We start from the raw sequence: 132103 nt of genomic DNA on the forward strand, positions 1-132103 counted from the left end.
GCACTTTAAATATAATAAATACTGGAAATAGCTCATATGTTTGCTCTGAAAATATAGTAATACCTAAAAAGAAATGTCTCAGGAGATGATGATGGTGCACACCTCCCACCATGTGTGTATATTTATGGAATTTTAAGTTCAGGGAAATAAATAATGGAAACACTGTTATCTTAACGTATCTTAAGTTAATTGAAACAATAATCAGGGATTCAAAGATATAATTACTTGACTGATACAAACACATAGTACACAAGTACAGGGGGTGGGAACTTCAGTCACATGACTTCCAGTAAGACGCAAATCACACTGTGACAAGTCATGTGACTTAAAGACGACCTGAAACTTCCGTGTGGTTTACAGTTTTAAAACGCTGTATTTGTGGCACACAGTTTGGAACACTATGTTGTAGGAGCAAAAAAAACATCACCATCACAAGATTTACAACTCGATTTGACATTTTAGGCGACATGAGAGATAAGCTGTTCACTGGAACTGGAGGGAAATCTGTCAACAGGTCGCACGGGAATGAGAATTAGGTGATTTCTGCTGATTCACGTCACGTCACCTCGCATGTGCCTCCTCTTTCACTTCCTTCTTTCCTCTCATGTTCGCTGCACTGTGACATTTGTGACACCGTGATGTTCCACGCTGCAGCAGCCGTAGTCGTATTTATACACAGCGGCGGAGTTGGAGTTTCTATTTTAGGGTGAGAGCGAATTAACAGTCTTAAAATAAAAATAGGAGAGTGAATCAGAGAGTATCAAGTGGCTGCCTTTTTTTAACTGCATTTGGCACAACCTCTCTCAATTATCACACCACTTAATTGCTGACCTTCGAGAACGTGACTGAGCAGACTGGTTCTGCCGGTCAGATAATTGACTCTATTCATCAAGTGCACTAATCTCAAATTGGATTAACTGAGTCATTGTACAGAGACAACAAGTTTACGTAGGTCGAAACTAGTGCTTAAAAGTGTACAGAGGAGTATTTGAAGTCTTTCTTTGAAAGTAAAAGTAAAAGTAAATCACCAACACAAATAGGAAAACACAAGGACGTTAACTGTTGTGTTTTGGTTAATGTTGTTGTGTTTTAGCTAACATGTTTTAGCTAATGTTGTTGTGTTTCAGTTAATCTTGTGTTTCAGTCGTGTTTTAGTTAATGTTGTTGTGATTCAGTTAATCTTGTGTTTCAGTTGTGTTTTAGTTAATGTTGTTGTGTTTTAGCTAACGTGTTTTAGCTAATGTTGTATTTCAGTTAATCTTGTGTTTCAGTTAATCTTGTGTTTCAGTTGTGTTTTAGTTAATCTTGTTGTGTTTTAACTAACGTGTTTTAGTTAATGTTGTGTTTTAGCTAATGTTGTGTTTCAGTTAATCTTGTGTTTCAGTTAATCTTGTGTTTCAGTTGTGTTTTAGTTAATGTTGTTGTTTTAGCTAACGTGTTTTAGTTAATGTTGTTGTGTTTCAGTTTCCGTAGCAGACACGCTCCCTGTATGAACAACAATACAGAGCAGATCACACACACAGGTCTGATGTGGCCGTGGCCTTAAACTTGAGTCTTACTCACGACTCTCAGAAGACCTGTGATAAGCTCACGGAGCAAAGAGGCAGCAGGAGTAGGATTTATGAGTGGCAGATGAGCTTTAATGTGTCACGGTGCTAATATTATGACTCAGGATGAGATCACCCTCACAATGGAAGATGGATGAAGAGGTACCCTCTTCTCTCTCTCTCTCTCTCTCCTCTCTCCCACTCTCCCTCAGGTAGAGTGCATGAGTCATACGCTGCAGGAAATGTGTGCCATTATGAATGAAGCCTGTCACACACTCTCACTATAATCAGGCTAATTAGAAAAGGGAATCATGCACACATTCACAAAGTTTTAAACGGTTTCGGAGATGATGAAAGTGACGGTGGGAGCACCCAGGAGACTCCGAGTGAATTCTGTTTGAATAGAGGCGACGCAGGACGGTGCTTCAGGAGGATGTTAATGAAAAACATTTAAATCCCCCACATTTCATATGTGCTTCAGCTTCTGATGTCAAACTTCAAGTTAACCATTTCCCCTGCCACGACCTTGAGCTCGTAATATGTTTGATCTTTCTCTGTCTTTATTTGACCCTTCATGGACACTTAAGTTTACATGTCTGAAAATGAGTAGGACAACATTTACACTTATCTACTCCTATCACCTTTAACCCCTTTTTTTTTTTTTTTACTTTATTTGACATTTTAGGCAACACATGAAACACTTGTTTACATCAAGCTTAAGAGCTGAGCTGCAAATGACCTCAGAAAACTCTCAACATGTCATATAGGAATGAAAACTATGTTGTTTCCCTTGATGTGCGTCACTTTCTAATTGAATAATCACCTCCTCTTTCCCTTCTGTCTTTTCCCTGTGTTTGTTGCACTGTGACATTTGAGACTTCCCGCTGCAGCAATTGCGTTTTATTCTCGGCGGTGGATTACAGTGTCTATTTTACAGTGTGAGAGCGAATTAAGTCCAGATAAAAATAGCAGAACGGACTCTAAACGAGACAAAAATACATTTTGCGTTTTGGCGTCTCGTCTCCAGTTAACTGCTAAGATCTGAGAAAGTTCCGTTGTCACTGAGCAGACAATCTGGTTCTGCTAGTCAGATTACATAATTCACTTGATGTCATCTGAAGTTGGGCTAATGAGTTATTGTGACATGTGAATGTGTGTGTGTTCTGTTTAGTGGGTCAAAACTAAATCAGCCAGTTTGGGTAATAATCGCAACATTCATCTTTGTTATCTCTTCCAAATGAACTAGGTTAACTTAGCAGGTAGAGCCTGTTTGTTCACTTCTTTATTTTTAAACACTATCCACTTTCTTTCTGCCGTATTCCCACTTGTATGCAGTGAAAGTGGAGACTCAGTCCACTGCCACTGAAATGGGAAGTGCTCAGGGCCGTTTCTTGCTTTTTAGGGGCCCTATGCAAGATGCTGTTTGGGGGCCCCTAGTTTGCCAAATTACCATGGAGAGATTCCTAACCCCACTAGGATCATTTCCTTTTGATGCCGTGATGCTGTTTGTCATTCATATCCTCACGGAAAAGGAAATGATGGGTAGCTGTCAATCACTCCCATCGTTAGCTGTCTGTCGGACCCGGCGGACGTCACTCACTCCAACGATTTTGACTTCATTATGTCACAAAAACACCAGCCACAGCTCATCAGTGCAGCTTATTTTATTAATACCCGACATTTATTTTTTATACATTAGACAGTGACAGATAAAGATAATTCCTCAGATGAGGAGGCACCCCCGGTGGCTTGGGGGTGTCCTATATGTTGGCATTGTCTGCATATAGCAAGAAATGGTTTTGCGGGTGCTTCACAATGAGTTTTTCAGATACGCTGAACAACATAACCTGACTGTCTTCACTTTCTAATGGATTTAAAGTCAGTCGAAGGCCAAGCAGACGATGTGATGGGCTTCTAGGCTGTACATTGTGAACTCAAACAGGTTTTTAAGGATAAAGTTTGAACTTTGCCCTCAAGTTCAAACATATATGTATGAATTTAGGATAAAAAGTTACCTCCTGACATCATGATCCATGTATTGACACCTGATGCAAGTTACCCATTTCCCCCCATCCTTGAGCTCTGATATTGGTGGTCTGAGCTGTTTGCGTTGGGACAAAAACAGGCACATGGGAGCACGTGCTCTCCTCCATATGTGGTAATGGGTAAATAAAGAGAAGTTAAAATGGGAACCAACCTGTGGCGAACTGATGTCATGTCGATGGCCCCGGGTGAGGCTATTTATAGGAAGTGTCGCCGTTTATAGTCGTGCCAGCCACAGTGGCCTTTTATCCTCCACAGACAGTGCAGTATTAGTTGATGTGGCTGGAACGCAGTGACTCACATGGACGACCACAAACGCATGACCCCAAAGATAAAATAGTGTCATGTAATGAATGCAGAGGATTCATAAATATGTTGTTTTTTTTGCTCTTTGGTTTGTTGAATGTTCTAACAAACTAGTCACCTTTCTCCCTCAAAATACCAGAAGGCAGACACAGGAAGTCTGAAACAATTCTTCAAATTTTAAGTCTGCAGCTACAGAGAGCGCTTTGCAAACTGAAGCTTTTGCAATGAGCGAGTCACTTTGCCAGGGCCCTGGCGGCTTGTTTTCGCTCTGAAACGCGATAGCCCCTCGGGATATACCACTCAGTCTTCACCACCGAGGGACTCCCCCCCCCCCGGAACAGAGGGCTGCATCTGCAGAGCAAACAGCATGTCGGCCTTGTTGTCTTTACTACGGTACCATCCTGCCAACTGCCCTTTCTGCTGGTTGCCATGACAGCGTGGGGGGGGGTGGACTCTAGGAACCAAAACAGCAACTCTGACTCAAAAACAGTCTCTTGCTTGGCTCCTCGTCTCTGTTTGGGACACAGAACACTGGAAAAATCACGTTGAGTGTAAATATTATTCCTAAGAAAGTATGTTGTTTCAACCTCCGCTAAAGGGTATAATTAGTTTGCTTTATTAGTAAAAGAAAACAGTCACCGGCTGCAGGGAATCTAAGTTGTCGGCTCCTGATTGTGGCAATGTCTCCTTACCTCACCTACAGTAGCCTCCCCCTTCACCCTATCAGCAGAGAGTTGCACAACACCGCCTGGCAAGAGTGTTTGTCACCATGGTGATAGAGTATGCACTGACAAATATTGTTGTGGGGGGGGGGGGGGGGGGGGGGGTTGTTCAAGGTTTTTTGCACACTGCTAACAGCTTAGTGTTGGGAAAAGCCAAATTGTCAGCTTGCCAAATAAAGGACAAGGAATGACTGGAATAAAGTTTTTTTTTTTATTTTAACAAAGAACAAGGAAGGGAATAATCTGTGTGTTTCAATAGAAAAACAGTAAAACTATGTCACCCTGCTGCTGCTGCTGCTGATGATGATGATCTCAGGGTTTATTTCAAGTTCAGGCTGATTTCAGAGCCACTGTCACTCCGGCTGTCACCACGGTCGACTGTGTGGAATAATGTATGCCTGAACCAGGACTCCTTCCTTCCTTGTACTCTTGTCTTTTCCTATATGCAGCTACTTCTCCCCCCCCCCCCCCCCCCCCCCGTCTCTCTCTGTCTCTCTCTCTCTCTGTCATGACTCACATGTGCCTCTGTACGCCCAAACACAGACAGATTCATGACTTGATGATTTCTGGCTATGCCGTGAGTCAGCCTCGGCACATGCCTCCTCCTCCTCCGTAGTGGTGTGGGCTCAGCAAGTGTTGGTGCCTGAATGTACTGTACTGTACTGCACATTCATATGATTAAAACTACGTAAATGGGGTTTGATTGTTTTGTAGTCATTCACCAAAATGTGAATGACAATCATTGTTGTGGCACAACGTTAGAGATAATAACTATACGACAGTAAACAAACCCATAATTTAACTCTTTAACACCGAGACGACACGTTTGCGAAAGTGCACTTTGCATTACCGTAATATGTGATTAGACGGTTTCTGAAAGCTGAGAAGTTGCACGTCAAAGCCACCGTGTGGATATTACGGTCATTTCACCCGCGCTGTGGCAAGAAGCCGGCTAATCAGCGTCTTTGTCGCCAGAGAGGATAGAGTTAGAAAAATGACTGTTTTTGCACATGGAGACAATAACTCACAATGTTATTTTAGACACGTTTTATACTGTTCAAATGTCAAATTTCACATGCAAAATCTACAGTGTTTTTTCCTCCTGTTACTACACCATTTTAACATGCAGTAAATTGTCAATAACTGCCAGAAATTGAAAGTTATTCTGGAAAAATGGACAAAAGCACTTAGTTCTGGCCAAAATAAGCCAGAAAAAAAAGTCCAGACGGACATTTTGAGGCTTCGGTGTTCAAGCGTTAAAAGTAGACTTGGATTAAGATATAACATCAATACAATCAGAGGAAATAAAGGGGACAAGGACAGGGCAGACTGTGCATTTCTAGGCCTTTTGTTATTATTCTCACGTTGATAAACTTCTTTGTATTTGTGTCGCCACACACGAAAGTTTCTGACCACCAAATGCTGAAACAATCAGCATTCTGCCTTTTTTCCCCCCTTGTGGGTGGGTTCTTTTTTTACAGTTGAGTCAGATGTTCTTCAGACCGACTGGAAATAAGATGTTTTTAAACCGACTGCTGAGCAACCGAGAAAAAAAACACCTTAAATCTCATTTGTTGTGTTTTTAAATGGACACAGAATCCTCGTGTGTATGCAGGTGACAGGTTTGGCTGAATGTTACGTGGGTTGAGATCAGAGTTCATTGGGTCAGAGGTGAGCTGTACACACTGTAGTCGCACACTTTCCCTGCCGTCACACACACACGTACCACTGTACTACACGTATACAATAGGATCCGGTTTGTCAAGTTAATGAATGTCAAAGGAGCCTGTTCGCTGTTTTACGTAAGTGATTCAGAGCCTTTTTTTGGCTGAGTTTATCTTAAATACACATAGGCAATTATCAGCAGTGTGTGGGTTCTTGTTTTTCTTACCTTGTTAGGACCTTTTCTGTCATAAACACTGACCTTGTTGGGACTAGTCTTCCTTATGGAGACCAAAACCCTGGTCCTAATGAGGTAGAACCTCATTTCTGAGGAACTGAATTGTGATTTCCTTAAGGTTAGGGTTAGATATTAACTGGTTATGGTCGAGGTTATGGATAAGGCTTTGTTTCGGCTGTCTAAATGAATGGAAATCAATGCAGTGTCCTCAGAAATATTGCTGTGCAAACGTGTGTGTGTGTGCGTGTGTGTGTGTGTGTGTCAAGGCCTCACTACTCAGATTGACGCGTTTGCTGATGAAAGCAAAAAGGACAAACGCTGAATATGACGCAACAGGGGGAGAAGACAGACTGTTTTTCCAGCGAAAGCAGAGTTTCACTCTCTCTCACATCTCATACGTCAGCTACTGACAAGTGTGACACTAGTGAATTTGCAATGAGCCACTGTCAGAAACAGTTTTCTTACAAATTATTGTCATATCACTTCCATACATAGTTAAAAAAAAAAATATATATATATATATGTAACTGAAGCACATTTGTGTGATTCTCCTCCTTCGTACTGCACTTAAAAAAAAAAGGTTTTCTACATCAAGTGCTAAAGGTTCCTGATTTCATAATCGTCTTTCAAGTAACACTGTAGGAGGTGAAAAAAATGCTTTGATTGCATAAGATTTTTTCCCCCAGCATCCCGGCAGTAAACCAGGTCTCCCAGAGCTGATGTGAAATATTAGTGTGCCATTACCCAAATGGTTCTGTTTCTTCGAAGAATACACACGCACACACCAAATGCAGCACTGCAAATAAACTAAAGTTTATGGCCACCTGTAGATGGGGCTCATCAAACGTGGCCTACTCATATTATTATTCATGAGATAACTGCTTGTGAAAGGTATCGCATTTGTGTGGTTCATAAATCTGCACAGACCGTGTGTGTGTGTGTGTACGCTGATGACTGCTCGTTTAAAACTCAACCAGCTGTTTGTTTTATTAGCTTGTCACGTACAGTGTGAGGCGACACACACCTGGGCACTGGACTATTCTTATGATGTATTCCTCAGGTTTGTGCCTGAAATATCAAAGAGACAAATGACTGACTCATTGTCTTAGTCGGACTAAAACCAGACTTTTAAAACATTTTAATATGTTAGTCGGACTGAAAGTCTCAAAGTTGGACTAAAACACCAGGACAATGTGAGTGGGAGTCGTGTTACTGCTGCCAAACAAGACTTGACTTGTTTGGACTTGACACTGGAGACTGAATTCATGATCCGTCAGCTTGAAAATTTTAATTAATAGACGGTTGAAAGACACAAGATAACACTCGACATGCTAATAACTAGCCAAGTTGTTTTGGTCTGTGACATAACAGGACATTTGATTTACAAGAACAGTATGTTAAAAGTCCAATTTTAGTCAGACTAAGACAACAATTTGGTTTTCTTAATGTCATGTAAACATGTTAGTCCGACTAAAATCCGCGTGGTCTTAGTCGGAATAGCATACCTGGATAATGTGATTCATAGTCCGATTACTCCTGCATCTATACGCTTAGTCGGACTGGAGTCAGACTTGTTGTTCTGCGCATGCAACAAAATTTCTTCCCCGGTCTTTGACCCCCGGAAGTAGAAGGAGACGACGTATATAATGTGCAGTACTGTTGCCAGATATCATGCGGCTAACACAGGCACAACCACAAGAGCCATTCTCGAATTTCTATCACGATTAACACATCCATCTCACCGTCCATCTTGTTGTTCACTGTTTGTTTTTCTGTGTTGTAAAGGTCAACAGGAAACTGATTCAATACTCACTAGCTTATAGAGGAATACGGTTGTCTGATTGCCTTAGTCAGACTATGGCCTTAGCTCGATTAAACTGTGCATGTAAAAGTACTGACTGAACCACCAACAAATAAAATGTTCTTGAAACACTGTAGAGTGCTTTAAAAGTTTATTAATCATTTAGTTAGAAAATCTACTATTTCACAATTTGAAATATGCAAACAATGACAGATTAGTCAGTTGCAGATCATTTTATTAAGTAAGAGACATATTCCATATGCCATATTGACTGTAAACCAGAAAAAAAATGATTAATTGTATATTTCATTATTTCATTATTTCATTATTCATTTAATTATTTAATTATTTATACTCCTTTTATCCTCACTGAATTAACATTACAGACAATTATAACAACATTTCACGCAGCACAGTAAGAGTAGGAGAGTATCCTTCTTCCTCCCAATGAGGAAAATGTTAATGTATTCTTCAGCAGTAAATGTCTACAGACAGACACACAGACAGACAGACAGACAGACAGACAGCCAGGGATCCATACAAAGACTGTATTCAGTCCCTTCCCGTCAACTCGACCAGCTCTTTCCCCCAGTGGGCACATCCTCCTGGTTCCAGCAGCCACTCGTCTCCTCCCTGAGAGCTTTTTTTCGGCCCCTCGCTCAAACAATTAGCTGATCACAGGGAAGAGGGTCAGGGGTCAGGCTCCGGGGGAAAGGTCGTCCGTCTCCACCGAGGTCTATTACACCTCTTCAATAACCCCTATCATGTGGGGAAAAAAGGTTGGCTTCCTAAACTGATTATTTGATTAGAGACAACCGGTCTTTTATTACACTTATAGACTGTGAGGATAATCAAGCGAAAACAGAAAGAAAATCAGCTTCCAGAGTCAAAATGCCACTGATGTTCATGCTGCTGTTTCTGGTGACAACATAACAAAATCTTTTTAATCAACTCTGTCAAAAAAAAAGAAGCTGGCAGTACTGGCCTCTGTTTATTTAAAAAATGCTGATTTGTGTTGGAGGCACACTGTGATGTACAGACAGTCCAGGAAAGGCTTAGTGTGTCAGTCGCTCTGTCTCCCTGGAGCACGTCTGGTATGTAAACAAAGAGCGGTGCCCACGAGACTGGAGGAATATGTTCATCATGACCTCTCCTTAACACTGAGGAATGTGTGAATCATACAAAACACACAGGAATGTGCACCTACACCCCTGGACACGCACCCATGCAACAACAGCAACATAAAACCTGTGACAACAACAACAACAACAAAAAAACATTTGACAAAAACACACAATCTAGACAGTAGCAGCTCTGGGGCTTTGAGGATTATTCACTGTGTTGTTTAAAGTTAGTCATGGACAGATCATCTTGGACTCTGGAAACTGTAACTGTCAGGAATGAAGTCAACAAACATGTTATTCTTGTTGTATTTTGTTCAGTTTTGTTCAATATCTATCACACTCTACCCAATCTATCACAAATTACACCTGCAAACTATTTTTAACCCCGACATTAATGTTGTTTGTATTGTTGGTCTGCCCTGTGGAGATTGAAGACAGAATGCTGAGATTAAAGTAAGAATTCTGGAATTCTGAGATTAACGTCAGCTGTTTTATTGTTTCTTTGTTTCTTTCAAATGTTTTTTTTCCATGTGGCCCTAGTACTCTTCTGTAGTATTGTTTTGTGTCAAAGACATTAACAAGGAGAAAATCATACTGACAGCAAACCTGATTGAATCATGTTTCTATTAGCATTATCCTGTGCAATACATATATTTGACCATCATATTGACAAGTTTGACTCAAAAAAGTAAAAAGTGAAAAACACAACAGAAATTCAAATAAAATCAAAAAATTTGAATTTCTTTTTGAGATTTCCTGAGCAACTGGTTAACCCAGGTGCACTCTTGGTAAATTACCATGGGAATAATACACAAATCCTTAAAGGGACATTTCCTGGGCGTGTGCGTGTCACGTATTCAGGCTTTAATAACTGTGTTTAGTCAAAGTTATGATTCATTTTATATCGCATTTGTAGTCGTTATAATTGTACAGAAGTCACAATATATATCGTTTCTTTCTTTTTCGAGCCAAATTTCAAAATTTCACAATTTCAATCCGATTTTTAACATTTTGAGTAGTTTTTGCACAGGCGTGTTTTTATAGTTTTTATAGTAAATAAAATGCCTAGGTTGTGCTGAAAAAAAGGATATAAGACACTCTATTGCACATTCTTATAGCCTCTATACTGTATATACTGTACGTCTAAACATAGTAATGGAAAATAGCATTTAAACATGACACATTTAATGTATACATTGACGCTCTATTATACTGTATTTGTTTCATTTATCGGAAATGTGTTTTTAATCTCCATACAGAGAAATCGGCTGCACCTGAGAATTTGACATTATCAGCTGATCCCCGCCGCTCTAAACCCACATGACCACAGAGCAGTAACCACTAATGCCGAACAGATGTTCATCTGCCGCTGAAATGGGATGATCTCTTCCCGCGCGGTGGCTGGTTTCACCCGGGGGTGGGGTCTTCAGCAGAATTAAGGTGTCACTGCACTTTTGTTGCCGTCCGTGTTGTAAAAATCGCATGATAACAAGGTAAACGGTCATGACCTACATTCAATGCCTGGTTCCACAGCGGGGCGGGGAGAGAGGTTTGAAACCCACCACACAATTTCTCAAACATGAGGATGAGGGGCATTAATAGCAGGCGACTGCTTTTTATGTGTCTCCGAGTCTCCTCTCGCTCTCAATTTACAAAGTAAAGATGCTTCTGCAACCCACAAAGAGATTGAGGGGGATCGAGGGAGCCGTTTGGAGTCACGGTGACTAACCTGGCTACGCAGATGGGCTATGTGGGAGGTCAACAGATCTGTGAAAAAAACCACAAGGCTGGGGTTTTACTCAGAACTGACAGTGACTTCTGTTAGTCTCCCCCCCCTCTGATGTAGGCAGGAGTTTGGTATGAGGGTCATATGCGCTGGAAGCCTTTATCTTGGTGGACAGCAGTTTGAAACGCGCATTACCATATCATTAGCATTTTTCACCGGGGATATGATTTATCAAACCATACAGCAATCAATGTGTGTGTGGGGGGGAGAGGAAACCTTAATCAGCCAGGGGATAGGAGGACATATGGCAGGCTGATTAGACCAGCATTCACCTGCTGACTGAGATCCACGTCGTGAATTATGATGCCTCGCTCTCAGCAGGAGAGGAACGGTTTCCACTTGTGTTCAACACAACTGTTATTGAGACTTAGCGAGATCAAAATCTGCCGTTTTATATTCAGGGAGAAGGCGGACAGAGGGAGCTGTTACAGCAGTTATAGGATGTGAAGATGTTTTATACAACGCGACTGTGGTGTGTTTATGTAGGTGGCTCATGTCGTGTGTGTCAGTAGATCTAATCTTGTGTGTGTGTGTGTGTGTGTGTACGTTTGTGTGTTTTGACAGTAACTGTCTTATCCAGAGCCGTCTGATTTTCTTAACCCTTTAACACCGAGTTGATCGCATTTGTCCAAGCGCACTTAGCTGTTCATACTGTTCAAATCTCAAATTTAACACCAAATCTCAGTCATGTACAACGACAGTGTTTTTTTTCCTCCATAAAACTTTTTGTTTTTTGTTAATACACTATTTTAACATGCAGTAAATTGCAAATGACGGCCAAATATTGAACGTTATTCTGGAAAAATTGGCAAAAGCACCTTTTATGGTTAAAATATGTACCTTTTGAGGCATTTACTGAGGTGACCCACAAAATTTCCCCTCCTGACTTACTTTTCTTTCTATTGCATGAGCTTACACATGGCTATGATCATAATAATGACTTTTTTACTGTCACTTTATAATCCAATATAAAATAAACACACATTCTCCCTCTTATGAATGAAACATATACGCTGTAAAGGCTTTTGCTCCTCCTGGACTTTATGGCCATATTATAATAGAGAGAGATATTATCACACATTGTAGAGTTTGAAGGAGTTCATGTGGTTTCCTCTGCAGTAGGTAACTGTCATTTGCTTTAAAGTGAGACTACAGTTGCCAGTGTTGCGTCAATTGTAAAGTGATAGAAGTAAACATGAGTGTAGGTACACACAAAGCCACCAGACTGGCTCAGTCATTTCATTTGTTTAAGGTAAATTTTGTTTATTAGCTTGTGAACCTGACTTTCAACTTGAACTTTCTTTAAAAAGTTATTAGTGTCCTCATCTTTGCTTTCTCCTGCCTCTTAATCCAAGATACTAAATCCAGTGGCTGTAATTCATAAAATATAGATCAAATATTTTCTGTAGTAGTCTTCTGTAGCGCTCATATTCTAATTTGTGATAGTGTACACTTACACGGATGTGAATGTTTCCTAATCCGATGAATTATTCATGCAAAAAAAAGAAAAAAAGAAGAAGAAAAATCTACTCAATTGCAGTGATGCAACGCTCCTAAATCCAATAGAGCCATAAAGCAGTCCTGACTATTGATTAGCAGCATTTCCCAGAGTGGCCTCATACAGGCAGAGATATTTAAGGGATTACAGTCTTTGGCATAAACAGCAAATTCTTTGACAGTTGACAAATTTTTATTGTATTGACGTACAGTACAGTGTCTGTGTGGACTGACCCTCTCTCCTCGGAGGCTCCTCCACACGTTCCCTTAAGAGGATGTGCCATCACTACTCATTACACACACACACACACACACACACAGGCACAGAGGGGAAAAGCAGGGGGGGAAATAAGTAGGCCACGCCGGCGTTATCTGTTTTTCATGCCATGAAGTTGGCAAAGCTGACGAGGGTTTTGTGTCCAGTGGGGGACGTCAGAGGTGGTAAATGGACAGTGGCGTGTCTTAATGCACACTCTGCTGTGCTGAAGAATTGACACAAGGACAAAGGAGCGGATTTGTTGAGATATTGTATATGTTATTGATCAGTTATTGATGGATGCGGTGAGGTTTGGTTTTCCCATTATAATATAGTACCTCCTCATGTGGGCGGGGTCATTTACAGCACGGCTGCATGAAACTGCCGTGACTTTGTTTTACACGTGACACAATCACACAAACTAGTGACTTGCAAAGCAGTAAAGCAGTGGTTTTTTTAGTGTAACTGAATCATTAGAGTCAGTTAATTCAGTACGCTCGTATGACCACTCCGGACTCTCTTTCAGCACTGCTGTCGGTAAATACACCAGACTCCCCTCTGTTAAATATTGAGATATTAGACATTTCTTGTGCTAAATGTTGGAAAATCTTTTTAACCGATCTAAAGTTCGGCATTGTTCGGTTTGATTCTCACGACTCTTCCAGTGGGGCTGCTCTCTGACCAATCAGTGGCCGGCAGTCTGATGACATCACACATAGTATCGGTTCAGAGCAGGTACTAAAAAAAGTGCAAGGTACTATCGCTCGTGGAAAAGCAAAAAAAACCAAAAGCGTGCCGTTCGAACTACTGGGACCATGTAGTGGAAAAGCACCAACTCCTTACTTTTGTAATCAAAAGTGGTGTATTTTTGGAAGTTAATCCACTTTTTTGAAACAAAAACTATCCTCAGACTGCATAACTGCGAACATAGAAGCCTCTTAAAGCCTCTTAACACTTTTCTGCTATGCTAGTTCATTTGCCTTGTGATTGTAATTTAATTACAGTTTTGCAAATTGTTATCCTTACACCGTATTTGTTATGAGTTAAAGTATTAATCTCACAGTGATTTATTCCCGTGGAACGTATTATTTCTATCTGACGCTGATTAACCAACGTCTTCGTTTCCGTTTACTGAATTGTCAGTTTCAGTGTTGCTGGTGTTCAGGTATGGTGTGAGCCGTTCAAGATAACAATCAGTCAACAGGTGGTCCACTGACCTTATATATGATCAGGCCTTTTTAGCGGAGGCTTTCAGAAGTTCACTCATTCACTGCCTATTATACTGTCCACGGCTCAGATTCGCGCTGTTGCATGCATGTATGACACACGAGCCGCTGTGAGATAACAAAAGGACGACGACCGAAAAACACGTATCAGCTGAGTGTGAAACGGTACGTGTTGTTCAAAAAGAAAAAAATGGAAAAAAGGAATTTCGAGCGGCAGAGGACAGTCTTTTGTCTCATAATCCTGATAATCTTGGCGAAATCCCTCTGTGTCGACTTGGATTAAATATTCAGCTGAAGATCCAGCTGGCCGTTATTAAATGTTAAAGAGGCGTAAGCCTAATTAGGCGAAGAAGTCCACTCCTGGGACAGTCCTGGGTGTGAAGCCCTCCTGCCGACCACCGTACATGAGCAGCAGCAGCTCCAGTGTAACTCACTCACTTAACTTCATCCAGGGCTTTTCTCCCTGGGTTCAATTATTTAACAAGCACCACCAGCTCCGTTCAGGGACCGTGTGACTAAATGTTGCCCTCGCTGCAGTGCATGGCTGTTTTGCCGAGCCCTAAAAACACGCATGCCTCAGTGCTGAGTGCAAACATTTGTCACCCAGGTGTGAGGAGGGTCAGACACGGCGTCCCTCTGACTCAAAGAACAGGACAGAGAGTGACACTCTCACAAATTATACGAACGCCACAGTCCTTGATCATGATCAGAAATCCTCTCACATCCTCTGTTTCCAGGGAAAACTCCCCGGACAAGGGCATGGGGAGTGATAAAAAGCAGGCGAAAAAAAAAGCATTCTCCATTTTTTCCATTATAGCATAGATACAATGGTGCATTCATCAGACTACACTCAGTGCTAATTTCCCTGTAGGCAACGTGCTCCATTTCACTCTCAGTGTCTGCTTTTAAAAAGCCAACCCCCCACCACATCCATCCATCCCACCCTCACATGCACACACCCCCTCCTCCTTATCCATCTCCTCTACTTCCTCCTGTTCAGGAAAAAAGAAAAAAGGAAAAATGCTGACATGTGCGTAAGAGTGCTTATTTTTCCTCATCCATTACCAGATTAATTAACGTGTGGCTTTTGCCAATGCCCAGACGGGGGATCCTCAATACTTCAAATGAGCTTAATCACCATGCACTCCCCCTAATCTCGTGCTAATTTAAAGAATTGCCTGGAACATACTGATGCCTGGACACTCTCTCTCTCTCAATTTTCCACCAGAAATCCTCTACTGTATATTTCATGTGGACGATGGAGCTGTTTGACGGGGCTTTTTCATTTGGATGCGGTGCTTAAAGACTCCACTGTGTTCTGTGACATGTAATGCTCCCTGTGCATGAGGATTGTGTTCTGGGAGATAGTGCACTGCCTCTCTAAGATGCAGTGTGTGTGTGTGTGTGTGTGTGTGTGTGTGTGTGTGCACTCACTAAGGCAGGCATTCTTGTAGCTCTTTGTTGTCCACATGTCATGATGGATTTGGTCATTGGCAGCAGTGAGTGAGACTGACACGAGAGCATGCAGTGTGCCTCCAGGAAAACACAAGCTCAGCCTATTGTGCCTCTTTCGCAGCTCTCGGTCCCCACTGCAACACCCCACTGTCTCACGCGGGGAATAACGCAGATCAAATTGTGAAAATAACAAACAAAAAAAACAACAACCCCTGCACGTTTATATCATATCACTCCTCGGGTGATACGCCACTCGATTCGGTTTCATTAATTGCTGCTCTATCTCCTCATTAATTGTTTACCGTCCTGTGTGTGTTTTGCTATTCCCATGGCTTTATAATCTAAATGGGGCTGATCATTCAAAATGCATATAAAATAATGCTTCCAGGCTCATTTATCAGTTAATATTGTCTGCATGTGAGACCAGAGGATGAGTGAATACATGAATTATTAATGGGTAAATTAGTTTGGATTGATAAACCCTGTCTTCAGCCCTTAGAACACAGAGCATTCCGGCTGCTTTTTTCCATTATGTTAAAACGTACGGAGGTTATAAGAATTTATGGAATTAGATTTGTGTCAATATTTTCAACCAACACTTTTTAAGAAGCAAACAAAATATATATGTAATCATTCAAAAATATTGTATTTTATTTTTTCGATCTTTGTGCCGTGGTTTTTCTTTTCTGGGCGGGCCTTAGGAAGCTGCCTGCTGATTGGCTACTGAGCTTAATCGAGCGGAAGTCATCACAGGCTTGGAGTTGCTGTCTGTCTGGAACAAGTCAACGTTCAAAGTTCACTTGGCTCGTTTTTATGAACAAAAAGAAAAGAAAAAACTGTCTCTGGTGTGATTTCTGCGCAATTATCGCTACATTATATCGCGACTAAAATGCGATATAAAGATGACTCAACAGCACATAAGAAGACGAAAATAAAACACATTTTTTTGTGCGACCTATGAACACACACACACCCAGGATGTCCATATAAGGAGTTGTGTATTATTCCCACAGTAATTTACCAAGGGTGCATGGGTGTTAAAGTGTTCAAACACTGTTTGTATCTACTCACTGTCAGCTTTCCCTAAACCGTTATACCTGGAGATTTGCAGCTGATGCCCGCTGTGCCCCGAGGTCTCAGCACCCTGACCCGCAATCCTCTGCCACTGTGTTACACTGAGTCCACAAAGAAAGCTATTAATCCTCTCCGTACTCCCACATCAGCTGGCTCCTATTTGCATAAAGATATCAGCGAGACTGAAGGAGAGCACTGCAGGGCTTAGGGTGCATGCGCTGGCAAATATGCGGTCGACTCTCTACTTCTAACCTGTTTCTCTCCCCCCCCCCCCCGCTTTCCAAACAGACAAGGTTCCCGCGAGTCTTCCACTGAGGAGGATGTGCTTGTACAACAGCAGATAGGGATAGATTTGTTTAAAGTGGCAAATTGCCTGATTCATCAGCAAGGACAAAACCCCTATTGATGCCATCCATCTCTGACAATCTCTGGCCCCTCGAATAAATCATTCATCCCGCTGTCAGTTAATGTAACGTGCAAATAACGTGCATGCACAAGACGCTTAATGGATCCTCGCTATAGCTGGGAATCGACCCATCCTTGCAGCCGGTGAGTGTGTGTGTACTTGCATGTTTGTGTGTGTGTGTGTGGTTTTAAAGGGAGGGTGTATGTGTGTGTGTGTGTGTGTTTGTATTGGTCTTGTCGTTGGTGTATGCGTGGCTGACTGTACTCGGGCCTAAGGCCAGTTGAAGAGAGAGAGAGTGGGGTCACATTCTGCTGCTGCTGGATAGAAGCCCACTGGATTGCCCCTGTCATGCTGCAAACACCCCCGAGGCTCCGGCAGAGGGACAGGAGTATCTGTGCACACACACACATGTACACACACACACCCCCAAAGCACCATCTGCTACCGCCCAACACTGAGCCACCCAGGATGGGGCCTGAGGAGGGGCAGCTGGGGGTTGCTGTAGGGAAAGAAGGACTTAAGTAGCCCCAGCACTGTCTGTCTGTCTGTCTGTCTGTCTCCCTTCAAATCTACCCTGCACGATTCACTCCACTATGCTGTGCTCAGACCTGTGCACAAAACCCGGGAGCAAGCGTATAGTTGCAATATTGGACATTAGATCCTGATTAACACAATGTGGAAAACGTAATGGGCTGTGTACTCTCCCGCTGAGAGCGGGATAGAATTACTGAGGAAGGGGCAACAGAGTGTAATCCTGCTTTTACAATGCAGGCGTGCACCGGTCCTTTACAACAGCCACCGGGGGAGGCACTGATGATTGTTCATTAGCAAACTCAGTGGGAGCTTGCACTTGGCCAGCCCGCTGCACCTCCTGGATCAGACTTTTGCCTGCAGCCAAACCTGACGCAGGTTCGCGGCAGTGAAACCGAGCGACGTGATGCCCCGAGATGTGGGAGCACAAAACCCGGTCTTCCTTTTGTTTGTAAACAAAGGGATGTTTATTTCATGGAGGGGATTTTTTTTTTTTTTTACAGTTGCATGTGCGGGTGAGTCTGTCAGCACACGCGGCTCTCGAGCAGAGCCTAAAGTCATTAATGTTAATGCGCGTGTGCATCCCTCACTATTCCCCGCGCGACTCTATATATAGGGCTGTAATGATAGCCAGCTCGGGGAGATGAGAGCAGTGAATTAATAAGCCTTAGAAGAAGATCTCTGCACCGTCTCCAGACAATGCTGCTCCTCTCTGTGGAAAAAGTAGCAAAGATGAGATGTTAAGAGATTAATTTTTTTTTTTTTTTTGCCCCCCTTGTTTCTGAACACTGAGAATGAACTGATTTCTGGAAGTGGCAAAAAAAAATAATAATTAATTTCTGTCTTTACATTCTGTCGCTAACATCTGATTAATTGATGAGCCTGGGGAGCAGCACCGCATAGATCACACTATAATGAAAAAGGGTTATGGAGTTAAATTAAGGATCAAGTTTTTTGTGCCATAAGAAAACAGCCCCTATCTGGTAAAGCAGAGCTATTAGCACAGACGAAAGATAAATAATTTATAGTCTCCAAATGACCAGACTGAAGGACTCTGTGAAGGATGACCGTGACAACAGCGACTGAGCAGCTCTGAGCCGCGCTAAAGGTGGAGAGAATAATATTCTCTGTGTCCTGGCGTTACCTCCGGGTTAGTGTGATGTGAGGACAACACCCCTCCCTATACATTCTCTTTTGTGATGCTCAGCCAGATGAGCCAGCGTCCAACCAAACAGGGGTGAGCCGAGGATAAGATGCCCTAGTTGCTAGGAGTGATTGACTGTGTTTGTCTCCCCTGGGAGTGTGTGTGTCTGTGTGTGTGTGTGTGCGTGCGTCTGGTTCCCAGAGCTTTATGATACGCGGCGTATCGCCCCTCGAGCTGCTGCAGCCACAGTCCGACTTCCTGTGATCTGGCGACTGGGTGGCAAATGTGTAGCCTCCTTGTTAGCAACATCAAATCTCCCAGTTATTTGTACTTGTGTGGCTGCCAAAGTTTTTTTTGGGCTCTCAGGCGGACACTTGTAATAATAACATTATCGCTAAGTATTGTCCCTTTAATTACGGTTCTGAGCTGCTGCATAAAAAATGTTTTTAAGGAGGGTTGTATGAGATGAATTATTAATTGGGAAATCAAGGAAAGCTTCCACCTGCCTGAACTTTGTAACAGCTGTAACCAGTGGGCACAGGTTTCCATTAAAATGTAATGAAGTGGTGCCAATGACCTTTTACGACACAGTTCCTTACACACACACACACACAGAATTTTATATATCCTTCTGAGAACACTGCATTAACCCTAACCCATTCACTTGGATACATTGGATAAAGCACTATCCCTAACCAGTTCATTCCTAACCCTAATTAACCTAAGCACAATTTAAATCTGAGCCCCACACTTAACCTGCTACTCAGAAATGAGGTTCTGCCTCATTGGGACCAGGTTTTTGGTCGCCATAAGGACTACTGGTCCTGACAAGGTCAGTGTTTATGCCAGAAAAAAAAAGTCCAAAAGAGGTGTTAAATACAAACACACACACACACACACACACACACACACGTCATAATGAAAAGTGCTTTTCTCCATTAAAAATTAGAGCATGCAGCATTTTTTCCACGTTGCTGTTGATGCCACTTGAAAAAGGTGAAACACATTTAGGTAAATAAATCATCTTTGCATTTTAAAAAGGAAAAACTGAACTGAAACAAAAAACCTTGTTTGTATGAGATAAACAAAGGAGAAATGACAGTTCCGTAGTTAGAAATATAGAAAACGAAACACCTTTAACCAACGACAGCTACTGTGTCCAGTGCTTGATATGAATGAATAGCACTGGATTCAAATTCAGAGCTGTCAGTTGGCTTCATGTTATTGAAGGGAAATTTGACCACAATCAAAACCAACGACTATACCTGGTGTCAAGTTCTGTGTAACACTGTTATACTCGCGTGTCAGGTTACTGTAGTACCCCACGTCACCATCGGGTGGCGGTACAAGTCTGGACGCAGGGAATTGGACGCATTCCTTCCAAAGAAGTAGAGAACGATGCTACAGCTCCCTCGGACACGTCTGGTTCGAGTGGCTGTGTCGGGCAGGGGAGTCGAGGTTCGAGGGTCGTCAGGTCGAGGTTCGGATGACTTTCCTTGTTTTTGTTTGTTTTTTCCTGCTTGGTGAGCGGGGCTTAATACTCCACCTAGTGGTGGGGCGGAAGTTCAGCTTGCACATGCAAAATCTGGGCTGCACGTCTATGCATTGGGGCCACACGCGCTGTGTGCAGACGAATACGGGGGCCTTATGACGGCACGATCTTTTAACAACATTTCTGGGAAACAGTCTGATCTTTTCACAAGATTTACCCCCCCAAAAAAAATAAAAGAACCTGTTGTCCAGTTGCAACTTCAAGTTGAAAAACCACACTAGCTGCTCCATAGGTGACGACCTCTCTGCTGCTCACGCAGGTCAGTGATTTTGTGACACAGTCCTTTAATCCAGACAAACTGGACAGCGGTTGTTGTTGTTGTTGTTGTTGTTGTTGTTGTTTGTAGCCAGCGCCTCTCCAGGCATCTGTTCACTGCCATTAACATTCAGCCGAGCAAAGTCACATTCAGACGCTAATCAATCGATCAATATTTGCTCCTCTGTTGCATTTACTGCCAAGTGAGTCTAACAATTCATAATGCAGCCGACTGCTGCGTGTGCTGATGTGCACAGTTTGTCCTCAAAGGTCCGACAGTGACGCAGAAATGAGTAATGTCTCCTCGTCTCTTTGTTTCGATGGGCATTTCAGGTCAGATGCAGAGCAGGTTTCCTGAGAACGACAAGAAAGTGGCCCGGAACAGACAGTGCTCACCTGTTTGCTTTGTGCCGGCCATCTGTTGAAAGGACGAGCTTTTACAATTCTTTTGATAACAGGATTAGTGTTGTGAATCTGTTGCTAACTTAACTGCCATAAAGCGAATGGCCGAGAGTGATATCAACCGGGCACAAACAGAGAGAAACAGAAACCACGGGAACATGCTGCAGTTTTACGAGCCCTCCATACTGCATAGCAACTTTTCTCATGTCCTTTGAATCGCTGGGTGTTTGAATGGGAGCGTTCTTTAAAATGTTCTCGTATTTTAAAGTGAAAGTGTAAAAATTTTTCTTGTGTGTTTTACATGGAGAGGATGTTGTGATGCAGGGGAAAGAATTCAGTATTTAACTCATCAGGTTTCTAAATATACAGTGTGAACTTGATACGTTGTGTTGTGATGGTTATTATCACCTTCAATTCACGCCCCAGGGTGTTAACACGAGAGGTAAAAAAAAAACACTGACGTGTACATCTGTCGGGATGCAGTTAAGTCAGGGGGCTCAAACCCGCGGCCCGTGGGCCATTTTTGACCCCGCAGTCAATTTCATGCGGCCAGCCACTTAAAATCAAGTCAACATGTTATTGCTGTATGTTTTTATTGTGAATTACATGCTGTTCCTTATCAAAACAAGCACTTCTATTTAGAATTTTAAGATTATATCACCAACCTGTATGGAAATGTTGGCGTATGACCTTTTTGTTTTTGCCCTTTTTCAATTGTCCGGCCCCCTACTGACCTGACTAGATGTTCATTGCCCCCCCCACACACACCCCAAGTCATTTGAGCTTGAGACCCATGAATTACGTAATGTAATTGTGCTTCAGAAACACGAGCTTGCACACCATTGTATGTTTCTGCACACGTACAGTGGCCACATAGTACGATCCCGGTGCGTGGGTTGAGCTAATTATGCTAATAACGTTGCTTTATTGTTGTCTTCACTGCATCATGAGATCAGAAGCTACCTGGACAACAACAGAAGAAGCTCCAGAAGAAGAACAAGAGCTGCTCCTCTCTCCTGGAACTTTACTGAAACCTCCCTCTTCTTTTACCACGCGGCCTCCCACCGACGGCCGACTTTCAAAGGGTTCTTAATCATTTTAATACGAAAGCTGTTAAGTACCACCAATAATCACTTTGATGAAATGGAGGACATTTTAAACAGCCCCCCCCACCCCTACTGCATTTCAGAGTCTCACCCCTGCCTTTCATTCTTCTTTTCATCATTCCAGCTCCGCTGACTGCTGCTAGATCCTGATACGGCACGTCATTTGCAACCTTTCAGCCTTTTCCTCACCCTGTTTCACTCCGTCTCTGCCTGTGGCTTTGTCTACGTTATAAAGATGAAAATTACCAATGATCTGAATGTATTCTTTCTTCTTTCTTTTTTTCCTTGGATGTGTTTTGTGATATTTATAAAGTGTCTTTGTCTCTGTGTCTGCTGGATGCTGTTTGCTCTCACACTCACCATGAAATGTTGATAGGGTTTCCTGATGCCACACACGCCAGTCTATTTTGTCTTTACACAATTCTTGACACGGCTTTAAGCGTTCGACAGCTGTACACCACTTAACGCGTGCGTTTAGCTGTGTTCCAGTGGAGGCCGGGGAAAAGAATGAAAAGTAACATAAATTCACCTAGTTTTAAAGTTCACTTTGTGCTGGCTTGAGTTCCAGCAGAATCTAGGACAAGGTTTGTCTTTATCTGCAGACCATAAGTGGAGCAAAAGTGGCAGTGACAGAGTTGGAGAGGGTCTGATGTTCTCTTGCAAAATGCAGTTGTTTTCTCCCAAAGGTTGGTGTAAGAGAAAGAAGCCCACCCTGTTGTTATGAACTCTCCACATCCTGATTTATGGATTATTAATCCATGACCAATCAATGCTCATGAAACCAGGCTCTTGTCTGTGCTGACGAGGTGTAAAAAAATGTGGTTATTTTGAGTTGTTTTACTTGTTGCATTAACATGATAACATAAAAGCAACAGTGCAGTAGATTGTACAGTAGATTGATAATGATGCTTTTTATTTTATTTAGTTAATACATATAATAAGACTTTAAGGCGTATGCTTTCTGACAGAAGAGAATTAAAATTGAAAGAAAGAAAAAATAAAACAGCACTTTTCTCAGACTTTAATCTCAGAATTCGGAAAGTATGGAAGAGTATTAGCGTCACATGTAAAAAAAAAAAACAGCCTGAATTCTGAGATTAAAGCCAGCATGAACCCATAATTCAGACTTTAATCTCAGAATTTGGAAGGTACGGAAGAGTATTAGGGCCACATGTAAAAAAAATAAAAAACCCAAGCATGAATTCTGAGATTATAGTCAGCATGAACTCATAATTCTGACTGCTACCTGATGCTGTTTTTGTCAAAATGTCATAAGAAAAATAAAAATGATGTATTGTACGATGAAAATATGTATTCTGTGGGTAATGGGGGCGGGACTAGATAAACTTTTGCTTCTCCCGCTTTCCCTTTCGGTTATGTGTATTGTGTGAACTACACTAAGATGATGTGTGATGATGAGTGATCTAACTGACATGACCAAAATAAACACATAAATAAATAATTCTGACTTTAATCTCAGAATTTGGAATGTACGGAAGAGTATTAGGGCCACATGTAAAAAAAAAAAACCCAAGCATGAATTCTGAGATTAAACTCAGCATGAGCTCAGAATTCTGACTTTAATCTCAGAATTCATACTGTTTTATTTTATTTTTTTTACATGTGGCCCAAATACTCTTCCGTACATTCTAAATTCATTGATATAAATATATCACAAATTTAGGAAATGACATGATACATTTTATATTATGATATTTAGGAATCATGTATAAGTGTTGCACAACTCGCTCCAGCAGCACTCTCACAGCCTCTCAGTCCAATACAACGTAGTGCCACAATGACACCGATAGAAACCAAGTTGTGCAAATGAGTCTTTGTTGACTTATTTATCACCTCTTGTGTGTTACCTTGGTATCTCTCCCTCTCTCTGCCTTTTGGCGGTTGCGCTGCCTTGTGGTTTATTTATACCACATCTCATCATTTATTAAAAACTCAGTCAGTGGGGCAGGCGAAAGAGCATTAGGGAGTGATGTCGACAGGCTGCTTGGGAATCATCCTTCCCCAGCGCCAAGTGGGGCTCCTCCTGCCCTCGCGCCTCGCAATCGGCGCCAAAAAGCCCGGCGGAGACGGAAAGACAAAGGGGAGGGCATGCCATTGAGTGTCTGTCTTCTAAGGAAAAATTTCAAATTGGTCCCATCTGATATCAGACACAAAAAAAATCTGGTGTCTGGTGTTTTTTTTTGTTTTTTTTTTGCTTTCCTTGAGGGGCATAAGACGCAAAGCTGAGCACACAAATATTTGCAGAGCAGACAAACAAGTACATCTGATCTGGTAAGAAAATGAGAACTATAGAACAACCAGAAAGGTCCAAATACAAGAGTCTTTCTACATGGAGTTGCATGTTCACCCTGTGTGTGTGTGTACGCATTTCCTCCAGGTTCTTCGGTTTCCTCCCACAGTCCAAAGACATGCAGATTTGGGGATTAGGCAAATTGGACACTCTAAATTGACCACGAGTGTGAGAGTGGATGGTTGTTTGTCTCTATATGTGTCCCTGTGATGGACTGGCAATGTGTCCAGGGTGTGACCCACTGCCAATTGCCCTATGTCAGCTGTTTAAAAAGGCTATATTTGTCTTTATTGTCTTATGAAAACATCCTGGCCTTTGTGTTATTCACAAAGCACTTGGGGGATTATTTAAAAAAAAAATCAATAATATTAATTAATAGACTGTTATGGACTGGAAACAAACCATAAATGACCATTTTTTAGACTTTTGTACATTTTTCAACCTGAGCGAAAAGTAAAAATTCCCTGGAGCTATTGTCGGAGTAACTGGGGAAATATGTTTTCCTTTGATATGGGTGAACTGACCCTTTAATGATCCACACATTCCTTACCATGCCTCCCTATTGTGTGTGTGGAGAGCGGGAAGGCCGACAAAGCACAATAAAAATTCTTTAAAAATGTTCCCCAAACATCAATGAGAAAGCCCAGACCCTGCGGTAACCTCGACGTGGAATGTCACACCAGCGTCAGACGCCGCCGTGTGAGGACCAGTGAGGTGGTCGTAGATCAGGACTATTGATGCCAGACGTCCCCCTCTCTGCAGTCCCAGCCATAATCTCAGAGCTGCAGCTGTGGGAAGGGAAGTGACTGTGCTTGTGTCTGTTTTTTTACAAAAAAAAAAAATGTAAACGTGGAATGAGTCTGTTTCAGCGCCACAAACGTTCCTATTTTCATTCGTGAATATTTCATCCACTCAGGACTGACGATTCATCATTATTTCTGACAGGACGGCACACGCCGTCGCATCTGTGAGATGAATTGCCATCGCAGCACCTTACAGGATGACACTGCATTATGTTTTCTTTTTTTTTTTTCTTTTGCAGAGCTCTCTCTGCACTGGCACCGCAGCTGCATCGATACAGAGGGCTAATTGAAATGAATGAGGGAGCTTCTTGGTTTTTTCTTCCCACTCAGGGATTTTGACTTGGCTTAACACGACCTTATCCTCGTGACAGAAGACCCACCTGTCTGGGATGTGTCCTTGACTTGTTATTTGTCCAATGCGTGTTGCGATAAACTCCTATAAGGGATGCAATAGGTGGGAAAATGTAAAATAATTGATAATATTTGACTCTAGCATGGAAGAAACCTCCAGAAAAACCTCCCAGTACGACTCGGCAGTAGGGAAGGGAATATAAATTATCCTTGATCCAATGAAGTGGTCCTTATACCGGTGTCTTGCCACTGCAGCATCTTTCGAATAGAGACCGAACAGGAACTGCTATAGGGACACGAAAGTTCTCCGTTGCCTCTTTAATGGATACTTTTTAAGCATTGGGGCCTTTATTGATAGGGCAGTTGGGCTAATCGTTGCCCGAGAATATTTCTGTCTTGGGAAACGTCCCGCAGTCAATATGAAAAGGAGAGACACTCTGGCTCTGCGAGCAACGGACACTGATACTCTCTCTCCACGCTTATCAATGAATCTGAGCAGGGACAGTGAGGTCAGTGGAGGTGAATGTCACACAGCTGCACCACTTTTCTCGCAATTTTTGTCTTTTTTATTTACAAAACACACATTTGTTCCACATGAGATGTCCTTATATACAAGTGTAGAGTAACTCTTTAAGACAGAGGCCTCAAATCCACGGCCCACGATGGATTAAAAATCAATTTATCATGACTTATTTCTGTATTTTTTAATGAATAGATGTTTTTATTAGAGAAATACATTGTTTCATATCAAAACAAACACTTTTATTTTGAAATGATGTCACCCCCCTGGTCCCCTCTCTCTCCTTGCTGAGGTGCGCCACTGCGCCAGCTCAACCTCGCGCACCTCACTGCTTGTGTGCGCAGTTATACGTACAGGTGCGGTCATTGCGCACTTCCTCCCCTTCCACTTCCTTTCACCTGTGATGGCCGCAGCCTGAGTGGTTGTTTGTTTGGCGTGATCTGCCCATGTGTTTGCGCCATCCATCGCGCACTCGCACAGGTAATACACCTTGCCTGGTCATCTCCTCCTTTCGTATGCGCAAAATGCGCATCGGTAACGTGGTGTCCACTTGTTGTAGCGTGAATGGAGCTTCTCCTCTCCTGGGTGCAGTCTAGTATCTGGAAGGTAAGTCGGCGTTTTCTTGCTCTTCTGTTTGTCATCGAGCTCCCCGTTATCTGTTGTATATCAGTGTGGTTGCCTTTGGAGCAGGGGTCTCCAAATCCTTGTCAATTTCGTGCGGCCTGCCACTTAAAATCAAGTTAATGTGTTATTGCTGCAGTTATTTACTGAGTCACGTTGCACAGTATTTTTTATTTTTATTTTGAGCTGTATATTGTTCCATATCAAAACACAACACTTTTTGAAAATTGCTTTTTTTTTTAATGAACCAGACTAGATGTTCGGTGGCCCTCGGGTCATTTGAGTGTGAGGCCCCTGTTTTGCAGCTTGGCAGAGTGAGATAGGCTCCAGTGATGGTGCAGTTCATCATCACAGCCTGGATTTGGCTGCTGTTTTGGCTCTGTTTATTTTCCTGGTCCTTGTTTTTTGCATTCAGGTTTCCCTCTTTGTGCTCTTTGCAGCTCAGGCCTGTTGTACAATTTGTGAATGTGCCACGTGTGCAATTCATTTTAAAAGCACACTTGTTTGTGTAATCTGCTGTTAATTTTGCTTTTGCATATTTTTTTTTTGGTTGTGAATTTACATTCATTTGCTTAGTTTCTGTCAACTCTGTCATATTTGGACAGCTTGTGGTTAGTTTCAGTTTCTGAAAATCTCCAGGTGGCATTGTGGCAACACTTGTATACTAGAGGTGGGAAAGAACACATTTTAAACAAGTAGCTTGTTTAACTCTACAAATTAAAGTGCTGACAAAATAAAACATGTAAACACATAATGTATCAGTCAAAATGGGTCAAAGGTCACAAATGCTTTAACTTTACCACTCACTCAGGGACCTTAATTAGCACCAATTCACCTTTCTCCTGTCCTCAACGTTCACCTGTACTCATCATTCACCTGTCATCACTCACCTGTCCTCATCATTTTCTCATCATTCTCCTGTTTAATTACAGTAACGCGAGTAAACACAATCTGTTACTTTCCACCTCTGTTGTGTACATATACTTATATGCAGTAAAAACCCTGCTGGCCCGTCACAGAAAGCAAACTTTGTAATTGTTATGTAATTTAAGGTCAACATTTCAGTGACCTCTGGCCGGCTGTTGTCCTTTAGGCACAGAGATCCACCTGGCTCCAAACGGCTGACTCACCATTTATGACATGCACATGCCTTCCCTGTGGTCCTTAACTGCTGCTCCTCTGCAGGGACAATCAGCTGTCGTGACCAACGAACAAGATAAGAGGGTTTGATATAGATAGCCTGGCGGAAGAGTCAATAATCACTTTGCTCACAAAAAAAAAACCCTCCTCAGAACTGAGAGTCAGCAGGATCATATCTTTGAAAACTAAATGTTGATCGTAACGACTTACAATTGAGCGGAATACTGAAAGCAGGTGAGAGGTGGCGGCGCTGAAGGGTTCATTAAAATAACTGACCTGGTAATGCAGTCACTCTGGAGACGGTGTGCAGGAGCTTATTTCCTCCTAATGTATGGATGTGCAGGAGTCTCCTCCTTCTGATCTCTGTGAATAGAGAGGCATCAAAGGAAATGGAGGGTCTGTGTCTGTCTGTGTGTGTGTGAGGGAGAGAGAGAAAAGGAGTAATGAATGGGGAGTAATTTCATCGTAAGGAACACGGTTAAATACACAGTACTGCTGCAGACGGATATGTGCCACCCTCCTAAATAAATTACCACCCTAACATTTTAATAATTACCAGCCACTATGGTTAAGGTAGCCATTATGCTTTGCCTCAAATGCCACACCATTTCACCATTTCACCATTTCACCATTTTCACTGCTGCAGAACATGCTCGAGCAAGGCTGCTTCACACAGCGTGAGTGTGAGTGTTGCAGCCAAGACTGCTCCCATTTCCCCCTCTGTAATTGAAAGTGCTCTCTGTGTCATATTAATATAAAAATATTAATAATAAATAGTTACCTTCCCTCTGTGTTGAGGTGCGACACAGACCTACAGAAAAATCCCTCTTCTCTGTAATGATGCGGCGGTGTCCTTGAATTAACACTCGCGACTCATATTTGTCGACGGGGATTAGATCGATGAGTCTTTACCGTCATTGTAAGCAATGCGCCGTCCGATTCAAGGCACCATGTAAAACGGAGGTCACGTAATACATGGAAAAAAAAAAGCAGATTTGATTGAAAGATAACAAATTATTTGTCTCTTTCCTTTATTTTACACTTGGATAATGGGGGTAGAAAGCCCTGAATTACATCTTGGGGCAAAATCTCCACTGGTTAAAGGCCATGGGATGTGATACGCTGTTGCACGCATCGATCCATGCTCCCTCTTTTATTAATTTAATGAGATGAAACGCATTACTACAGCACAATGTGGATGTCTTCATGTGATAAATTCTTATTGAAGACAACGTTCTTCTCCAATACTAAATATGGTGTTACATGTGATGGTTACTTTTGCAGTGGCTCCAGTGAAAATGCCCTTATTTGACCGTTTAAGGGTAACATTTAGCTCATAATGCACTCACGATATTGATTTATTGCGTTCGGTTTGTGGCTTGTCAGGTTTTAAGGGGGGGGGGATCAGTAATGAGGGAGTGTGGACTCATGACATCACTGTTTCCAAGATATTGGCTGCTGCCTTAATATGCACAGTGTAATATTCATATGAGTTTAATGTTCTTTTGTGAAAGGGGTTTTTTTTTTGGCGGGGGACAAAGAAAGGGGGAGTTGCTCTCAGAGAGAAAGAGAGAACACATATTGTTCTAATTTACTTGAGCATACATTACAGACACATGACGAATGGTGTTTGTGTGGCAACACTTGGTCGGACATTTGATCTGAAATCGTGATTTGTCTGCAGTCATTCTGCTGCTGACCAGGTGTCGGGAGATAAGATCACGACAGGAGTTGTAGATGAGGTGACGCCTCCTCCTAGTTTTCCCCTGGTCCTTTGCCAAGTTACCTAGTAGTCGGCGGCGGGAAAACAAAACAGACTCCCCCCCGTCTCCTCGGTTTCTGACTTCTTTGAAGTTTCCACAGCATCAGCAGAAATGGAAAAGGGGGGAAAAAAAGAGAAGAAAAAACATAAGGCAGGGTTGATCAGGAAACCCCGCCTTCCCCATTTGCCGTGCTGTTGACTCCTCGCTAATTTTAAGGGCTTGGTCTTGTATTTTCCAGCCCATGGTTTTACACACTGACATCATACATTCCTTTTGAGAAAATCACCTCCTGAAGCAGACATACTTGCATCGGTGTGTGTGTGTATGATGTAAACCGTGCAATTATCTGCTATCGACACACACTGCACTGTGTTGGAGACACAGGTCTGGTTGTTAGAAACCCTGACGCTCATCGCGCGTTAGAGCCACATGACGTAATTCAGGCTTTTTATTTTTAAGACCTTGTCCCGTGTTTGCCTCTACTGAGAATAAATTGTGTGTGTAACAGGCGATACGGTTTCCCCCTTCATGCATTTTCATAGGACATTGTGTTCTGATGCATCCATTGTGTTGCTTTGATATCACAGCTGAAATACCCAGACTAATGCCAGCAATAACTTGGGGAAGATTTAAGGGATAACACTGGGAAAGCCATCCACTGTGTCTTTTCTGCCAGGGGAAAGAGCCTTAGAATAACAGGCTTAAGATTAAGGAGGAAATATTTTCTGCTTTCGCTCACTGTTAGGACAGCTCACAAGAATTTTGCAGTGGGAAAGGAGTCAAGATATTCAATGTGGCTGATGGTGATGGGTAACAAGAAAAAGATTTCCAAAAAGAAGCTGAGTGACAGTGCTGCCTTCCCAGGCTGTAAGATGATCTCTCTCCTCAGCCAAGAGAGAAAAACAGGGAACTTTGTGTTCTCAACACAACTAAGAACTTCTCATGACTGGGACGTGTCATACCAGGTGAAGCAGGTGTAATTAGAAACCCCAGTGAAGGCTTCATGTGTACCACCCAAGTGTTATACAGTCATTATTAATTGTCTTGGGAAAAGAAGTCAATTTCATGTTTTAAAACGTGAAAATCAAATCAAACTGTTCAGTGGTTCAAACCGTTTTCACAGTATGTGTTGGTATTGAACCGCTCGTACTCCATCGCACAACAGCTGTGCGGCCATTAAAGTGTTTTCATGCACATTGCGAGTAATAGCGGTGAAAATGATTGATGGAAATGGCAAAATCTAAAAGGAAAGTGTTTGTACTGGCGTGAGGTGAGTTGAGTTAATGTGTTTAACGCTCGGTCCAAACACTTTCTGGATAAGTATGTAACAAACAAATCGTCTTAATAAGCTGTTTCTAAAATAAAAAAAGAACAAATTGTTTCTGAGCCTGGCATAAAAAATAATGGCTACAACAATTTCTGGATTCCTTCTTGATAGTTTGTCTTTGTTCCTTTTTCTGTTCTCACAACCCCTTATGGTTATTTGCTCCAAAGCAGTTGATGGGAAAATGCCTGAAATTGGCTTTTTATTTGAAGTGTGGAGAACATACATGTGAGATTAGTAAAATATAAGGAAAATGCAAACCACTGTTCAGCCCGTGTAAGCAGCTGGATTGAACAGAAACTACCAGCTGTCATTAAACTATCGTTTCCTGCTTTGAAGCTCACTTAAAAGAGACAAACGAGAGCGAGAGAGAGAGAGAGTCTACGACCAGTTCTGCTTCAAGCTAAATGTTAGCATGCTAGCATATTCCCAAAGACAATGCTAACACAATTTCTCATCATCTTTCACACGACGTTACACGACAGGGAAATTCACAACTACCTTTACACAACCTTTAAAACAAAGCTGCCAAATATTTTATAGTGTTTTAAAAAACAATTTTAAGAACAAATGAACAGGCTAGCATTCACATGCTACTAGCATACAATGCTAGTTGTGGCCCATTAAAGCTCAGATTTATGTGTTTGGAACTCGTTGTTGGAACAGCAGGGTTGGAAAAAACGACTCCTCTGTTGTTAAATAATAAACTCTGCTAACTTGTTTTGCAGTCATAAATGATGCATGAAGCCCCCACATTAATTTTTTTTATATATACATAACAAGTTTGACTGTTCAACTCTCAGGTCTGTGAGAAAGCTATCTTGTCTTATTAAAGTGCCTCCTTGTCGTAGGATGTTATTTGTTTTATTTAGCAGTACATTCATGCGCTACACTTCACAGGGGATTTCTGCTGAAGGACCTCACCCTGCAGCTGGGCCAGTTTATGTGATGTAGAGTGCCAGGTGGTAATGAAGCAACTGGGAAACCCACAGTTAACCTACAAGCACTCACTCTTGGTAAAATGCTGCTGACGCATAGATACACGATGTGCTGCGGGGACACTTAAAAAAATGTTTTCTAATTCATCTTGTGATTTTTATTTTTCCTCTCATCCTTCATCACCCAGGTACATTTTAAACTGATAAATGGGTTGCTGTAAAATGGCGCTTTATGTTATTCAGTGCACATGTTGCAAGCGTGATTTACATTTTTTTTTTTTTTAAGCATAATCTGTCAAGATTTTGCCAGCAGCATGTGTGGGAGTTGAGTGTCACTTTGCCATGATCATCTTAAATTCGTTTAAAAAAAAAAAGAAAATCCCCCCCCCCCCCCCCTTCAATTAGAGGGCAAACCTCCTCTTGTCGCCGTGCACTAAATCTGTCACACTATTCACAGTCTGGTGAATGAGGTGAACTCTGTCTCCTGCCTCCTTCCCCTTGACAACTGTCTGTTTTCCCATTTCTTCTCGTTTAGAAAAAAAAGAAACGGGAGTTTGTTTTTGTTCCCACCACCTGCAGTTGCATGTTTATCATTTCCACTTCAGACTCCGGCATCGGTATGCGCTTCAATTCTGTTGTGTATTCGGAGGATTTCAAATGAGTCCTTCCTCACTGAGTGAGAATCACTCCCGGGGCTGATCTGATGCAGACCACATGCAGAGCTTGTGTATGTTGGTATTGACTTTACATTCAGCGTGCTTATTCTCCCAGGACTCCCCTGGAGAGGTAAAATAAGGTTTGGCAACAGTGGTTTTTTTTTGCCTCCTGTAAAACCTCCACAGTGATTTTCTTGGCATGCAGGATGGATTTTCTGAATTTGTTTTGAGGTTTGAATACAGCTGTGGTGACTATAGAGTTGGTGGAGAGGCTGGTGGAGAAGCTGCAGAACAAAAGTGCCTAAGCTATGCTGTCATGTTGCTGCTGCTGCTGCAAACGCACAATGATGTTAACGTGCTTGTGTAAAATGGTGATGTCATCTGAAAAAGAAAAAGGGTCGCAGCTCACTGGAGAGCGTCGCCAGCAGCAGCCAGAGCATTAGCATAGAGGCTAGACAGGTCCACTTTCAAACCCAATCACCCAGACTGTCATCTCTCTCTGCCACTGCCGTTTGTTGCTCTGAGCTCCTGCCAGGACCCGGTCGCACAATGACAGCGACAAATACTATTCAAAAGAAATGGCTGTAATCCACAAAGATATTTACCCTGCAGAGCTCATCTCTCTGCCTCGCTGTAATTAGGGTGTGACCTAAATATCAGGCGGGAGCACTTGTGTGAGTCTGCAGCCTCATTGACCTACATATGAGGCGAACATTGGTTAATGTTTTTATTTAAATTTTTTTTATTTTTTTTGCAGGAATCAATACAACACTTGACTCTGGGGTTATGTTATGTGAGAGTTTGCTGTGTGCAGTGATAATAAACACACTTTAGGCGACTTGTACCGCTCTGTTTAACCTTAAATCACCACTTACAGTACAGGTTGTCCCCCTTCGGGTGTGTGCCGCCTGTATTTAAGAGAACCGTATGTCTCTATCGTGTCAAGTTTCACTTTTGACCTATTTAGGCTCTCCACAATATGCGCTTCCCTCAGCCGATTCGGTTTCATTGACTTGTCGGCGTGTAGTGTGGGTGTGTGTGTGTGTGTGGTTTACCCGCCGCGCTCATCTGTCTCCCTGTCCTCCTTCTGAGAGCCGTGCGTGGAGCAGAATAAAGATGCTGTGGCAGAGATTACATCTCTCCGAGACGGAGATGGTATCTGTGCCTGCAGATAAGCACTGGTGGCTGATAAAAAAGAAAGAAATGCTGACAGAGTGGCTGGCGGAGTTGCAGCTGCTCTATAGCAGATGATGATTCGCGGGGGTTTATGTATTTAAGTTTAAATAATGAGTGAGAAATGAAAAGGAATAACTTGTTTAATTTATCTTTACAGTGTGGGATAAGTTGCATAATTAAAATGAATAATGAATCGTACCAGAAAATGTAGTTGCCATAGTAAAGAGACTTTTATTTAGTATCAATTGTCCTCAATATGCATTTTTTTTTTTTTTTTTTTTTTTTTTTTTATGAGGAAATTAATTGAAACTGCCTTTAATTGAAACAAAAGAAAGACAAAGGCTGGCTTCACAATTCATTAGGGCTATTCCCCGTGGTTTTGTAATTGATCATGACAGATCCACCTCCTGTTGATGACAGCCTCTTTCCTACTGTGAGCCCCTCAGTGAGAGGGATTGATTTAGGACTTCCTCCTCCACGCTCTTCTCCTCCAGCCTTGGCAACAACCGTAAAACTGGCTCCGGCCTGATGTGTTCTGTGTTCTTTACCCCTCCAGGGGTTAACCAGACTTGGTTTACATGTGCCCTGTAATTAGGAACATCCTCTGAGCCTTGTAATGTCCATGAATTCTGAAATTTGCTTTGTGAGGAGATGGCCGGTTGAAGACGGCGAAAGAAATAAACGTTTGTTTTACGGCGTTGTGGACGCAGGGTTTCTCCGGCTTTTAATTACAACTCGGGATTGTTTGTCACGGGTGAAAACTAAAGGTCAAGTTAATTAGAGGTTGGGTACCTTGTGGCAGTGTTAATGTTTAGGTCTACATGTGGTATTAGATGTGACTATAGATCACTGATTTAAATACAGTCTGCAGAGCACGGTTGCTCTACTCGTGGCAGACGATTTACTTAAGGGCTGTGCACACAAACAAAGTCTAGGTGAGTGTTTTTTATCGCGTCAGCGTTTAAGGGGCCCTGAAATGGTGTATTTCGGAATAACAGCCAGTTCTTCAGTTTGTCTGACAGAGGATGAATCCTACTGTCTTTGTGGAAATGATCCTACCTTTCCTGTAGCACCATGTTCAACTTCATACAATAACTGTACGTAACTTTTTTAATTCTTCACATGACAACACGTCAAAGTCTAATAAATCACCGTTTGGCGTCCATAGTCGCGAAAGAACAAACTACAGTAGGGAGTGATTAGTCGTTTTCCTGTAATCGCAAATTCAAACATGCTTGAGACGCCGTTAGAATGATGTTATTTAAATTATACATACTGTAAAAGTGGCATCTCATTTGTAAAAACCTTTGCTCAGCCTTCCCTCTGACAGAGTCTGTTTGTAAAATGCTTTCTACGCCTTCAGGGAATTCCTTTTATTGATTGCCTATCGATCACATAATGCGGAAAACATCAATAACCGCGGCCGTGCAGAGAAGTGACAACGCAGACATAAAAGGGGGGCTTTCATTTTTGTGCCATCTACCTTTTAATTTATTTGTCGCCTAATGACAAAGAGAGTCGTAATTGTTTCACGTGATCCATCAGTCAGTGCTCACTCGTGGCTTTAGATCAGTGAGTTCCTCCTCCTCCTCCTCCTCCTCCTCCTCCTCCTCTCGTCCCCTGCTCTTACACCATAGCTGTTGTACCAGGAAGCGCGATTATTTACTCGTGATCTAAGCAGAGTCATTGTCCCGGCTCTTTAACTGTCAGGAAGTCGCTTTTTTTTTTTTTCTCTGACCAGCAGCCAGAATCACTGGCAGGAAATTGAGAGCAGAGTTGATGCCAGAGGGTGTGTGTGTGTGTGTGTACACGTGTATGTGTGTGTGCGTGTGTGTGTTTTGTTGCAAAGGGTGTTTTGTGGAGACAGCAAGTTGGATTGTGAATCCCATACCCCGTCCGGCGCCATGAGGCCCACGCACAGGAAGCTTCTCCTGCTAAATACAGCTGAAACCCCCCCACCACCACCACCACCACCACACCACACCACCACCACCACCACCTCCTCCTCCTCCCCTTCCCCTCCTTTTCTCCATCTCCAGGTCTGCACACTGACCGCTGAGCAGAGAGCCGACAGTAAGAGTGGAAGTCTTTCTCCCATGAGTCACCGTCCCTCCACAGATGTGACTTTTGAACAGGCTCTAATTTCTTTGGGCTTTGTTGTAACTCGTCATTTCGTCTTCTGTCTGTAAATGTCTGAGCCGTGTCTGCCGATACACGGACTTCTCTGTGGCAGAGACCAGGTTAAAAAAAGAAAGAAAGTCAGAAACAGGATTCATTCTGACTTTCGCGCGTCGCCGTCACCGCTTCATGGTTTTGCTCATCAGCTTTGAACACACCGATAGTGAAACTAAGCCCACGAGCTCGTCTTTGGAGCACCAGCTCGGTTAATAACGTCCTCACTTTCCTACAGCTGGTTATTTAAAAAAGCACTGTAGTCATCTCCACAGAGTGCTGTCTAACTGGCTGCCTGTCGATCTTTCTCTCACCTTTTTGAATCAATTAAAGTGCTGGGCATCAGTGTTTTGCAGCCACCAGTGCAGGTCGTTGAGGTCAGTTACACTCAGTGTTGTAATGTAACAAAGTTACTGTACTTAAGTAACTTTACTTTATTTATATTTCGAGCAACTTTTACTCCACTACATGTCCTCTAACTATCTTTGTTAGAGGAAACTCCAAATTAATAATAAAATAATAAATAATAAAATTTTCAAATTAAAGGAGCAGTATGCAGAAAATAGGTCACGGTCCTGTTCTAACTTCCAGCACTGTACAGTATAGTACGACATGTCGCCGGCAGATTGTGAGGAGATTAATAATCTCTACAGGGTCGCAAACGAGTGAGATGAGCAGAGGAGACTTTTAGAGTGAATGGTGTAATACAACTCTCGGTGGTCGACGGGGAAGTGCTGAAATCACACCTTCATAAGTGACTGTGTCTGGAACTAAATAAGTGACGTGCCGTAAACTTTCATGTAGCAGAAATATGTGATCGTCTGATCTGAGCTCAGGGAGAGAGAGCGAGGGTTTACGGTGACAGTGCCACAAGGACCCCTTCACTTGTGTCAGTGTCTCCTGTAGGTTTTCCAATGTGGGTCTGAAAGTGGTCACAATCAGGTGAATCGATGTTAGTGAGATTGTTTAATATTTAGAATGTGAGTATGCTTGTGTTGCAGGGATTATTGTCGAATTAGAACTGTAAATATAATAATGAAAGAACTGCAAGCGGCAGATTGTGCAAAGACAAATTGCATCTTTACACGCTTTGTTGTGTGCATTGTGAAATGTATTCATTGAATTAGGACAAACCTCTTACGCGATATAAAATGCAAAAAAAATGAACACTACAAAACTAAAGCACAAGTTACAACCTACAACCGGTGTGTAAAAAAAGTACAAATACTTGTCATTTATATCACTTATAACAACTTTTACTCCACTACATTTCCTCTTAACTATCTTTGTTACTCGTTACTACCAAATAAAATCAGAAGAAGAAGAGTTGGTATTATGGTCTGTATTTATATAGAGCTTTTCTCGGCCTTGATGAGCTGCGTTTACACTACACTTTTCAACCATTCACACATCTTTCATACCCATTCACACGCTGCAACATGGGGTTAAGTGTCTTGCTCAAGAGTCAGGAATTGAACCCACAGCCTTCCAGTTGAATGACAACTCGCCCAACCACTGAGCCACCATGGCTCAATCCTAACTCCTCACTTTGTTAATACTTTTACTTTATATTTCAGAAAATAAATGACTTTTGATACTTAGTACAGTAAATGTTATACTTTAAGACTTTTTCCTAAGTAATATTATCAAAAGTGACTTCAACTTCTACCAAAGTCATTTTCTGGTAAGATACTATCCCTTTTAAGTACTTTATACAAGACTGGGATCAATTTGTGTGACGATGTTAAAACAGAACAGACATTTAAAAGATTCCATCCCTTTCCCAACTTCTTAAGACATTAAAAAAAGGTTCTGATCCAAACCTCTATGTGAGTAAATCGATGTATCGTAAACGGGACAGAAAAGACGTCTTCTGTCAATAGCGAAGGTTTGCTCAGAGAGGCAGATTAATACGCCGTTAGAGCATTCTGCTGGCTCTATTGGTACCGAATAATTATATAAACGCACCCAGTATTAAGAGTCTCTCCAACTTTTTATTACGAGCTACGATGATATGACAACCAGGATCAGAGTCACTCGAGGCTTATTCAGCCTCTGAGTGAGCTGATGAGAAGCAGTCGCAGCGCAGATGGAAGGAAGATGTCCCCGATAATTGGGGCATTCAGTGAATTCTCCAATGGCCGCTCCTGGTTGCGGGCATAATTGTCCAGCAGCGGAGCATTGATCACCAAACATGGACAGAGGGGCTCAGCTGGTTACGGTACTCATCTGTGCGAGTTCTGCTGCTGTGTATTAATGGGGCTTTGGAGAGATCCTGAGCTCTGTGGACTCCTTATCCCCATCGCTGTTGTGTAAAGAGAGGGAGCCTAATCCTAGCTGGACTGCAAATCCTCCTCTGGGGCCCAGACTGTGTGGAAACAGGCAAACCCAATGCACAGGCACCTGACTGGCCCCCTCTCTCTCTCTCTCTCTCTCTGTCTCTGACTTTTGAACACTTAGTCGTACATGCACCGACACACACACACACACTCTGGATCTCTGGATCGCTGCCAATGCCACTGCAGTCACAGGTGAGTGCTGCAGTTTACTCAAAACAAAGACAGGGATTGTTGGGATGATTTTTCCCTTCACGTGAGTTGCAGTACGTTTCCACGCGCAGGAAGCTCGACGACACCATTTTCCTTGCACCGCTGCTCTCGTCCCAGTCCAGTGGCAATAATCCCCCCCCCCCCCTTCAGCTTGTTCATGTCAGGCTGTTTCTGGATTAAGTCGTCAAGAGTAGGGGCTTTAATGATAATAATTTTCAGATCAACTTATCTTATAAGTTCTCTGCGTCATGCCTTGGTAAAGACGTTTAAACAAAACAAAATGGTCTAATACCTTGAATTTTCAGGTGATTTAAATCTGACATTTCCTGAGTAATAACAACAATATTTGATGCTTAATTTACCGCTTACACATGTGCATTACAACTTTACACATCACATAAAGCAGGGCTCTCAAACTCAAATGACCTTGGGGCCACTGAGCATCTAGTCTGGCCAAAACGTTTTTGGAAGCGAGCAACTATTCAGTACGAGGGAGGGTGAATTTGAGCTTTAAATTATGTCGCAAAATCCCACATTGAGAGGTAGTTCACAGAATTTCAAAATAAAAGTGTCTGTGTTGCTATGCAACGATGTATCGCTAACAATAACAATGTGTTCTTGGTGCAAAATGATGCATAAAAGGCACATAACGTTTAGTCAAAGGTATCTGGAACTGAAAAAAATGAATGTACGTTTTCACAAATTCCTCCCGCAGGCCGGATTGGACCCACTGGTGGTTCCGATTCTGGCCCGCGGCCTGTACGTTTGACACCGGTTTACTGTTTTCCTACCCTCGTCAAAAGAGCCATTTCAAGTCTCCCTACCATCCATGAACTTTCAAAACATTCAATTATTTAAACCAGAAGAGCATAAATTCCATTCCTTATCAGTCCAAGAAGTGATATGGCCTGGATTGGCCACATTTTCTTGCAGCTGTCGTCGTCTTCTTTCAAGTGCTGGCTGCTGCTTCTTCTTCTGTTGTTATTTAAGGGTCAAAGCTGTGGGTGGTGGAACCTGTGGAGCACATGTAGACCACCCAGGCCAGCTGGAGTTTTGATTAAAACATGTACATGCGGTAAACTCCCAATCGTGTTATCTTTGGTTATGTTTGGATTTCCAGCAATTTTAATTTAGTAACATTTTTTAAAAGTCTGGTTTAGTGTAAAAGTCCCGACTGTGTTAAACTGTTGCCTCTTCAAAGGAGACATTCCTGCATTAAGAGATCATGAATAGAAATGCACATGGACACAATCGAGACTGTAAAACTGCTGCTGCTGGGAAAAAAAAAAAAAAAATCAAGTGTGACTCTTACATTTCACACTACATTTGCCGCCGTCGGATTAAGAGCCGAGGTTGTTGTGTGTGTGTGTGTGTGTGTGTGTGTGTGTGTGTGTGTGTGTGTGTGTGTGTGTGTGTCCTGCTTTCAACTCTCCGCGCTGCTGCTTGTTCACAGTGAGACCGTTTTCCTCCACCTGATTATTACACTGTGGCTGAACACAAGCTGACCAAAACGAACACGGTGACCTCCCCTCGTCTCCTGTTCACAAGCCCGGCGAGAACACTTCTTCTAATTGATGCCTTGCCGCTCCGCTCTCCTCTGCTACATTATCCCTAAATGACAAACACACACCGTGTTATTTCGGGCGATCCGCAGAACTGCAGCAGTCAGTCAGACTCCGCATTAAAACACACGCAAATGATAGTCTGCCAGGTCGGGCGCACAAATCATCCGCCAGAAATAAGCAGTGTGTGTCCAAAGTGTCCGTGTGCTCAAGGAGACGGAATTGCCTCCTGTATTTTACCAATAAAACGGTAAAAAAAATCTCTGTTTTGATTTGAAATTGTAGGTTATCGTGCGTGCGCCGCGGGTTTGATCGGTTTATTTTAGTCACTTTTATGTGTTCGCGGTCCAATCCGCTTAAAAGTTAATTTCAGGAAGTTACAGTGAAATGAAAAGGAATAAAAAAAACCTCTTATTAAAAAATCTCATGGCACAAATGGAGTTTTTTTTGCATTGATATACCTTTTTTTTAAAAAAAAAAAAAAAAAAACGCTGATAGGATTGTCTTAAGTCTCACTTCTGACTTCAGTGTGTGATTAGGATGTTAAAAGTGACTGCGCGGTGTAACGGGGATGGAAAGATTACACCGTCTACCTTTCACACTGATCCCCTATGAGCCTCTCGTTCACTGTTATTCCCTTGGCCGTCAGCGCTGGAGTTTCCGTGGAAATATGATGAGTCCAAAACGATGAAGAGATAGCTTTCATGTATGTTTTCTTTAATCGTGACGCCACACCACACCAGCTCTGTGTGTCCTCACTGATGACCTGCTTCTGTTTACATTTGTTTTCCAGTGCCGTGCTATTCTAAGCAAATAATGTAGACTGCCGAGGACATGACATGACATGACCTGCTCGCCCTCATTAAGGTTGTAAGGATAAAATATAAATCAATTTACATGCTGTATGTAGAGTATATAAGCTCGCAGGCTTTCAGCAGTGCTGTCACTACGTACACCAGACTCCTTTGTTAAATATTGCAATTTTAGACATTTCCTTTGCTAAATGGTGGAGATTAACGTACATTTTCAGGATTTTTATGGCTTTTTAACTGATCGACAGTTCGGCATCGTTCGGCTTGACTCTTGTCACTCACGACTCTTCCAGTGACGACACTCTCTGACCAATCAGTGGCCGACAGTCTGACGACGTCACACATAGTATCAGCTCAACTCGTTGGAACCTCGACAGAGAAGGTACTAAAAAAAGTACCAGGTGCTATCGCTAATGGAAAAGCAAAAAAAAAAAACATGCTGAGGCAAATCGTGTTGTGCCAGGACCATGCTGTGCTGAAAGTAAATTTAAAATGATTGGCATAATCCCAGCTAATTATAACTTGGAACTATTTTAAAGCAGTTGGAACTGTAGCCGGCAAGACATGAGCCTTTATCATGTTTTACTTTTATGCGGGAGATCTTGTCACAATGCCATATAAAGTTAACATTTTATTACGTGTTTATTAAGGTTTACGTCATCTGAATCATACCTTATTCACTTTGAAAGCTCTCTTTTACTTTAGTCTCTCTTGAAATAGAGTGTTCGTCGACGATACGGTTGGTGAAATTAACAATTCTGTCGCAAGTCATAGAGAATAAAGGATACTACTTGTTTAACTTTTAGCAAGAAACTGAAGAATCATTTTTCCCAAATTGTCATTGATTAAATAAAAAATAAAAAAATATATATATACAGTATATATATATATACACACACACACAGAGAGAGAGTATATAAGATGAACTGGTCATCTTTCTCTACCACAACAGCAAAAAAAACATAATTCCATCACATCTCCGTGAATTAGCATTTTTATTAATCCCAAATCACGGAGCAGAATTGGGAATTACGCTCCGACGATTATTGCCACCCTTTATTCCTCCGAGGCTTACACTCCTGAAGTCGATCTATCTCGGCTCTGCAGGGCCCATAAATTGTGGTTAAAGAGGGTAGACAAACAGTGGGCCGCCGGTGGTGGTGGTGTGGGACTCAGGCGATTTAATCCTTTGTCATTATCTGACGGCCTCTGCCAACAGACATCTGCTTGTGAATGCAGTTTCAGGGGAGCAGTGAGGGAAAAACTGGCGTTCCTTATGTCGGAAGGGAAGAGACACACCCTGGTGCCTGCTTGTGTTGCTCACACACACTTCATTAGGGTCTGGGTGTTCTTCTCCGCAATGAAGGACAAGCCCTGCTGCTGATAGCTTTATCTCTGGTTAAACAAGCACCACAATCCACCCAGAAGCCATCCATCCCATCGCCATCTGCAGCGAAGAAGCCAAAAAAAAACATCAAAAACCTTTAACTTCCTGTATCCTGCTGTGATACGGTCAGCGACACGGACGGGTCCGGTTTATAAAAGACCAAATGATGAGTCACGCCTGAAAAACACAGGGTACAGAGAGTGCCAGAGCAGCGGAGTGAGACGGATTACGCTGCACAGGAAGGTGCTTTGTTTGACGCTGTTACCTGCTCGAGGAATTTGACATTTCAATATGTAACTGAGGTCAAGTGGTCAATTTGTGAAAGTGTGTGTGTGTGGGGGGGGGGGAATAATCTCACCTACGAGGCACAAATGACAAAACAATAACAGTCGGTTTAATAAATAGAAAAACAGGGGGAAAGCTGATCCTGTTTGTTTCTTTATATATTAAAAAAAGGACCAATGGAAGGGCAATGTGGCAAACGGGGGGGGGAAAACAGAGTCACAGGAAAGGACACTAATCTAGACCTAATCCCGTCAGCATCTGTCACCGATGCATTAATCAGACAGAAAGGAAACATGTTATTCTGTAATGCCTCCCTCCTCTCATCTAAATCCTCTGCTGTTGAATTTCAGACACGGGTCACACAACACTCATGGAGAAACGGCAGAAATGACTCAGAAATTGCAGATTTTAATAGATTACGCAAGATTATGATCATTTAGCTCACAAACAACCGGAAATAAGGTGGAAAAATAAGTGCAATTTTAACAATATTATGCTTAAATTTACCATTTACTTTTCCAACTTACAGATCACAGTGGATCAAAACATTTAGGTAACTTAAATTCACAGGTAACTGAAACTGAAAAGTTAGTCATCCTTCGGGCCAGATCGGACCCTCCGGTGGGCCAGTTCTGGCCCGCGGGCCGTTTGTTTGACACCCCTGATTTAGCTGATGACTTTGGTCAGAACTACACTACTACGCCCATAAACGTTTGGTAAACTGCTTGTAATTAGATTGTAAAAGATTTACAGGCTGTATTATCCCATGCCTTTTGCTCCATTATTTCATTATCTGCACGTGTCCCGCTGCTACAACGACACCCTTGTTTCGACACTTATTTCGCTCGCGGTGCTGAGGCGTCGGATTCCAACGACTCTCGTGTTGCTCGCTAATCGCAGTGCTGAGATAACTCCGGGAAGCCTTGAGTAAGTAGAAGTGGTTTCTTGCTTTGTGCGAGTTCAGTTAATGAGAGTATCGGGGGCTCCGTTAGCGCATTGATGGAGATCAGGGCGACTCTAATTGACCTGGTCGTTACACCTATTCACACCAAACAAACAATCGCTCGTCATCAGTGGTATCACAGTCGTTACTGCAAATGTTGACGGACCTATGAGTGGTCTTTTTGATGCCTGTGGCTTGTTACTTAGTTATGACTGATTACTACTTTTTTAAAATCCTTTCCAATCACAAGCAAAGATAAGATGTGATGAGGGCCGTTCCTACTCGTGTGATCCATTTAATGAAACGTCGTCTCCAGTTTCAAAGAAGCTCTGAGAGTAGAACCCTTTGATGCACTTTGCATCACCGTAGTTACGCAACGGTTTGTGCTGTCGGAAAAATTCCAGCACGTCAAAGCTGACGTGTGGTTATTACGGTAATTTCACTCGCACTGTTGCAGGAAGCCGGCGAATCAGTGTCTTTGTCATCCGAGAGGAGAGAGTTTGAAAAATATACCCGTACATAGTTTCCATTTTTTGGCCTGTTTTTGCACATTGAGACAAAAAAAGACTCAAACAAATGTTTTTTTAAATATTATGTGTTTCTACTGTTGACATTTCAAAATTCATTTTAAATTGCAGTAAACTGTAAATAACTGCCAGAAAGTTATTCTGGAAAAATTGACACAAACAACTTACTCACAGGACATTTTCTGGCTAAGTCTAAAAGTACAGACAGACATTTTGTGGCATCCATATTTTAAGTACGCTTAAAGTAGGCTTTCTGGAACAACATTTTTGATGATATTGTTTGACAGAAGGCATGGCTTTTACTGTACGGACGTTTATATCAATAACTAAGTTAAAGAATTACATTATATGCACACACTCGACCACGTACCCAAACGTAGAACCAGACTCTCTTGCACATTGTACAATTCTTTTTTGGCCTCATCTGACAAATCATATGTAGTTTATGCCTAATGAAAGTCATTTTGATTTTGTCGAGTTCGAGGATTATATTAAGACCTTGAAGTCTATTTACTCAAAACTTGTTCATTGTTATTTCTGTTCTTTTCTCTCAATTTTTTGAGTCAGTTTTTTTTTTATTTGTGTACCATCTTCCCGTCATTCGATATACAAGGAGTTACAGATGTGCTCTTCTGTGTCTTTGTTATCAACAGATGTTTGATTTGTGGCTGATTGGCCATAGATGTGCGTCCACTGTGTGTGTGTGTGTGTGTGTGAGATGTGAGGAGTGTATTGTTGAGATGATTAACAGCACCTGGAGCTGTGACACCTGGTCACTTGTGAGATCCTCACTCAGCGTTCAATCATCATGAAACTGGGGCTGTCACTGCGTGCTCCAGAGTGCCATCACTTTTACACTGGTGAGGCCTTTCACCACACACACAAACACACAAGGGAAAACACGCTGGTACAGTGTGATGTCACATCAGCGCTGAGATTGATTAACCCTTTAATACCTAAGCCTCAAAATGTCCATAATAACCATAAAAGGGCCAGAAAATGAAGTGCTTTTGCACATTTTTTTTCAATATCTGGCAGTAATTCACAATTTGCTGCATGCTAAAATACTGTTTTAACAATTTAAAATGAAAAGCAAAAAGTTTTCTTGACAACATATATAGAACATTTGTTTGAGTGTTCGTCTCAAATGTCCAAAAACAAGCCAAAAGACACAGATTCTCCGGCTTCCTGTGACGGCGTGAGTGAAATTTACCGTAATAACCACACGTTGGCTTTGACGTGCAACTTCTCAGCTTTCAGAAACTGCTGGATTTTTTTCCGATGGCACAAACAATCGCGTAATTACGGTAACACAAAGTGCGCGGGTGTTAAAGAAGCCACAATTTACATCAAATCTCCAAATCTGTGGCTCTAATCTCTCCAGAAAGCCTCCGCTTTTCCATGAACAACAAAAAAATAACAACATAGTGAAGTGAAAATCTGTTTACACGTGCGGCGCGGATTGGATTTCCTCTGGTGTGTGTGTGTGTTTTTAATCTCACACGAGCAAAGGCAGAAGTATTAACAGCACTGATGGGCAGTTATACTCTGAGGTGTCAGCCTTCATTTGCATTTCTACCTCACCACACGCGGGATTTTAGATAAAAAAAACAAAAAAAAAAAGTAATCTGCTTCATCACGATAAACACGCCGGTTACGCAATAACACATAATTAGGCCGATGATTCACTCGGCTGCTGATGACAGTTAGCGCCCGTGTTCATAAAGGAAACAAATGGCTCCCTTTTATAGTATGGCTTTTGTTGTCAGTTTCAACTCTGCTTGTCGAGATTAGTCTCATTAAGATCAGAGATCTTTATTACACACACAGAGCACAGCAGAAGGCGAAGAAGAAAAAAGAAAAACAATACACAATAAATGATGCTCAATAAAAGGAGAGGGGAAAAAATAAGGGAAAGGGAAAGGGCTTGTTTGCTTTTTGTTTCTTATTATTTACTAATAAACACATTATGTATATATGAGCTCTTATAAGGCTAATGGAGTTAAGTGTGCGTGTGACGTGCAGACGTCCATCGCAGCCAGACAACCTTCCTCCTGGTACACAAATATTGCTCATTACATGGGGTTTATGTGCTCAATATAGCCATTGACCCTCAGCCTGCCTCTGGCTCCTGCCTCCCCCCCCCCCCCCCCCTTTCTCTCGTTCTCATCTCCTCCCTGTCCATGGCTAGTTACCGATGGGGCAGTAAATTATAATGGCTGGGTTGGGATTAGGTATGGGGGGGGGGGGGGGGGATGTCTGAGAGGCTTGCACAAACACAAGTGCACACATACCCTCACAGATGATTGTCTCTTCATGTGCCAGACAACTCCACATTTTTACTGCCCCCTCCGCCTCCTCCACCTGCAGATTATGCTATCAATTAATCCAATTTCTCCTGTTTTTATGCTTGCACATGCACCCGTTTGAATACACATCCAACACTGGACACAAAAATTCAGATATGTTGTGTATCTATTGCAATAAAAACGCCTTTTTTTACCTACTTTTTTTACTAGATTTTATTGTATTGCCTTAAATATTAACTCTTAGATGCGCCTTCTAAAAAGTTACGTTAACACACCTTGAGCACCAACATGTGTTCATAAAATAAACCAACGTCTGTCCTTTCCATACGTATGTATGGATGTGTATTAGGGCCACATGTAAACAAACAAAACAAAAAAACAGCAGGAATTGTGAGATTAAAGAAAAACTCAGAATTCAGAGATTAAAGTTCTCTGAATCTTTAATCAGAGAACTTTAATTAAAGAAACTTTGAATTCGGAGATTAAAGAAAAAGTCAGAATTTCCTCTGAAAAATATTCAGAGGGAAAAAGTCAGAATTTTGACTTTAATCTCCGAATTCTGAGATTAAAGTCCAAATTCTGAGATTAAACAAAAACTCTGAATTCTGACTTTATTCTCAGAATTCTGGAAAAAAAAAATCTGAATATTGAGGTTTAAGAAAAAGTCAGAATTCTGAGATTTAAAGAAAAAGTCAGAATTTTGACTTCTGACTTTAATCTCAGAATTCATGCTGTTTCATTTTTGTACATGTGGCCCTAATATTCTTCCGTATATATCTAATATAAAATGTTAACCCTTAAATCGACAGGTTTTTGTCATGATGCATCTTCATTTTATGGTCAAATGTGTCCAGGTGTGTTTAAGGGTTAGTAATGATCATACATGACACTTACACGGCATCAAAACGCTGTGACTACAGCTCAGCGCCGCTTTGATGGACAGGTTATGTGAACGTGAACATGAATAATTGGATTACACAACGACAAATCTGATGATTGCGTTTACATGGATTACAGTATAGCCTTGTTTTTCCTGTACATAGTTGTCAATTTCCTTAACTATTACTATTTATAATAAATGACACTTGGTCTGGTTCACCCAATGACATCATTTACACATTTGTTTTATAGTCGTCCTCATTAGACCTTTACATGGCAGCATCAAAACATTGTAACTGCAGCTCAGCGCCGCTTTGATGGACAGGTTATGTATACGTGAACATAAATAATTGGATTACGCGACGACTAATCTGATTGTTGCATTTACATGGGTTACAGTATAGCCTTGTTTTTCCTGTACTGTAGTTAATTATGTTGATCTACTGCTATTTAAACCAACTTTTAATCACCATGATAATAAATGACACATGCAAATATTAGAAATATGAGCGACCGGTTCACCCAGTGACGTCATTTACACATTCTCTTCTAACCTGCATGTGCTACGGTTGTTGTTTTTTCAGTGCATGCAGTGGGTAAGAGGAGCCTGTAGTCTTAATATAGGGGATGACCTCAGCAGTGTCCTTTCCTCAGCTCCTACTATAGGCAGACTGTGCACACATGGACTCGCGCTCAAGGCGGCCGATAGAAATAGAATTGCTGCAGGGATTTCTCCACCAAATGACCTGGAAAGCATTCCTTGCGCGACTTGTGGGATTATGTGCGTGTATCGCCTGCACGTCTTTAATTTCTCGGGACGCCGACTAGTTTGTGTTTGTTTGTGTCCTTAATTAAATCGGCTATCAAATTATGCAGCGTGAGGGGAAAAACGTGGATTCCGTGTTGCTCGACTTGATACTAAACACATTCAAGACTGTTTTCACTTCTTGGTTTCGAGGCCAAACTCTTTGGCATTCCTTTCTCTGCTCAGCGCCACCAAGACATTTTAGAAATAATTGCATGGGCCCTCCTCCTTCTGCATGCATCGTGTTTACGTGTTTGCTTGTGCGCCGCGCAGCCAGCGTGTGGGGTCTTTGTGTCCAGGAGTGAGAGACTTGCTCTGGTGATTAATGGGGTTCCTGTGTGAGGCGCTGCGAGGCGCCGTCCACAATCACTGGGCCAGACCGCAGTCCCACCAGGCTTGTCCTTCACATGAGGAGAAGAGAAAGGCGGGAAGGAGGGGAGGGCGGGAGGCAGGGAGGGGGTGGAGGGGAAATATTCCCTTGCTGTCCTTTACCCTCTCCTGCCCATCCGTCCTGCTTTTCCCACTTTCTACGGCTACTCCCTCCCCTCCCTTGCTGTCGGCCTGTTCAACCCAAACTTTACTTTCACACGTGCACATGTGTGAAGAACATTTAAATCACACACACACACACACACACACAGAGAGAGAGAGACAGGAAAGGAAAAAAGCAGAAGTGCAGTGAGAGAAAAAGATAAAGTGAAGAGTCGGCACAACACCAGTGCAGCTTTGAAGAGAACGCCGGGGTGGAGGGTGAGGAGCCTGCTGTGAATCTCTCTCTCTCTCTCCCTCCCCCCCCCTTCCCTCTCCTCCCTGTGGTTCGGGTATGTGGCCCCTCTTCTCAGTGTTAAACAAGCCTTTTAAATAGGCTTTAACCTGGGCCCACCCTCAATGGGGCCATTGTGGGAACGGATGTGTGGACAGTGGCGCTCGGTAAACACTGCTACTTGTCCCTTTCTCACATTCTGAGGCCGTCCCGCACCGGCCAGTCCGGAGGTTCAAGCAGTAGTTTGTGTGCACCCATGGACAATGTGTCTGTGTGTGTGTATTGGGGGAGGTGATGTCTGTCTGAGTGTGAGAGACGGAGGCCACACTACCACGTTTTCATTCAGAAACAGTGTTTTCAGATGAGCATTTCAGCTCTGCCTGCACGACAACACAGCTGAAAGCGCTTGTCATGTGACCGTTCAGGTGAACCGAGCGTGAACAGGAAGCAGATTCATGCCAGAAAGCACGGCTTTAGTAAGAGCAGGTATTTCTGTTACCGTCAGACCGACGATAACATGAAACTGAAAGTTAAGGGCTCATGACGGAGAAGAACCCATCAGGAAGCGACTATATGTAAATGCACCACCTGTGTCTGCACGTCCAGACTGAAATGTAGCCCGCCGTTTTCAAAACTTGGACTCCAGACCTCTGGCAGAGTGTGGCGCGACAAGCGTATCCAGAGCACAAACAAAAATGGAGTCGTGTGAATGTCGCCAAGAAAAGCTAAAGGGGAGAGGAGGGGAAGAAAAGTGTTGTAAAGCAATCAAATCAAGGACAGCTGATTAAATTAAATCTCAAAATCTGACGTAACGCCGCGTGCGCCAAGTCCAATATACTTCTCAGTGTGTCAGTCAATAAAATTTGAACGACTCGTCTCCGGGGGGTTCTGCGACCGTGTTCCACGCCTTAACCTCCACCCAGCCATTTGTGTGTGTGTGCGTGTGTGCGTGTGTGCGTGTGTGCGTGTGTGTGTGTGTGTGTGTGTTAACGCTAAAAGATGGTTGACTCATTTTGTTAACCCGCGTCAGTGCGGGGCTGGATTTCATTACCTTCCCTCCCAGGGTCTCTAATTGGGCCTCACTGTTGTGGGCCTGGCACCTGCAGTCGCCCCGCATGTCACTGTAGCCGTGGTAACGGCGGCATGCTGTGATGCTGATTCTCCGAGCTTCTCCCCCCCCCCCCCCCCCCCCCACACACACACACACACACACGCAGCCACCCCCACCTGACTCCACCCCTGCTGTTCCCCCCATTACCAGCGGTGTATAGTCCTCCATAGCCCCAAGTGGAAAAATGCCACTCATTAGACGTTACATGGCGGTTTTGTTTGTGCGGCACCTAAAGACTGTAACTACAGCTCGGTGCCGTGTTTGACGGACAGGGCATGTGTACATGAACATGAACTAATTGGATTATATAACATACAGTCAATCTGATTATTGCATTTACGTGGGTTACAGTAACCTTGTTCTCCCTGTGCGTACTGTAGTTGTTCAATTATGTTGATGTGTAAAAGATAAGATAACTAATAGGTGTTTTGGGAAATGCACTCATTACTTTTCTGTCCACAGTTAAAAGCAACGATTGATTCTAAATTTTAAACAAGCAAACATTAAAGAAACTGGGTTACTTTGCTTTGGCAGGAATCTCCGTATTATTCCGCGTTTTTGAACACGACGACGAGTTTGTCGTTCACATGGCACACTGTGTCGCTAGGTAACGGCGAACGTTGACTTGCACGGGGATTACATTAGGTTAATGCAAGGAATGTAGGCGAAAGGAGAAAATGGTCCATCTGGAAACTTTTACACACAAACAGGTTAGAACTCTTTACCAGTTTGAATGAGATGGAGGGAAGGGAAACTTTTCTAAAACATCAGTAAAAACAATGTCACAACTCGAGAACGCCTCTCGTGATGTTTCCAGCGTATGATGTCATGAAAGGTCAGGTCAGGCTAAATGCGAGAGACTTGAATGTGGAAAAAATCACATCATACAAAAATAAGGCTATTTTTAGAAATAAGACTAGAAAGATTCAAGTTAAGTGTATTTTGAGCCGAATTCTCAGTTTATTTGTAATTATTTGTATTTGTAATGATTTATGTTTTCCTGAGGAGTTAATATCTCAGTCATTAGTTTCAGGTCTTCTTCAATGGAGAATCATGTCTTTTTTTTTAAACTATGTTCCCATTTATAGGAAACTAGAGTGGACTCCATGTGATTGACAGCTGACATCTGTGAACTTCCACTTGCAAAACCTCTACACGGTATCTAAACGGAATCCCGATGGAAACGTAAATTATCTTTTTCTTTGCCGTTTTCAAAAAGTTGCCACGTTAAAAAAAAAAAAAAAAAAAAAAAGACAGCTTAGTTTCAGAAAATATCTCTGTTCGCACGGAAACGACTCAAAACTCCTGTTGTACATATGCCAGCACGTGTAACATGTGCTGTAACGTCACCCCAAAAACAGGCGAGAAGACAAGAACGAGCTGTGCATGCGCAGTGCAGCCAAAGGTGTGTGAAACAATCACTTTTCTCAACCGCGTGTGTGAAATCTCTAAAGACGGGACGTGTTCTCGTGATATCTAGTGTCTTCTCACACTGACTTGAGTTACGTTTAATTGACAGTAGTCGGTAAAAACTGTCAAACAATCTCCAAACAAAAGACAATGAAGGACAGCGCGAGAGAGAGAGAGCTGGGAATATGACGTCATCGTTTTCCTAAAGTACCGGATTCTACGCGGAAATACACGAGCCTAGCAGGTATTTTTGAGGTTTTCCCACTCTGGGCGGCGTCTAAACCCAGTTTCCTTAAATTCTTGCCACTTGGTGTTTCCCAGGACCTCAAACATTAGCTGCCTTTTCACTGTAATATCAGAGCGACTTTCACTTTTGCTTCACTGCAACGGAAACTCAAAAGACTACTGTTTTGAAAAAAGTAGGAAGTCTCACGCCAACTGTCAAGTTTCGGTCGCAGTAAGACGAGCGTGTGAGCTGCTGACATGCACCTGAGTAGTTCCTGATCACCGCCTGTGTCGGTGCGGTGATATGATGCACACTTTGAAATGGTTACACAGGCGATGAGAACACACACAAGAGAGGAGGAAGTGCTGATCATGTGACGGGAGACGCAGTGAGAGTGTGACGTGGTGAAGGGGCTTCCATCGCATTCAGGAGGCAGATTCTCACCCTCTGCCTTTATGAGCCACTTGGCTCCTTTCCCTGATTAGTAACATTATGATGGCATGACAGCATGCGCGGATGGATATAGCCTGCTAATCACACGTTTGTATGTATGTATGACAATAAACCTACCGCAGTCTCACCCGTGGGTGGAGTTTTACAGTTTTATGTGAATCCACTCGTAGATTTGAGTGCCACATACGTGTACGTGGAAGTGAAATCATAGCATGTGTGTGTGTGTGTGTGTGTGTGTGTGTGACCTCATATTATCAGTATCTGGGAAGTCGGTTGCAGCAGAGCTTGCAGCAGAGCTTCCTGTGCTTCAGAAAGAAGCCTCTGTCTTTCTTTGAAAGCATGTGCTGCATGTAAACACTTCAACGGGGAAGCACTGCAGTCAGAGGAAAATAAGCTGATGGTGGGGGGGTGTTCTGCTTTTGTTGTCGAAGCTCTTAACAGAGCTAATATCTCAGTGTGCACTCTAACACTACATCTTTTAGAACTGTTATGTAGCCATAAAGCACGGGTTGCCACGTATTGATTTCTGGGCAATGCAGGGAGCCGTCAGGAGCCGTAAATTGTGGGAGACATGTGTCCCGACAACGCCGCCGCCCGGGCCCCGACGGTCGCTCCTGAGCAATTGGAGGAGGGTGTGATGGCAGCTTAGAGGTCCACGATGATCACAGAGTCTTTGTGATGGAGTGGCCGAAGCTGCGGGCCAATTGTAGGGTCCGCCGGGGAAGTAGGGTTTAGCTCAGTCATGTGAGAAATGGGCCTGCGAGTATTGCTGAGTGATGTGATTGGACGGGGCGATACGCTTCGAGCCAGGGACCCTCACACTCATACCTGTGTGCCTCATCATTAACCCTTTCAGTCGCAGATTTTCACACACACACACACACACACACACCTTTTTTTCCCCTGCTTCTTGTTAAATCCCGCGGCTCCTTAAAAAGTCTTAAAAAGGCATTTAAATGTTCATACATCAAAAAACAAGGCCTTTAATTTGTATTAAGATGTCTTAAATCCCTCTTTCAAAAGTGTTAACACATAGGAAGTAGGCTTTTATATATATTTTTTTTATTATTAAGTGAAAGTCAAAATACATGATTGGTAACGGTTATTTAAAAAGTAATAGCGGTAGCTGTCGAACCAATAAAATAGTTTTCGAAGTAGATGCACTGGACCAAAAAAGTCATGTTTTATGTTGAAATAAACATTTTGGAAAAAAGTGTCCTGAACGAATGTGTTTTGGGCAGCTTTGTTGTTTTTGTTTATTGTAAAATTGGTCTTAAATTTCACTCGTGTCAATTAAAAAGTCTTAAAAAGCCTTAAATTGAAGCTGTAGGAACACTGTGTGTGTATATAATTCTATTTCTATCATGTTAATATTTAATCATTTAATATTTCTATCATTTGTATATAACGTTGTTGTGTATCATTGCAAATTTAACTTCAAAATCAGGATACCGAGTTAAAATGAGATAAATACAACAAGCAAATGAACGTAAAACATCGTCAATTATCAAAATAATTGAGTACAATCATTTAATTTTTTTTATATATATATACATGTTTTAATATAAATATATGTAAAAAAAAATATATATAAATAAATGTGTATATATGTATGTATGTATGTGTGTGTGTATACATATACATATATGTACATATATGTGTATATTTGTACATATATACATATATGTGTATATATGTATGTGTGTGTGTGTATGTATGTATGTGTATATATATATACATGTATATGTATGTATGTGTATATATATATATATATACATGTATATGTATGTATGTGTATATATATACATATACATATACTGTATATGTACACATATATATGAAAATCATGAAAATATATGAAATCACTTGATGCCCTGAGTGAGCCAATTCTTTTGACAGTCTATTAGGCAATCAATCAATACTGTTATGTAAGGGGGAGTCTATAACACATCACACCGATGAATAAAACATAGAACAAACGTCCTGGGAGAGATGATCCAGAATGCATTAGTCAGACAGTGCTGTGACACTGCCAAATAAAGAAAAACCCCAACTGGCAGCTTCTCTTCCCCCTGAAGCGAAAGACACAGAGCACAGAGAACCAGTAAGAGCAAACACACGTACTGTATGCAGTGAGGGCAGCCCAAACATAGGGCTTGTTTGTTTGTGAATGAATGGGAGCATTGAAAAGTCCACATTTCTTGTGTTGCAGTGACAAAGGAAAACAGCCGTGGCAAGGAGCTGAGTTTATGAATCGTGCCTGCCTCAGAGCCGATCCACGCCAAACACCGGCACTTCAATCAAACAGGTCATTCACAGGTCATAGAGATAGATAGATATAAATATATATGTATATATATATATGTGTACATATTCTTGGAAAAACTGCTTCATAATAAAGGAGGGTTTTAACAACGTACAAAAAAGTGACCTCTCCTTTAATGGGCGGCTGATGATGTCACATCACTACACACAGAATTCTTTGGTCTCCAAGTAAACCAGCTCCTCTGCGTGCTGATTGGCTGACCAGCTGCGAGAGGGGGAGGGTGTTTTTTCTTTTTTCTTCTTTTCTTTGCCTCTTGTTTCTGGATTAATCCTTGTGCCTGAGTGAGCTCATCTCCTCTGCTCTTTTCTTTTCCCCCCTCTCCCTCTCTCTCTCTCTCTTTCTCTCTCTGTCTCGCTCTCTCTCTCATGTAACTTGTGTCAAAACAACAATTACTCTCAATGCAGTCATGTCCAAGTATAAACTCATCCAGAATGGCAAACATGATGGTTTAGTGGTTTTGTGTTGTCAACACAAGACGACGAGGCATAAAACGTGATTGGGGTGTTTTTCTGCGTATCTAATCTCACAAATAAAAAAAACCAACTTGTTGACCTGCTCCAATTTAAAAAAAATTATTAAATTAGCCTCTTGCATGCTTTACTTTCGAGGTAATTCTTTTGATTCCTCATCCCCTGGAGCTCTGCCACTTGTTTTCTTGACAGTGTCTAATGGCGCTCTGAACTCTCCACTGAACTCAGCATTGCACTGGTTGCCCTCCGCAGTGAAACACAATACCATGTGCCTCTCTATCACAGTCATGTCTGGGGCTACAGGTGACCAGCTGTCTGCCTGTGTTCCTCTCCTCTGGGACAGCTGGAGCCATCAATCATCTCCTTCTCCCCCCCCCCCCGGAGCACCGTTGTGTCCGTCTGCCCGCTCTGACCACCACGTCTCATGTGGCGTGACACTTCTTCTCCGACTAACACGCCACTGTTGTGAATTTATACTTTGCTTATATTCCAGGCCTCCCCCTCAGCTTAAATCTCATGTGACAGATTCACGCCGCGAGTGCGTTTTTTTAATTTTGTCGACGGCATCGGCATTTCGCTCCAAAGCCTCGCGGTCGGTCCCGCACCTCGTGGAGTAGTTTAGCCGCACCTTGATGCGTTGTGGAGCCCACTCCACGCAGCACGTGCAGTCACAGGCCATTCTCCCTCCGCAGATGGAAAGCATTGAAGCCCATTATTGTGTTCTTGGAGGGGCGTCTTCCACCATGAACTCTTTGGCACACTTTTAAAGAGAGTGGCCTTAATGTATTCAGGACTGATTCACAGTGGCTTTGGCACTTAGGCTACCATCCCCCCCCCCCCAAACACACACACACACACACACACAGAGACTTCTTTTTTCTCAGAAGAGAGGTTAACATGTGTGAGTTGCACTGCTCCCTGGAACTTTTCCTTGTTTATCAAAAAAGGTGGAACCGATGGGCTTGAAACACGATTTCAAAGGGCCGGCACCCAAGAGTATGAGGTCCACCACTAAAAGACATTTCCTGTTTATCTAGAGAGAGAGAGAGAGAGAGAGAGAGCGAGAGAGCACGTCATGACAGGCGGTTCGTCAAAAGACCAGCACTCAAATGCAGGAACCGGTCGCCGAGTCAGACCTGAGTGTTACATAATGTCTGTCACTCAAAACAGCGTTGTTGAACTTGTGTCAGCGAGCTGATATTTACCAGGGACGCCGCTATAATTAGGCTTTACTCGCAGGCGAATTACAAAAGTGGCAGTGCGAGAACGTCTCCAGGCTCTCTGGGACTTGTCAGACACAGGGCTAATTGTTACACTTGGTGATTTTTACTTTTAGTAGAACTGTGTGTGTGTGTGTGTGTGTGTGGTTTTTTTTGTGTTTGTGTGAAAAGAGCAAAAATACTTCAGTAATGTCTGTGACTGCTTCTGCCGCTCATGTGACTCCCTTCTTTTAGGCCACGGCTGCTTCATTGTTGTCTCTCCAGTAGTTCCAGGGTGACGGGGAAGTTAACCGGGTGGAGTCCGTCTGGACTTACAGACTCACAGGCTCGCACTGCGGCATTAACACATCTCTCACACACACACACACACACACACACGCCCTCCTCACCTGCCGTAGTACACACCTTGGACACAAAGAAAACAAAAACAAAACCCTAGACAGCATCGTATTAAGAGCGTGTGCGGTTTGAATAGAGATGATAACAAGGTAACACAGCTTAGTGTTTATCTATCTGCACACTTTCATGTTTACTTTATCTTTTATGTGAACCTTGGCCTCCTTTTTTTTATAAGTGGTTGTTTGTCGTGAGTTAAGAGTGGATTTTTAAGCATTTTAGATATCCGTGCTTTTAGAGCTGCATGGCTTCTGTGCTTTCTGTAAGTTGGCGGTGTTCTTATTCTGCCTCCGTTTTAGTCTCTGTGAAGAGAAATGCTACTATCAGACCTGACGAATGGAGCTTTTGTATATGTCGAGCAGTAGGGTTTATTTTTTAACCTTTTTCTGGCCGTTTCTCTGTGATTTCTGTCGCGTTCCATCCCGTTTGCAGGCATCTCACTTTGCTAACGCCAGGTTGCCGTTGTTTTGTGTTGCATTTGCTGTTTTGTGTTGCATTTTTAATGACGTTTACCCTCAGACTGATCACTTGTCGCTGCAGCAACTGATGCTAAAACCTCTGTAATCTTTAAATGTTAATCTATGGCTCCACTGAAACTACCACCTCGAGTAACTCCGCAAACCATTACGCCGCGCCGTGTTATTTTCATTAGCTACGCTTGAAAAACAGATATGAATTTCAACACAAAAGCACCGCGAGGCACGATAGGAGCAATAATGGGATGACGGTTGCTATCATTCCAGCCTGACGGTCTTGTTTTGCCTCCGTAGCTGACACCCTGAGGCTCAGCAGGCTGGTGAGAAAAAAGGGCCCCTCTGTTAGCAGGAGACAATTAGCATAGCTCTGTGCACACAGCTTTTTACAAGACTTCTATCCAAACATCTTAGTCAAGCACCTGTATTGACATTGGCAGAACACTCTGTGTCGGTGTTCAGGTCCAGCTGAGAGTGAAAGCAAAGCATCTCAGCGCGCTTGCCACGGGCAGCGAGACGACTAAATACCTGAGAGGTGGAGAGTGGAAGAGGGAAGGGTGTGTGTGTGTGTGAGTAAGCACTGCAGACTGATCACATCAGTGATTACAGGACTGTAATTGCATCATTTGTATGCTGATGTGAAGTCACTACTTTGCATTGTGAGGTTTTCCATTTTTCCCTTCTTTTAGTGAAATGAATGAGCTGCTTCTGTCTCCTGTTAACTTCAAATGACTGGCACTCTTATTATGGAATGGAATTTCCTATGAAGATAATCTGTCATCGTTTGTGTCATTGCATTTCAAATGGTGAAATGCAGATTCTCAGTTGTAAAGGATTAATAAACTTTTTAAGCACTCTACAAGCGTTCAAGAATCTTTTATTTGTTGCTCGTTTAGCTGTTTTCAAAGTACTCTGTAATTTAAAGCAACAGTGAGTAAGTTTACATGCACAGTTTAATTGAGCCAAGTCCATAGTCCAACTAACACGGGCAATTGAACAACTTGCTGAGTCAGGGTATACATGCGGAGAAGAAAATCGTCGTGTACGTCTGTCTCCATAGGTGGCGCTGTATCTCTCTATAAGCTAGTGTGTACTGAATCATTTTCCTGATGACCTTTACGTCACAGAAAAACAACCACAACAGGGAGATGGACAGTGAGATGTTTTGTGCTGTGGTTCTGTATGTTTCGGACCTGCTGTACATGTTAATCGTGATAAAAATTAGATCGAGCATGGCTCTTGTGGTTGCTGTGTTGTCCAAAGTAAGACGCCGCCACAGTACAGTTTTCTACTTCCGGGTCAAAGACCGGGGCAGAAATTTACATACACGCACAGAACACCAAGTCTGACTCCAGTCTAATGAAGTGCAGGAGTAATCGGACTATGAACGGCATTATCCAGGTATGTTAGTCCGACTAAGACTAGCTCGATTTTAGTCAGACTAATATGTTTACATGACATTAAGAAAACAAAGTTATTCTTGTAGTCTGACTTAAAATTGTGTTATTTCGTCATTTGTATGTTGATGTGAAATCATAACATAGACATTGTGAGTTTTAGAAACGGTACAGTTAGATTTTTCACTTTTTTATTAGATGAATGAGCTGTTTCTATCTCCTGTTGACTTTAAATTACTTATTGAATGGAAGTTCCTATGAAGACCTGCAATGACTAATCTGTCATGGTTTGCTTCATTACATTTCTAAGGAACTTGTTTAACAATTTGTGAAATATAGATTTTCAGTTGTAAACTAAAGGATTAAAACACTTTTGAAGAACTCTTTAAAACTTTCAAGAATATTGTATTTGTTGTTGGTTTAACTGTTTTAAAGTAGTCTACATTTATCCAGTACACAATCCATGGAAAATGGTTAGTTGATGGTGTTCACATGGTTCTTTGTATGTTTTTATCAAATATAAAAAAATCTTGATTTTTACTAAATATATGAAAAAAATTAAACTCAAAAAATTATTATTATCTTATTTCCCCCCAAAGGTTTAACTATTCCTTTAAATAAAAGTACAAGTCTTAAAATACAAGAGAATAATCCACCATTAGTAAAGTTTAATTCACACACCATTGCTAAAACCTCCTGATAAACACAAAGGACATACTGTAACTCAACATCCATTTACTGTTTCTGGACCTTTCATCCATATTTCATGACATTCCTTGGTGTTTGGAGTTTGCCCAGATTCTCAGCAAACACCACTTTAGAGAAAGGGTTTATATGGGTGCTATGCATCACATTAAAAATGTATTAGTGATTGTTTTGTTATAGTAAAGCTCTTGTTTCCCCTGAAACCAAACTCTGAGACTATGTTCCATGAAAAAGAAAGTGACTCATCATTTCAGCTTAGTCAGTGTTTTCCTTTGACTGTAAATACGCCACACCACACGATAGCACCTCCTACATGACTTCAAAATTAGAGATGATGTTATCGGTCCAGTGATGACACGGCTTCTAACCGTTCACCACTTTGCTCACGTAGAGAGAGAAATCTGATGAGGATTTTAAAAAATGTAATTACAGAAATACTAAAAAATGATCAGAGATGTTTTGCGGGGATTCGAGAGATCTGAGACTTCAGTGTAGATGGGTTCTCTCTCTCTCATGAAAGAATATGCATCTACAAGATGTTAATAGTGCTTTTATGTGAAACAGCCCTGTTTGTGGAAGAAAAAAGGACTGGCAACCTGTTCAGGGTGTACCCCACCCTTTAACCTATGTCAGATGGGAGTGGCCCCAATGATCTTCATGTGGAGGATGAAGTGGATTTTAATGAATTAATAAATGAGTATACATTTCTTCATTGAACCCTTCAAAGTAGGGGACTCAAACTAAAATAACCTGGGGGCCACTGAGCATCTAGTCTTTTTTTGAAAAGGAAATATAATCTTTAATTGTATCACAATAACAGTAATAGTGACGGTATTTCAGAGAATTTCAAAATGAAATTTGAATATGAAACTATATATAGCTCATAATAAAAACGTATATAATTCAAATCGAATCTATTCATAAAAAAATACAGAAATAACTAATTCTATCAATATTATGATATTAAGTTGATAATATGCATTAGACCTCTGCTTAAAGAGTACGCTTTGAAGTTCTGTCTATCTAGCTAGTTAAGCTAGATTATGCTAGCCATTTTAAATTTCAAGTAGCCTATCTGTCTGCTATTTTATTTATTTTTTAAATCTGTTACTTCAAAGGTACTCTTTAGCTACATTGGTAGCCATTTCAAATTTGAAGTGTTATTGACACAAACAAAAACACTCTATCTATATATCTAATATAATCTATTTACACTTAACACGCTATATATATATTTTAAATGCTGTTTTTACTTCAACGTGTGCTTTAAAGAGTGTGCTTTGAAGTTCTGTCTCTCTAGCTAGCTAGTTAGCTCGATTATGCTAGCTGCCATTTCCAAATTTGAAGTAGCTTTATTGACATGAACGAAAAACACTATCTATCTATGTATGTATCCATCTATCTGAAAGCTCAGTACATCTTATTCACATTATGTGACGTTTTATTATTTCATTGATACAGTGAGGTGGTGGCCGGGCTCGTGTTATTTCCTCACGCAAGTCAGGTGAGTGTCCTGTGGGTACGGTGTGTAACGCAGAGGAGGAGGAGGAGTGGACGGGCGTGCAGCACACACACACGCACACACACACAACATGCAGGAAGCGGCGTGGGCTGCCTCCCTGTGTCACCGCCTGCGTCACAGCAGACGCCAGGAGGGAGTTTTCCACTGACGAAAAAGGCTGCGCTTCTCGGCAGACTGCTACAGACAAGGGAAGCGCTTGAGCTGCGGCGGAGCTCCGTACGGCAGCGGCACACTCAGACAATAGCACCGATAGCTGTGCGTATTTTTTATTTATATATATATACATATATATATATATACATAAATCTATATATCTATACATGCGCGGATACGCGCTTTATTTATTAGCTGTGCCATTCGGATTACCTTCACATTTACCTCCTCTAACCGGCGGTTCGTCCAGCGCTATTTTGTCACTAATGGTGATCGGATACTTGAATTGGTGGTGAGTACACACACTAACAGTTCGCAGCTGGGTTTATGGAACATTGTCATTTATGTGTGTTAACCTCATCCGAGGAGGCAATAGTTTGCCCTGTTTCATTTGCGTCATTTAAAATGTTAACTGAGTGTGTATTATAATGATAAGATGGTGTTGTAGAGTTGATTTGTGTCTGCGGTTCATTTGCATGTGCATTCATTTGACTTGACCGTTTAAAAGGCGTCCGTTTAACTTGACGTTACATTGTAAATATTGACACGATGAGCCGCTTTCTTTAAAGTGAGTTTCTTATCCCCGGTTAGTTTGAGGCGCTGGTGATCACACAGTCTGATAAGAGGCGAATGACAAGAAGATGTGTTGATTCAGGCGAGACTCCCAACAGCCCGTTTTCATTCATCCCATTGATTTTTTTTTTTTTTTTTTTTAATCGATCGCTGCTTGATCAGGGTTTTGTGGTGGCGGCTTGAAACGTGGGTCACTACATGTCTGCGTGTTCACTGTGAGCTGCGTGGATTCTTTTCTTTTCTGCGTGAACTGTTGATGAGGTCGGCTTTGTGTGTGTGTGTGTGGAGAGTTGTTCTCGGTCACCTCAGCGGTGCTGGTGCGCCTCTTGTAACTAGAGCGACTCCTGAAGGCACTACATGTGAGCGCACAGCTGACAGTGCTGCTGTCATTACAATTAGCATTAATCTCAAGGAATGATGTGTGGGGGGGGGGGACTCACTCACACACACATACACACTCACAGAGAGAGAGAGACTGCATGCACACGACCTGCACCAGATTTAATAACTGTTTTTTTTAATTATTATTGATGATTGCTGAGCCTTGTTGGTTTACCTCCTTCCTTGTGTGCACAATTCCCCTTTTCAACACAACAGCATATGTGTGAGTTTATTATCACAATCAGTCAGTGTGGCACCTAAATGGCCACAGATTGAGATGATTTAATTTTAGATTTAAAGGGAAGGAAGCTGTGTGTTTGCGAGTCCACAGGCTCTAATTGTTCTTCTTCTTATTATTATTATTATTATTATTATTATCACAGAACCAGACGGTATCTGCTGCTGCTGTTGTTGTTAAAAAGCGACTGAATCACTGGATTTGTCTCCAGCGCGACCTCACCCGGATCATTTTTGGAATCATGTTTTCTGGAATTAGGCTACACAGACGGAACTGAATGATCCTTTGTTTACTGAGAGCCAGTGTGATGCTGCATGCTTCCACACTGGGGCCATGCATTTGCAAGGAATGTGCAGTGATGTTAAATAACCTCTTGTGCCTGTATCACAATTATTAATGATCGCTGTCTGCTTCGCCGCCACACTCTAACACTTTGACAGCCAAAGACACTGAGAGAGCTCTTTGGAGTTCCAGCAACCATGACAAATACCGTCCATGCCCCCCTCCCCCTGACTCCCTCCTCTCCTCTCCATCATATGATCCTGTATTCGGCTAACCTTGTGGTGCCTGCAGCTGTTAGACACAGCATAGATAATGTGAATGGCTACTTCCTGTGCTGCAGTGTATGTTTCACAACCTCAGGAAACTCGTACACACTTTAAGTATCTATCTGCCCAGCTGGGAGATGCAGCAGCAGCAGTAGTAGTAACAGCAGCAGCAGTGCTGGGTTCAGACAAGGTTGTCTGTGCCTGCTACATTTTGGTCACGCAGGACAGCCCCACTCTTTTGTGCACAGAGACTGGGGAGGAGGAGGAGGAGGAGGAGGGGGAGAGTGAGTGCAGAGAGTGGGGGTGTTTTAGGGACTTTGCTGCCGACAGTCTCCCACACAGCAGTGCACAGCTCCCATCTGCTTTGTCCTCTCCCAGCATTCCTCACTGCAAGTGTCCCAGACTGGAGCGTGACCCCTGAACCTAAATCCACCTCCTCCCTTCTTCCACACACACACGCACACACACACACACACACACAAAGCTGCAGCTTGTGAATGCAAACACAATTTTCCCAATCAGACTTTCTCAACTTGCTCAAATATGTAAAAACAATTATACACAGGATGGCTTTGCTCATCAGTAATAGTCTTTAATGCAGATTCCAGAGGGCATAGTCTGGCTATTCAAGTTTGTCCTGCGTGCCAGATTGATGACAGCTGAGGGCATGTGAGGTCCACATGCAAGCTAATACCCTGTCAGGTGTGGCCTGGAAAGGTAGCTCGTTCACTCTTCACTTCCTTGGGGGAGCAGGACTTTCCAGTGGTTAGCAGCAGAAAACACATCTGGGTTAGATAGAGCCTGTGTTCTTCTCCCACTATTACAGCCAGGGTAGCTCTGCCAGAAAGGAATTCCTGCGGCTTGGAGACATGACATTATTTATTTGTTTTGTACGATTCTCCCTCCTCCTTCCCACTACCTCTCCTTTTTGGAATCAGTGAGTGTGTGAGTGTGTGTGTGTGTGTGTGTGCGCACACGGGTCGAGGCAGAGGAACAGAATGTTTCTGTGGCACGGTCTCCCCAGCCAGCGCCGCGCTTCAGTGGGAACAACAGGCTCATAGAGGAGACGGCAGGAGCCCTCGCCGCTTTGTTCCAGCAGGTGGAGTGCTTCTGAGTGAACAGCTGAGTTTAAGACTCGAGCCAGTGTCTCTCCCAGCTGTGCAGGGAGCTGGATTCCAGCTCGGTGTCATGTCGATGACTCCCAATCAATTGCCTCCATCTTCTCAGTGACGGAGCCGGAAGTGAGAGGTGCAGTACCTTTTTAAAGCCTGGAGGGGGAGGAGGTGTGGGGGGGGGGTTGTCCTGCTCAGACATGCTTCCACACACACACACACACAGGCTGACTCCATGGCTCATCATTATCACATTTTATGAGCACTCAACTCCCGTCCGTCACTCATTCAGACACACTGCACATGGGTTGTCAGTGTGCCATGTAAATGCTCTCAGCTGGCTGAGATTAGTGCGACTTGTCACTCCCACCCTGGGCTGTTATCAGCTGCAGAGGCTGGACAGACAGCGTTAGGGGGCAAAGTCAACTGTGACACGTCCTGTCGGTGGCTCTGGGGCAGTTCAGACAGGCTAGTTCACGCACACGAGCACATCTCGTTACAGGTTTTTGTTTTTGGTTGCTGTCAAAGTACAGATGAAAGTAGGGATTCCTACAGCAGTTGAGTATGAAATGCTCTTAATGAGGCATTATTTAAACCTACCTTTTTATACCTGATTTAAAAAATTGCTTGTCGAGGACTAAAGGTGTTTGTCTGTAGATGAAATAGAAATGCCCAGGGAATCTGAAGTCATATTAAAAGTCTGCCGTATCTGCATGTATGAAGATAACGTTATTTGTCTGACATAGTTATGCACCTGACACGAGCCGTGTAGTGCTCTGGGTGACAAATCTCCCCGCTGCAGATTTATCTTCCCAACTCTCTGACAACTGGCTGGGGAGCACCTCGGCGGATGCATTCCTTATCTGCTTGCCTGTGTGTGTGTGTGTGTGGTTGATGGAATGACAGTGATGCATAATTTAGTGGGCGTTGAAAACATGTTATGCTCCTTTTACTGGCTCGGCTGTCCGATCAAATCCATTCTCCCCTCCGAGCAAGACACTCGCACAGACAGTGCTTTCCTGAAGAGCCAGCTCTGAATTCTTCTCTTTAATCTTTGTTCTTTTTCTCCACCCCCCAACACCTCTTCTCCCATCCAGCCTTTTTGCAAATGAGTCATTGCACGATTGTTGTCTTTTCACCCTCAGTCCCTTGTTCCATGCGCTCTCCCTGCTCTCTTGTTCTTGCTCTTGTTCTGTGGGTGCAGCCACTGAGCAGCCTGAGAAGCTCCAGATTGACTACAAGCCGTCCCCTTGCCAGGATTAACCTCTCGCCATTGTTTCTGCCCGTTGAACAGGATTAACAAATCAATGTGTCAGGTAGACTGCAGTCAAGAGACAATGACCCACTTCTGACACCACTGCCCCTCTCTCTCTCTCTCTCTCTCTCTCTCTCTCTCTCTCTCTCTCTCTCTCCCTCCTTCCCCTTCTGCCTCACTGCAGCTTTTAATTAAAAAGACTTTGCTTAGCTGGCGCTATACACTCCCTTGAGGATGCCTCACAGCTTAGTTTTCATTTTTTTTTTTTTACAACGAATTGGAGGTGGGAGTGACAGCAAAAATGTAAGGTGAAACCCTCTCTGTGCTCCTCTTTTCTCTCTCTCTCTCTCTCTCATACTCGCGTTTGTACTGTATACATATGCTGTGGTGTTTCAGAGCTGCACATGTCTGATCCACAGATGCTGCACCCAGGTTGTAGCAAACACCGTGGAGGTCAACGCCACGATAGGGTTATACTAGTACAGTAGAGATTATAACTTCCTGCTTAGAGAAGCCGCTGGATGGGAATTTACGCGACTTGCGTAGTGTAAAACACACACACACACACACAGTCTAGAAGCACGAGAGGTGGCCACGGCGTGTGCGCGCGGGGAAGCCTTTTTGTGTGTTGTTGCAGAGATACGGCGCGAGCGGGCTTGACCTATCGCAAGGTGATTCATTCATCATGCGCTCACTGGGGACGACGATATCTGACTGCAGCTATAACAATAACTCCCTGTGCAGCTGCAACGCTGCCCCCCACTGCATGTACAAAGGTGTCAGCCTCTTGCCCTTGATTCTGACTTATTCTTTATCCTTGTCAGAGCAAGAACTGGTTTTGCATAATTGCTCCCTGTTGCATGACCCCCCCCCACTCCTCCTTCCTCCTCCTCCTCCTCTTGCGTACATGCTTACGTCCTCTCTCTCTCTCTCTCTTCTAGCACGGCTTGATCTTACATAATGTCCTGATAAGACAGAAAAGGCATGCAGGTGTCACGTGACGTTAAAGTTCACTTGAAGTCCCCGGAGAGTCTCGTTTGACAGTCTCGCTTTGTAAAACTGGCGATTTGTTAAAGTTTTGCCTATTTTGGCAGAACAGCTTGTTTTTTGGAGTCGTGTTCTGTTTAATAATTGACATGTGTTAGTTTTAAAGATCCCTGCGCTGCACTTTTTCAAAACGAGGCCAAAAAAAGAAGCAAAAAAAGCCTTTTTTTTCTTTCTCTCTCTCTCTTACTAAATTATAGGTGTCACCACGCAAATATTTGGACAAACACGGGCTAAAAATAACCAAAGGCTGAAGTGCATAGATGACACGCTCGAGCCACAGCAGCTGTTAGTCATTTGGCTGCGATTGTGAAGACGGTAAACAGCGGATGGTGAAATGATCTCTTTTTGGGTAAAAGTAAAAAAAAAAAATCCACATCATTGTAGGGAGTGTCTATGCTGGAGTAGAGCCCAGTCATGTATTCCCTCTCCTCTCCTCTCCACTCCTTTCCTTTCCTTCCCTTTCCTTCCTTCTTCCCTCCACCCGTATGTCCCCTCCTTGTTTGACTTAGCAGGAGTTTGGTCGCAGACAGCGATGACGACCTGTCTTGTCTCGCAGCCTTCCCAGAAGTTGTGAGGAACACTGTCTGTTGTTTCTTCAGAATGATGTGACTCATTTATGTCCGATAACCATAACATTCCTCAGCGGTTAACCTTCCCCTCTAATCCGACATGTAAATTTTTCATGTTTGTGGTCTCTGGTCTCAGAGGAGACAGGATTTTGACTTTTAATGGGTATTACTCCTAGACTAAGATCTGATTCAAATAAATCAGCAGAACTCATGAAGCGGCATAATTGAGCATTAGAGCATAAGTGGCTCTTCTCGAGAGCTTTAACCGGTGATCATCTCTTTTTTTTTTTCTCTCTCTCTCTCTCTCTGTCTGTCATCCTGTCTGTCTCCCTCAGGAGATTGATTGTTTTTATTGCTGAACCAGCAGCAGCAGCATCTCTTGAAGGAGCTCTGAAAGAATGCATTGAGGAGTTGCATTACAGAACATCTCGACAATGCATAGCTGCACATATTCACTCTGAGAGCCATGTGAACAAGTTGCAAATTGCCCTGGCCTTGGCCTGCGTGTTTGTTAGTGATGTCCGCCTAAAGAAGGGGGGGGAATGGTTCAAATAATGTCACCTCTGCTCGTTCCCTTTGTCCCTAATCAATCCATTTGCAGAGCTGATGGGATTTGGAAGAAGGTGTGGGGTCTGGTAATTGTTGGCTTATGCGAATCGGCGTGATTGATTGCTTCCTGTGACATGGTGAACTCCCACACTCGGCTCGAGTACAGCGAGCAGTTGTGATTCGGTCTCACATGGTTAACCACAGGACTCGCTTGTGCCAATAACGCTATAAAAAGCCTGCGTGTGCACAATATCTTCCTCACTGGCAGGAAAAAGGGAAACGGGGATAATGTTGATTTACTTTTGTTCATAAGATAAAAATTCTATTCCTTGGTGATCAGAGCTGTTAAAACAAGTATGAGTAATTTGCTAATAACCGCTTTCCCTCTGATCCTTCCCGCAGATTGCTCACACTAACGCCATGAGTGGGCTTCTCAAGAGGAAGTTTGAGGAGGTGGATGAGGACCAGTGTTACTCCTCACCCTCGCCCTCCTCCCTCTCCTCGGCCTGCTCAGCCTGGGACTCAGAGGGGGAGAGCTGCTACTCAGACACCCTGGATTCCACTCCCAGCAACCCCAGCTCCCCGGCAACAAATTTCAACAGTGAGTGTCCTCGTTCGGCGATAATAAATCATAGAAAGAGCTGATGGTACATACTTTTTAATGTGTTCTCTTGCCTTGTCTTTACTGCTCCATGGAGGCTCTGATAACAAACCCATAAAAATGGGGGGAGAGATTAAGGAATTTAGGCTGCTGGCAGCCCATGAAACACTTCACAGAAATGATTTCAGACTTCTGCAATGAATACCCCTTTTGATTTCATGCCCTAAAGCTGCAAAAAAATGGCTAATCGCATTATGCAGCGGCTGCTCACCTTGGCTCCGCTTCCACCGTCTTCCCAGAACCTTGCAAGGAGCGACGAGAGCATCGCCTTTCCTTGGAAAGAGATGTGGGGTCCAGCAGCGCCGGGGTGTTTCCGTCTGGACCCGGGCACGTCTGCTGGCCTTTGGGGGTGGGGGGGGAGGCAGTGGAGATGGAGAGGGATTGTAGTGTAGGGGGAGAAGGGCAAACATTTGTGAGGTTTCCAGGATGGTGGGGCAGCGAGCCAGGAAGGAGAAGTGTGGCGGCATGCCAAGGCTGGGGAACACACAGAGCCTTGTCTGAGGCCTGGGCATGCTCCCAGCACAGGTGCTGAAAAAGGCTGAGTGAAAGGATAAGAAACAGAGAAGGGGGGGGTAGGACAATCGAGAGAAGGAGGCACATCATCTAGAAGAGCGGTCTGGGCGGAGCGTCGCGATCCTGTGTTTGCGTTGCACAGAAAAGTTGTTTGCCACCGTGAAGTGAATGGGTATAAATCACCGGTAAAAGCCGTCCCTTATAGATGTGGAGGAGAAGGTGTCGTTTGTCTTCTGCAGGTGTCATAAGCATGGCTGGATATGATGGATGCAAGGCTCAACCGGGCAGTTTATTTCATCTACATCACCCCTATAGCGACAGATGAGGTGTCTTTTTTTTTTTTTCTTCCCCTGAGTGTGCAGTAATCATCATGCGTTAGTAGTAGTAGTAGTACACAATTTCCACATTTGGCTGCCGTGACGTCGTTCAGGGTGTGTTACAATAAAGCCGCGTGGCCAAGAAATAATAAAGGTAATAATGCCCAACACATGCTGAGTATTATCATCCGTTTCTGTTCACAAACACAGACACAAAGGAAAAAAAAAAAAGCTCTGCTGGCTTCAACGGAGGAAAAAGTTTGTCTGTGAGCGTTTGTGTTGTGGGCGGAGGAAGTGGAATTTATAATAAAGCTTCAATAATTGTTGGGCTTGTTCCCCACATATGGTTCTACTTTGATTCCCATATGGGTTTTTGTCTAGGTATAGACTAAAAATGGCGGGGACGCTGTTGTTCTTCAATGTTTCTAACAGAGAAAAGAGCCTTTATATTTGACTGCTGCCAGTTATTGGGCCATGTGTGGGGGATTGTCCCGAGACCAGAGCAGGCCGCTTTTTTTATTCCTGTCCTGAGAGCGGTGCTTCCACCCGCCGCCCCGTCCGGAAGCCTCAAGCATTAACTCACTCGCTCTGTGATCCTGGCAGTTCTGCTTCCTCCACTGTGTTGGCCACCAAAGGAAAATTCCTGGGCTGGGTTGTTTTTTTTTGTGTGTGTCACACAATAGGAGAGAAGAAACGAGGCTGAAAGCATTCTTGGAGTTTTAGGTTTCACTTCACAGGATGCAAGTGTGTTGGACTTTTGTTAGCTGTGTTTTTTAATTGGCTACATGATAAGGCTTGGTGGAGGACGAGGGCCATGAATCAGAGAGGTGTCCTTTTACAGGCTGTTCAGCAGTTTGCACACAGGGGAGGTTTTCAAGCGATGGGGCACTGTGCCATCTAGTGGTCCATAAAGACACTTCAAAAGACTGCACCAATACCACACATCCTCATTTCATGTCTTCTTCATCCACAGCCACGTCCATCCTTAAGAAAGCCAAGAGGCCGCGACGGGGGAACGTCACCTTTGACCAGGTGACCGTGTTCTTCTTCCCTCGGTGCCAGGGCTTCACCAGCGTTCCCAGTCGAGGAGGATGCACGCTAGGCATGATGCAGCGCCACAGCGCGCTCCGCACGTACACGCTCGCCGAGTTTGCCGTGGAACAGCGGCTTTTACGCCGGGAAAAATTCCTTAACAGACTCAGGGAGGAGAAGCTAGAAACTCTTAGGTTTAAGGTAAGTTGATGAAAGTCTTTATTTATTTTTTTTAATTTTTGAGAACAGCAATTAAACGCTCCCCGTTGTTCTTTCCAGCTGACTAATAACGGAACCCAGGAGAGCGAGGAGGCAGAGCGGCTGACGGTGGACGACATCCCCGAGCAGGACGTCGACATCGGCGGAGCCAACCTGGACGAGGGCTCCTTCCTCCAGCCTTACCCGTCAAGAAGCCGCTACACGCTGCTCAAATCGGCCGGCGTGAAGAAGATCGACAAGGAGGAGAAGAGGCAGCTGCACGAGCTGAGGCTCTCCAGGGAAAACTGCGGTTGCGACTGCCAGGGCTTTTGCGAGCCGGAGACATGTAGCTGCAGCCTCGCAGGCATCAAATGTCAGGTAAGACCTGAAAATCCCCGCACAGAATATCTGCTCATTTGAATTTTTTTGAGATTTAATAATAGGAAAATCCTAACACAGCACAGCTGCTGGGGCTGGGGTTGTGTTTCATGTACTTGACAGTTTATTTGAGTGTTTTTCAACGTGTTCCTTGCAGATGGATCATTCCTCTTTCCCATGTGGCTGCACCAAGGACGGCTGCGGTAACACGGAAGGTCGCATCGAGTTCAACTCTACCAGGGTACACACGCATTACATTCACACGATCATGAAGCTGGAGCTGGAGAAGAGGCTAGAGGAGCAGTCGGGCACGGAGGAGGAGGAGAGCGCGAGGGGTCTCGCGTCCGTGCCAGCTGTGCCCTCCTTCGCCTTCAGCTCGGAACTGACGGCAGCTGGAGAGAACAGTTGCAGCAGCGACATGACAGACTTGTCGGACTCCTCGGGGCAGAGCGAGGACTCGGAGGCCGGCGGCAACCCATGTGACCACCGGACCCAGCTGGACGTGGACGAGCAGGGGCTGAGCCGCATCCTCTGCTTCAGCGACGCCGAGAACTGCTCGAGAAGCAGCGGGGACGGCGCGAACAAGAACGGCAAAGGCACGTGCTGCCAAGATCAGAGGCAAGAGGTGGAGGCGTTCCGGAGCTTCAGCATGGTGGACTTTGCCGACGAGAATGACAATATAGACATCGCGCTGTTAGATTCGGCGGACTGCAGCCACACGGACAATCGATTAACAGCCATTTCGGAACTCTTGGATGAGAACGCCAACCAGGGGAACGCCCTGTTCCACAGCAGTAGCGTGCCACACACGCCCTCCCCCACCATCGACCGCTCCGCGAGCTACAACATGGACCTGAGCCTCTCGTCGGAGTCGGACTTGGAGTTCTTCGACGGCTTCCCGTGTCTGGGCTCCAGCTCGCTTTACAACTCCCTGAAGGAGTACGAACACATGGACAACTCCTTTCACTTTCAGTTGCCTAGCTACCCCAGCTTCCCCGCGGCGGGCGACCCCGGCACCTGTTTCCTAGAGTCACTCATTGGCCTTTCAGAGTCCGTCCCCGAACCCCCCGCCACATTTACAGACAATCAGCTGTTGGAGGAAGCCATGAAATTGTCTGTGATGGAGTCTGTGAAAGTTTAACGAAACATGCAAATTTGTCGGACGGTGCAAGGAAAAAAAAAAAGAAAAAGGAGGAGGCGGAGCTTTGGGAGGAGGCCGAACATGCACACAAGATGTCAACGTCAAACATGTTTGATTTCAGAGGAAGCTGTGATTTCCCTTTTTTTTTTTTTTTTTTTTTGCCTAAAAAACGTTTTAAATTCCAGACTTGCCTTCAAAATGTTAGCAAAGCAGTTTGGGATTAACGCTGTGTGAGACGGCAGCTAGTGTTAAAAGTGGAAAGATGCGAAACAAGAGGTCAATTTGGCCCGGGGCCCACGTAACAAAAAAAACCACACAAAAAAAGAAAGGAAACCAATGACGGCTCTCGTTTTTCCTAAGAAAGCTCTTTTAACCAAACCAAGATCACCAACCATATGCTAAACAGGAATCAACCTTTAATGGGGGCCAGGTTGGATATCTCAACACAGCTGAATGTGCACCTCAGGGATTTTTTTTCTAGCTTTCTAGCTTTTGGAGGCAATGTATGGTGACCATTGCTGTGATGACCTTCACATGAAACCAGAGTCGAATCACAACATAGTTTCTTGTCCTCCCTTTGGGCTCAGACATCCACATGACCTGAGGAGGTCAGGAGTCCCTGCATCTTGAAGCTCGTGGACTCCTGTCCTCCTCGACGTCTCTCTCTCCCCAAAGGTCTCACGGTACAAAACAAAAAACAAAAAATCCCTCTAAAAAGCTCCTTGATCAGCACTTTATCTGTGAAGAATAGTTATGTATGAATAGGCATTGTTTTGGCTGTACGGGGTCGATTCAACAGTTCAAACGCTAAATTATGGAGTTTCTTATTTATGAGCTGGGTATCTAGAAAATAATGGCTCATACCATTACAATCTGTAGCTGTATTATCTTCTTTTTCTTTTCTTTTTTTCCTCCTCTTTTTTGTTTTAAATTATTTTCCTTTTTACGATTTAATTTCTTATTTATTTCAGACAAAGCCTACGTTCTCTCGAGAAGCACTGTGGTTTGATATTTTCCACCCGAAAGTGCAATCTTCCTTCCTTCCCTTTTGTTTTCTTTCCCATAGCGACACCTTTAGGCGTCGCTATGGGAAACAGGACCACGAGTTCCATCGGAAAGTATTTAATATCTATTATTATCTTATACATTTAACAATTTTTTTTATTTTTTTTATATTTTTGGTAACTTATTATTTCATTATTTTTCATTAGTTATTTAATTTAAAGATGTTTTGGCAATAAAAAATGGGGCTGTTGTGAGGTTTACTGGATGTGCCTGCTTATCCGGAGGGAAGGGGGGGGAGCCGTGCTTGCCAACAGTGTGTGTGTGTGTGTGTGTGTGTGTGTGTGTGTGTGCGTGCGTGCGTGCGTGCGTGCGTGCGTGCGTGCGTGCGTGCGTGCGTGCGTGCGTGCGTGCGTGCGTGCGTGCGTGCGTGCGTGCGTGCGTGCGTGCGTGCGTGCGTGTGTGTGCACAGTGCTTCCATTTAAGCTTTGGGAATGAAAACTGTGGAAATCTCCCTAATCACTGAAACTAAATTATGGGTCTCTTGTATTGCTGCCTATAATGTAAGCGTAGAAAAATTACACTAATATTTTGTAACTACTTTATGTTAGGTTCGACAAATGAATTCTAATCACTGTCAAAATTTGAATATTTTATTAAAAGAGAACAAACAAAAAAAAAACGAGTCATTTTCCAATCCGGTGGACGGACGACATTTGTAATATATGAATTATAAGAGGAAATGTATGTATACGTTATGAAGGTAATTGCTAATCTAGCGTTCTGAAGTATTTTTCATAGGCAAGCCTTTTATTGGGGGGGGGGGGGGGTTAGATATTTTAGCGAAATGCCACTAAAAAAGGAAAAAGTAAATTGCAAAGAATCAATTTGATTGTACGCTTGAATCTTTTTGGAAGTCTGTGACTTGGGTTACAACATGTTTATAAATGGGGGGGGTTTGTGGATTCAAAACTGCATATATTATACAGATTTTTTATCGCGCGCAAACACAACCCCCCCCCTCCTCCCCCCACCCCCCACGACAGTTGAAGACATTTAAAAAACGTGGTCGTTGAGGGACACGAGAGAGACTTTATGTACATATCTCACACCCTTTCTACAACTGTTTCAACAGCCTTTTCTGGACCCTTTAGAAAAGTTATGCATGCCGGTCCTTGTTTGTTAAGAAGAGGAAGAAGTAAGAACAACCTTGTTCTAATTAATTAACTGTATACTTTGAAAAGTGCAGCCTGCACACATCGGGAAATGTATTATTCGCTCTTTTTTTTTTTTTTAATTTTCTTTTTGATGATTACTTTGACGTCCATCCAATATTATTATTATTATTATTATTATTATTGTTATTATTTTCTCATGCCATGAAGTCGGCACTGATTTCTTTCTCTTGTATAAAATCAACATCGATTGTCATAAAGAAATTGCAACAGTGAGTGTTTATCAGTGTAATGTATTACAGTATGGCTTTTTTTTTGCCTCTTTTTGCTTTTTTTTTCTCATTTCATTTTCAGAAAGAAAAAAACGTGTCTTACTTACTTTTTTGCCTTTTTGTTGTACATATTTCTGCTTGATTGGTCCTGCAGAGCAAACAAAAGCTGCTTTATTTTTTACATATTCACACTTTAACCTGCTGTTTAACTACAGTTTCTTTCATCTAAGCCATTTTGACAGCCTGTCCCTCCAAATCATAATAAAAAAAAAACAACATTTTCTAAAAAAAAATCCTCCACTTTGTTCTTTGTTCTTTGTCATATTTATTGTATGTGCAGGTACCGATGCTGATATGAGTCATTTCAAAGACATAATTCACTACAAATATTCTCCTCCCAAAAAGAAGAATTAAACAGCCCAAACATGACTCGGCTAAAATGCTTTTGCCGATTTTTTTTTTAACATATTTACAGTCTGACTTTTCATGTGTCCATGTGTATGCGACATTTACTGTACTGAAGTATCTAAAGTCATTTTTCTGACAAGTTTTGGAAGTAAAAAAAAAAGTGAGGTGTAAGGATTGAGCCATGGTGGATCAGTGGTAGGGTGAGTTGTCTTTCAATTGGAAGGTTGTGAGTTCAATTCCTGGATCCTGAAAGAAAACACACTTAACTCCATGTTGCAGCATGTGAATGGGTGAAAGGTGTAGCGTAAAGCAGTTCATCAAGATTAGAAAAGCTCTATATAAATACAGACCATAATATCACTACTTCTGATTTTTATTCGGTAGTAACGAGTAACAAAGACAGTGAGAGGAAATGTAGTGGAGTACAAGTAAGAGTTTCTAGAAATGTTAATAACAATGTCAAGGACAGGCACGTGAATGTTGTACTTAAGTACAGTAACAACGTATTTGTACTTTGTTACATTACAACACTGCGTGTTTAGCAACATGTCGTTCCTCTGACGTCACACGCGCACACACACGCAGGAGACGATCCCACCGCTGCCCCGCTGATCGGAGTAAGTACTTGTCACATGACATAATTGACACAGGGAATGCATTGTTAATCTGAGTGAGTTACACTTTGGGTTTTTTTCAGGGCGCTTTTTCACGGAAATAAACCCCCCCGCGCAGGCAGAGGCACTGAGGCTGAACGGAGCAGAGTCTTATTAAAGACAACTGACAACTTTCATTTAAAATGGTGAGATAACTCAATCCCATTACTCAAACACAATAGATATTCATAAAAAAAAACATCAGTTTCTCTCATTCCTCTCAATCGTTTCCCTTATTCACTCTCCTTTAGAAAGTCTGAATCCCTTCCACTCTCTCACGTTGATATGAATTCTTTATGGTCTCAATGATTTTACTCATGGCATATCTTAACACGGTTGGCGTAGTTGCTTTCCTGCCAAAATCATGTAGATTTGAGGGATTAGACGCTCTGAATTGACCCCGCCGTTCACATTGGCACCAGTGCGACCCTCGTGTAGAGGATTAAGCCGTAGATGATGGATGGATGGGTATCTTAATGCACACCTTGTATTCATTCTGTTCTTGGATTTATATTCATGAAACTACACACACACAGAGGTTTGAACTTTGGCTGAACTGGTGCAGTTTTTAAGTAATTCTGTTTGTCTTATACGGTAAATAACACGTTTGAAAGTCATGGAAATCAGTGGTTTTGACTCGGTCCTTTGTTCACAAACACTTGCTATAGTTGTGGTTTGAATTCTGTCCGTGCAACTTTGGCCGGAGATTGTGTGAAGACTGTCAACCAGGAAAGTGTACAGTATTATAACCTTTAATCAATGATATGAGACCTAATTCAGTACTAGTCTTTTTCATTAACAGCAGAAAACTGGAAAATAATGTTAATTTTACCATTGAATAATAGCAATCCTGCTGCAAGTTCTTGTTTTTTTTTACAGGACAATCTCTAACAGAGCAGGTAAGGCAGTGTAAGTGTCACACTGGCTAAATTTGAGCTATAGGTTGGATCGTTTAACGTCTTTGAGACGAGATATCATTTAATTAAACTTTTATTTTGTTCTTTTGTTGTTCTGGTATGAATCGCCTACATGTGAAGAATAAATAGCGTCTCCAACTGACGATGAAACGTATAGAACAATAAATATGAACTCTTCTGCATTAGTGAAGTTTAGAATAAAAGGCCCACAGAGTTGCTTTATTTTCCTGTACAGACTAACTGGTCTGAAACAGCGAGACCATTGTCTTCTCTATAAAGTTAAAGACAATATACAGTTCACATAGAACTGGCCCTTGTTTTGTTTTTTTTGTCTTCTCTGTGTAACCGCTGGAATTCATCTATGGTTTCTGGTCTCCATGGTGAAAAGAAAAACAGCCGCGCTCTCCTCGACTGTAGGTGATGTCATGCTGTGAGCCTCCTGACGACCACCACAACATATGGCTGCAGATTCCAGACGAGGAGGAAATGTCACACACGTGAGTGCATACAGCTCACGACTGAAGAAAAATCCCAGTCCTCGTCTGGACAAAAGCCTCGAAGTGGATGTTTGGAGAACTTTGTGGTTTGTCTTTAATACAATAAAACACATTCCTGCTCGAGCCTCTTTGGAGGTCCAGTCTCATAGGGTTTTCCCTTCATGTGTAAATCAGAGTGTTTTAAAACTGAGCACAGCAGAGAATCCAATCAAATAACCACATAACATGTTCCTGAAACCCTGTCCATCAAAGTCTAAACATGAGGAACTCTCTCCACCCTCTGGCTGAATCAAGAACTACAACCAACAAGCATCTTTGAGATGCACATGACTTTATTAACGTCGGCGTGTCATTTGACAGCTCGGGCCGTTTGCCGTCTAATAACTGCCCAAAACCTGCAAACGAAAAAAAAATGAAAGGAGAAATTAAACAAGTGAAACAGATTCTGAATCAGGTGATTACAAAAAAAAAAGAAAAAGTCGCAGGAGGCTTACGTCACCGATCCAGTCCATGAAGGACGACACCCTGGTGAAGACGGTGGGTTTGGTGACCTGGTTGCAGTAACCAGACGGACCGTAGCTGACCACACCGTGGACTCTCCAGGCTCCGTTGGTGTGGCAGCTCAGGGGTCCACCGGAGTCGGCCTGAGACACACGAGAAGACACTTTGAAACCATGGTACAGTGTATTCAGACCCTTTTATCAAGGTTTGTTTCTGATGAAGCTGATATGTTGTCATGAAATCGACAATTTCAACCTTCTAGATTGTGTTTACCTTCTTCCCTGCTTTACATTTTAGGCCATTTTGGGGAAACTCCTCTAACATTGTGGCCATGTATCATTTCAGGATCTGGATCCTCTGAAGTGTGGAAAAAGGGTCACAGTGCCACACCGTGGGCATGTCCCAATTGGCACCTCCTTCTCGTGCGGCGTGTGCCCGTTTTTGAAGGACACATTTTGTGTGTCCTTCACAGCGGAGGCTATCCCAGAAGTCTTTGCATGCTTTTTGTAACACTGTATTACAACAAATAAACCCCCCAAAAAATAACATTACAAAAATAAGATATGATCATGATTTAATTAGATATCATTAAATCAGAGCTTTTAATCCAAACAATTTCAGCTGATTCTTCATATTATTGAATTTTTTGTTTTAAGAAGCTGAACCAGGTTTATTTGACCTTTGACCTGGTCAAACCTGTGTATGTGCTAATATTTCATGTCCAAAATCGTCTGCTGTGAATAATCGATCATTATAGCGTGGACGTACATAATATTGTTGTTCAACTATTAATGTCTTATTTCTGCCTTGTGTCTCTCGGTATGAAACGCGTCACATTTTACTCCAGTGTGACATGAAATATTTACAAAAAATAACATTAACCGGAGACTCCATCAAAACTAATAATAGACAGTCTCATTTCACACAGCGAAGGACTTCCACCTCCTCCTGAGTGAGCAGCCTACGAAGTCGTCTCCTCCCTCAGCTGCACACTTGTTAGGCTCCAGACTCTTTTTTGGGGGGCGGAGCAGTTATTTGCTCCTCCCATTTTCAATTTTCGATTCATGTTCACCAAACTACGCGATTTATTTCGAGGAAAAATTAGAAGAACTCCTTCAGTTTCAATTTGACATAAAGTCGACGTCAAAGTCACTTCCTTCAAAGAAAATAAAAGCCCTGCTGTGCTCGTTAGTGTGTTTCCGACAAGTTTTATAGTAAAAGATATAAAAATAACTGGTGAGCAGTCCTACCACAGGGATGGTTGTCCTGGTTTATATGAAGGTTAACTCGTGAATGTACAGGTATATATTACGTGTGAGGTTGAGGTCATCTGATTACCTGGCAACCTGATATGACTTCGTCCCCTCCAGCACACACCATGCTCCTCAGGGCAATGGCGCCCCACCAGTCGGGCGATGAACAGACTTTATGCTCCACCACTTTGATGAGAGCCTCCTGCATGATGGGAGGAACGCCCCCATAGTCTGTGAAGATAAAATGATTTTATGTTGTTGTTAATTGTATATTAATGTGCCAATCTAAGCCAATCCCTACAGTCCATGAGCCCCCAGCCGGTGACATAACAGCTGAAATCATGAGGCAGCGTCTCTCCTGGAGCGGGAAGGACGGCGAGGGCCACGTAGCCGTTGTCATATATGTGACTGGTCAGTTTCAAGAGAGCAATATCATTTCTGAGGAAAGAGAATGCAGAAGAGTGTAAACAAAACACAAAAACACCCCTTTAACATGTGTTTTTTTTTTTTTTTTTTTTTTTTTTTAGCAGCTGGGCTAAATCGTCTTTCTTGTTGTTGTTATTTTACCCATTGCCAAGTTGTCCATTCCAGCCAGGATGGACAACAATTGTCTTCACGCCTACGAGCTGCTCGCTGCCCTCGTACTCGTCCAGGTTGTACTCGCCCACCACGACAAGGTAATGACCAGCGTCAAAACTGGGGACAGGGACATAAACATTAACACAAGATAAATATAGACTTTTAGATGTTTCAGGTTCAAAATGTGCAACTTAGGGCTGGGCAAGGTTCATTATATATCACAGTCATGTTAATGCACTTTAAAAACAAGTGCTTGAAAACCACAATTAGGGCTGAAACAATGACTCGAATAATCAATTATTAATCGATTACTCATTTTCTGACAAACCGATTAATCGAGAAAATACTCGACAGGTTTATCGATTTATAAATAGAATCGTTAGCTGCAGCTCTAACCACAATTATCTGGCTTCTTTGCATTTAAATCAGGGGCTAAACTTCTAAAATCTTTCATTATAAAATAAGATAATCCTTTATTCGTCCCACAAGGGGACATTTGCAGTGTTACAGCAGCCAACAATCACAGCAAGGTAGAAAAGTAGAAATAAGGTGAGGAAATTAAGACTATTAAATACAATAGCTTCACTATACACAATATAAACGGTGCACTCCCTGTGCAAATTAGACTGTAATTTGCACAGGGATTGAGGTCCGTTTTAATGCGGGTGTGGTCGACTCACAGTGCCAATAAACTGTTTTAAATGATAATATGATTGTTTTTGGCGACATGACCCAGCACCAAACGTGCAAGTGAAACCAAGATACCGCATATTAAGAGAGTTCAGGGCCCCAACCTGATGATACAGTGGGCAGCAGTCATGACGAACGTGCTGGTAATAAGACTGCCTCCACACAAGTGGTAAAACGAGTGCTGGTTGCTCGAGTCATACTGGAGAGAGACCTGAGAGGACACAGAGATAGAAAGAACAAAGAACATGAAAAGCATCATATTTTAATTATGAAGAACTACTGTTAAATCAGCTGCATTTGTTTGATTTTACCTGCCATTTCCAGGTGTTGGGACTGGCATTGTTGCCTCCTACGACTCTCTCATTGTGGACCTTATGGTTGAAAGATTCCTCGGCATAAATCAGCCCTGTGACGCAGACACAGGGAACACACAGTGTTTCAACAAAGTACGCGAGTTGAAGAGTGTGGCGGCGTTGTGCTTGGAAAACTTACCGAGGCAGGACAGAAGAGGCACGAGCCAAATCATGATGGAGCAGGGTAAGGCGCACATTTGTCGTTAACTATTTATATTAGTTTGAGCCTGGGACGACTCCAGCACGTATGAGTCAACCGTCAAGACATCTGCCAACATCAACACCTACAATCAACACAAGTGTCATTTAATATCTAAAGTACACTGAGTTTTTCTGTTCCACGTACTCTGCAAACATATACAGTAAAGCATACATATACAGTTAGGCCCAGAAATATTTGGACAGTGACACAATCTTCATGATTTAGGCTCTGAATGCCACCACATTGGATTTGAAATGAAACAACTACAATGGAATTGAAGTGCAGAATTTAAGGTTTAATTCAAGGGGTTGAACAAAAATATATGATTGAACATGTAGGAATTGTAGCTATTGTTATACAAACACTCCTCATTTCAGGGGCTCAAAAGTAATTGGACAAATAAACATAACCCTAAGTAAAATGTTACTTTTCAATATTTTGTTGAGAATCCTTTGCAGGCAATGACTGCCTGAAGTCTGGAACCCATGGACATCACCAAACGCTGGGTTTTCTCCTTTGTGATGCTTTGCCAGGCCTTTACTGCAGCTGTCTTCAGTTGTTGCTTGTTTGTGGGTCTTTCTGCCTTAAGTTTTGTCTTGAGCAAGTGAAATGCATGCTCGATTGGGTTGAGATCTGGTGATTGACTAGGCCATTGCAGAATATTACACTTCTTTGCTTTAAAAAAACTCCTGGGTTGCTCTTGCAGTATTTTTGGATCATTGTCCATCTGTACTGTGAAGCGCTGTCCGATCAACTTTGCTGCATTTGGCTGAATCTGAGCAGAAAGTATATCCCTATACACTTCAGAATTCATCCGGCTGCTTCTGTCTTTTGTCACATCATCAATAAACACAAGTGACCCAGTGCCATTGGAAGCCACGCATGCTCATGCCATCACTGCCTCCACCATGTTTTACAGAAGATGTGGTGTGCTTTGGATCATGAGCTGTTCCAATTCTTCTCCAAACTTTCATCTTCCCATCATTCTGGTACATGATCTTAGTCTCATCTGTCCAAAGAACGCTGTTCCAGAACTGGGCTGGCTTCTTCAGGTGTTTTTTGGCAAAGTCATTTCTGGCCTTTCTATTTTTGAGGCTGATTAAGGGTTTGCACCTTGTGGTGAATCCTTTGTATTTACTTTCATGAAGTCTTCTCTTTATGGTAGACTTACATATTGATACACCTACTTCCTGGAGAGTGTTCTTCACTTGAGTGGATGTTGTGAAGGGGTTTTTCCTTCACCATGAAAAGGATTCTGCGATCATCGACCACTGTTGTCTTCCGTGGACGTCCAGGCCTTTTTGAGTTCCCAAGCTCACCAGTGCACTCTTTTTGTACCAAACTGTTGATTTGGTTGGCCACTGATGGATTTCTTCTTTTTTTTCAGCCTTAGGATGGTCTGTTTCACCTCCATTGAGAGCTCCTTTGACCACATGTTGTGTGTTCACAGCAACAGCTTCCAAATGCAAACACCACACCTGGAATCAACTCCAGACCTTTTAACTGCTTAATTGATGACAGGTTAACGATGGAATAGCCCATGCAGCCTTGTTTTTTTTTTTTTGTAGCCTTCTGAGTCAATTGTCCAATTACTTTTGGTCCCTTGAAAAAGAGGCGGCTACGTATTAGAGAGCTGTAATTCCTAAACCCTTGGTCCGATTTGGATGTGAATACTCTCAAATTACAGCTGAGAGTCTGCACTTTAAGCCCATATGTGTTATATATTTGTATCCTGAATATGTTTTCGTAAACAGCTAAAATAACAAAACTTGAGTCACTGTCCAAATATTTCTGGGCCTAACTGTATATGTATATGTGTAGTTGTGGGGTCAGTGTATTCACATCTACGTTAAAATAGGAATACAGTTTAAAACCAGTTATCTTATCATAGTGAGAAAAGAGCACCTGTGAAAACACACATTTATTTACAGATAAATGTCTGGATCCAGCAACAGTCTGTTAATACAAGAAAATGTTCCACTACCTGCACGTCTAAATGGTTACATATACTCAAAGTGTAAAAAGTGTACGTGTGTTATGGTGTGACTGATGTTAGAGCATTGTTACACATGATTTCTCTGGGTTTCTGTCCGTGACAGACTGGAGAACCCAAATCTCTAACCCGGTGTCAGCTGGGATTGGCCCTGGCCTCCCTGTGAGGCAGAATGAATGTTTTATTAAGTGTGCAAAAGCTTCTAATTGTAGCCGATCAAGATGGAGCTATAGCTTGTACAGTTTGTGCGTTTGTATTCCAGCTGTTTCCAACCTACAAGTCGCGTCCCTTTAAAGGACTGCAAGAGGTCAACAGGAAGTGGTCGATGGAACGCTTTATTTTTACCAGAGGTGGAAAGAGTACTGAAATATTCTACTCAAGTTAAAGTACCACTATTTTGATAACATTTGACCTAAGTACTCAAGTTAAAGTAAAAAGTAGCTTGTTTAAAATGTAAAAGTTACATAGTTAGTTTTTGAACACGGTTGCGGTTCGTTCTTGTGTCGGGAAAAAATATTTTAACTTTAACTTTCGATATTTCGATATATATAGAAATTAACCCCCAATGTTGTAAATCCTCGTTTCGTCGTACTGCTAACAACTGAAATAATAGATCTGCATTTATTTTGGTATTTAAAGTATCTAACCCTGAAGATTGAATGAAACAACTTCAGCTGTCACATAAATAACAGCATAGTGACAGTAAATGGCCGGTCCTGTAATAGTACTAAGTAATATTCCTATAATTATGTTACTGTAGTTGTGGTTGACTCACTGGTCTGAAATACCAGAATCATTATATTTCATATAAAACTAAAGACAATGTACACTTCACACGGAAATGACCTTGTCTTTTTTTGTCTTCTCTGTGTAACCACTGGAATTCATCTATGGTTTCTGGTCTCCATGGTGAAAAGAAAAACAGCCGCGCTCTCCTCGGCTGTAGGTGATGTCATGCTGTGAGCCTCCTGACGACCACCACAACATATGGCTGCAGATTCCAGACGAGGAGGAAATGTCACACACGTGAGTGCATACGGCTCACCACTGAAGAAAAATCCCAGTCCTCGTCTGGACAAAAGCCTCGAAGCGGATGTTTGGAGAACTTTGTGGTTTTTCTTTAATACAATAAAACACATTCCTGCTCGAGCCTCTTTGGAGGTCCAGTCTCATAGGGTTTTCCCTTCATGTGTAAATCAGAGTGTTTTAAAACTGAGTACAGCAGAGATTTCAATCAAATAACCACATAACATGTTCCTGAAACCCTGTCCATCAAAGTCTAAACATGAGGAACTCTCTCCACCCTCTGGCTGAATCAAGAACTACAACCAACAAGCATCTTTGAGATGCACATGACTTTATTAACGTTGTCGTGTCATTTGACAGCTCGGGCCGTTTGCCGTCTAATAACTGCCCAAAACCTGCAAACGTAAAACAAATGAAAGGAGAAATTAAACAAGTGAAACAGATTCTGAATCAGGTGATTACAAAAAAAAAAAAAGTCGCAGGAGGCTTACGTCACGGATCCAGTCCATGAAGGACGACACCCTGGTGAAGACGGTGGGTTTGGTGACCTGGTTGCAGTAACCAGCCGGACCGTAGCTGACCACACCGTGGACTCTCCAGGCTCCGTTGGTGTGGCAGCTCAGGGGTCCACCGGAGTCGCCCTGAGACACAGGAGAAGACACTTTGAAACCATGGTGCAGTGTATTCAGACCCTTTTATCAAGATTTGTTTCTGATGAAGCTGATATGTTGTCATGAAATCGACAATTTCAACCTTCTAGATTGTGTTTACCTTCTTCCCTGCTTTACATTTTTAGGCCATTTTGGGGAAACTCCTCTAACATTGTGGCCATGTATCATTTCAGGATCTGGATCCTCTGAAGTGTGGAAAAAGGGTCACAGTGCCACGCCGTGGGCATGTCCCATTTGGCACGCAAATCATCGACTCCTTCTCGTGCAACGTGTGCCCGTTTTAGAAGGACACATTTTGTTTGTTCTTCACAGCGGAGGCTATCCCAGAAGTCTTTGCACGCTTTTTGTAACACTGTATTACAACAAATAAACCCCCCAAAAAATAACATTACAAAAATAAGATATGATCATGATTTAATTAGATATCATTAAATCAGAGCTTTTTATCCAAACAATTTCAGCTGATTCTTCATATTATTGAATTTTTTGTTTTAAGAAGCCGAACCAGGTTTATTTGACCTTTGACCTGGTCAAACCTGTGTATGTGCTAATATTTCAAGTCCAAAATCGTCTGCTGTGAATAATCGATCATTATAGCGTGGACGTACATAATATTGTTGTTCAACTATTAATGTCTTATTTCTGCCTTGTGTCTCTCGGTATGAAACGCGTCACATTTTACTCCAGTGTGACATGAAATATTTACAAAAAATAACATTAACCGGAGGCTCCATCAAAACTAATAATAGACAGTCTCATTTCACACAGCGAAGGGCTTCCACCTCCTCCTGAGTGAGCAGCCTACGAAGTCGTCTCCTCCCTCTGCTGCACACTTGTTAGGATCCAGACTCTTTTTTGGGGGGCGGAGCAGTTATTTGCTCCTCCCATTTTCAATTTACGATTCATGTTCACCAAACTACGCGATTTATTTCGAGGAAAAATTAGAAGAACTCCTTCAGTTTCAATTTGACATAAAGTCGACGTCAAAGTCACTTCCTTCAAAGAAAATAAAAGCCCTGCTGTGCTCGTTAGTGTGTTTCCGACAAGTTTTATAGTAAAAGATATAAAAATAACTGGTGAGAAGTCCTACCACATGGATGGTTGTCCTGGTTTATATGAAGGTTAACTCGTGAATGTACAGGTATATATTACGTGTGAGGTTGAGGTCATCTGATTACCTGGCAACCTGATATGACTTCGTCCCCTCCAGCACACACCATGCTCCTCAGGGCAATGGCGCCCCACCAGTTGGGCAATGAACAGACTTTATGCTCCACCACTTTGATGAGAGCCTCCTGCATGATGGGAGTAACGCCCCCATTGTCTGTGAAGATAAAATGATTTTATGTTGTTGTTGTTGTTAATTGTATATTAATGTGCCAATCTAAGCCAATCCCTACAGTCCATGAGCCCCCAGCCGGTGATAAAACAGCTGAAATCATGAGGCAGCGTCTCTCCTGGAGCGGGAATGTCGGCGAGGGCCACGTAGCCGTTTTCATATATGTGACTGGTCAGTTTCAAGAGAGCAATATCATTTCTGAGGAAAGAGAATGCAGAAGAGTGTAAACAAAACACAAAAACACCCCTTTAACATGTGTTTTTGTTTGTTTTTTCAGCAGCTGGGCTAAATCGTCTTTCTTGTTGTTGTTATTTTACCCATTGCCAAGTTGTCCATTCCAGCCAGGATGGACAACAATTGTCTCCACGCCTACAAACTGCTCGCTGCCCTCGTACTCGTCCAGGTTGTACTCGCCCACCACGACACGGTAATGACCAGCGTCAAAACTGGGGACAGGGACATAAACATTAACACAGATAAATATAGACTTTTAGATGTTTCAGGTTCAAAATGTGCAACTTAGGGCTGGGCAAGGTTCATTATATATCACAGTCATGTTAATGCACTTTAAAAACAAGTGCTTGAAAACCACAATTAGGGCTGAAACAATGACTCGAATAATCAATTATTAATCGATTACTCATTTTCTGACAAATCGATTAATCGAGAAAATACTCGACAGATTTATCGATTTATAAATATAATCGTTAGCTGCAGCTCTAACCACAATTATCTGGCTTCTTTGCATTTAAATCAGGGGCTAAACTTCTAAAATCTTTCATTATAAAATAAGATAATCCTTTATTCGTCCCACAAGGGGACATTTGCAGTGTTACAGCAGCCAACAATCACAGCAAGGTAGAAAAGTAGAAATAAGGTGAGGAAATTAAGACTATTAAATACAATAGCTTCACTATACACAATATAAACGGTGCACTCCCTGTGCAAATTAGACTGTAATTTGCACAGGGATTGAGGTCCGTTTTAATGCGGGTGTGGTCGACTCACAGTGCCAATAAACTGTTTTAAATGATAATATGATTGTTTTTGGCGACATGACCCAGCACCAAACGTGCAAGTGAAACCAAGATACCGCATATTAAGAGAGTTCAGGGCCCCAACCTGATGATACAGTGGGCAGCAGTCATGACGAACGTGCTGGTAATAAGACTGCCTCCACACAGGTGGTAAAACGAGTGCTGGTTGCTCGAGTCATACTGGAGAGAGACCTGAGAGGACACAGAGATAGAAAGAACAAAGAACATGAAAAGCATCATATTTTAATTATGAAGAACTACTGTTAAATCAGCTGCATTTGTTTGATTTTACCTGCCATTTCCAGGTGTTGGGACTGGCATTGTTGCCTCCTACGACTCTCTCATTGTGGACCTTATGGTTGAAAGATTCCTCGGCATAAATCAGCCCTGTGACGCAGACACAGGGAACACACACAGTGTTTCAACAAAGTACGCGAGTTGAAGAGTGTGGCGGCGTTGTGCTTGGAAAACTTACCGAGGCAGGACAGAAGAGGCACGAGCCAAATCATGATGGAGCAGGGTAAGGCGCACATTTGCCGTTAACTATTTATATTAGTTTGAGCCTGGGACGACTCCAGCACGTATGAGTCAACCGTCAAGACATCTGCCAACATCAACACCTACAATCAACACAAGTGTCATTTAATATCTAAAGTACACTGAGTTTTTCTGTTCCACGTACTCTGCAAACAGTATACAGTAAAGCATACATATACAGTTAGGCCCAGAAATATTTGGACAGTGACACAATCTTCATGATTTAGGCTCTGAATGCCACCACATTGGATTTGAAATGAAACTACAATGGAATTGAAGTGCAGAATTTAAGGTTTAATTCATGGGGTTGAACAAAAATATATGATTAAACATGTAGGAATTGTAGCTATTGTTATACAAACACTCCTCATTTCAGGGGCTCAAAGTAATTGGACAAATAAACATAACCCTAAGTAAAATGTTACTTTTCAATATTTTGTTGAGAATCCTTTGCAGGCAATGACTGCCTGAAGTCTGGAACCCATGGACATCACCAAACGCTGGGTTTTCTCCTTTGTGATGCTTTGCCAGGCCTTTACTGCAGCTGTCTTCAGTTGTTGCTTGTTTGTGGGTCTTTCTGCCTTAAGTTTTGTCTTGAGCAAGTGAAATGCATGCTCGATTGGGTTGAGATCTGGTGATTGACTAGGCCATTGCAGAATATTCCACTTCTTTGCTTTAAAAAAACTCCTGGGTTGCTCTTGCAGTATGTTTTGGATCATTGTCCATCTGTACTGTGAAGCGCCGTCCGATCAACTTTGCTGCATTTGGCTGAATCTGAGCAGAAAGTATATCCCTATACACTTCAGAATTCATCCGGCTGCTTCTGTCTTTTGTCACATCATCAATAAACACAAGTGACCCAGTGCCATTGGAAGCCATGCATGCTCATGCCATCACTGCCTCCACCATGTTTTACAGAAGATGTGGTGTGCTTTGGATCATGAGCTGTTCCAATTCTTCTCCAAACTTTCATCTTCCCATCATTCTGGCACATGATCTTAGTCTCATCTGTCCAAAGAATGCTGTTCCAGAACTGGGCTGGCTTCTTCAGGTGTTTTTTGGCAAAGTCATTTCTGGCCTTTCTATTTTTGAGGCTGATTAATGGTTTGCACCTTGTGGTGAATCCTTTGTATTTACTCTCATGAAGTCTTCTCTTTATGGTAGACTTAGATATTGATACACCTACTTCCTGGAGAGTGTTCTTCACTTGAGTGGATGTTGTGAAGGGGTTTTTCTTCACCATGAAAAGGATTCTGCGATCATCGACCACTGTTGTCTTCCGTGGACGTCCAGGCCTTTTTGAGTTCCCAAGCTCACCAGTGCACTCTTTTTGTACCAAACTGTTGATTTGGTTGGCCACTGATGGATTTCTTCTTTTTTTTCAGCCTTAGGATGGTCTGTTTCACCTCCATTGAGAGCTCCTTTGACCACATGTTGTGTGTTCACAGCAACAGCTTCCAAATGCAAACACCACACCTGGAATCAACTCCAGACCTTTTAACTGCTTAATAGATGACAAGTTAACGATGGAATAGCCCATGCAGCCTTGTTTGTTTTTTTTTTGCAGCCTTCTGAGTCAATTGTCCAATTACTTTTGGTCCCTTGAAAAAGAGGCGGCTACGTATTAGAGAGCTGTAATTCCTAAACCCTTGGTCCGATTTGGATGTGAATATTCTCAAATTACAGCTGAGAGTCTGCACTTTAAGCCCATATGTGTTATATATTTGTATCCTGAATATGTTTTCGTAAACAGCTAAAATAACAAAACTTGAGTCACTGTCCAAATATTTCTGGGCCTAACTGTATATGTATATGTGTAGTTGTGGGGTCAGTGTATTCACATCTACGTTAAAATAGGAATACAGTTTAAAACCAGTTATCTTATCATAGTGAGAAAAGAGCACCTGTGAAAACACACATTTATTTACAGATAAATGTCTGGATCCAGCAACAGTCTGTTAATACAAGAAAATGTTCCACTACCTGCACGTCTAAATGGTTACATATACTCAAAGTGTAAAAAGTGTACGTGTGTTATGGTGTGACTGATGTTAGAGCATTGTTACACATGATTTCTCTGGGTTTCTGTCCGTGACAGACTGGAGAACCCAAATCTCTAACCCGGTGTCAGCTGGGATTGGCCCTGGCCTCCCTGTGAGGCAGAATGAATGTTTTATTAAGTGTGCAAAAGCTTCTAATTGTAGCCGATCAAGATGGAGCTATAGCTTGTACAGTTTGTGCGTTTGTATTCCAGCTGTTTCCAACCTACAAGTCGCGTCCCTTTAAAGGACTGCAAGAGGTCAACAGGAAGTGGTCGATGGAACGCTTTATTTTTACCAGAGGTGGAAAGAGTACTGAAATATTCTACTCAAGTTAAAGTACCACTATTTTGATAACATTTGACCTAAGTACTCAAGTTAAAGTAAAAAGTAGCTTGTTTAAAATGTAAAAGTTACATAGTTAGTTTTTGAACACGGTTGCGGTTCGTTCTTGTGTCGGGAAAAAATATTTTAACTTTAACTTTCGATATTTCGATATATATAGAAATTAACCCCCAATGTTGTAAATCCTCGTTTCGTCGTACTGCTAACAACTGAAATAATAGATCTGCATTTATTTTGGTATTTAAAGTATCTAACCCTGAAGATTGAATGAAACAACTTCAGCTGTCACATAAATAACAGCATAGTGACAGTAAATGGCCGGTCCTGTAATAGTACTAAGTAATATTCCTATAATTATGTTACTGTAGTTGTGGTTGACTCACTGGTCTGAAATACCAGAATCATTATATTTCATATAAAACTAAAGACAATGTACACTTCACACGGAAATGACCTTGTCTTTTTTTGTCTTCTCTGTGTAACCACTGGAATTCATCTATGGTTTCTGGTCTCCATGGTGAAAAGAAAAACAGCCGCGCTCTCCTCGGCTGTAGGTGATGTCATGCTGTGAGCCTCCTGACGACCACCACAACATATGGCTGCAGATTCCAGACGAGGAGGAAATGTCACACACGTGAGTGCATACGGCTCACCACTGAAGAAAAATCCCAGTCCTCGTCTGGACAAAAGCCTCGAAGCGGATGTTTGGAGAACTTTGTGGTTTTTCTTTAATACAATAAAACACATTCCTGCTCGAGCCTCTTTGGAGGTCCAGTCTCATAGGGTTTTCCCTTCATGTGTAAATCAGAGTGTTTTAAAACTGAGTACAGCAGAGATTTCAATCAAATAACCACATAACATGTTCCTGAAACCCTGTCCATCAAAGTCTAAACATGAGGAACTCTCTCCACCCTCTGGCTGAATCAAGAACTACAACCAACAAGCATCTTTGAGATGCACATGACTTTATTAACGTTGTCGTGTCATTTGACAGCTCGGGCCGTTTGCCGTCTAATAACTGCCCAAAACCTGCAAACGTAAAACAAATGAAAGGAGAAATTAAACAAGTGAAACAGATTCTGAATCAGGTGATTACAAAAAAAAAAAAAGTCGCAGGAGGCTTACGTCACGGATCCAGTCCATGAAGGACGACACCCTGGTGAAGACGGTGGGTTTGGTGACCTGGTTGCAGTAACCAGCCGGACCGTAGCTGACCACACCGTGGACTCTCCAGGCTCCGTTGGTGTGGCAGCTCAGGGGTCCACCGGAGTCGCCCTGAGACACAGGAGAAGACACTTTGAAACCATGGTGCAGTGTATTCAGACCCTTTTATCAAGATTTGTTTCTGATGAAGCTGATATGTTGTCATGAAATCGACAATTTCAACCTTCTAGATTGTGTTTACCTTCTTCCCTGCTTTACATTTTTAGGCCATTTTGGGGAAACTCCTCTAACATTGTGGCCATGTATCATTTCAGGATCTGGATCCTCTGAAGTGTGGAAAAAGGGTCACAGTGCCACGCCGTGGGCATGTCCCATTTGGCACGCAAATCATCGACTCCTTCTCGTGCAACGTGTGCCCGTTTTAGAAGGACACATTTTGTTTGTTCTTCACAGCGGAGGCTATCCCAGAAGTCTTTGCACGCTTTTTGTAACACTGTATTACAACAAATAAACCCCCCAAAAAATAACATTACAAAAATAAGATATGATCATGATTTAATTAGATATCATTAAATCAGAGCTTTTTATCCAAACAATTTCAGCTGATTCTTCATATTATTGAATTTTTTGTTTTAAGAAGCCGAACCAGGTTTATTTGACCTTTGACCTGGTCAAACCTGTGTATGTGCTAATATTTCATGTCCAAAATCGTCTGCTGTGAATAATCGATCATTATAGCGTGGACGTACATAATATTGTTGTTCAACTATTAATGTCTTATTTCTGCCTTGTGTCTCTCGGTATGAAACGCGTCACATTTTACTCCAGTGTGACATGAAATATTTACGAAAAATAACATTAACCGGAGACTCCATCAAAACTAATAATAGACAGTCTCATTTCACACAGTGAAGGACTTCCACCTCCTCCTGAGTGAGCAGCTTACGAAGTCGTCTCCTCCCACGGCTGCACACTTGTTAGGATCCAGACTCTTTTTTGGGGGGCGGAGCAGTTATTTGCTCCTCCCATTTTCAATTTTCGATTCATGTTCACCAGACTACGCGATTTATTTCGAGGAAAAAGAAGAACTCCTTCAGTTTCAATTTGACAAAAAGTCGACGTCAAAGTCACTTCCTTCAAAGAAAATAAAAGCCCTGCTGTGCTCGTGTTTCCGTCAAGTTTTATAGTAAAAGATATAAAAAAAACTAATAAATTAATTAATAAATTAAAAAAACTGGACAAATTTAATCGAATCGAATCGATTTTAAGTGTATTCTTCGTTGGGTGAAACCGCCCTTTAATACTTTAAATGAACTGTAACTGGTGAGCAGTCCTACCATAGGGATGGTTATCCTGGTTATATGAAGGTTAACTCGTGAATGTACAGGTATATATTACGTGTGAGGTTGAGGTCATCTGATTACCTGGCAACCTGATATGACTCCGTCCCCTCCAGCACACACCATGCTCCTCAGGGCAATGGAGCCCCACCAGTTGGGCGATGAACAGACTTTATGCTCCACCACTCTGATGGGAGCCTCCTGCATGATGGAAGGAACGCCCCCATAGTCTGTGAAGAAAAAATTATTTTATGTTGTTGTTGTTAATTGTATATTAATGTGCCAATCTAAGCCAATCCCTACAGTCCATGAGCCCCCAGCCGGTGATATAACAGTTGAAATCATGAGGCAGCATCTCTCCTGGAGCGGGAAGTTCGGCGATGGCCACGTAGCCGTTGTCATATATGTGACTGGTCAGTTTCAAGAGAGCAATATCATTTCTGAGGAAAGAGAATGCAGAAGAGTGTAAACAAAACACAAAAACACCCCTTTAACATGTGTTTTTGTTTGTTTTTTCAGCAGCTGGGCTAAATCGTCTTTCTTGTTGTTGTTGTTATTTTACCCATTGCCAAGTTGTCCGTTCCAGCCAGGATGGACAACAATCGCCTCCACGCGTACGAACTGCTCGCTGCCCTCGTACTCGTCCAGGTTGTACTCGCCCACCACGACACGGTAATGACCAGCGTCAAAACTGGGGACAGGGACATAAACATTAACACAAGATAAATATAGACTTTTAGATGTTTCAGGTTCAAAATGTGCAACTTAGGGCTGGGCAAGGTTCATTATATATCACAGTCATGTTAATTCACTTTAAAAACACACTGACACACAAGTGCTTGAAAACCACAATTAGGGCTGAAACAATGACTCGAATTATCGATTATTAATCGATTAATCGAGAAAACACTCGACAGATTTATCGATTTATAAATATAATCGTTAGCTGCAGCTCTAACCACAATTATCTGGCTTCTTTGCATTTAAATCAGGGGCTAAACTTCTAAAATCTTTCATTATAAAATAAGATAATCCTTTATTCGTCCCACAAGGGGACATTTGCAGTGTTACAGCAGCCAATAATCACAGCAAGGTAGAAAAGTAGAAATAAGGTGAGGAAATAAAGACTATTAAATACAACAATAGCTTCACTATACACAATATACACAGTATAAACGGTGCACTCCCTGTGCAAATTACAGTATAATTTGCACAGGGAGTGCACCGTTTATTGAGGTCCGTTTTAATGCGGGTGTGGTCGACTCACAGTGCCAATAAACTGTTTTAAATGATAATATGAATGTTTTTGACGACATGACCCAGCCCCAAACGTGCAAGTGAAACCACGATACCGCATATTAAGAGAGTTCAGGGCCCCAACCTGATGATACAGTGGGCAGCAGTCATGACGAACGTGCTGCTAATAAGACTGCCTCCACACAGGTGGTAAAACGAGTCCTGGTTGCTCGAGTCATACTGGAGAGAGACCTGAGAGGACACAGAGATAGAAAGAACATAGAACATGAAAAGCATCATATTTTAATTATGAAGAACTACTGTTAAATCAGCTGCATTTGTTTGATTTTACCTGCCATTTCCAGGTGTTGGGACTGGCATTGTTGCCTCCTATGACTCTCTCATTGTGGACCTTATGGTTGAAAGATTCCTCGGCATAAATCAGCCCTGTGACGCAGACACAGGGAACACACACAGTGTTTCAACAAAGTACGCGAGTTGAAGAGTGTGGCGGTGTTGTGCTTGGAAAACTTACCGAGGCAGGACAAAAGAGGCACGAGCCAAATCATGATGGAGCAGGGTAAGGCACACATTTGCCGTTAACTATTTATATTAGTTTGAGCCTGGGACAACTCCAGCATGTATGAGTCAACCATCAAGACATCTGCCAACATCAACACCTACAATCAACACAAGTGTCATTTAATATCTAAAGTACACTGAGTTTTTATAGAAAATAGTGTCATTTTAGATTTATTTTCCACGTAGTCTGCAAACATATACAGTAAAGCATACATATATATGTATATGTGTAGTTGTGGGGTCAGTGTATTCACATCTACGTTAAAATAGGAATACATTTTAAAACCAGTTATCTTATCATAGTGAGAAAAGAGCACCTGTGAAAACACAAATTTATTTCCAGATAAATGTCTGGATCCAGCAACAGTCTGTTAATACAAGAAAATGTTCCACTACCTGCACGTCTAAATGGTTACATATACTCAAAGTGTAAAAAGTGTACGTGTGTTATGGTGTGACTGATGTTAGAGCATTGTTACACAGGATTTCTCTGGGTTTCTTAGAGAACCCAAATCTCTAACCCGGTGTCAGCTGGGATTGGCCCTGGCCTCCCTGTGAGGCAGAATGAATGTTTTATTAAGTGTGCAAAAGCTTCTAATTGTAGCCGATCAAGATGGAGCTATAGCTTGTACAGTTTGTGCGTTTGTATTCCAGCTGTTTCCAACCTACAAGTCGCGTCCCTTTAAAGCGTCCCTGCAAGAGGTCAACAGGAAGTGGTCGATGGAACGCTTTATTTTTTACCAGAGGTGGAAAGAGTACTGAAATATTCTACTCAAGTTAAAGTACCACTATTTTGATAACATTTGACCTAAGTACTCAAGTTAAAGTAAAAAGTAGCTTGTTTAAAATGTAAAAGTTACATAGTTAGTTTTTGAACACGGTTGGGGTTCGTTCTTGTGTCGTGAAAAAATATTTCAACTTTAACTTTCGATGTTTTGTGTGAAATGTGAACTGTAAATTAACCCCCAATGTTGTAAATCCTCATTTTGTCGTACTGCTAACAACTGAAATAATAGATCTGCATTTATTTTGGTATTTAAAGTATCTAACCCTGAAGATTGAATGAAACAACTTCAGCTGTCAAATAAATAACAGCATAGTGACAGTAAATGGCCGGTGCTGTAATAGTACTAAATAATATTACTATAATTATGTTACTGTAGTTGTGGTTGACTCACTGGTCTGAAATATCAGAATAATTATAATTCATATAAGATTAAAGACAATGTACACTTCACACTTTTTTTGTCTTCTCTGTGTAACCACTGGAATTCATCTATGGTTTCTGGTCTCCATGGTTAAGAGAAAAACAGCCACGCTCTGTCCTGTGTAGGTGATGTCATGCTGTGAGCCTCCTGACGACCACCACAACATATGGCTGCAGATTCCAGACAAGGAGGAAATGTCACACTCGTGAGTGCATACAGCTCACATTTGGCCACGATGAAAGAAAATTCAGTTCTCGTCTGGACAAAAGCCTTGACGATGCTTGATGTTTGGAGAACTTTGTGGTTTTCTTGAACACATCAAAACACATTCCCATGAAAGCCTCTTTGGCAAATGGAGTTTTTCTTCAATGTGTTAGGATTTTAAAATCCATCAAATAACCAACATGTTCCTGAAACTGTGAAGAAAAGCACAGAAACACTGTCCATCAAAGCCTGATCGCTTCTCAGTGTAGACATGAGGAACTTCTGCCACCTACTGGCTGAATTAAGAAATACAACCAAACACCTTCCAGACATAAATACAACCCAACAATGTTTAGTGAATTACGAACAGGACATAACCAGTCAGGAGTGGGTGAATGTTTTGTTGCACTGCAACATGTTGTGATCAAACATTGAAAGAATATCACTCAAAAGCTTGTACATCTTATCATAGTGAGAAGAGAGCAGCTGTATTCATGCACAGGTGAAAGGCTCAAACACACATTCTACTCCCGATAAGTGTCTCAAACTAAATCCAGACTTGACTTCATTCAAAACCATTTATTTCTTATAAAATCTAAAAATAATATGTAAATACATGTACCAAAATGTACTTATTTTTAGTTTTTCGTGGAAATGTGGTGCTTGTTCTCAGTAGTGGGTGAGCGATTAAAGGTCAGCCGGGACAGATAAGACTTGTGTCCAAATGAGGGGACAGATTCCAACCAAAATAATGTGTTTTTCACAATGTTTAAAGGTAACTGTGTATAATGTGTGTGTATAAATTAACTAAGTAACTTGTAAATTAAAGTATTAAAGTACTTTTTTTTTTTTAAACAATTTCTTTATTGATTTTAAGCATAGTCAGATATGCAGTTTAGACAAGTACTTTTACTTGTACTTAAGTAAACGTTTATTAAAAAAATAGTGGTCCCAATATTTCACTACTCTCTGAGGAACGTCAACTTTTCATGAATGAAATGACAACCACTGTTGTCCGTTTCCTGGCAACAGCACAGAGTCAAGTCGAGAGCAGCCGAATCGCTCGATGTTATCCTTGAGATCGATTTTTCTGCCATCTTTATTTATTAGTTTGGCCTAGCCGTGCAGTCAGCAGCGCGCGCCGCCTGCTGCTGCTGTGTCAGCCTGTCCTCGGCTGTTAGCGCTAGCCTTTAGCCTGAAGCAGGCAGCAGCAGCAGTAGCCGTGTAGCTTCCAGTAATATGCCTTCTAACGTGGCTCTACCTCAGTGACATTGAGTTAGTGCTCGTCAAACGTGACCGTTAAAGGCCATGGGGCTTCCGCAGAGCTCGTTTTTGTCGGACGGTGGAAGTAACAGTGGATATCATGTACACGGGGTAAGTTGTGATGTGACGCAAGGTTACACACACACACACACACACACACACAGCTGCAGAGTGTCCCATTTTGCTCACTCACAGTCTTATGCCTTTGCCAACTTTACTGAACTGAGTAGCTATATTTATGTGAGAAGAAGCAAGTGTAGTAGGTTGTTAATAAGTGACAGGCTGTAATTGTAATTCTATATAATTGTAGTCGCTCGTACAGTGACCGCGGTTCACAGCGTCCGCCCATGATGAGGTGGCATTTGGAACAAACCCAAGTTACCGCGGTTTGCTGTAACAACTGCTCAGTTCACACCGCTGAAAAACACCGTTTAATGCTAGCACCGATCATGGTTACATGTCAGGCTCATCATCATGAGGAGGGAACATCTGCTGCTGTGAAATATTGTTTTACAGCAACGATAATCTGACAGCTGCAGTTTCTTAAATCGACACATGGGGGCGACTATAGCTACAGTATTTATTCTTTATGCTTATACGTGTGTCCCAAACTTTTTATATTGTGGACACCCACCTTTTAAACTCGATATAATATGTAGAGCTGCAACTAACGATTATTATCACCATCGATTAATTTCCTTGATTAATCATTTGGTCCATAATATTTCAGAAAATGTGGATCAGTGTTTCTCAAACCTGGAAACAATCCTGTTTTGTCCATGTAACCAAAAAAATATTCACATTTAAGAAGTTGACAAATCAGAAAACGTAGTCGTCGATTCATTTTTTTCAGCCCTGAGAATTTGGCTGACCCTAATTGCAATGTAATGGTGATGGAAGCCAATATCGCCACAAAGTTTCTGACTATTTTTACTGCCATTCTTTCAGATTCAGAAGGACTCACCTGCTCTGAAGGCCGGTCTGGAGCCGTTTTTTGACTTTATCCTCTCGATAGGAAACACCCGACTGGTAAGTAGACATTTGTGACTCTGAATTCAAGACGAGGTGCTTTAATTAACAAGTACCCAGGCCAAATTCCAAAAATATTATTAAATGGTAATCATCAGATTTATCTGGATGGGATTTGAATTAATAAATTCTTACATTTATGAGGTGAATTGTGAGTTTAATACATTAGATGAGGGTCAGCGGTTGTATTTTAAGCACAGCAAGTGGTTTATCTTATAAGACAACACTAAACACCTATTAACTTCTTTTCAGACAGTTTGTGTGTTGTAGAATGTTATTCTGTGCATGCTTCTGTGCTGTGTTTCACCAAAAACCAAACAACCTATGACAATGACAACAAATTGATGGTCTCCTTATTATAACATTTAAACATCAGACCTTCATTATAGCCTCATAAGGTAAAGGTCTGCTGCCATAGTCTAATTTTAATGTTCCTGTGCATGTCATTTGGTTTGCCGTTATCTGTGCTCTCTCTCAGCTGGGTTGTTCAAAACCTCTCTGTTTCCTCCAGAATAAAGAGAGCGACTTGCTAAAAGACCTTCTAAAGGCCAATGTCGAAAAAGAGGTCAGACTCGAAGTGTACAACTCTAAGACGCAGCGGGTTAGGGAACTGGAGGTGACGCCCAGTAACATGTGGGGTGGTCAGGGCCTGCTGGGGGCCAGTGTCCGCTTCTGCAACTTTGAAGGAGCCAATGAGAACGTGTGGCACGTCCTGGTAAGTCAAATCTGTCTCTCTTTGTTTAATCTTTATCTATTGACATTTTGCTGACCTTAATGCAATAGCAACCTGTTTTCTCTGAGGTAATAGGCAGCACAATTTGTTTTAGTTAGTCTGAAGGCAAAAGAGTGGCAGGTAGCCAAACTAAAGCTACTTCAATTTCATGCCCAATTTTACTTGAACTTTCAACATCATACTCTTATTAAGAGGTCGTTGTTACCATTTAATTTTTGGCTCAACGGTTATAAGGGCTGGTTCACATTTACCTCACTCTGCTTAACATCACAAGCCCGCATTTCGGTTCATACATAAACGAGGGTCACCATCAATCTAGTGTCCATACATGTAGATTCAATCTCATATTCAATTTAAGTAGTGGCGATTTCTCACCTGGAAATTGCTCTCCAATTTGCTTCCATGGTTTCTTTTAACCAAAACTTAAGTGAGCCACCAATTGAACTTGTACAATGCAGAATACGGTCCCTGAGAAATCAAACTGAAGAAATGCTCAGATTTATCCACATAGGGTCCGTTTGGACCAACATAGAAGAGGGAGGGTGACAGATTTTAAGTCGCACAGACCTTAGCAGAGCTCTGGACACACAGAAAGTGTGACCGAGACCTAATGACAAACTAACCGATCTATTTATTTTTAAATAAAATGTCCTCATAATATTCTTTTCCTATTCAGGATCTAGAACCTAATTCTCCTGCGGCACTGGCCGGCCTTATTGCACATGACGACTTCATTGTGGGAGCTGACCAAGTGTTACAAGACGTACGTTTTTCCTGTGGTCTGCTCTGGTTCAACACAAATCAATATATTTAAAGACATCTGCCCACGTAGAAATTGTGTTACAACGTTTCAAATTAAATTTTGTAACCCATGCAGTCTGAAGATTTCTTCTCAATGATTGAGGCCAGCGAGGGGAAGCCACTGAAGCTGCTGGTGTACAACACAAACACGGATCAATGCAGGGAGGTTGTGGTGACTCCCAACGGCGCATGGGGAGGAGAAGGAAGGTAGGCTTTGGTAAATAATTAAGCATTTATCACATTTGTGTCACTGTGTCGCTTTTATAGAGATGCAATAAACATGCATAACCTATGCCGTCTTTGTGTTATATCTCAGCTTGGGCTGTGGGATCGGCTATGGATATTTGCACAGGATCCCAACTCGTCCGATTCAACCTAACAACCAGAATAAAAGTGTTTTGGAGTCCACTATCACTGTCAGCAGTGAAGAGCCAGTTGCAAGTGACCACACTGAGGTACAGATGATCATATCTTTGTTTATCTTAACTTATTCTCTGGTGAAGACTTAAGTGAACACAGATTTTCTCTCTCTTTAGGTGCCTTCTGTGGCCGAAAGTGTCCCTCCCAGCATTAGCAACGCAGACTTGATTAAAAATGAAGTGCAGGAAATGTTGCTGACCTCACCCACACATCCACCTCTTGACCTAAGTAATCACATTTCACAAAGCATAAATGTACTTAACCCTCAGCGTCTGACGTACGTCTTTGAATGTGTATTTTCCTCACCAAACATTCGCCCATTTTTATGCAAATTGCAGGTATTTCTGACCTCCCTGAAACAGTGACTCCAGACTTATCGGATATAGTTTCCAACATCGACATAAGCCAGAGCTCCATGTTTAATAATTACGACTCTGGTGATCGGTCTCTTTTGGGTAAGTACCTGTACAACCTCTATAAGTGACACAATGAAATGTTTTAGTTGTGTTTTCAGTCAAACTCCAACCTGTTTGCTGCTGTCTCACTTTATTAAGGCAACGTTGCTCTTGCCTCCGTCTGTCTTGATATGAAACAAATCACTTCCTGTTAGAGCTGAAACAATTAATCGATAAATCGATTATTAATCGATTACTAAATTAATCGACAACTATGTTGATAATCGATTAATCGGTTTGAAGCTTTTTTCATGATTAAAACATAATTTACGATTGTTTAAGCTTCTTAAATGTTTTTGCTCTGGATAACAAAGAAATCATTAAAAGTTAATCATTTTGGTCATCATCATTTCCAGGTTTGACAAACACCGATCAACTTTTGTAAGGTTTTCTGATATTTTATGGAATGAATCGATTATGGAAATAATCGTTAGTTGCAGCTCTACTTCCTGTGCTGCGTGGGAATGTTACTAAATGTCATGAGAGCGAACTACTGCTTTACTGAAAAATACAAAGAGAATCACGTGTAGCTGATGGGCCTAATTAACGTTATTTGACATTAGTTTAAATTTAACAGACAGTTACAGTGATTACACTTTCCTTCCTTACAGATACCTCATCGTTCCTAAGACCTTCATCTCCAGAGACGCAGGAAGCAGAATCTGATATGCAGAAAACTGAGCAGGAGCCTGCCGTTGACCCGATCACTGCGACCTCTCTGAGCCGAGAGCCGGTAGACGGTGACTCCGTCGTCCTTGAAGTGGCCATAGAAAGCCTGTGTGACACAAATAACCCAGGTATGCAAGATACTGTCTCTGCACCATCGCACTCCGCCAGTATCATGGAGGAGGAGGAGATGACAGAGGCTGCTGCTGCTACTGCTACAGACACTTAAGATGCCCAGAGAATAAGTTACCTTTCATCTCATTACGCATAGACGATTACGAGCACATTATACGGAAAAAGCTTCCTCACGTGATTGTAAGTTGCTTCACTGGAAATTATTTTTGATTCACAAGAGTTTTATTTATATCCAAGTGCCACTGCTGCATGCTGAATTGCACATTTAGGAAAGACGGCACACTGGAGTGGAGAGCTGGTCGAAAGCTATAACAATATGAATGTATCAATGTATAATTTAGACTTTAGTGTGTGTGTGTCTCAACATGGAGCAGAATGAAGCCTTAGTTGAGTAGTCGCTGTTAAAAGTCACCACAATTTGCACAAAAAAAAAAAAAGACTAAGGTGAATAATGCTCTTCCAATAATCACCTTCTAAAACGCTTGAGGTGGTGTTCACGTAGATCCATTGTTTGATTTTATTGTTTACAATTTTAAAATGTGGGTATTTTCAGTTTTTGGGATGAATTTTGATCCGGGTGCACGTAAAAAAAATTAATATATATATATTTATATGATTTTAATCTCAGGCATCAACCATTTAAAGCCTTTTTGTCTCATGTTTGACTTTGAATCGGTGCGAATGACAGCACGTTTGATTGACTTGTAGATTTTAAGTAAATTTGATTGTTTATGATTTTTATGGATGGGTGTAAATATTTAAATATTTATTAAAAAAGAAAAAAAAGAAAAAGATGAACCTGCATCTGTCATGGTCTTTATTCTAGGAGACGTGCGTTACTGCAGTAAAGTGTCAGTATTTTCGTTTGGGAGCTAATTTTTTGGCAAGTGAAATACTGCATTTTTTTTATTCTATTAGCCTTTTACAGGTGTTTTACCACTTTACAAAAGGAGTGAGCTGGCCATAATCTGTCAGATATAATCCCATAGAACACAATCAGTCATTTTAAGGCAGAAACAGAATCTTTTCCACAGCTTAATGAAATCGAAAACCTGGATTTAACCAGTTGTTATTGACCTTTATGGGTATTTCAATGTGTAAAAAAGACTTGTGTGGACAATAATCTGTTTAATATGAGCAACATGAAGGAAATTAATCAAATCAGTAACAATCCTCCAGACAAGTAAGAACTGCACTGTGAAATGTTATGTGGTTGTCATGGCTCTTTTCTGAGTATATCTGTTTAAGTCTAAATCAGTATAATCATGGTTCAGACAGCAGGTGTCAGCAAAATCCTCTTTATAGATTCCAACGTGAACATCTATTGCAGCCTAAAAATGAGAGCGAGCAGAGTCTCTGCCTCCTTTATCATATTTTCAGGGATTAATGGAGACATGAAAATGTTTCCATTTGGCATTTTTTTGCAAAAATCCTATTTCCTCTTTGGCCTTTTCACTACAAATGATGGGAATTCATCAATGAGAGTGGGAGTAGTTTCCGTGAGCAGAGGAAACTGAAAATAAATCCTTTTATTGATATAATCTAGAGCTGCATATTAAGACACTGGAAACATATCATAGTATCATATTATTTCCAGAAATGGCCACAACATAGTGTTGTATCCAGAAGCAAGTAATGCTACTTAGATGTTCATAATGATGTCAACAAAAAGATGCAGTATATAAGATATCATGACGATTGTATTTGCCCTTTGCACTCTTTTTGATCCAGCGCTGAGAATCCCTTTGTTTGGACAATTGATCACTGTGCACATTTTACATCAGATTACACAAATATCTGTGAGACCCAGAAAATGCAAAAAAAAAAAAAACTAAGTATGGAGGCTGCAGTAACAGAAGGGGGGGGGGGGGGATATGTCTCAATTATTTACCAGGCTACTCTTCAGATGAAGGGGGGGGGATGGGCATTATGGGAGAGAAAACACTGTGAGAGGAAGATGGATTTGTCTTTATCCACCAGAGAGTGAGAGGTACACTTAAGGACACTCTCCTCTGGCACACCTGTGTACCTGTCTGCGTCTGTCTCACATGAATATATGTGTTCTGCCCAACACTGAAATAGATTTAGATCCCCAGGTTTATTAAATCTACACCTATCACCTATTTTCCTGCCAGAGACCCTGGGCGTAAATATGCTGTTTCAGAGCCTTCCGTGTTCCAGTCACAGCATCGTTTTAGGAAAGCATCCCGAGGCAAACGCCAGCAGCTTGCGTGCCAGGAGGAGCCGAGGGGGTGAAGCTGCATAAAAGGGGGTTCACCTCTGAAGGAAACATGCCCTGCCTTCATTTTCCTCCCTTTCCTGAGAACATTTTCAAAGGACACTGTGACGCAGCTGAACCCTCCTGTCAGCCTGGCTCTACGTCAAACCCCCGGAGAGGCTCGATTCACAGGCGCCAGCATAGTGCCCTGTGCTTCAGCCTGTCACTGCAGCATGACAAATTGTGAAATAGAATAAGTGTAAGGAAAGAGAGAAGGGAGGCATCCCTGGAATGAATGAATGAATGAATGGGTGGGAAAAAAATTGGAAGTGTTGTATTAAAAAAAAAAAAAAAAAATGAGCAAGTAATTTCTTCAAATCACAGTTGCCCGTTTGACTCCTTTTGGGGGAAAAGATAGGCTGGCATATGTGGACGCTCGTGTGAAAGGAAGTTAAATATAGCTCCTCGGTGGCATCCACAGTTCTGTGTGCATGTGTGAACACAAATACTTCTCACACCCTTCTTCTACCTTCCCACCTTAATCACAGATACACTCGCTGTAAGTTGGCCTAATTTGGAGGTGCTGGGATGGAGGTGCTATTTGCATGCGAGCGTTCTGCAGTGTTTCGTCATTGTGTGCACACAGGAGCCAGGGAATAATCCCGGAGAAGTGCCCGCCTGTGTCAGACCGCTAATAAACAGACCATAATTGCAATGAAAGAGCTCTGCCCACACTGAGGAAACCTGAACTTGTTAGAAAAGATGCTTTCATCTCCTCATTAACAGCTGCTGCTTCCTATTCTTCACTTGCTTCTTCTGTATGTTCATTGATCTTTCCTCTTAATTATCCATTTCATTTTTGTATGTCCCCCTTTTAGAATATGATGCAGTATTTACAGATTGAATATTGTGCGACCTTAAAAACAACCAGTGTTTTCATATCTTTCATATCTGTTTGAAAGACACAAACTTCCAAAGCTTCCAAACCTCACTTTCCACATGGAGAATGTTGCCGGTGAGATAAAGTGGCAAACTTTATGTGGCAAATATTCTTAAGACATTGCAGAATTAGCTGTAAATCAATTTCAATAAGAGGCAAATATTGTAAGTCCAATCGTGTACCCCAACTTCTGCGTTTGTGCCACTTCAAATGTAACCATTTGTAATCCAGGTGCAAATCTTCACAGTTTAGTGTCAAAGTATTGCAATTATATACTCTGTGTTGTGATAAAAATCGGCGTCTCTACTGTCTCTTTGGTTAAGACACCAGATACTGTACCGCACCTCACACAGCTGTAACTAGGTGTCAGATTTCACTACTGTGTTTCCACCGAGTCGAATGATTCAGTTCAGTACATATTTTTTTGCATTTCTATTAGGAATAATACCAAAATGACCGGCCCCAGCTGTTCCATTTTTCTGTCTCCTTCCAGAGTAATGGTACGGTGCAGTACAGGTGGAGCTAGACCCACGACAGTCAGCTGATTGGGCAACAGGAAACGCTCCTCCCCTGCGACTACTGTTACTTCAATGCCCGATGACAAACAGCCACAAACTGAGCAGGAAACCATGAGCTTCTGTCCGTTGTTGTCCGTTGTGTCCGAAGCCGTTGCCGGCGCAACCGGTACAACGTAATGCTATCTCACTGACACGGACATCGGGCACAGCGCAAACCTACAGTATCTCCTCCTCTCCCTCACTCAGCCCACAGCCCACTTCTTGGCATTTTTCCAAATCTGGCATTGGGCGTCGTTAGCTTCAGAAGAGGAGCTTTAGTTACTGTTTGTTTGAGTGTTAGCAGATCCAAGTATATGTCCAACATTCATGAAGAGTTAAAGCACTGAACTATGTTGATGCTAACTTCTAATAGCAACACTTGAGCGTGTTTGCATCACGCTTATGTGTTCAAGTTCGGTTGCTAGGCCGATAATTCCCCATCTTAGTTGTGCTTATTAACATGCTAACCGTTCTACAACTGGAAAGCAAAAGTTTTGTAGCTGTAGATATAACAATACTGGACATTTCTAACTTCTGACATGATTGACAACACATGACCATAGTGAGGGAAACAAATTGTCCAAAGTAAGTTGCATTGCAACCCTTTTGATGCATGATACATTCTCCATGTAGGCTAGGTGTTGGGATGGTTCACTGCAGGAAATGTGACAGCATTAGTCCTTAGGTTTTATTGGGTGCCATAAAATTGTTTTAATGTCACGGCTATAGTCTGGAAAGTGGATGCCTGATCTGCCCACACTGCTTTATAAAAGCCATGTTGCTGTTATTATCCGTAAAATGCGACTTTATTACGCCCTTTATCTGGGACCTTTGTCACCTCTCACTCTCTAAAAACTCTCCAAATGAGCCGCAAAACTGCTGAAAACAGAGCAGGAGATGAGGTGGTGAATCCGATGCAGAGGTTAAATGCCCAGTGGCCCCGCTTAATTTCCAATTCTAATTGGCACTCGGCAGGGGTGAGGAGCTCGCCTCACAAGACGGCACACACTCGACTCCCGCAGGGTCATCTTGACACTGTGGCACAATGTGTCCGCTCCTCTTTGCTCCTCCTCTCTCTTAACAGATTACTTCAATAATATACATCGACATTATGGATTCACTGATGAGGCATGTGCTGTTTTTTCCTTTCCTCAGTCATCTGGTAGCAAGTTTTCTGCTTCTTTTTGAGGCATCGTTTTGTCAGGTGATCCAGCTTTATAAGGTCTGACATGTTTTTACCTCCAGTTTTCTTACATTTGACTGTGTCTGGCTGGTGAGGACACCTCATTTGTTGTGGTGAGAAGCAGCAGATGAGACAGGGGGATAAAGGTTTGGCTTAGTCTCCCGGGATGGATACGACTGGATTGAGAAACATGACTCAACACTGATCCCTGATGTTTTCCTGCATATGTGACATTTCTGCTGTGATATCAGGCTTGGTTTTGACTGGATGGGGAGTTAACGTGCACTAAATAACCCCAGAAATCATGAGATGCATGAGCTTTTTGCAGTCACTGTCAGCTGTCTGCAGTTTTCTAAACATCGCAGCTGCAGTGCAGATTATTTAACCATCCTTTCTAATTTGCATCAATCTTAGTTTTAAAGCCAACTGCTTCACATTCAAACGCCCAAATCATGAAATATAAATATTGGCTGAATACAAATGTTTTGTTTTTTTGCAGGAAAATCCTCCTTCACTTGATTCATCATTAGCTTAACCAGCTACACTTATTTCCAATTGTAGCATCTTCAATCAGCTTTAGCGCAGCTGTGCTTGTGTTGTACTGCGTGTGTGTGTGTGTGTGTGCGTCTCTTTTAGCTCCTCTCCATTTTGATCCACCCTGGAGCTGAAGACGTGTGTTTCTGCAGGGGTGGCACCGCCAGTATGGCGGAGGGGAGTGAGCCTGTGATAGCTTATCAGAGCAAAATGGAGGAGGCACCGTCTTATGGCACCACAGAGACACAGAGAGGGGATTAGAGGAAGCAGTGACGCAGGGTAGACAAAGGTAAAATGTGGCAAAATGAGCCTGTCGAGCTGCTGGAGGTGAGCTGATGTGAGAAACTGGAGGTAAAGCTGAAATAAACACACTTTAAATCATCTGATTTATAATGCAACTAAACATTTTCTTGCGGAGTTAATGTTCTCAGTCACTAGTTTCAGGTCTTGTGTGAACACCAGTGTGATTGTTAGCTGGTTTTGGCCAATTTGGCCATTGCAAAATGATTCTGGGGGCTTCAAACTGTAGTTTATTTGTCAGGAATCAGGTAATTTGTCATGTTTTAGGCACTCTATAGTAGATTTTTTGTTTCCAGGTGTCCAACGATTCAGCCAAGACAAAATCACATTTACTACAGATGCAAAAATATGGTGTCAAGGAGAAAAAGTAAAAGTTACTGCCTTCAACTTTCCAGAATAAGGGCGTGGAGAATTATGTGTGTGTGTGTGTGTGTGGGCTGAGTGTTGAGTGCTGCATGTGTGTGCTTAAGTGAAAATGTGCTGTTATCAGTTTAGTCCAGATCCACATTCCCCAATAACAGCTGAGCTGCACAAACACAGAGCCTCCCCTCGAGATTCCATTTTTTTGTGTGGGGCTTTGCAGGAGTGGGGGCATTTGTGTGTGTGTGTGTTCTTGTTTGTGCATCTTTAAAGCGGAGGTGGAAAGAAACAGTACTGAAATATTCTACTCAAGTAAAAGTACTGCTGTTTTGATAACATTTAAAGAGGACATAGCCCGGAAGTGCCAATAAACGCTGTGTTTTTGTGCGTATCTGCGTCATTACCTCGTTTATAAAGCCCTAAAAGTCCATAACACTCAGTTATGGACACTCAGTTTTGTTTTCCAGAGCTCTACGAAGCGGAATGGCACTTCCGTTGACTCGTTATGTCACTGGCGAATTTCACCACTCCTCTAAACAGCAGCGCCTCCTAGTCCGGGCACATCCGGTGACGTACTTTCAACCGTAGAAGAAGAAGAAGAACTACTCTCGTTGTAGCTGCTGAGTGTATCGGTTGTACGGAGCTCACAGAGCTACAACGAGAGTAGTTCTTCTTCTTCTACGGTTGAAAGTAGCAATATAAAGCGGGACACAGCACCAAACTTAACCTAAAGGAAGGAGCAGTGCCAACAATACGTATATTACTGTCTTTGTGTGCTTGTTTTGTCGTTTAGCATTAGCGATAGCCGGCTACAGGCTAAGCTACGCGCTACGCTTGTGTTTCATTTGCATGTGTGTTTATCATCTCGGTAACCACAACGTTATCCAAGCTACAGGCGTCCTGCAGCAGTCTTTCACTTGTCACAGTGTCTTCTGACTCTGATCAAATGTGTAAGGGATTACTCAATGTTTTGATAATTGCTAGCGGCGCGTCTGCCTTCCCAGAGGGGGAGCTGCGGGTCTGAGAACAGACGTGCCAATTACGTCACTTCCAGGTAACTGGCCAATCACAAGACCGTCCCTGTTCTGTGGGTGTGGTTTTGGTCTGAAACAGCGCGGCTGACGAGAGCGTCAGTGATGAGACATTTACATCGGCTCGTTTGTAGCGACTAGGACGTTTTTGACCATAATAAACGACTTCATGTTTGTAAGTACCTATAAGTGAGATAGGACCATGCTATGGCCTCTGTAAAGTAAAAGTACTGGTCTAAAAATGTAATCAAGTTAAAGTAAAAAAAAGCAGCTTGTTTAAAATGTACTTAGTGTAAAAATGACCTGGTTACTTTAATAACAAGGTTCTTTCTTGTGTCGTGCTAAAAGGACAAGGGGACACACATGAACTCACATGAACTGTTTTTAATTAAAGGCAAACCTTTAACAAATGAAAGTGCTGACAAAATAAGATATGTAAACACACAATGGATCAGTCAGCGTGGGTCAAAGGTCACATGTTTAAACTTCCTCACTCACTCAGGGAACTTGATTAACGCCAATTCACAAAACAAGACATTTGGGAACGTCATCATTTCCAGGTTTGACGAACACTGATCCACGTTTTTTAACGTTTTCGGACATTTTATGGACCAAACGATTACTCAATTAATCGAGAAAATAATCTACAGATGAATCGATTATGAAAATATTTGTTAGTTGCAGCTCTACCTGAAACATACATATGTGTGTGTGTGTGTGTGTGAGTAGCAGGGGGGAGGTGGTAGTACATCCTTAAATGGGGCACAGTGAATGAAAATCTGGCTATTTTTAATTGCTGCTCATTCATTGAGCTGATGTAAAGCGCTCTCTCTCGGTGGCGTTTGTCATCCATCATAATTGCAGTGATCGTATGAATGGGCAGACTTTGCACCAGGAGGCAGGAACACCATGTCCACGGGTGGGTGTGGGGTGTGGGGTGGTGGGAGAGGAAGGAACAGAGCTCACACATGAAATGAAGACTTTATTTACCTTGAGTGAGAGGCAAACAGAGACAGGCAGGTGGTGGTGGGGCCCAGTCCGCTGCTTCCTCCACCTGTGACGGCGGTGTTTGTGATAAATGGGGGGGGATCAGAACGCTCAGGTGACTCAGAGAGAGGCTTGGTCGATCACTTATCAGGGCCCGGGTGAGTCATCGGTGCTTCTGTCAACACAATTCCATCAAATGCAGGAGTCGGAGGCAGCGGTGCGTATGCGCGCACGCATCTGGACGTGTGTGTGTGTGTGTGTGTGTGTGATGGGTGAGGGGCCTCGGCCACGTGTGTGTGTGTGGGAGGTTATCGCGGTGCTGATGGCAAGTTTCCACCCTCATCGTCCTCTGACCATGTGCTTCTTCGGTTTTCGCAGCTCTGCCTGCAGACACACACACGTGTTACACAACGACGTTGATGAAGTCGCACGGCAAAGAGAGAAGCTCCGGACTGACTGACTGAGATCTTAATTTGCCCCTCTGTACACTGCGTTCCCTGCATGTACTCTGTCCACCGCCGGCACATATTGAGGGCTTTACAGCCGGTTAATTAATCTCTTTGCATCTTTATTAGTCGTCACTGTGTCTTGTCATACAGTTTCAGGCAGGAACTCAAACGGTTGGTTCTGTAAAACTTAAAGGAATACGTCACCGATTGGCATTTATCTTTGTATTACTAGAATTGGGCTAGCATTTTTGAAAAGTTGTGCTTCCAAACCTCAGTTTTCCCTGAGTTGAGAATTATCTTCATTCTTTTCTTGGTTACCAGTGACACTTGGTCCTAATACAAAGCTAAATGCTAAGCAGTATTACCCATATTTTTTCCCATTTGGTCAAATGAAGAAAATCATGATGATTCTTCTGTTTTTGTTTAATTCACTTTCTGTCACAGAGTCGGATTGAATTTGACCAGTTTTTATTTATTTATTCATTTATTAGATTTTTTTTCAGATCTTTTTACACGTAAAACGTGACAGAAACACAGTAAAGAGCAGTGTCGTGTAGGGCTTTTATTTTCTATAAAGGAGGTGACTTTGATGCCGACTTTTTGTCAATTGTATTCATTAACTCTTTAAATCCCAACGTTCTCCCGTTGTTGTGGGAATGAGACAATGAGACAGATTGAATAACGCGCTCATCTCTAGAAATCAGTAAAAGAAAACTGTATTTTTGCCCTTTAACAACTGTGTGTTACATAAATGAAGTGCAGGGCTGAACACGTCATCATTTCCAAATCTAAATGGCTATTTGAACCACAATCGGCACAATATTGAACTGAACGTTGACTTAAGAAATTGCATTAATATTAATTGTTCAGCCAAAGTGCAAACAAACATGATAATAATCGTTATTTTGTCACATTTTCGACCTCAATTCTGTGAACATTTTAATGCAGACCAAGACAGTGTCGCCCTAATTGATTTTATTGTCTCTGTCTCTATGGCAACCGCAAATCACCGTGAAGGAGATAATTACTGGGCGCAGCACCGTGCTTCAAAAAAATAATGGAATTGCCACTTTTATGTGCCTCTTTTCTTTTTTTTCTTTTTGTTCGTGTAACACTTTGTTACACTGACTTGATCTGTGGATATTTGAGCAGCCGGTTAAAGCAGCTCTAAGTGCACAGCATTTCGTAAATACCAGCCCTGTCACGGGGGTCAGGAGCTGGATGTGTGTGTTCCTGCAGTGCAGAGACATTTGATTAAAGCTTCTGTCTTTCTATTCCCCACCAAACCCCCCCCCCCCCCCTCCCTGTAACACCATATTACTACTCTGCATGTAGGCGTGACTACAGCAGCGTACCCTCAAGTTCTCCAGGCTGCAGCAGCAGCAGCAGCAGCAGCAGCTGATTCTTCTTCTCTTCTCTTTCTCGCTGTCATTTCCTCGAGCCTACATGACATTTGGGGCTGCGTGCCGATCTCGGTGAAGAGATGTGGAAATGAAATCCACAGCTTTGGTTAATACAACCGTGTGTAGTAGTTACCACACTTTGAGGGCGTGTTCTATTTAAATTCTTTTAAATAATCCAGGACACATATCAGATTGTTACATTACATGTCAATTTCCTTCAGATTTCCTTCTATGAGTTGATTAAATAAAATCCATTTCCTCCAAAATCACGGCGCCCTCTCTGTGCCCTCCTGCAAATGTGGGAATCAAATGAAAGACGGCATCCCCTCAAAATACGGTGAATAGCGCGCATATATTGCGTATGTTATCCAATCCATAACCACGTTTTGTTATCGAACCGCTGTCACAGCTCCTCCCCCTCTTCTCTGAACACGGCCTGCTTTCAGAAGCAATCAATTGATGAAAATAAGGGTTAAGTGAGATTGATTTGCAAGTGATGGCTTCTGGGAAATTGGACTTGTTTTTTTTTTACAAATATTTCATCTTTGCATGCAGCCGACGTCTTAAGATCTCTGATCTCTATAAATGAGGTGGCCGCCGCTGTTAATTGTGCCGTGGTTGGATCGATCGTCCTCCCGTTAAGTTGCTCTCAGACTGATGCGTTTTATTGAATATAAAATGTAAAGATTTCATATCTAAACCAAATCAAATACACAGAAACCTCATTTGATTACATTTCACACGTACTATTCCCCACTTCTCAGCCTCCTTTGCACCAGGTTTTCTTATCTGATGCATGAAAACATGCACAATAGGAACACGGAAGAGCTGCACGGAGAAGATAACGCATTTAACCATAATCTCCAGACTCAGCATTATTAATCATCCACCTCTTATTATCAGTAGCAAAATCATCATCCATATTATTATTATTATTATTACATTTTATTGTTATTCTTCTCTCAGTGTAGGAGGTCAAAATATTAACATCCAGACGGAGACGTTAATGTGAGTCTATTTTGGAAAATTAAGGATTCTGATTCATCAGTCTTCACGGGGAATTCAAACAATAACTGCTTCAGGAACAAGGGGGTTATTACGCTATTTAAGCCTGTGAGTCAGTACATTAAACCCAGGGCATGAGTCAGCTGCAATCAAAGACTTATTTTTACCCATTTCCACTGATTCTACTACCTCTTCACTTTTTCCACGTAATCCTTTTTGGGTTTTTTTTAATGGAAAATGAGAAAATGGTTGCAAAAAGATACAGATACAGATGTTTGTTGTGCACTTTATTCCACCACAGGGTTTAGTATCCCGCTCCAACAGCTTCCAGTTGAGGATTTTCTGTAGGGATGTCCCGATACCCCTTTTTTGTGTCCGATATCGATATCAAAAACTCTAGTATATACCGATATTATTCCGATTATTTATGAGCTTTGAAGCTGTTAACAACACATTTGTGCCAAGTCTGTTCAAAGATATAATTCTCCAATATTGCTCTCCCCAAAAGAAGAAATAAACAGCCCAAACATGACTCCGCTAAAACGCTTTTGCTGATATTTATTTACGTTTTTACAGTCTGTGCATAGTGAAGCATGCGATATATAGGATTTTTGGACGGTATCGGATTCGACATTTCTATCTGTCCGATATCCGATCCAGTGATTTTGACCAGTATTGGACCGATACCGATACTGACCGATATCGATACTGACCGATACCGATACTGACCGATAGCGATTCCCATCCCTAATTTTCTGTCCTTCGCTGTAAAATGCTCAATTACATTTATAAAAGTCATCAACCCCTCTGCCGCTCGTGTAAATGTAGCGTTAAAAGCCCGTCAACAGCAGCTGAGATAGAGTATGAGTGACTGTAAAGTGTAAAGTTATGGTTCTGGAAAACCTGAAGCTGTGGAGGAAGAAGTCAGAAGAGTTTGGAGGAAGTGGACTCCGCTCTTTCCGAGTTACGGTGGCCAAAACGTTAGTGTTTGCTTTAAACGAGCTTTGAGAGAGCGGTGAAATGCAAAACGCTTTCAGCAAATTCAGATAAAGTCTGTCGAGGGGAGATGAGATAACATGGTTGCTGCTTACCTGACCCATTCGCCAAGATTACGTCACATTTCCAACATGACTCACGCCTCGTTCTGTCGTCACCGTCGAGTCCTCCCTCTCTCTCTAGCTCCCACTCTCACCCACTCTCCCTTTTTTCCCCCCTCTTCTGTCTCGCTGTGTCGCCGTATCTCTCTCTCATGAACGCACTTGTAAACACAGTACAGCACACGTCGACACACTCTTCCTCCTCCTCCTCCTATTTATCTTTTTTTTACATTTGATTTAAGCCGAGCAGAAAAAGAGGAAAATGCATGAAAATGGATGTCTGTAATGAAAGTATGATCATGGTAATGCTTTTAAGGAGGTAAAAAAAGTGGCTTGTTTGTGAATGTAACACAGCAGCGTGACCTGATTACAACGTGTCCTCTCCCGAGTTTCATTGCTTTGTGGTATTTTGTATTCTACGGAGTCCTAGAAATAGCTTTTCTTCTTCACGTTTCAGGCTCCTCTGCAGTCTGTCAGCCCCGTCCTGTTGACAGCTGCCTGCTCGCATAAATATAGGCTCCGCCAGGCCAACCCCGCCGAGAGGGTAAAAGAGACAGGGGAGGATGATAACAGTTGGTAGGGGCGGCGATCTGTCTCAGTTCACCATGTTCTCAGGTCAGCTCCTCGATACCGAGAGGAGGTGTGGCAGGAACGAGGGCAGGCGGTGAATCACACGTCTCATCTCTTCAGTAAAAAAAAAAAAAGATCTGGTGAGCTGGTGTGAGGAGAAAAATGTCTCTGCCAGGGAGGAATCATCTCTAATGAGGCCATTTTAAATGCAGCGTTGTATAAATCAGCAGATCAGCTCACAGGCAGCAGACAGACACTGGATAAAACAATAACTTCAGAGGCGGTGTTTCTGTCCGTGTGAAAGTCCTGAAGCGTCTTGTTTTCTCTGCATCCTTGCATGATTTGAAAAAAAAAAATACTTACCCAATGATAACAGTGTCAGAGTGTGGGAATCTGTGGGATTAAACTAAGCTGTAGGAGAAACATAGACTATCCTGCTTCACAGCAGATGAGGATGACGTTAAAATTAATTATTTAAGGTTTCAGCGCCCGGAAATGATGGCTTTCCATCTGTGGCCATCTTCACAAAACATCCCTAAAGCTACAAGACGTTCCATTCAAGTGAAAAAAAAAGTCAGAAATCACTGTTTTATAGGTGCATCTATAAGGTTTATGTTGCATTTACGTTACTTTACACATCAGTAACAACACAAAAGTATTGTTTTTATTGAACGTAGGCAAATATACCTATTGCCGGACAACTAATTGGATCTTTTCCTGCCCTTTTACACTATCAACGATCTCCAACCCTGAGCGGCACACCGTTGTAGTTATAGGACAGTCTCAAGATTGAATGTTGGAATTCTGTTGATATTTCTCTTTTTAATTTCATAGAACGTTTGTCATATAACTGCAATGGTTTGCGTGACAGGCTTCATAATTGACAGGCCACTCACCGGCGGCGTGTGCCGTGCCAACTATAAGAAATGTGAGCAGTGTCAAAATGTGCACCAGATATAAATCGCTGAGTGAGACAGACAGACAGACAGACAGACAGACGCACGGCGGCCCTCACCTTCCTTTGATCCTGTATGAGGGTTGCCGCGGCAACCGTGATAGTAAAATGATACAGTTGAACGTTCTCTGTGGAACGGACACACCAGTGTGTGCGGTGACGGCTTTGGCTTTGTCTGCACGAGAGATGCAAGAGATTATTCGTCTGTTATTACAGAAAAGGAATTGGAAAAGGTTGTTTTATTTATATATATATATATATATATATATATACATAAAGCACATTTTATATATTATAACAATAATAATAATAATGATAAACAACTTTATTTGTATAGCACCTTTCATACAAGGATTGCAGCTCAAAGGGCTTCACAATAAAAGGAAAATAGAATTTAAAAAAGCAAATAAAACACAACACAGGGTGGAATGAAAAGGAAAAGGCTAAAGTCAAAGGGTAAAAACCCTGTTTTAACTTTGAAATGAAACAAAAGATGCAAATAAAATGGTAAAATACAACACGGGGTGGAATAAAATAGGAAAAGGCTATAGAGTCGAGAATAGAAACGTGATTTATTTGACAAAATACCATTTTTACTTCTCTGAATTTATACTTCCAAGTCCAAATGATTTGGCACAGGAAGTTAAGTCAGCAAACTGCACAGGGTTTAATATACTTTTCAGCGAAACGTCAATGCTGCGTCAACTCCTTTACTGCAGCGCAAGCAAGTCGACGCTCGGTCACAGCAACAAGATGACGTCCACTCGTCAAATCCTTTTGAGCAGTGTGATTTGTTAGCACCACAGCGGGAGACGGAAATATCTATTTCTCTTAATTCGTGTCGTTACTCGTGCCTCGTTGTGCGCGCGGTCAGCAAGCCCCGCCCCCTGCAGTACCACCCATCTCCTCACGGTCCATCTGCTTGTGAGCCAGGCTGTTAACAATGCAGTAGAGATAATAGCCATAGAGAGAGAGAGATGGTCAATAATAGCCATGGCTTGTTCAGTGGGTCGATGAGGGTTTTTTTTTTCTCTCTCTGCTGCCTCTGACGCAGAGGTGTGACAGAATACAGTGTGCTGCCGCCGTCACCCCTCAGTGACTCGTATAAGTCTGTAGGGAGAAAAGGCATTACGACAGGACTCCTGCGTCAGTTCATTTCACACTGCAAGTTTCAAATTGACTCGGCTAATCGCCCCTCCAGACAATCAGGAAAAGAACTTATTAAACTTCCTCAAACATCTCGTGCATGAAACCATCTCCTTACATTTACTTTATATCATTTATATCCTTCTTCACGTGGACTGAAGCGCGTCGGTGGCCGTGACATGTAGCCTCGATATCACCCCCCACCCCCCCAGCCCCAGATGTTGCGTGCTTCTGTAAGTGGTCTGGCTCCCGTTATCTCACATCTGTTGCCGTCCTCCATCCTCGTTCTCGTTATCTGATTCTTGTCAACCTTTTCAGCAGCACAAATACATAATTGGCTTAGCAACGGAGTTGAATGTCATGGCAACTGTGTTTGCGGAGGTGAATGTAACGGGGTGACCTGACTGACTGCTCACTGGGTGTGGGTTATCTGGCGACAAAAGTGAATGTTTGAAAAGGCGCTCCCAATGATGGCGTTACATAGCGACAGAGCGCTTCAATCCCTCTGTGCGTGAGGGAAAATGAAAGACCATATTGGATCATGAAGAAATGTCATACGATACTGTCTTCTTTTGATTGTGTCCTGAAAGACTAGTTGTCTTCAGAATTGGAACTAATAGAGGCACGAGACGAGTTTTCATTGGCATGGATTTATCTGCAACTCTGTCCTTCTGTTAGCAACTTCCTGTCTGCAGTCTCCGACGCATCAATCTGACGTTTTAGTGATGGGTCGGTGATTCTCCGCGGATTTCCCGTTCAATTTGAGTGAGAATCTAAATTTAAAACAATCCGATCTCTGTCCAGAGTCATTGAGATTGGAACATAACGTGGTAGCGGTGTGTGTTTATCTTGGCGACATCCTAACAGGTCAGGGTGGATCAAAATGTAAATGTATGTATAGTCTAGACTCATTTATCTGCCATTTCTGCAACACCTCATGTTATTTTGAATAGGAAAACCAGATATCTCCAAGAGAGACGTGTGATAAATTAATCAAATGATGAGGCCAACATTTTTTAATTGCTTTTTCTTTTTTTCTAGCGACCATGAAAATCTGCAGCAAATGTTTGTCTCTGACTGAGGTGTTCAGGGAGTTTTCATAGACACAAGGAGATGAAGGAAAAATCGAATCCTGTCCTCTAATTCAGACAAGCCCAAAACACATATCTAGTGTTAGGATGTGGCCCTGCTTTCTAATCTAAGACATGTTAGCGGCATGGATTCTGGGATTATCCAGACTGAAACATCTCACGAGGGACTGTTTTTAGTGTTACTTTAGCTGAAATCACCAGATTTATTGTTGTCCGACTTTCATTTTTGGGTCGCAGCGAAACTCGGATGAGTTCATTATTGCTACATCAACATATTATTTTCATTTTATGGGCGTGCACATAATGGAATACACGAGCCTCTGTTTCACGCGGGTGAATCCATAATCCTCCCAATAAATCAGCGTGCGCTCTGACCGCCCTCACTCCGCTACAAGGCAGACAAAGATGAATTCTCCGTGAGATAATGGATCGTGCACATCTGATCATCTGGCCCCTGAATTACACTGTAATTACTGGTGTGCATCGCAGGGCTGTCACTGCAGTGATGAGCCAGTTTGAGGGGAAGAGTCGTCACATGTCATAACATCCTTCTTCATCTTTTATCTCTCTCTCTCTTCCTTCCCTCTGCTGAGCAAGTATCGGATACCTGGGCAGCTTGTTTTGCGACTCCACGGAGAACTTTCAGATCTTTCGCTGTGTTGTTTTGAGATTGATTTTATTCAGGAGCTCAGTGGTGAAGCCGCACAGCTCGTGGGCTTCCTGTGAGAACGCCGAGGTGTAAACCAGAAGTCAATTTTCCACTATCATGGCTTTGTGTGTTTTCAGAAGGTTGTCCAGGTGCTCCAGTTTTCCTCCCACAGTCCAAAAATATGCAGATTTGGGAATTGTCCAGGGTGTACCTCACCTTTTGCCCTATGTCGCCTGGGATTGGCCCCTGCGACCCTTATGTGGAGGATAAAGAGGTAGAAGATAAATGGATGGCTTTTTACAAGCACCATAAGCCCCTTTTCCACTCGCGCGACATGACTCGACTCGGCACGGTTACTTTGCTTTTCCATTAGCGATAGTACCTGATACTTTTTTTAGTACCTGCTCTGGCGCGGTTCCAACCGAGCTGAGCCGATGTTATACTGTACGTGACGTCGTCACACCGCCGTCCACTGATTGGTCAGGGAGCGACGTCGCAGGAAGAGGCACGAGCGCGACGTCCGACACGAGAATCAAAGCGAACAATGCCGCACTGTAGAAAAATCCTGAAAAGGTGCGTTAATCTCCAACATTTAGCAAAGTAAATCTAAAGTCTAAAATCTCAATATTTAACAGAGGAGTCTATTTAGCGTGTATTCTGCGACACCACTGCCGAAAGCCGGCGATCTGTGCTCCTGTCATGCAGGAAATACTGAACGATTTTTTTTTTAATGAACTGATTCTAATGATTCAGTACATGGAAAATAACTCCTTCGCAAGTCGCCAGTCACTAGTTTGTGTGAGTCGCGGCAGTTTCATGCAGCCGTGCTGTGGTGACTAGTCCACGTTGAAGGAGGTGCTATATTGTAATGGAAAAACCAACCAAACCGTGTAGAGGCGAGGCGAGCTGGGACCATGTAGTGGAAACACGACAGTAGTCTCGTAGCACAGCACAGTTACTCCACACTTACTTTCTCGGTCTTCGCGAAAGCTTCTTCCATAGATGTTGCCCATAGTCAAAAAATCATGCCTCATCATGTGTCTTTATGCTAAGTGGCACAAAATCACCAAGAATAGTAAAAAAAAGCAGCTCCCCAACCATTGCTCCAGCATTTTCTCCTCATTAGGCGTTCTCTCTCTCTCCCAGGTCTCTGTGACCTTTGTGAGTGACTCGTGACACTGGAACAAAAGGTTTCATAGAGATGACAAACGCCAGCAATGTATTAAATGTCAGGACCGGGGTCGACATGACTTCGACTGGCGCCTGACGCTGAAATAATGACAGCGTTTAAAGAATCATCTCACGGCACTTTCTCACCAGTATGTCTTCACTGTATCTGTCAAATGTGTGTCTTCCTAACGCAACAACATTCACAATCAGAGAGTGAATGAAAACAAAATGGCCTAATGGAGTATTCATCATATTTAAAAAGATCTGATATGCTAACGGGCGTAATCAAGGACTACTATTCGCGATTTTCTTGATTAATCACATCGGTCTGTTTCAGTTTTTCTATCACGGGAGACAAACAATAGCAAAGTAAGTCTTTATGGCTTCCCATAAACCTTGTTGTTTTTCATAGTACACGTGTTTGTACCGACATCAAGTTTAATTTACTGCGTAAAGATGCGTAAAGATGCCCTTTTTTGTGTGTGTGTGTGGCTGATTTACACCACCACACGACAACAACGTCAGCAGCATCATAAAACACCGCTCATCAGCGCTGTCATTGCTCCCCGTGCTTCTACAGAGACTCCCAGAGTGTGATTTATGTGTCCAAGCAGCATTTGGCTCATTTTGCACCTCGTAATTTCACTGAAGCATCCTTTGTGCACTCCGTAACAGCGTGATGAATGCACCTCCACTTTCACAAAAGATGCTTTTAGAGCTGCTCCAGTGTTGTTGGCAAGAGCATCTATTAGCTTAAAAACCATGCCAGACAACGGGCAGAACTTTCAGTACAACAGCATAATGATCCATTAAGACATTTCCATCACGGTGAATCCGATAAACGGAGCAGGACGCTTAGTCGTGATTAGGCGTCGGAAGGGGGGATAGCGTTTTAAAGGCGACATAGACCGGAAGCTCCAATTAACGCTGCGTTTATGTGTGTGTATCTGCGTCATTACCTCGTTTATGAAACCCTAAAGTTTCAGAACAAACAGTTCAGCCACTGCTGAGAAAATAGTGTTGTATTGTTTTCCTGGGCTCTGCGAAGCGGATCGGCACTTCCCTATGCTGATGATGTCATCAGAAATCCTCACCACTCCTCTTACAACCATAGTGCCTTCTGGTGCGGGCACTAGTCCGGGCACATCCGGTTGCGTACATTCAACCGCAGAAGAAGAAGAACTACTCTCGTTGTAGCTGCTGAGATGCAGAGCATCCACCGTGCCAGAGGGGGAGCTGTGTATCTGAGAGCTGGCCTACCAATTACGTCACTTCCAGGTACCTGGCCAATCACAGGACAGTGGGAAAGCTCTCGTTGGCTGGCCAATCACAACACAGTCCACGTTCTGGGGGTGTGGTTTTGGTCTGAAACAGCGCGGCTGACGAGAGCATCAGTGAGGAGATATTTTGATCGGCTCGTTTACAGCGACTGGGAGGTTTTTAACCATGAAAACAAGTTAATATATGTAAGTAAACCTCCATAATTAACATATATGTGCTATACCAGCATTCGATGTCACCTTTAATGTGCCAAAATAAGGGGTGTTCTCGCGAGAGGAGACACAGTCACGGGCGTCGGATGCGTTATGGATCAGCACACACACACACACACACACACAAGCTGCTGGATCAGGCCTCACAGGCTGCTCTGTGACACACAGGCTCATGTAAACCAGAAATGGCCACGTCTTAATCACAAACTGACGTAAGGTTAAAACCACCCTGGGGCATAAGTAGCTGTTTCTCTTCCAGGTGATTTTTTATTTCTGCTGTTATTTTAAGATAGGAAGGTTCATTCTTGTATTCCTTGTCTCATTCAGCCCCACGGTTCTCAAACTGTGGTACGTGTGGTACGCGAGCTTCCTCTGGTGGTACTTTGTGGAGGACAATCAGAAATGCTGTTCGACTGTAGATACCAGCGTATGTGATCGGAGTAGAGTGGAATGCGTGGAAACTCTCTCGCTCCGTTTTAATCAAATTTTAATCTAAGTATATATGTATATATGTGAGGAAGAGGAGGATGATGATGATGAGAGAGTAAAATTATCTTATTGGGAATAAATCGAGTCCGTAGCTGATTTAGCTCGACCGATTGGCACCACTGTATTTTAACGTTGGCGATAATCGTTGTTACTTTGAAAGCTCAATATTTTCTCAGGTGTTAAGACTTGGTATAAAAACGTTTGAGAACCACTGATGTAGCCTAAACCCTGGGTGCCCAACCAGTTTGACTCATTCTCCGTCGATCCTAAGATGTAGCCTTGACAACGGTAAATTCAACTCTAAACTTTAATAAATCACTTTTTTTTTTACTACATCTAGACGTGCATATCTGGATTTCTGGTGTACATTGTAATTATGTCATTAAAAGGCTGTCGGCAGATGACTACGCGAACCAGTAGATCTCAACAGACTAGATGCGAGAATTAAGAAGTAAGAACTCACCCCGCGCATTTAAAAAAATATTTTTTTAAATTTATATTTTTTAAGTTAAACTGTTGGTTCTTTTCTTCTTTTTTTCTTCTTCTTTTCATCGCTGGGCTGACCAGGTTCTGGAGAGACTGACCTCATGTCTTAATGTGTGTTGGAATGACAATAAAGAAATCTTGAATCTTGAATCTTGAATCAGAGATTGAGCGTCCTCAGTCACATGCTTGACTCGGCTAAAGTGTGTCTATCCGTGGTGAAAATTGAGAACCCTCGTCCACTCCACCTCAGCGATGCACTCCAAGTTGTAGTGTCGCATTTGTCGCGGCTCGTCTCGCCTTAAGACGCCACTGAACCTGACATATCAGCGGACACCTTTCAACCTAAATCTCTTCAAATAATAAAAAGGTATTACATGCTGCATGTCTGCTACACAGCAACAAATAACCCACACGTATCCACGTATGCCCTCTCACCCGCTTCTCCCCCGAGTACAATGATCCGTACTATATTTAGCTTGAACGAATGATGCAAACCCACTTGCAGGTATACAACCAATTCCCAGTGTGCCAATAAAAGTAATCCCTGACGCTCTCCAGGGGATGACACTTTACTGGGAAAAAGGACAACGGTTAAAAGCGCCGTCTTGGCGGGATGAAACCTGTTAGCCTCCAGGTCATTTAGTATCAGTTTAGTGCACTAAATCCTTTCATTTTAATGTTTTCATGCATTTTCCTTTGGGTAAAAGATGCACATATTCAACACATGTATTCGACGGGTCCCTTAAGACTGTATGTACGCCTGTAAATAAGGACTGTGAGCTTGTTGGTGGTATAAGTTATTATTTTGAGGTCAGTAGACTCTGTTTGCAGGCTGTAATGTACAAAATATGCATATTTTCACGTCATTTATTGTTGCATTGCATGGTTTTCACCATAAATCTGCTGCTGGACCACTATTTTATAACCATGTAGAGCTGTGTTTCTGTGGAAGAGCTCTTGTTGCTGTGGATATTGGGTCTTTGCAGCGAAGCAGAGCTTTTACATACAACCATTTCTCACCTAACCCTGACATTTAGCACTAATCCCAAATCTTTAATAACTATAATTATTAATATTTTACTCAGTAATTTGATCGCATGAACGGATCCTTACAAAATAAGACAACTCAACAACCTTTGACCTTTCAGGCACTAAATGACACAACTAACCCATCTGCTGCTCTCCCTCAGTCACGCTAATCAAATGTTCCAGGTGCAGCCTGAAGTGTGCGACATCAAAGCAACGACAACCCTGCAAATTCCTCCCCAGCGGTGCCGCAACTCTCATTTCCCTCAGAAACGGTAAGCTGAGTGACTGTTGAGTCACAAAGAGCGCACACATTACTCTCACCACAGCTTTAAAACAAAGAATGAGAGAAATTGCAGCTGCTGGGAGCTTCAGGATGAGATTATGTTCACCCTTAAATGATAATATAGGGGAAAAAAAGGTGTTAAGATTACTAGTTTCTGTGTAAATTCTGTGTAATAGTCCAAAAAAACCCTCTCAAATTGAGTTTTTACTTAATGAAGGGACACAAATTAAATATTGACGTTATTTTATTAACAATTTATGTATAGTTTTAGTCCTGAAACTCACACTGAGTCCATTTATTTTATAGAAAAAGAGTAATTCAGCAATTTTTCAACATAAATGTTATTTTATGAACAGATTATCTTCATTGAGTCAATTAGTCATATGATGTAAATAGAATTTGACCATTTTTCAACAGAGAATGTTATTTAATAAACAATTTCAGTAAATGTTTGGTCCAGTAACTCACATTGACTACATTTATTATATTAAAGACTAATGGTTCAGCACATTTTTAATATAAATGTTATACATCCATTTATTGTATAAAGTCATAACAAATCCAACCACTTCAATATAAATGTTAATTTATATATCATTTTTGTCCAGAAACTCACATTGAGTCAATTCTTCATTTGATGCAAGTAAAATTTGACCAATTTTCCACAGAAAATGTTATTTAAATAACAATTTCTGTATATGTTTGGTCCAGAAACTCAACAAAATGCAAATAAACATGGCTGTAAAAGTAAGTATCTGTTTTTGTTGTAAATCAAGTATTCATTAAGGAAACGGCGTTGACAAATGTTTTCCAGTAATCGTGTCAAGAGGGAACGGCCCATATTTGTTCAAGTCAAAATAGTTTTAAAATAAATAACCTGTGTCTTTTGTATCTTAATCTGCAGCGTTTTTGTTGCACACTTGTGCAAGTTATGATAGTCATTAGCAGTGCATTGATATTAATGATCATTGGAAATTTTAGCAGCTGTGTTTAGTAATCAAGCGGTAATGATGCACGAACGGAGCAGAAACACGAGGTAAATAGTGGCTCAGATAAGAAAACGATAATTACATTTAATTATTGTTATCTCTCATTTGATTTTGGTGCACTTTTAAACATCACACACCCAAACACATTCACATGTCTAATGTGATGACCTCGTAAAACAAAGGTTAGACACCTGCTTGCACTTTGATCACACAGTGGTGTATTGATTTGGCACAAATCCATTCATCCATTGTTTATCGCTTCATCCTCCACATTCGGGTCGCGGGGGGTCGCTGGTGCCAATCCTAGCTGACATACGAGCAAAAGGCAGGGTACTGTACACCGTGGACTGGTCACTAGTCCATGACACTCGCAGAGTGAACACATAATGACAAACAACCATTTAATCTTAAATGTACACCTACAGGCAATTTAGGGCGTTTGTTTTACCTCTGCAGAAGGGACCGACTATTTTTGCTTATTTTAACGATAAAAGGGCCAGAAAATGTCCTGTGAGTAAATGCTTTTGCCCATTTTTCCAGAATGACTTTCAATATTTGGCAGTTATTTGCAATTTACTGCAGGTAAAAGTAGTGTTTTAACAATTAATTTAAAATGAAGAAAAACACTGTAGCTGTAAATGAACACCAGATTTTGTGAGTTAAACTTGAAATTTGAACAATATAAAACATATTTAAAGTAACATTTGTTTGAGTCTTTGTCTCAATGTGTAAAAAAAGGCCAAAAAATGCTAACCAGGCGTTTTTCCAACTCTCTCCTCTCAGGCGAGAAAGGCGCGGTTTCGCCGGCTTCCTGCAACAGTGCAAGTGAAATTACTGTAATAACCACACGTGCAACTGCTCAGCTTTCAGAAACCGTTGGAATCTTTCCGACAGCACAAACCGCTGCGTAAATTGCAGTAACGCAAAGTGCGCTTGTGCGAATGTGTCGTCTGCGATACGCTCGGTGTTAAAGGGTTAAAATCAGAGTCTATGTAGAAGGAAAACAAAAGTAAAAACCATATTATTTGAGTTCTACACAGGTTGTTGCACAACTAGCGTGTGAGACCAGATACATTCTCACTTGAGAGAGAGAGAGGGGGGAAACAATTAGGTATCCTCCTGTTTACTTTTTGGGTCAGAGCGGAAGAGAAGGCACCCTCTCCAGCTCATTCATAATTAAAAAGTCTTGACAAAGAGCTAACTGAATGAGTCGGCTCATTCATGATTCATGGACGTATGCAGCGCTATTTGATTTTGGCTTCAGCAAAAAACCCATAAAAAAAAACGAGAGCTGATACTTGCCAGTGGGCAATCTCAGACCTGCCTTCAGCAACGAGCCTCGATTCATTGAGCACGATGTAAAGCATATGTTAATGCTTATACTGTACTTGCAGTGTTATATGTTAAATCATGCATGGCTGCGTAATAATGTCAGAACCTGTTCACTGTGGGGGCTTTTTTCAGTCCCATGGCGATCAAGAATAAAACTTCCATCTATTTTCTCTACACCTACGAGCAAATTGACCATTAATAAAAGCCACCATTCTCCAATTTATTCCACTTTATTTGCTCTTTGTCAGTGACGAGCCAGGCCTCACCTTCTCTCCTCTCCAAACCCTTAAATTGCTAGTGAGTCCTGCCTGGCAGGCAATTTATCAGCAGAAAGAAGGTGGTAGTTTGTCTGAGACGTCCAATACTAAATGCAGGTGGTGCATATTATTTAAATCCTTTCAGATGTAACCGTGTAATCAATCCCAACCCAATGAGCGGGAGATAAACGAACCATGTGTCCGGTTTCTATAGGGACCGGACAAAAAACACAGCCGATCAATACAAAATTCCCCTCACGGCTTTGACGTGATATTCCATTTTTTCAGGTGTAAAGTGAGTAAAAAAAATGGAGAATGCGGGTAGACACGTACAGTATGAGATAATGACTGGAGTTCAGCTTGTTCTCCTTTAAGTAACTTTAGTCATACTGAAATTTGTGAAATGAAGAAAACTGAAATGAAAGACATTCTGTCCCTAAACGCATTCCTAACATTAAATGTGTTCTCTGTCCACTGCATCCTCAAATGATCAGGACGGTGTTGTTATTATGTCTTAAATAAAGAGATAATACACTAAAACAAAATTACCATTTACATATGTTTTATATTGACTATGCATACACATCAAGCTGCTTTTTACAGAACCATAGAGATCAGACAATTTGAGGTAAAAAGAGTTAAGATCTGATCGTGTACAACATATAATGAATGAAGTCAGGGTTACTATATGGAAACGTACTGTTTTGCCATAACCCTGGACATATTTATGGAGCAGATTCATTCCCTGCTTAAATAAGATCATAAAAAACACTCCTTTTGAAGCTCCTCTCTGACAGTTTCTCCTTCAGTCATGAAAAACACTCCATAAATTTCTTGTCGCGCGATTATATGGCAAAAAGGGGGACAAAGGGGCTATTACTCCACACTGGCTGTGTTTATGGTGTTTAATTTTTATTTGATAATCCCTTATTTTATTCATTCCCCTCAGACAGTGGATGCTCACATTGCAGCTTCCCCTTGTTCCTGAGTTAAAAATAACTCAGAATCCTCTGAATCTACTGAAACCAGCTCTCAAGATTAATGTGGTTACAGGTGAAAGGTTTAAAGAAAAATGCATATATTAAAATACATAGTATAATATGGGTAAGTAATGTAAGCCTCAAAGATGCTGATGTGCAGTTTCTGCCAAATAAATGGTTTAATCCTGCTTTTATTTGTAATGCTAAAACTTAGCACAGATACTGTTTTAAAACCTCATTTGAAAACAAGGTTACGGTGAAGGCATTTAGTTTAGCATAGCTTAGCTTGGCACAAAAAAACAAAAACCAGTCAACTTCTTATAGACAAAAGGTAAAATAAATATATCTATATTAAATAAGTATAATATTGAGTGTCATAAGCCTTAAATGTGCCAGTATGTACGTTTTTTGCTTTCATGCATTACGCTAAGCTAAGGCTAACTGTGTCCGGCTTGTGGCTTAATGTGAAATGTGGTTACAGATGAAATGTTTGAAGAAAACTGCATATATTAAAGTGTATAATATGGATAAGTAATGAGCCTCAAAGATGCTGATATGGAGTTCTTGTCAAATAAATTGTTTTAATCCTGCTTTTATTCTTAATGCTAAACTAAAACGTAGCACAGATACCATTTTTAAACCTCATTTGAAAACGAGGTTACAGTGAAGACACTTAGCTTAGCTTAGTTTGGCACATAAAACAACTTCTTATAGACAAAAGGTTAAATAAATATATCTGTATTAAGTAAGTGTAATATTGAGTGTCAAATGTGCCAGTATGTATGTTTTTTTTATACATGAGCTTTGCTGTCATTCTTTTTGCTAAGCTAAGGCTAACTGTGTCAAATTTAAAGGAAGCTGTCAACAATCAGGTTAATAAAAGTATTTCCCCAAGCAACTGTTTTGTAAAGCAGGACATTTGGACAACTACAAGGTATGCCAGCTATTTTGTATTTCCCTCTAATTCACATATTTAATTCTTTCGTGCCGTATTCAAAAGTTGTTTGTGTTCTCAGCTCTGTATTATATTTGTTCTGCCAAAAGAAAAAAGCTTAAAGGTGAGAAACTATGTCGCCTTTAGTTGGCGTTAAAAACTCGACAGATATTTCGTTTGTCTTTTGTGGGCTGTTGTGAAAAACACGGTTTTCCAAACTGGCTCGGATATAGATATAAAAGGCTCATTCTGGAGTCATGGAACACAACATTGATACAGTCTGATGATTGTATGCTGAAAAAAGTACAATTATTCTATCTTCAATTGCTGCCAGATTTTACATTATCTCTTTGTCCTATTTAAAGGTGCGTTGCTCACTATTTGTCTGTCCATATAGTGACAATACAGTACAGCCATGATTGTTGCACCAATAACTGGTCGATCGCGGCTCTTTAAAGTTCGTTCATTCCTGCCGTCAGAAACGCCGTTGGCTTTAAATGGCAGCGTGTTAATGTTGACACTGGGTTAATTGCCACCGCATCGCAAATCACCGTCAGTGGTGCTGTTTACCAATTAAGATCGCAGTCACGTTAACACAGGCAGTGGCTGTGAGTGGCAGTGTGATCTATATTACCAGTGGAGGCCTTAGTTGCATGGCCTTAGGGGTAAAGTTAACAGTCTAATTTTAATGCTTTTAACTCCCACCCCCACACCCCTCCTCCCTTCTTATCTTGAAGGAGAAGGCTGTAGATTAATTCAATTTATGTCTGCCTTTCATCAACTTGCAGTCACTGCCCCGCCTTCCTTTCTGTTCGGTTCATGTCAATATTGTTGTTGATGCATTTGCTTTCCTTTATGCACAATATAGATAATTGTGTTTGTGGTATAAAAGTGATTTAAAGGAGGAGGGACATTCATTGATGTATTGCTCTTTGGAAAACAAACAGTCAGGGACAATAAGGTATTGAGCAGAGGTTTCAAAGTGATGGCCCGCGGGCCATATCTGGATCGATTACATGTGGCACCTATGTCTCATAATAGTAATAAGACATTTGGTTGTAATTATCACATGATCAAATGTATGACATAAGCTTGTTTGGTGTTTCAATAACAGTTGTCCACATTATTATTATTATTATTATCATTATTGTTATTGCTATTGTTATTATTATTATTATTATTATTATTATTAATAATAATAATAAATTATAATAATAATAATAATACATCATTTTTGTTTTTTGTTTTTTTGCACATTGAGACCTTGAGTTATTGTGAATATGTTTTATACTGTTCATGATTCTGATTTATTCTGTTGTTCTTTCTGGAAAAATGGTGAAAACCACTTATTTGGAGGACATTTATGGTTACTTTTATGGTTAAAATAAGCAGGACATTTTGAGGCTTAGGTGTTAAAGGGATTGATTTTTGCCTCATAAATATATGATTATTGTCAAGTATACATCATTCCGTATCAGAACACTCCGTACTTTTATTTTGAAATTCTTTCATGGAATTCATGAAAATCTTGAATGTGATATCATTTTGGAATATTGTGCCCACCCCCACACACTTTTTTTCTCTAGACCGGCCCCCTAGATCTTGACCAGACTACATGCCCATTGGCCCCCAGATCATTTGACTTTGACACCCCTGCTCTTGAGGGTCAAATTGGACAATTTCAGAGAGAATTTTAAAACGTGACATTAAACCATAGGTTAAATGTATGGTTCCTTCAAATCGGCATAATTAATTCAAATAGGAAAATTAAATCTTCCTCTTACAGTGGATGGGTTGTAATCTAATGAACACCATGATGATGATGATGGTGATGAAGATGATGATGATGATGACTGGCAAATCCATTTTCCCTCCTGAGAGATGACGACGTATGAGGGGGTCTAGGTTGGAAACAGGAGGAGGAGGAGGAGAAACCACTGGCTGTGAAAGTGACAGTTGTTTCTCTCCCTGGCTTCAACATCATCATCATCATCTTCATCCTCCTCTTCTTCATCATCTTCACCAGCAGCAGCAGCAGCTTCAGCTTCATGAAGCAGAGGCAGCGTCCATCAACAGCCTGGAGAACAACACAAGCGGCTCACATCTCCAGGAGTCGCTCTGCTCGCGGAGGAGGAGGAGGAGGAGGACGGAGAAGGAGATGATGGGCAAATGGCAGCTGCAGCAGCTGATGATAAGCGAATGTGAGGATCGAGAAATCGAGCATTTATGACACGAACCCGAGTTCATGTGCGTCAATAGGAAATAGTTAGGAAACAAAAAAAGGTAAGACATTTGAACATTCATCTCGCAAACGCCTCTTTTTTCTTTCTTGTTTTTTATACCAGATTTACCCCCAGACTCATTTTGAATTCCTTTTTTATGATTGTATAAATTTTATTATTGTGAATTATCGCGCTCAAAAAACCCTCTTGCGTGCCTAAAAAAACCCCTGTAATTTCATCTGCTTTTATTTGTTATAAATGTTAAGTGTTAATTCGCTTTCTTTTCCAAATTCCGAGCTCATACGACATTATTATTCTCAACGTCTTTCTTTCTTTGACAACAGCGGGATTATTGTTGTCTATGATGAGGGCTCGAGTTATATTAAATATCAAAAAAAAAGAGAGGAACAACCGCATGAAAGAGGACATGGAGGCGAGTGAGAGAGTGTCTCTCTGCCCCCTTGTGGTTTAAATAAATTCATGTTGTAACTGACTAGATGAACGTGGCAGAAATCATCTTTAAAAAAAATAGCATGCAAGAAGAATAGAAATGTTTATTTAAGAACATTAATCTCTTATTTTAAAATCCCCATTAAAAATGAATGCAACAGAAATCACTCATGACTGAAGGGACCGTTGGAACTTTTCCGTGGGCCTGCAATTATTTTATTTTTTGCAGGGTGTGATAATTTATGCCATGCATTTGCATTTGTCCCTTACATGGCCCACATTTATGTATCACTGTATCATCCCCTTTGTGGGTTTCCGTGGTTGTGTGTTATGTAATTTCATCCCCATCACAATGCATCAGCCTCACAGCGTTTGCTGCTTGGCTTATATGAGCTTGAAGGAGTATGTACTGTATATATGTATATATAGGCTTAGAGATAGGCATTTGCTTTATCTCTGTGTGTTGGCAGCATGTGTGTACTATATATATATGGATTTTTAGGAAATGTTTGATCAAAAAAAAACAAACACTGTAATGATTTTCGCTTCCTTTCCCCAGAGTAGACCTTCTGACGCCTAAGGAAACATGGATGTTTCTTCATCCTCGCTCCAGTACGGATCCAAAAAGAGGGTTAAGATTCACCCAAACACAGTGACAGTGAAATATGCTACCCACTTTCCCCAGCCCGGCGATGAAGGCTATGATGACGCGCCCTCCTTCGAGGAGTTTGGCGCCTTCGCGGAGGCCAATGTGGAGAAGAGACTGGTGTCAGACAGCAAAGGTGGCAGGACTTTCTTTGGCACCATGGAGACGCAGCCTAAACAGCCAAGTGTGCAAAGAGACAAGGGGGTCGGGGGCCAGCTGGCTAGCTTCGGTGAGGCCAACGTGTTGGCCTCCAGGGTAACCTGGATGGCCTTGTTTGGGGCAGCGGTGGCTCATGGCTGTGTGGCACTGATTACTCGTTTAGCAGCCGACCGCTCAAAAGTCCCCTCCCTGGAGCTGCTCTTCATCCGCTCCGTGATCCAAGTGCTGTCCATCCTGGTTGTCTGCTACTACCACGAGGCCCCCTTTGGCCCTAAGGGCTACCGCCTTCGTCTCTTCTTCTACGGCATCTGCAACGTAATCTCCATCACCTGCGCCTACACCTCCTTTGCGATAGTACCGCCCAGTAACGGCACCATCATGTGGCGAGCCTCCACCACGGTCTTCAGCGCGATACTGGCCTTCCTGCTCCTGGATGAGAGGCTGGGCTACACAGACGTGGTCACGGTGGTGGGCAGTGTGTTTGGCCTGTGCCTGGTTATGGTGCCAAACGTCGCCGATGAGGAGAAGTCCAGACTGGGCTTCTGGAAGGAGGCGTTTGGCTACACAATGACAGTGATGGCCGGTTTGACAGCTGCCCTCTCCATGATCGTCTACAGAGCCATCAAGGAGCGTGTCAGCATGTGGACCGCGCTCTTTACATTTGGCTGGACGGGCACAGTGTGGGGTGCCTCCACCATGTTCATCATGCAGGAGCCCATCATTCCTCTAGATGGCGAGACCTGGGGCTATTTAATTGGAATCTGTATCTGCTCCACCGTGGCTTTCTTAGGAGTGTACTACGCCCTCAACAAGTTTCATCCAGCCTTAGTTAGCACCGTGCAGCACCTAGAGATCGTAGTGGCCATGTTCCTTCAGCTCATTGTTCTGAGGATGATCCCATCAGTCTATGACGTTATCGGAGGCCTGGTCATCATGACCAGTGTATTCACCCTGACAGGGGTCAAGCTGTACCGGGTGAGCAGGGCCATTCGGCAGGATTATCAGGAGATCCTAGACTCGCCCATCAAATGAGTTTCGATATGTCAGTCTGTTTGTTTACAATGTCAGTTGGTTGTGCAATTTAGAGGATGTCTGATGAAATTTGTATCGTTGTGTTGTTGAAAGAGTGCCAGTATGTTGTGTAAACTAACGTCTTGATATTTGTGTGTGAAATAAAAAGACAAGTGTAATATGGTGACCATTTCCCCCCCATAATGATACTGATTTTGATGTCAAATTGTGTCATGGACCAAAAATGTCAGCAACAACAAAAAATCATTTTCATAATTTTTGTGCTTTGTTGAACATTGTTATATCATATAAAGATATGGTCTTGTGAGTGGCAATGTAAGACATAATTTTCATGATTATTCCATCAACAGGGTGCACTGTATGCCAGTGTTGTCACACTGACACACGTGTAAATGTCAGCCCAAAACTCATACATATGCCATACGAGGCGTGAATGAATAAACATAAATTCCACCCATCTTTCATTAAATATCTGGTATTCACTTTGTTATCCGTTATCTATTGTTTGCCTCTTTATCATCTGTGTGCTGAGATCGAGGCTCGAGATTGAGATTAAGAAAAACAATCTCTACTATTTCCTCATTTATTGTTTCTGGCCCCAGTAGCCGGTTGATACTTAACACCCCCGAAACCCTGCTTCTGTTTGCTTTCTGGCTGCATTTCAAACTAATTCCCCGTGGCAGGTGCACTGTATTGAATTAAAGTCTCCTTTAACATCATGAGACCATCTGCCTTCTCTGCAGTGGACGACTCCGTGGCTCTCTGGCAATATTTCCTTTCGCCGAGGCCAATCCTCAGTCCTCGCCTGTAACCTTCCTGCGGGCAAAGCAACAGTGATGGAATGAAACGAGGACATCATAATAAAGCTGAGTGAATGAAATGGGACATTAAACACAACGTATATGTTGCACTGAGAGCCCAGCAGGTGGCATTCACAAGCCACTTCAATAGAAAACCCACTGGCGTTGGAAGAAGTCAATACTTTAATACAGTAAATGATATTCAGAATTGTGTTGTTCACAACAGGAATTAATATCAATCTGAGGAGATTACCTTTTATTTGGTGAGCGCGAGCAGATTGTTCTCACACTTAAACAGATAGAGGAGGTGATTAGGTTTACAGTTATAAACAAACACACATAACAAGAGCCGAAACTGAGTAATCGTGTCTAATGACAGTCTATTATCACTGATGTCACTGTAAATCAACTGGTGAGTAAACTATAAACTCCATTTATTTATATTGAAAAGCTGAAACAAAATAGTCCAGTGTGTCAGTAGGCAAAGCTTATGTTTTCAGTGTATAAAGGTGAACACACTGAGATAAAGTGACGCGTCGCATTGTTTTGTTTTGAAATGGGGAGGTTTTAGGTGCAGAAAGCAGCGATGTAATGCTGAGGCCCATCTGTTTGAGCAGGAAACAGACAGCATCCTGCAGAGAGCTGCACAGCCGTCCAAATTACTCTGCAACTCTCCTCACCACAGACACGTTTATTGGCCATATCATCATTTCCCAGGAATGAAATGTGACGATTGGTTATTGTGTGTGTGTGTGCGTGTGACAGGGCGTTTTTACGAAATACTCAGAAACACCACAAGACTCTCCATATGTTGTGCATATTTAACCTATTCAGGATTATTCATTTAAGCAAAGACACAGAAAGGTGTTAGACTGCAGATAACATTCATCATGAAGTGACAAGGTGGTGCTTTTTTTAGACAGTGTTGTACATGTTAGTCCACACCTTTCAATCTAATAAGTCTGTTGTTGAGGCATTGGGGATTGTTTCATTTTTAGTTATTTATGTATTATGATGTACACTCGCCTGCCACTTTATTAGGTACATCT

The 132103-nt window shown here is 42.2% G+C and overlaps 6 protein-coding genes across 7 annotated transcripts; 3 read left to right on the top strand and 3 right to left on the bottom strand.

The window, feature by feature from the left end:
• Positions 1-26606: 26606 nt before the first annotated feature.
• csrnp1b (cysteine-serine-rich nuclear protein 1b) lies at positions 26607-72359 on the top strand. Its single transcript, XM_058629333.1, has 5 exons — positions 26607-26724; positions 67266-67464; positions 69328-69587; positions 69666-69962; positions 70120-72359. The coding sequence occupies exons 1-5, from the start codon at positions 26683-26685 to the stop codon at positions 71101-71103; spliced, it is 1782 nt and encodes a 593-aa protein (XP_058485316.1). The 5' UTR covers positions 26607-26682; the 3' UTR covers positions 71104-72359.
• Positions 72360-76341: 3982 nt separating this feature from the next.
• On the bottom strand, positions 76342-79743 carry LOC131459478 (elastase-1-like). Its single transcript, XM_058629358.1, has 8 exons — positions 79543-79743; positions 79362-79456; positions 79155-79261; positions 78349-78477; positions 78083-78219; positions 77867-78012; positions 76522-76671; positions 76342-76422 (listed from the first exon to the last, which is right to left on the bottom strand). Exons 1-8 carry the CDS (start codon positions 79598-79600, stop codon positions 76405-76407), a joined length of 840 nt encoding a protein of 279 aa, XP_058485341.1. The 5' UTR covers positions 79601-79743; the 3' UTR covers positions 76342-76404.
• A 3195-nt stretch (positions 79744-82938) lies between these two features.
• Positions 82939-86275, bottom strand: LOC131459470 (elastase-1-like). Its single transcript, XM_058629344.1, has 8 exons — positions 86147-86275; positions 85964-86058; positions 85757-85863; positions 84952-85080; positions 84696-84832; positions 84474-84619; positions 83116-83265; positions 82939-83019 (listed from the first exon to the last, which is right to left on the bottom strand). Exons 1-8 carry the CDS (start codon positions 86202-86204, stop codon positions 83002-83004), a joined length of 840 nt encoding a protein of 279 aa, XP_058485327.1. The 5' UTR covers positions 86205-86275; the 3' UTR covers positions 82939-83001.
• Positions 86276-89540: 3265 nt separating this feature from the next.
• On the bottom strand, positions 89541-93024 carry LOC131472851 (elastase-1-like). The gene is made up of 8 exons (XM_058650328.1): positions 92868-93024; positions 92685-92779; positions 92478-92584; positions 91659-91787; positions 91400-91536; positions 91181-91326; positions 89718-89867; positions 89541-89621 (listed from the first exon to the last, which is right to left on the bottom strand). Exons 1-8 carry the CDS (start codon positions 92923-92925, stop codon positions 89604-89606), a joined length of 840 nt encoding a protein of 279 aa, XP_058506311.1. The 5' UTR covers positions 92926-93024; the 3' UTR covers positions 89541-89603.
• On the top strand, positions 92624-100611 carry LOC131472840 (Golgi reassembly-stacking protein 1-like). 2 transcript variants are annotated; one of them, XM_058650316.1, is made up of 10 exons: positions 92624-92912; positions 94248-94327; positions 96538-96618; positions 97130-97333; positions 98028-98114; positions 98229-98359; positions 98469-98607; positions 98689-98800; positions 98911-99027; positions 99639-100611. In XM_058650316.1, exons 2-10 carry the CDS (start codon positions 94289-94291, stop codon positions 99920-99922), a joined length of 1194 nt encoding a protein of 397 aa, XP_058506299.1. In that variant the 5' UTR covers positions 92624-92912; positions 94248-94288; the 3' UTR covers positions 99923-100611. The 2 variants fall into 2 exon arrangements, with proteins under 2 accessions (XP_058506299.1, XP_058506290.1); XM_058650307.1 differs by lacking the exons at positions 92624-92912; positions 94248-94327 and adding an exon at positions 95466-95700.
• A 26744-nt stretch (positions 100612-127355) lies between these two features.
• On the top strand, positions 127356-130713 carry slc35g2b (solute carrier family 35 member G2b). The gene is made up of 2 exons (XM_058635123.1): positions 127356-128028; positions 128977-130713. The coding sequence occupies exon 2, from the start codon at positions 129004-129006 to the stop codon at positions 130252-130254; it is 1251 nt and encodes a 416-aa protein (XP_058491106.1). The 5' UTR covers positions 127356-128028; positions 128977-129003; the 3' UTR covers positions 130255-130713.
• The last annotated feature ends 1390 nt before the right edge of the window (positions 130714-132103 follow it).

Source organism: Solea solea, chromosome 1, assembly GCF_958295425.1.
Source record: "Solea solea chromosome 1, fSolSol10.1, whole genome shotgun sequence".
In the NCBI taxonomy this organism is placed as follows: Eukaryota; Metazoa; Chordata; class Actinopteri; order Pleuronectiformes; family Soleidae; genus Solea; species Solea solea.

What these genes read in the sequence shown, in the direction of transcription:
- LOC131472851 (XM_058650328.1), bottom strand. Translation starts at nt 92,925, where the DNA reads ATGTGTGCCTTACCCTGCTCCATCATGATTTGGCTCGTGCCTCTTTTG. An exon ending in GCCTCTTTTGTCCTGCCTCG is followed by an intron (nt 92,780 to 92,867) that starts GTAAGTTTTCCA and finishes TCTGCGTCACAG; the next exon opens with GGCTGATTTATGCCGAGGAA. An exon ending in AACGGACAACTTGGCAATGG is followed by an intron (nt 91,537 to 91,658) that starts GTAAAATAACAA and finishes CTCTTTCCTCAG; the next exon opens with AAATGATATTGCTCTCTTGA.
- LOC131472840 (XM_058650307.1), top strand. Translation starts at nt 95,635, where the DNA reads ATGGGGCTTCCGCAGAGCTCGTTTTTGTCGGACGGTGGAAGTAACAGT. An exon ending in CGATAGGAAACACCCGACTG is followed by an intron (nt 96,619 to 97,129) that starts GTAAGTAGACAT and finishes TGTTTCCTCCAG; the next exon opens with AATAAAGAGAGCGACTTGCT. An exon ending in CTGACCAAGTGTTACAAGAC is followed by an intron (nt 98,115 to 98,228) that starts GTACGTTTTTCC and finishes TAACCCATGCAG; the next exon opens with TCTGAAGATTTCTTCTCAAT.
- LOC131459478 (XM_058629358.1), bottom strand. Translation starts at nt 79,600, where the DNA reads ATGTGCGCCTTACCCTGCTCCATCATGATTTGGCTCGTGCCTCTTCTG. An exon ending in GCTGCCCACTGTATCATCAG is followed by an intron (nt 78,478 to 79,154) that starts GTTGGGGCCCTG and finishes CCCTGTCCCCAG; the next exon opens with TTTTGACGCTGGTCATTACC. An exon ending in AATGGACAACTTGGCAATGG is followed by an intron (nt 78,220 to 78,348) that starts GTAAAATAACAA and finishes CTCTTTCCTCAG; the next exon opens with AAATGATATTGCTCTCTTGA.
- csrnp1b (XM_058629333.1), top strand. Translation starts at nt 26,683, where the DNA reads ATGGAGCTTCTCCTCTCCTGGGTGCAGTCTAGTATCTGGAAG. An exon ending in TAGAAACTCTTAGGTTTAAG is followed by an intron (nt 69,588 to 69,665) that starts GTAAGTTGATGA and finishes TGTTCTTTCCAG; the next exon opens with CTGACTAATAACGGAACCCA. An exon ending in TCGCAGGCATCAAATGTCAG is followed by an intron (nt 69,963 to 70,119) that starts GTAAGACCTGAA and finishes TGTTCCTTGCAG; the next exon opens with ATGGATCATTCCTCTTTCCC.
- slc35g2b (XM_058635123.1), top strand. Translation starts at nt 129,004, where the DNA reads ATGGATGTTTCTTCATCCTCGCTCCAGTACGGATCCAAAAAGAGGGTT.
- LOC131459470 (XM_058629344.1), bottom strand. Translation starts at nt 86,204, where the DNA reads ATGTGCGCCTTACCCTGCTCCATCATGATTTGGCTCGTGCCTCTTCTG. An exon ending in GCTGCCCACTGTATCATCAG is followed by an intron (nt 85,081 to 85,756) that starts GTTGGGGCCCTG and finishes CCCTGTCCCCAG; the next exon opens with TTTTGACGCTGGTCATTACC. An exon ending in AAGTCATATCAGGTTGCCAG is followed by an intron (nt 83,266 to 84,473) that starts GTAATCAGATGA and finishes CCTGTGTCTCAG; the next exon opens with GGCGACTCCGGTGGACCCCT.